The sequence below is a fragment of the Pelmatolapia mariae genome, linkage group LG1 (assembly GCF_036321145.2).
Source record: "Pelmatolapia mariae isolate MD_Pm_ZW linkage group LG1, Pm_UMD_F_2, whole genome shotgun sequence".
NCBI classification, from domain to species: Eukaryota; Metazoa; Chordata; class Actinopteri; order Cichliformes; family Cichlidae; genus Pelmatolapia; species Pelmatolapia mariae.
In genome coordinates, this window is record NC_086227.1 from 19,028,786 (window position 1) to 19,172,964 (window position 144,179).

The 144,179-nt window shown below is 39.8% G+C and overlaps 6 protein-coding genes across 9 annotated transcripts in view; 3 read left to right on the plus strand and 3 right to left on the minus strand.

Annotated features, from left to right (window-relative positions):
- The first annotated feature begins 3,908 nt into the window (after window positions 1-3,908).
- lgr4 (leucine-rich repeat containing G protein-coupled receptor 4) lies at window positions 3,909-36,870 on the plus strand. Its single transcript, XM_063474666.1, has 18 exons — window positions 3,909-4,756; window positions 16,215-16,286; window positions 20,753-20,824; window positions 21,679-21,750; window positions 26,331-26,546; window positions 27,951-28,022; window positions 29,314-29,382; window positions 29,801-29,872; window positions 30,063-30,134; window positions 30,308-30,376; window positions 30,459-30,530; window positions 30,770-30,835; window positions 30,963-31,034; window positions 31,115-31,186; window positions 31,272-31,397; window positions 31,724-31,821; window positions 32,101-32,154; window positions 32,249-36,870. Exons 1-18 carry the CDS (start codon window positions 4,575-4,577, stop codon window positions 33,655-33,657), a joined length of 2,937 nt encoding a protein of 978 aa, XP_063330736.1. The 5' UTR covers window positions 3,909-4,574; the 3' UTR covers window positions 33,658-36,870.
- A 3,369-nt stretch (window positions 36,871-40,239) lies between these two features.
- On the minus strand, window positions 40,240-74,126 carry mybpc3 (myosin binding protein C3). Its single transcript, XM_063469330.1, has 31 exons — window positions 74,102-74,126; window positions 71,311-71,580; window positions 69,134-69,229; window positions 68,006-68,083; window positions 67,562-67,710; window positions 66,977-67,094; window positions 66,751-66,799; window positions 64,325-64,384; window positions 63,334-63,351; window positions 61,689-61,852; window positions 61,462-61,594; window positions 59,936-59,938; window positions 59,695-59,819; window positions 59,486-59,591; window positions 57,032-57,198; window positions 55,532-55,697; window positions 55,338-55,444; window positions 55,194-55,223; window positions 54,969-55,108; window positions 52,435-52,594; window positions 52,178-52,282; window positions 51,870-52,058; window positions 47,564-47,698; window positions 47,301-47,468; window positions 47,092-47,180; window positions 46,030-46,225; window positions 45,752-45,891; window positions 42,901-43,060; window positions 42,672-42,808; window positions 41,622-41,808; window positions 40,240-40,522 (listed from the first exon to the last, which is right to left on the minus strand). The coding sequence occupies exons 1-31, from the start codon at window positions 74,124-74,126 to the stop codon at window positions 40,461-40,463; spliced, it is 3,732 nt and encodes a 1,243-aa protein (XP_063325400.1). The 3' UTR covers window positions 40,240-40,460.
- Window positions 74,127-77,569: 3,443 nt separating this feature from the next.
- On the minus strand, window positions 77,570-86,858 carry spi1b (Spi-1 proto-oncogene b). Of its 3 annotated transcripts, none has more exons than XM_063494083.1 (5): window positions 86,501-86,858; window positions 85,894-85,984; window positions 84,430-84,626; window positions 81,604-81,754; window positions 77,570-79,456 (listed from the first exon to the last, which is right to left on the minus strand). In XM_063494083.1, exons 1-5 carry the CDS (start codon window positions 86,540-86,542, stop codon window positions 79,143-79,145), a joined length of 795 nt encoding a protein of 264 aa, XP_063350153.1. In that variant the 5' UTR covers window positions 86,543-86,858; the 3' UTR covers window positions 77,570-79,142. The 3 variants fall into 3 exon arrangements, with proteins under 3 accessions (XP_063350153.1, XP_063350227.1, XP_063350080.1); XM_063494157.1 differs by having other exon boundaries at window positions 84,430-84,584; window positions 85,894-85,987; XM_063494010.1 differs by having other exon boundaries at window positions 85,894-85,987.
- Window positions 86,859-98,326: 11,468 nt separating this feature from the next.
- Window positions 98,327-116,334, plus strand: slc39a13 (solute carrier family 39 member 13). Of its 2 annotated transcripts, none has more exons than XM_063474680.1 (10): window positions 98,327-98,586; window positions 101,758-102,139; window positions 104,474-104,581; window positions 104,785-104,927; window positions 108,879-108,995; window positions 111,659-111,748; window positions 113,855-113,905; window positions 114,042-114,174; window positions 114,280-114,379; window positions 115,418-116,334. In XM_063474680.1, the coding sequence occupies exons 1-10, from the start codon at window positions 98,545-98,547 to the stop codon at window positions 115,494-115,496; spliced, it is 1,245 nt and encodes a 414-aa protein (XP_063330750.1). In that variant the 5' UTR covers window positions 98,327-98,544; the 3' UTR covers window positions 115,497-116,334. The 2 variants fall into 2 exon arrangements, with proteins under 2 accessions (XP_063330750.1, XP_063330760.1); XM_063474690.1 differs by having other exon boundaries at window positions 101,774-102,139.
- Window positions 116,335-118,502: 2,168 nt separating this feature from the next.
- tmem276b (transmembrane protein 276b) lies at window positions 118,503-130,945 on the plus strand. The gene is made up of 4 exons (XM_063474703.1): window positions 118,503-119,569; window positions 122,527-122,640; window positions 126,932-127,069; window positions 127,310-130,945. Exons 1-4 carry the CDS (start codon window positions 119,173-119,175, stop codon window positions 127,558-127,560), a joined length of 900 nt encoding a protein of 299 aa, XP_063330773.1. The 5' UTR covers window positions 118,503-119,172; the 3' UTR covers window positions 127,561-130,945.
- Window positions 130,946-131,482: 537 nt separating this feature from the next.
- gas2b (growth arrest-specific 2b) overlaps window positions 131,483-144,179 on the minus strand; it is a 17,287-nt gene continuing 4,590 nt past the window's right edge. Inside the window, exons 4-7 of the mRNA XM_065471639.1 lie at window positions 144,130-144,179; window positions 137,474-138,038; window positions 137,272-137,379; window positions 131,483-132,355 (exon numbers count right to left, since the gene is read on the minus strand). The exon at window positions 144,130-144,179 is cut by the window's right edge and continues 14 nt beyond it. Of these exons, the coding sequence (XP_065327711.1) occupies window positions 132,128-132,355; window positions 137,272-137,379; window positions 137,474-138,038; window positions 144,130-144,179 (951 nt within the window). The 3' untranslated portion in view covers window positions 131,483-132,127. The remainder of the gene's footprint in view (window positions 132,356-137,271; window positions 137,380-137,473; window positions 138,039-144,129) is intronic.

Here is a 144,179-nt window from a genome sequence, read left to right on the forward strand (position 1 = left end):
TTGGCCTCCAGCAACACTGTGAGAAATCTTTTAGTCATTTTTGATCAGGATTTGTCCATCAGAGCCCATATCAAACAAATATGTAGGGCTGTTCTATCATCTGCACAATATCTTTAAATTTACCTCCTGTCTCAGATTGATGTTGTAAAACTAGTTCATGAGCTCATTACTTCTTGGCTGGACGACTTTAATTCATCATTATCAGATTGTTGTAAAAGTTCTGTGAAAAGCTTCAGTTGATTCAAAACACTGTACTGAGCCTGCTAACAAGGACAAGAAAGAGTGGCCATGTTTCTCCACTATCGTCTTCTCTTCCTTAGCTCTCTACTAAATCCAGAATTTAATGTAAAATCCTTTTCCCCACATACAAAATCTTGAATAATCAGGCCCCATCATATCTTAAAGACCTCATAGTAGCTTATAATCCTAACAGAACGCTTCACTCTTAGACTGCTGGCTTACTTGTGGTTCTTAGAGTTTCTAAAAGTAGAATGGGAGGCAGAGCCTTCAGCTTTCAGGGCCCTCTCCTGTGGAACCAGCTTTCATTTTAGATTCAGGAGATACACATCATCTCCAGATTCAAGATCTTTCCTTTTTGAATAAGTTTGTTATTAAGATTGGATCAGGTGACCCTGACCTACTTCTTAGTTATGTTGGTATTGGCTCAGACTGCTGTGGACTTGTGCATTGAGCACTTTTTCTCCATGCGTGTCTTTTCACTCTCCAGCATGTTATTTACTTTTCGGACCATAAGGCGCACCGGATTATAAGGCGCAACAAAACAGTCAGATAAGTCAAATTTTACTCAACTCATTCTTCGTACCATTGATTCATTAATGTTGAATTCTCTCGAAGCTGCTCTATTCCCATGTTGTTGCAGTATATTAATGACAAGCTTCGTATTGTGGATGGATGGACTTTCCCACCACTGCAAACCGCTTGCTCTTAGGATGTTGTCTGATTGTTGGAGTTTTCCCTCGAATACAGTAATTTGGTATAGACTAGAACAATGACTGTCCTAGTCTACACCATTACCCAACTCGCCAGATGTGGCTCTCTAAGACGTCTCTAAGAACTCCTCTGCATAACAAAGTATTCTAGAGTCACCTATGTCATCTGAATCTAGGTGTTGCAATGGACCAGTCAAAGTCCAGACCTCAACCTGATTGAAATGCTGCAGCAGGACCTTAAGAGAACTGTGCATAAATGAACCCCTGCAAACCTCAGTGAACTGAAACATCATAAAGAAGAGGAGGCCAAAATTTCTCCACAACAAAATCAGAGAAAGATAAATTTAAACAGAAAACTTCAAGCTACTATTGCTAAAAGTAGCACAATCTACTGAATCGTGGGGTGTACTTAGTTTTTCAAAGGACTGCTGAGAGTCCTTTTAAAGTGAATATGCAAGCCTGATTTAGATACCAAGTAGTAAAACACCACACTGTATTGGTAGTAATACAATACCACTTGTGCCGCAGGTGCGCCATGAGCCTCTGGGTACACAAATACCTAACATAGTCACCACACCCTGTGCGCCTTGTGCCTTATCTGGTTGATTGCCCTTTTGACCATGGACCAATGATTATCCTATAATGCAAACAGTAGAGATGCTCTGAATATCAGGTGCAGTTAAACTATAATTGTATGTAGTTAGCGAATAAGAGGAATTTCTTCATCATGCAAAACAAACAAAAAAAGAGTAGTCAAGCAAGTGGAAGGTCACTAAATTGGGTACACAAAAAAGAAGTAACTGCTGTGGTGTTTAAGACAAGCTGTTAATGTAGAGGTCTGTGGGTTTACTCTGGTTGCATTGCAGCTTCTTGTGCCAGTTTATGTTTGCAGTCAGCACTTAATTGAATGATGGTATTGAATGTACGCATATTCCTGCATATAATGCAATGTGCTTGCCATTTAAAGTCACAGTGCACCAAATGGTGCTGGCTCAAAAAATAAGAAGAAAAGAGCTGTTGAATGCACTTTTACAAAAACACATAAAGTGCCTATATTACAAATTCAAGACCATGCCTTACCAGACTTAAGGGCAATTTAGAATATATTTAAAACAGAAAAGTTCCCCCTGATAAGTTAAATTTCATCTGGATAACCTGTATAACTTTACAGTTATTGTCCCAGTCTATACCATTACTTAACTCACCAGATGGCATTCTCTGAGACTTAGTCCTCTTCCCCAAATTGAAATTCATGCAGAATTCAGTGCTGAGGTGCAAATGGTCAGTGCGATCCAGGGTGCGATTCAAAACATAACAAGGGTGCTGGAGACGCCACACTTCATAAGAATATCCGTTTAAGAGGGATAATGGACTCATGAAATGTACCTATAGTTTCTGCTTTTTATTTTTCACAGTTGTGAAACTTTTTGATCGCACTTTGTGTAAGCATTAAAACCTAACACAGGCAGTAAATCATTTGAAACTCACTTGGTCATTAAAATGTTAAATTTCACTATTAGCCTTATTCTTTAGAATTGTAGTTTTTCCCACATTCAGCAGGCCAAGTCTAGCTGATTAGTTATTTACAACATGCCCACATTTTAATGACACACAGACACACAAAGCACTTCAGGGAAAAGCTGTGGTCTGCAAAACAGTTTAGCAGGAGCTGTTGGCGGTTTACTGTTTTCTTGCTCAAAGCTCTTTGATGGGAGTTGTTGATTTATGCTTCGTTAGAGTGCTTTCCTGTCTCTTGCACATTTAACAGACAAGATGATAAAAAAAAATAACCCTAAAAACAACAATATGTAATCCCTTTAAAACAAGGAGTCTTTGACCCTGCCTTCACAGTATTACTTTTCCCTTAATCGTCACATTTCTGAGGTTTGAAAGAAAAAACATGCACACTTTAAAAAAATACATTTATGTGTGATTGTTGTCATATGATTTGAAACTAATTCTCGCTATATGTTTACAATGATATCTACATTTATTGACATCCTCCACTGCATGCACAGTTACCTGGCTCATCCATGCATGTATAATGTGATCTCAAGTGAACTCTGTACGTAGTAAATCTACTTTGACAAGTATACACCCAGTCAATTATCTGTCAGGGCAGATTAGTGAGCAAAACTACTGGTGCCCAGTCACTACATTCAAAGTGTAAAGTAGTTAAAGCAGAATGACATGTGCTTATTCCCATTTTGTGAAATCACATACTTTTATTCCTCTACAGGTAACATAGAGAAAAGCTAAACTGCGTACCTCAGCTGTATTGTACTACATTACCTGTTACATCCAAGATAAAAATCTTACATAATAAATATATTATGTAAAAGACTGCACATGGATGTGTTACTGTGTTATAAACACAATATTTCGCAAATATTGTGGACTTTTAAAAAAACTTTTTAAAAGATTCATTACTGCTAAAATAGCAGCTTTTTAATTATAAATGTATCATGAACTGATTACTTACATTCTACTACTAATAAATTATTTAAAAAAACAATCTTTTGGATTGGTGATGATTATTCAGAGATGTTCTAACTGTATAATAATGTATATCTTATCTTAAATATAATGTAAAACTACATATATAAGACTGGGTTGTGTATTTGCACCATGAACTACCTGTGCATTTAACAACCATTAAAGTACATTAATGCATGTTGTGCGCATGTTCACACATGTTTACTGCACGATTACTCTTGAGAAGTTTTCATGCTTATATACAATTGAAAGGCTGAAGAAGCAGCTGGCTCGGTCCCTAATATGCACAACAGCACATTCATGCAAGAAAATTTGCAGCCGTAGTGGTCCTCCATGCATGTGTGAGCACTTTTACCTGACTTTTTGTGTGTGTGTGTGTGTGTGTGTAGTGGGGGAGTGTGCAGTGGTTGGTTGCCTGATGCGGTGGTGCAGGTTTCAGTGTTACACAGGCCGGGCCCAGTGCTGCAGGTTGTCCGGTAGGGTGCCTGCCGAGCTACAAGCATGCTGTTGATGTCAGGAGCAGAGGAGAGGAACGTGAGGAATGGCTGAAAACTGACGGTGATCTCCCGCAAGGAAACAAACCGGGACGCAAACGTCCGCTATGTTTAGCTGAAGACCTGACTGCCCCCCGGACCAGCCTTTCAGCGACGCACTAACAAGCACTGCTAGTGTTTTTCTTCTTCTTTTCTTTTACAGAGGGGGGGATTATTTAATGGGACAGCGAAAACGCAAAAAAACGCAAGGTAGGCTACCGCTCCTGTCGCCAGCAGAGCTACTTTTATTTTCACGGACTAATACGACACACGGGTTGAGAAATGTTTCCCACCAAGGTAAACTGGCCGTCTTCGAAGGCAGTGTTTGTGTTTTGAGCTAGCTAAACGCTTTTGTGGGTACATTTTTTTTTTTTGCTTTTTGTTTTGTGTGGTCTGGGTTGTGAATGTATGAAGTGTTTGAACCGCTGGGGTTTTGTTTTGAAAAGCGTCGGTTAGGCTTCACCTCTTCATGCCTCACAACCTACCAAACCACATGAGAAGAGGACGACGTCCGGAGTAGATTAAACCGCAAACAAAGGCCCCACTTCTCCCCCCCCCCTCTCCCGTCGCTGCCACCTGAACCGAAGAGGAGAAAATGCGTGTGGATCTGTTTTGGGTCTGTTTGTGGTGTTTGCTTCGCCCCGGTGCCACCGGTCAAGGGCAGTCGACGGCCGTTTGTTCGCTCTCATGCAGCTGCGATGAAGATGGGGGTGCAGACTGCTCCGGGAGAGGGCTGACCGCCGTCCCAACCGGGCTCAGTACTTTCACCTACTACCTGTAAGTGACAACCAAGCATCTATGATGAAACACAAGCTATTTGCACACTTAAAAACTGCCTCATCGTTTACTGTACTGTGTTTACGACGTAAGTGAGTGATGGCCATTGAACATCACCGGGTAAACTTAGTGCAGATGGAGGGAATGTCCTGCCGGGGATGTTAGGATTTCAGACTTAGAAAAGCTGACTTGTTATCTAATGCATCACAACACTCAAAAGCTTGGCATAGTTCAGAAACAAACTATACACAGCTGAATCTTCAGGACTTATCACTATTATAGCATCAGTATAGCAGCACAGCCTCCATTAATGTTGTAACGAGATGTGTAATGATTGTAGCTAATAACTAACTAGATTATCAGTTATTATTTAAAACAGGGAATCAGCTGATAGATGGATGTGCATAAGTTGTTTTCAGAACAGGTGAATAAAGTCATTTTTAAGCACAGGTTGAAACTTTTTTCTTGGTTTGCCACTAAAAGTGGTTCCTTATAAGAAAGTATCTGCTACTAATCATAGAGTGAAAGCAGTAGACACTGAGAAGTGAAAGATTTATGATGCTACTATGAAGCTTCCCACGATACATTGATTTTGCAATACTTGATCTAATGCAAAACTGTCGTCTATGGTGCATGACAACATAAAGGAAAAAGGAAAACACACTGCAAAGAAATGAAATACACATATTTACCTATTTGCGATTGTTATGGTTAAATACTGCCCAGCTTCAGGAGGCCTTTTTAAAGTACATTTGAACTCGGTGATGTCTGACTTTTGCCATGATCAATGAAATGTTCTCCAGTGGGGTGGCTGTGGCTCAGGAGGTAAATTGGAAGGTTTTGTGGTTCGATCCCTGGATCCCACAAAATACTGAACTCGGAGTTACCCCGATGCATCAGTCGGGGGTGAATGTTGGGTTAAAAGTGTTTGTATGAATGGGTGAATGAGGCTTGTTGTAAGAAAGCGCTTAGAGTGTTCAAATTGAGTAGAAAAGCGCTACAAAAGCACTGTCCATTTAGGGGCCAAATACAGTTAAAGTTTCTCTTGATTTTTGCTTTACCTGAACCATGGGTAAACTCCGTCTTACTCTCTCCGTCTTTTGTTATCTGTGCAGACTGCATGGACAGTCTATGTGGAAATATTATATTTAAACATTGGTTTAGCTCCTGACATGCAAACACAAGTATCACAGATATATTTAAAATAAATCCTCCAGGTAAAGCCACAACTTATCCAACTCTTTCTTTAAAGGTTTTTGTGGGAAAAATGACTGAATCACCGAGTAATGTACCAAGTGCTGTGATCACAAATAGGGCTAGATTTGGGTGAGTAATGCATGGATGGTAGCCAGCAGTGTCTTGTTCCCTCTACTGTAAGATTGAAACAATAAAATAAGGAGTCAAGCCTGTTCCTTTATCACATTCTCACAGTAAGTCTGGCTATGTTTAACTGCTGCACTCATTTTTACAACAAGTTGAGCAAATAGAGACCAGGTAGGTTTGGTCTTTTATGGAGCAGTGCAGATACAGTTGATGATTGGCCCACGAAGAAAGAGTTTGTGTCACAACTTCTGGGTTAATCACAAACTAAAGTAACTCTTTAGTCGCTGACTCTGCCAGTTCCCGCGTGAAAAACACACTCGAGCTTCACACATGCGAACAGCCATTTTGAGTTTGGGCCTTGTTAAATGTGCAAAAGTGCATGCGACTTTCAGAAAAGTGTAGAGGCTTGTTTGTTGAAACCTTTGTGCTGCTGTGCTGCCTTCTAAGAACGGCGGCCAAAGCCCTGCTGCACTAGAATGGACAGTGTACCACTTGAAATTCCCATTGTTGAAGGTGTGAGGTGAACTAAACAGAGGGGAAATGGTTGCATGGCGCATGAGGCTTACAGCTGAACCTCTCGGCATACTTGCTCCTCTGGGTAAAAACAAAATAAAAGGTTCACCAGTATATTATGACATCTGAATTACAATATGGTGCAGTGTTTTCACAGAAAAACGCTGCTGCTCTCCCTGCTACTCTGTTGGCTAGTTTTATGCCAAAAAGGAAAACACTGTGTTGTTTGCGAGCTTGTGGTGTCTTTGGTTCTCATAGTTTGTCCTACTCATAGCAATCTAAATGCTCTGTGACACATTTTAAACCGCTTAATGGATTCATTTGAGACTTAAAGTATGTGAAAGGTTGCTTGTCCCCCTCTCTTTTTTTCCCTTCCTGGTCTCTTGAACTTTAGTTGTCCTCTCTTACTCCCTCCGTCTTTTGTATGTGGAGCGGGGGGGGGGTTAGGGATCATGATGGATTAGTGAGACATATTGCAGCTGCAAGGGCTCCTTCTCTCGGGGCTAATGCACCCACAATGGTCCGCTGAAGTGTAAAGGAAATGTCTCATATGAGCGTTTTGTCACTACAGTAAGGGCCATTTGTTTATCATGTGTTTAGAATCAGAAACACTCCAAAAGTAGAAACTTTTATATCCAGGCCTGGTGAGTGCCAGCATCAGGAAAGAAGGTGTGTGAAGAAACAAACACAAGTGTGCTCGCTCACAGCAGCAGATTCAGCGCCCAAAGGTAAGGAAATGATCTCAATGTTGTGGAATAGTGTATCGTTGTCATGAAGGAAAAAATAAACGTGGTAATGGGAGACAACGCATTTTTACAATAAATCATATGACAGTGTTGGCGTGGACTCTTACCTTCAGCCCGCAGGGGCTTGAGTTTTGGCTTCTATAATGGAACCAGGCCTGTCACAGAAAAACAGATGGAAGAAGAGGCCCCTCAGCCAATGACAAGGCAAACACTCTTGTAGTGTACCTGTCACAGAGTGTCCACATAGGTTTCTCTTTTGCTACAGTGTCTGCACAAACGTGTGTATTTTAAGCAAGCATAGAGGCATTGTTAGAGCTGATATCTCAGTAATGTTAGGTCCTTTCATAGCGTGAGGGTGCCTGAGACTTGGGAGGGGAATGGAGGGGTGGCGTCATGGGTCTTGCACTCTGCTGGTAGAGCTTGCCGACTTCACCACTGGTGCCCTCAATCCATTTTTAACTGAATGATACTTTTGTTCTTGGTCAGCAGAGGTGAAAGGAGCCAGTAAGTAGTTCCTGCTTCCAAACAGGATGAGCTGTGGATGGAAGAATATTAACATCCTCTCTGAGTTCTTAACACTGAGCTTTATTGGTATACCTATTTCCGTCCTCCACCTGCAAAGCTTCAAACGTTCAGAGATTTTTCAGAAATTCTCTACAAAACTCTACAAGAAACTCAGGGTTTCAGATTTTTTACTTAAGTGTCTGGTCTTCTAGAATGTCAGAGAGAGATAACTGGAAGAGGTTTCAGGGTAACTCAAAAGGATGTGAGACCACATCCTTGAAAATTAATCTAAACTGTGGCAGGTGATATGCAAATGACAGTCTGGGAAATCAGCTTAAGGGTGGCACTTAGGTAATATGGTGGATGTTAAATGATTGGATTCAGCTGCCTCTCCAGTAGATCTCTTGTCCTGTGGATGGACTTGAACTACAGCTGTTAGCCTGGTAGCTTACCCACCAACTAGTTGGTGGATTAAGTACTTCAATACTAAAATGAGTCATCCAACATGCTTTGTTGGCCATTAATATACCAGAGCCACCAGTTTGCCTCACACATACACATGAAATGCTTATCATCATGTTGTCTATTTGCTGTCGTGCTAAATTATTGTGAAGTGTTCTCTAGCATTAATCTAATTGTATGTTTTGTGTTCAGTATCTTGAACTGTTTAACAACCTTAATTATATGTTATGAGTGAATTACGAGGCTCCACATCACTGATGTAATGGAGTCATTTGTGAAGGGTGATACTTACTTTTCTTGTAAAATAAGTCAACCAGTGAAGTAGAGACCAGTCATTTAAAATTCTCAAAAAGTAATTAATTTACCAGATTAAAGTTAAAAAAAAAAAAAACCCAAACGTTCAGTGGAGCTGTTTCGACTCGCTATTTGTTTTTCCCCATAATAGTTGCAGTTGCCTTTAATTGGGTTCCTTTATTTTAATATTTTTAACATTAAATGACCAAATGTTTAAGAAAACATGAATGATTCATGGCCACATTTAACTGTTAATCTGAGATTCTAACTGCAATTAAAATTTTTTACCTGAAATTGTGGTTCGTTGTTTATTTTTTTTTAATCACTCCAACAGCATTTGCAAAACTTGACAATCAGTTACTGCCCTGTGCAATAGTTTACATTATAACAGTTTAACTGCAGTGTTGCTGTGCAACCTGCGCCATAGCTCAGAGTAATACCCTCATAAATGCCATCGCATATCTTTATAACAGGATGGGCTTTTGTGCACATTTTCAGTTCTTCTTCCAGAAATTGGTAGGTCAGTAGTACATTAGTTACATTTAATCTATTGTTCTAAAAGCTGTATTTTATTTTTCCTGTAGCCCATTAAGGACTGTCTGACACTTTATTCGTTCTAACTTTGCTAGGATAGAGCCCGACTCTCCCTTTACCTTTTAATTTCTGTAATTTTACACATTTACTTCTTACAGCCAAAACTCATTGCACACTTTAGGTTGCGGGCCAAACAAGATAAACATTTATTGAACACACTAAAACAATGTTTTTTAAACATAAATATGAATAAAAACAGACAGGAATATTATTCCAGAATAAATAAACTTAAAAAAATAAACTTTAACTTTAAACATTTTGTTCTTCATAAAAATATATCCTGTCAAAATTATGTAAGTTAGAAATATGAACATGCTGCCAAAAACCCCAGAAAAAAATAAATGAAAGCATACACAAGGTTCGAGCCGCATGTAGACGGAGCTGGGGCATTGCTTCAGGAATGGAACTAATAAACTGGGCGGGCCATTCAGTGTTGTACTTTGCTTTGAGTGTACCATTACACTGCAGCTCCATCTGAATCTGCACAGGTGCAGTTTCCACATAAATGGGTTGTGAAGCAGCTCGAAATTCTCTTTTTGTGCTTCAAAGTCACCAAATCGCCGTGCGAACTCAGTGCGCTCAGTTTATCAGCAAAGTGCGCATTTGGGAACACTGTTGCGCTGACTTGGTTCAACATTACTTGGCAATAGGGAAAGTGAGGCAAGTTGTACTGGTGCATTTGTGACAGCTTCACTTGAAATGCCTTCACCGCATCATACATGCCATGTCCATGAACTGACAGATTTCCTTGCTGAGCTCAAAAACTCTATTGAGAACTTTTCCCCAACTCAGCCAACGGACCTCTGTATGATAAGGAATGTCGGCAAACTCTGAATCTATTTCCCGCATAAAAGACTGAAATTGACGGTGATTTAAACCTTTAGCTCAGATAAAATTTACGGTTTGCGTTACGGTGATCATTACATGCTCCATTTTTAGGACTTTACCACACAGCGTTTTCTGGTGTATGATGAAGTGAGTGATATGCTGTTAACTCACCGGTACAGTTCTCCTCCTGCATATTTATTCGCATCCCGCCGACTAGTCCACTTTTTTTCACCGTACAACACCGGTGCTCCATCTGTTGTAAGTCCAACAAGTTTGTCCCAGGGTAGTTTCATGTTGGTTACACTTTGCCATACGTTTTCAAAAATGTCTTTTCCTGTCGTTGTCCCGTGAATCAATTTAATGTCCAATATTTCCACTTCACGGATGAAGATGGCCAGCTGTGCAATGCCCATCATGTCTGTACTTTCATCCACAGCAAGAGAGTATGCAATAAAGGTTTTGCTTCTTTCACACAACTGTGTTCTTAAATCAGTGGCCATCTCACAAACCCGATCAGCAATCGTATTTCTCCTCAGGCTCACATTTGCCAAAATCTGCGTTTTGACTGGACACCTTCATCATGCAGCACTTCAGAGTGGTAAATGGCCGGGCTGATTTGGCTTTCTCCTCTGCTACAATAAAACTTGCTTTCACAACAGCTTCACTTTGTGATTTTGCTCTGGTGACAAACGTCTGCTGAAATGTTAGATTCTTCTTTAGACTTCTACTTTCTGTAGTTTCTGCTCTGCATTTAGGTTTTTCAGCTTATCCTGATGTTTTGTCTCGTAGTGCCGTCTTAAATTAAATTCCTTAATTACAGCCACATTAGCTCCACTAATAAGACACACGGGTTTACCAGCAATGTCTGTAAACATATATTCAGCCTCCCACCGGTGCTGAAAGGCTCTGTTTTCAGAATCAACTTTTCTCTTCATCGTTGTGAGGGGCTAGCTTCGCAATAACAGAAGTTTGACTTGATTGACGCGGGAATGTTCCTGGGTAGCCTAGCGTTCGAAAAGGAGGCTGCAGCGCTGCATTATGGGATCTGTTGTTTGTGTGTTATTAGCACCTCATATTGCCGGGCCATGCATAACAGTAATAATAAATCTATATAAAATGATCTGGCCCGCGGGCCTTGAGTTTGACACATATGGCTTAGGTAATGCTGACAGATTTCTTTTTACCACAGCAGCATTTCTTTACCACGTATATATTCTGTGAAATAATGTTGAAAATGCTCTTCTCTTCTTACATTAAGACTGAGTGTATAGTTCATTGATTAAATGTATAGTAAAACTTATTCACAATGAGAGAAACTGTAGTTTTACTTCTGCAGCCCACATAAGATCAAAGTGTATAGATTGTGGCCCAGAATTTAACCTGAGTTTGACATCCCTGTGGGAGTGAGTTGAGATCTGGTGACCATGGAGGGTGTTTGAGTTCTCATTGCCATGTTCAACAAACCAGTTTGAGATGATCTGAGCTTTGTGACACGGCAAGTTATCCTTCTGGAAGCAGCCACCAGAATATAGTCGGGGCCTTGACCACGTCTGCATGCCTAATTGCATTGAGTTGCTGCCATGTGATTGGTTGATTAGATATTTGTGTCAATGAGCTAGTTGAACATGTGTCTTTAATGAAATGGCTGGTGGGTGTATATTCACCTAAAAACCAGAGCAAATAAAATGTTCAGGTCAACAGTTGAACCACCATTGGTGTGCAAGGATTTTGAACTGTAGCCATAGCAACAGGTCTTCTGATTATGCTTTGTCACAATTTAGCTTAAATGAAGCCGACATAACCACCTGCTTAACTTAATAATAGTGTATTAATATTATTAATAAGTGTATTATTAATAAGTGCTATTATGTGTTTTTCAATGTATGTTATATAGCATGCATTTTCCATGAATTAAGGTTTGTCCTAATAATTTTCTTATAAATGGCAGTTGACAGTATTCTTAAGATAGTTGTAATTAGGGCTGGGCCATATCATACCATTCACGGTAATACCAGTATAATGTTGGGCAACAATAAGAAAATGAAATATCGCGATAGAATATGGGTAAAACGCGCATGCGCAGTGCCTTTGTTTTCATATGCACATGGCGGAAAAAGCATGGCGGCGACGGAGAATAAAAAGGGCGAAAGCGGATCGCTGAATGAAACAGATGAACCAGAATTGGTTTGTAAAAATGCTGCAACTTCAGTGGTGTGGAACTGGTTTGGCTTTCGTCCGTCAGATACACAACAAAGCACTATTTTTGGTAGAGCGTGCTAGCGGGCCGTCGTTATTACCATGGTTTTTTTTGGAAAATACGGCACACTTAAAATCAATCCTTTGATTCTTCTGAAAATCGACAGTGCCCCTTATAATCCCGTGTGCCTTATGTATGAATTCTGGTTGTGTTTACTGACCTCGAAACGATTTTATGTGCTACACGGCGCTCAAAAATCTGTCATATGTTTTAGTACGACTTTGCTAAGCTACGAAGTCGCACCGCTTGATGAATTTTCGGAGCATTACGGCTAGCGTAGGCAGGAGCCTCGCGGAGTGATACGTACTGTGCTTCAACATAATATTACCGTATTGTGTGTGTATAACCTCTTTTTAAGTTTTGTGGATATTATACATGGTTATGCTCAGGATATGTCGGCCAATTTTCACTGGAAATGCCTTTTGGTTAAACTGTCAGCAAGGAATTTGCATTTGCACTGCAGATAAAAAAACAGCTGCTTGTTTAAGTGTAAATACATTGATGGTTTTTTTTTTGCAATAATAAAGTTGTGGAGGTGTAAAGTATTTTGTCTAGTGTCAATTATATCGTCAGTTATATCGTTATCGCAAATTTTCAAATGTATATCGTGATAAATATTTTTGGTTATATCGCCCTGCTCTAGTTGTAATTATCGGTTAATTCTTAGTCCAGCTCAGTGGAGTGGAGGGTTTCAGAGGCCTTTAGCCAGGCAACTGCTCACATGCAAGCTGCTCTCTTCTTTCAGCCCCTCACTGAACAAAGTAGACTCAGAGTAAGGTGTGCTTGTGGTTGGAGGGCTGCTGGCTGTTGCTATATTTCTGCTTCTTTATTGGATAGTTTTGTGTTTTTTGAGGCCCACAAATAGTCGCTCATGAAAGCCAGTGGCTGTTGGGTGACTTTAAGAACTTACCAAGAAGTCCTGCAATTTGTTTGTCACACAAACAAAAACAATAACTTGTTCAAATTTGTGATTGTTAGAGGCATCACGAGAATGCCGAGTCTATGGGGATCAATCCCAGCTGACAAGCCTTTAACAGCACAGTTGAAATTTTTCCATACTCATGTGTATTTGAATCAGTTTTTACGGCAGTTAATGTCTTCTTTATGTAATTGTGTGGCATGAAAGCATTGCTTAGCTTTTGCTGTGAGTATGTCATGAGGGTATCAGGCACTGAAGCAGAGTATATTTCCACATTTTGAAAAAACAAAGATCTGAATTTAAAAATATTTACCCAGTGAATGACTATTTTAAAAAAGTCAAATATTTCTATTAAGGTTTCTACCATTTTCTGCTTATTGTACATTTCTTTATCTAACTGGTGGAAAGTGTCACACACGGAGAATGAAATAGATCAGCCATCAATCTACAGACTGAGGAAAAAGGTGGCACAGTGTGCTCCAGTAGTCTGTATGTTTTACTTTTTTGCTCTTACAACACAAGATCTGGAAAAATCCGAGACCTAGGAGCATATAAAAAGGATATAAAAAGTGCCTCACACAACCCCTTTTTTGTGTTTCGGCTCTGTCATGCAAGCTTGATTTGTGAAGCGCTGCAGCGATTGTTTTCTCTTCCGGTGAAGTGTCCCACAGGAACCGATGACCTCTCGAGTTATTTTACAGTAGTTCTTGGCATCTTGGCCTCAGACCCTAATTAAAGCCCTTTCCCGGTTCCTGTTTAGGTTTGGTCAGACAGCTAGCTCCCTGGAGAATCAGCGCAAGTGCTTTTTTATTTCCTTCTTCTTATAAGTCCTCTTGTTCTCTCTGAAATTTTGTCACACTGTTTCCCAAGAGAGATGAATCATGTGGTTAAAGGGGCTGAGCAACAGTTACACCCAGTAGTTATCAGGTGTAAGTACTGACATGTAAGCTTGCTGTTAAGACTTTGTTTGTGGTAATTTAGCAATTTTTATACCTGTACTCAGTTTGAACCCACAGGCTGCAGGTTGCAGACCTGTGCTTTGTTTAATTTCTTAATCTGATGATTTTAAAAAGATGCCAAAAATTGCCTGAAATTGGTTCTAGGTCACAAATAGCTATGTTGTTGTAGTTTTTTTTTTATAATTACTTGAGAATGTAAGAAGTTTCAGAGATGTTTTAAATATTTTAAACAATGTCTGTGTGGGTGCCAACACTTTCAGCACAGTTTTATATGTAGTATTTTTGTGTTGTGGCAAGCGCTTGCTTGCCTTGACCCAACTTATCTGACAGATTTAGATTGCATTTTTTTAAGATCCTATGTTTTGACTTTAAGAATATATATCCCTGCTTCACCTTAGCTCTCCATATTTTCCTCTTCTCTTAGCACATCTCATACCTTTCTCAGATTATCTCTTTCCTTGCTGCTAAAATGAAGCCAAACGGCACACGGGATAGAAATTTGCAGATACCTGTTTGTAGAAGCGTTTAGGCTTGTCACCATTTATCACAGCTGCAGTTTTAGTGTCCTCTTCAATCTGTCTTAGCAGGGACAGGCCAGGACCTTGATGAGTAAAGCAGCCAGACACAGTGGGAGGGGAGGAAGTGTGATAGAGTCATTCAAGCCTCCTGTACTCCCCAGAACGGCATGTGGTTTAGGCCACTCAACAGTCTGCGTGGATGATTTAGTCAAAAGGTTAAAAAATGTGGTTAAGGATGTATCCATCTGACCACTGCAGCCGTGGTTGGGGAACACCACTTGAGATGTTGTCAGTGTAGGAACAAAACCATAAGGACTGTTGATACAAGTGTGTTTGTGTCTATATAGTCTATATGGTAACTGGATAACCAGGTAAATGGAGATGGGACATGCTGTAGGTTGCAGGGATGATGAGGGTTCTGTCAGGGCCTGCCTTTTAAGGCTTTTGTGTGTGTTTGTGTGTCTGCCTGGCTATGTATCTGTGTGTGTGTGTTTGTGTATCTGGGTCTGCAGAGGAAGAGCAATATGATCCTTGTAAGATTCAGGGGCCCACACACAAGGTCCAAGAGAGATCTGGCAGTGAAATTCAAGATGGCCACTCAGGGAGTGAGAGGGGAGAGAGAGCGGGGTGCAGGGGGTTGCTTCATTCGCGAATACCGGATGTTTTATCCGTCTCTGTTGTGGATTGATGTCTCTTTACATGTTAGGAGTAGGCATCCAGACGTGATATCCGCAGTAAACCCCAAGACATCCTTTTCCGTTCTTTTATTCTTGGAGACGCTTACTTTTCATCACCAGCTGAAAACATTGTACCGCCAGTTCTAATCACAATAAAGTCTTACTTTTAAAGTTATTATTATTATTATTATTATTATTATTATTATTATTATTAATATGTAAACACAGGCTTGCACACACACACACACACACACACACACACACACATACACTCACTTTAGGTTTGGTGGGGAAGCAAATCAAGTCCTCTGTGCATATTTTTCATGCTGCTACATGCCTATCTTTACTTGTTGATTTGAAAAATGAAGATCCCTGGGGCTAAAGAGAAGGGCTTTTTCAAGGGTTTTTTTTGGTTGAAGTTGAAGAGTCATGCAGGCACAGTCAAAGATAGAAAGCTGCCGTTGGGGACGAATGATCTAACGACCCTATTGTTTGTGTAAATAGGCTGCAATGGCAATCAAAATCTTCCATCACGGTAATATCTCTTGTCTGCATGTTTAGTTTATGTGATAAAATCAGGCTTCATAGACAGATGATTTCACGTGGAGGTTATTTTGCAACTAAGCAAAACTTTATTTTGAGTATTTTACTATTTAAATCTAGGGTTAAATGAATACTTTACAGCTGTTGAAAATGAGGGGATAACTATTATAATCAACGTAAAAGTGAACACTTGGAAAATGAGTGCAAAATCAAGCCAAGAAAGCAACTTAAAAAAAAAAAAACAGGAGTCTTGAATGAATGAAAAGTGATTTTTGCAAATGTATCGGTGAACTCAAACAAATTTTTTTCCTGTTTCCACAGTGACCTGAGCATGAACAACATCACTGAGCTTCCAGCATACGTATTCAAAAACCTCCCCTATCTCGAAGAACTGTGAGTACATGCCCCCCCCCCTTTAAATGATGTATTTATTCTGTACAGTGTTGACATGAGGGCTGGTCTTTATGATACGCACCTGGGTATTTTAGCTTGCACTGTAAAGTGCACAGAGCGTGCCCTTCCTCTTAGCTGAGGGAGATAAGCGTAGCATTAACTGAGGTTACGAATCACTCACCATTCACGAATTGAGCAAGGGCAATAATAAAAGGTGCAGTAATGCTCAATTAAAAAGGTGAGGTAAGACAACATGCATTGAGGCAACGATCATGTGACATTCTGTGTGGATTTTTGCTTTTAAGGGATTATCAGGGTGGCAACAGCACATCTGTGCTCTGGGGCTTTGTTGGAGTGGAGTTCCATCTAATCTTCGTGGGTGTTATTTCTTTGCTCTTTAAATACTTTGCTGTCTGGCTCGGCGCTGCTGAGTGCCAGAGATAAAAATCTGTCTACCTGGTATCAGGTAACACGCAGCCCCGAGAAAAATGACCAGCGAGTGAACGTACTCGGGCAGTTCCAGCTCCACTTGACTCGATGCGGTTGTGTATTTTTGTTGTTGTTGTTTTTTTTTCCAGCCCCTTGTGCATCTTTCAGCCGGCAGAATCTTCATCGAGTGTACCACTCAAACCTGCTTTGTGGAAGGGGCAATTTACTTTTCATCGCATTGTGTGTAGGAATGCAAGGCAGGAAGGAAGAGGGCAAAACAATGGTTTCTATGGAAACAAGGCCAAAAAAACCCACCCAGTCTCGCTGCCACTTCTGTCTCGTCTTAGATCATCAAAACTGTCTGACCGCCATTGAGCTGTCTGTTTCCGGAGAAGGCATTTCCAGGGGTTTATTGATAAAAACCCTTAGCTCATTTTTGTGTTTGTTTAACAACAACCTTTCTGGGAGCCTATCAGCAGTATCAGTCTTCAGTATTCAGTGAATTCTGGTGGACGATTGTTTCGCTTTAGGGCTTCAGCAGTGTCAGTGAACCAATGCATGGGCCCTGAGGGTAAAAACGGGGAGAAAGAGATCAGGAGGAGAAGGGGAAAAAAAAGAAAAAAGTGCAGGCCATCCCTTTACAGAACAGGAGCACAGAAAAGGGAGGAATATTCCCTCCTTCTTAGTCACGCAATCTCCTTCACTCTTTTTCTTTCTTGCCAAAGGCACAACAAAGCTCAACAGACGTGATGACAGAGGTATTTTCTGTCTCCCTCACCATTTGTTTATATTCTTTAAAGTAACCTGTGACTGATTGGCTCTCTGTGTATCAAGAGGGAATTGCGGTCAACTGAGTCAGTCAGCGTTGATATGTTTAGTTTCGTGACACAAAGATTTAAAACATTAATGTGTTTATTATTTTTAGTCATCCTTGTTAAATATTTTTGGTTGCAGCTGCATGGTCCACATCTTTTTTCTCTTTTGTGCATTGAAATGGTTACATAAAAGTTTCTTTATTTCTGATAATTATAAGTTGCAGAATCTGGCATATTATTTTAGTAAATGTAAGCTTATGTATTTGGGTTTTTTTTGGGGGGGGGGGGGGTTTAAGTAAAGTTAATATATTACAGTGTAATGAAAATTGTTGAGTTATAAAGTATATAAAGAAGAAATGGTGGTTCTGTGATGGGGTTTACTCTGTATTCCTGCTTTTATAACATGGTTTCATTTCTGAGAAGTTAAAGTTTCAGCCACTATTGCTGGGCAGAAGACGATACGGCTCAGATCACGTTCAAATTGTGTGCGTCTGCTGTGAGTAGATAGGAAATGACATCAGGCCTGTATAATCACAGGTAACTGTACTAATAGTTGTACAAATAGGTGTGCATTACACATGTGTGGGAGGGGGTCCTTGTTTTGATTTACCCACAGTGGTTTACCAGATAGAAAGTAATCGTATTGTTTTTATTTACTGCTACAAAACTGTGCATTTTCTAGTGAATTTGCTGTTGACAGAGGCAGACCTGTGGGAGTGGTATTGCACAAGGAAAGGATTTAGCCTTTCCTCAGTGAAATCCATCAAAGCCCTGAGGAGACATGTGCTGAATTTGCTGAAAGATGCAAGAGGCGGGGAACCTTTTTAATGTTGAGAAACCTGAATGATTTGTCAAACTGTGTTTGCGCGTCGTAATTAGCGGCTTGTGACAGTCACCACAAGCTCTGGGTTGTGTGAGTTCCCATGGAGTTAGTCACATCGAATTAGCCACATTGGTCACTATCTTTTGGAAATGAACAAGAGTGACTCAACAGTTACTGACAAGATTAATGTCATGTTTGATTTATAGGCGTCTTTATGCGTGTGCCAACTTGTGCTGCAGTCAAGATTATACCTGCAGACTGGTCTTTAATAATTAGAAGTCCAAATTCTGTTGCAAGACATCATTGTGACAAACTTTAAGTCGGAAGTGAAACAAATGTTTATATTTATTGGTTGATTTGTTGGTGTTGTGAGTTACAGGCTTCTGCTTTGGAGGTTATAATTGGGTTTGTCTCAAAGTGCGAGGTAGCAGCCTCTAATAGCTGGCAAACATTCACAGTTAATACTAAATGTTAAGGTCAAACAGCTGTGAAACATGCGTATCATGCAAGTCCAAAATCAGAATTTATCAAGTTATTTAGATTACTCTAACAGGAAAAAATGTGATGGATAAAATGGCTTGATGGTATTCTGCAATTAAATTATAATATTTTTAAGTCTTATTCATGTGAGCAGATATAAACTCTAACAGAAAGCAGATTTAATAAGTTTAATATTGTAGATATAGTTTGCTAATCTACAGCACAAGGCCCATTATGTACAAATCTTGCAAGGTTACCTGGTGTTTCTTTGTCCGTTGCATCCAGTTTGTACCACTAGAAATCACCACTAGATTACTTAGATAATGACAAAAAATCTTTTTCTCAGGAAGGTTCTGTATTAATCATCTGTGGTGCAATATGCGTACATGTAACTATAAGAAAACTGCTTAGTGTTTAAAGAACATGTATAACAAAAAGTATAACACCACAGTAAATGTATGACAGTTTTTTTGTGAGATGTTTCCGAAAAGGTTTGTTATCCAGCTCAAACTTCACCATGAGCTCGGCTCATGTGAAGCGCTTCTTAGAAATCCTGTTCTGACCACTTGCAGGCGCACATTTGCAACGCACCGTTGATTTCCCCCAGTGACAAAATGTAAACCCTTGAACTTGAATTTCATTTTGGAAAGTGTGCGATGACGTTATGGCACGCGCCATGGTTTAGAAAGTTTCCGCCAAACGTTTTCCCTCAGATGTCTCAGGGCTTTACAAGCCTGAGGGTAGTGCACAATCCCTGTCAATGATCAAATGAGAAGCACCCAGTCTGATGTTTGCTCTCTGGATCCCAGATGCCCTGCTTGTATCACAGCTGATGGTCTTCGGCATGAAGGTCGGGTCAGTTTGACACAGAAGTTAATGCTTTCTCTCTGCATGAGTTTAAGGGCCATGCTAAAGCTGTGACAAATGAGGATGTGCAGGTGGTCAGCACGAGACTCCTGCAGACTGTTCCAACATCTGCAGCAGTGCCAGCAGAGACGCAAGACTTCACAAGGAAACGATCTTGAAGGGGGAGAGCGGACACATTTGAATCTATTGTGTTTTTTGCTTCTTATGTGTAGAGTTTACTAACTTTCTGACCTGACCTCTTCCTTAATCCAACCAATTAAATTTGTGCACTAAAGTGCACTAACTCTCAAATAAATTTGAACACGTGACATGCAAAGAAAGACAAATTTTAAGTCGGATAAACTGTCTTCTAATACACTCAGCCTTGATTCTCAGGCTCACACCCAGCAGCTCTTGTTGCAGGGAATTTAGCCTGGCCTGACTCGCATTGCAGAGTGATAAATCTGTTGCTAATCTCTCAGGCTAGATAGGATACTTGGGCTCTGTATCCCAGTCAGTCTGTCCCATGCTTATTTACACCCATATTTCCTATATATTTCCTGTTTCCAACAGGAAAGGGAGTTGTCCCCTCAGCCTCAAATTATTCATAAATGCTCTGAAGGAGCTGTGTAATGATAAATGTAACAAGGCAGCACTGTTCAAAGGGAATAACTCTGCTTGTGTCAGCCTCAGAGAGGTGAATTATTTTTCACTCTCTCTAAAAAGAGCACTTCATAGTGATGCTTTGGAGGCTCAGAAAGGGATTTAAGCAGGGGATATCCAGGAACAGCTCTAATCTCTCATGGGTGACAGATGAAGTGACAACAGGCCAGGGGCACAGACGCATGTCTTTGACACTCCAGGCCCCGTGTTCACCCTGAGAGCTAGCTGGAACATGATATGCAGAGACGCTGGATATGAAGAAGTCCTCAACCGAATGCATAGCTTCAGAAATAAAACCCAGTCTGCAGTTTTCTTACACTCTGTTCTATTTTTGCTTAAATGCCTCTTTCAGCTTTTGATCATTTGAGAAATGTCTTAAATACAAGTTTGACTCTCTCTCTCTCACCCAGTCGACTTCCAGGAAATGACCTGTCGTTCATCCACCCCGAAGCCTTTTCTGGACTGCATCAGCTCAAAGTCCTGTAAGCATTCGCCTTCTCTGCCAATCTCAACACTCACATACCCCCACAAACACACACAGACCCACTTACGGCTGTGACAGTGTTTTCTACACACTGGGGGAGAGAGTAAATATTGCAGTTTGCGGTAACATTGTGGCAGTGTCAGTTACTGACAGGCTAGGCATACACTTGGTGTAAACTAAATGTAGTTTTCCACCCCTTCCCCAGCTATGACTGTGTATATGGGAACCCCCAACAGAGAACTGCGTACATGCTCTGCTTTAAAAGCTAGAACTCCAAAATTTACATCAGGCAGCACACCCTAGTGTGCTTGCACACAGAGAGTGACAAACAAAGCACAGTCCTGTAGATTGTGCACTTAGCCAAAAGTTCAAAGTCCTGCTGATATACAGGGGAAGTTTTGAATAGAAACTGCAAACAGAAACACATGGAAACATTATATATGCGTGTCATATCCAGTGATTTATTCATGTTACTTATAAGTACACAAATGAAAATAATTGGCTGTATATTGGCTTCAGGCAGACTAAGTTAATGTTCACTTCAGGTCAGGGTCACCATTTACAGTTTCTTCATATTTGTTTGCAAACTTTAGACTTTCGAGTTATTGTTAGACAGGAATGTGATGTTGTTTTAAGTTTATTAAACACACAAAAGTTGTGGGAGACTTTGTAGACTTTAGGTTGTCTGTATTTGCTCGGGGAAACTCCGTTTTCTAAAGTGAGTAATAATAGCCAAAGTGAAGCCACGTGATAGCGTATGGACGGGAACCTCAGGAAATGAATTTAATTATTTTGTAACAAGAGTTGAAATAATTGAAATATTCAGATATATTTTTTCCAATTTGTCCTCAGGATGCTCCAGAATAATCAGCTGAAGACGGTGCCAAACTCGGCACTGAAGAACCTTCACTCTCTCCAGTCTCTGTAAGTCATTTGCATGAACACACGTACACACACGTGCAGCATGTATAAGCACGTGCCGGGTATTGTCTAGTTAAAAATCCTTCAAAGATTCAAGTGGACCTTCCTCTCCTGCATCAACCTTGGAGGAAGCGACGCACAGGCCTGCTCCAGAGATTGTAATAGTTCTTTGTTATTGTATTACAGTGCTGTTTAGATATATTGTTTGATTAGTTATAAAAGGTTGTAAACTTCCAAACGTGGTCTCACAGGGGAAATAAAGTTTAGCCTCAACTCTGGACTGAAAACTGTCTGTTTTGGATTGCTTATGGAAAATGTGAATGGTCAAAAAGTGGAGATGCTGTTGTAAAAGTCCTGTTATTATTACTATAAACATACAGTGTTTCTATTAGAGAGGCTCAATCAATAACTAAAAAGCCCGTTTCTTCTAGAATTTACAGATACTGATGTCTTTTAAGTGTGTACTTAGGAATATGTACTATAGTAACAAAGCACTCTTAGTGTATTAAGCAACTTACAGTGTGGAAATGGAATTTAACGTCAAACTAACAAGCCCATCCAAGATGGGTACTCACAAAGATGATAATGAAGCAACAGTAGCACTGCAGGACAGTTTATCTACTATGATATGTAACGATAACATTCGCTGCTGAAAATTTGCATAACAAATGTATGCAAATGGGTCTGTACTGTGCAGCTGAGCTTTTAGTTTCATGTTGTGAAAAACAGGAAAAATAATCGGCTGCGCTGATTTTTACTGGGATTATTTTTGGGGGAGGGCTGTGTTGTAGCTTCTTGGTGTGTTGATTAGTTGGCCCACAATTTTGGTGGTAAACATCTACGAGAGGGATCGCTTTTAAATTTACCACAAAGATTCCCAAATGTCAGATGATAAATCCCAGTTACTTCGCAGTACCGCTATGTGATTCACAGTACTACCGTGTGGTTTGGACTGACTCCCAAAAGTTGTCTTCAGCAACTAATGAATAACTGAGTATCTTGGTTTTCAGCTTGTGCAGTATTTAGGATGTATTGTGTGTTCAGTACTAACTAGTAAACATTTATTTACTAAGCTGCAAAATTAAGACAGTGACAGTTGTAAGCGCTTTACCTCCTGAGCTTCATCATGTTAGTGTTGACGTTGCAGATGTGTTGCCGTTAGGATTTAGCTGAACGCACAGCCAGCATGGCTCTGTGCTCCAAGTCTTTAAAAACGTGTGCTGAATTTTTCTAATAACTGTTCTAGATGTAAGCATTTGTGCTGTAAACTGTATAGCCTTGTTTTCTCACGCCTGAGTGTGTGGTGGAGTTGCATTTATGTTGCGCACCAGGTGGACCAAATTCTTGTAGATAGTGGCTCCTGTTTAATGTGTGACTGTACACAGCAATTTTACAGTAACTAAAATGTTGAGAGTGATTGTTGAAATGATTTATTTGCCTAATCTGTTTTGAGGCATTTGAACATTCTTTCAGTCATATCACATTCTTATCACTCCGCTGCTGTATTTGTAGGTGAGTCTTATTCAGCCAATCCGTGGCTAACGTTTCTGTTTGTTTCTGGAGTTTTTACGTTTGCTTGTAAGCATCGGCCTTTTCACAATTATCTTTTCCATTAACCCTCATATATAGTGTCGTTTCACCAACTTCAAAATACCAGTTTCTTCGAGACACCACCTCTCTTCAGCACCATGCCTTTGAGTTTGACAGAGACTAAAGTAGGAATGCATCCAGCTGGAGAAATGTGCTGAAAATTCTGCCTTCAGCTATAATCACTCCTCTGTATCCCTCCATATGTCCTCCCTTTTCTTTTTTCTGGCTTTCTTCTTCCTTTTTTAACAGATGTCTTTTCTCTGTTGGGGTTTTAGGGTCTGTAGCTGAAGTATTATGCACTGGCAGAGTAAGGACTTGGTTTGTATAAAGCCTGTAGAGAGCTAAATGTCAATCATGTCTGTTTTTCTTACAGCCCAGACACTTGAGGAATTTTGAGGGAGGGTGAGACACTCAGTTAGGGAGGATAGCAGGAGAACGTAACGTGGTGATGGTGAAAAGAGCACTTGTGCATTCATAATACTGTTTAAATCCTTTTTTTACCTTCTTGTTTATTTTTTTTTAATCCCAAAACTGTCAGTGATCAGAATTTTAGGATCTTGTTACATTCATGGTACACGCAGATATTGCTTTTTCTTAATGTAAATGCTGTGAATTGTCTACAAAGAATTTGAGTTTGCTATATATGGCTACTAAATAAACATTCATGTCTTAGCTACGAGTTTGTGGGGACGTGGAGAATTTCAGGTGTTTCACTGTTTCTCAGAAGTGAGGGTTAAAAGTAGGCTGTGAGTTAAACCACTGTGGCAAAAGGGCTTGTCTTATGTTCTATAGAACATGCCAAAGAAACATGATGATATAGGTAATTTGCTTTTGACACCACCTAATATACAACATGGATAGTTTAAGAAAACGAGAGAAAGAAAAGAGAAAGATTTCCATTGTTGTCAGTAAAGTTATGAATGTGTTACGCCCCACTTGTTATGTAATTTAAAATAAAACCCCTTTTCTATGAAATTCTGGTATTAGTCTCCATATTTATGTTGCGGCTTTTAAGCCGGGTTGTAACAGAATGTTTACATGTTTAATACAATTTCTATCCAATTAAATAAAGTAGTAAGTATTAGTAAAAGTACTGGTTCTTATATACCGGTAGTGCTTTTCTGCTCTACCTGAGCAATCAAAGCGCTTACTTGCCTAATTCACACAAGCACTTTTTACTGTGCGCAAGTGCTTCCTGTCTAACATTCACACTCTGATCGATGCATCGGAGAGCAAATTGTGGTTCAGTATCTTGCCCGAAGATACTTTGGCATGCCGACTGGAACAGCCAGGGACTGAACCACCCAACTCCCGTTCTACCTGCTGAGCCACAGCCACCCTGTTTAAGCATTTCACTTTACAGTCCAGTCAGAGCGCTCAGGTCATCAGGTGCAGATCTGTTAACTGTTCCTAGAATTAGATCTAAGTGTACTGAGGGTGCTTTCAGTTATTGTGGTCCTGTTGTTTGAGATTAATTACATCTGCATACATTTAAAAACAGACTAAAAACCTTTTTATTGACACAGGCGTACTCTTAATAGGTGGATTATTTTTTGCTTGTTTCCCCTATTTTTATTTTGTTTTATTTTATTTTGCTGTTTTCATTCCCCTCAGCATTGTAAACCTACATGGTTTTCAAAACGTTCCATCCACGTGAATAGAACCAACTTTCTGGGATTTTCTTACCTGGATGATTGAACATGCATCAAGACATAAATCTACACAGGGTTTTCAGTTTTTCTGTGTTGGAGCTGGAGCACATGGAGTTATATATATATATATATATATATATATATATATATATATATATATATATATATATATATATATATATATATATATATATATATATATATATATATATATATATATATATATATATATTGAGAGAGAGAGAGAGAGAGAGATAGATATTAGGGCTGGGCCATATCATACCATTCATGGTAATACCGGTATAACATTAGGCAATGATAAGAAAATGAAATATCGCGATAGAATATGGGTAAAACACGCATGCGCAGTGCCTTTGTTTTCATACGCGCATGGCAGCGACGGAGAATGAAAAGGGCGAAAGCGGATCGTTGAATGAAACGGATGAACCAGAATTGGTTTGTAAAAATGGTGCAACTTCAGTGGTGTGGAACTGGATTGGCTTTCGTCCGTCAGATACACACCAAAGCACAATTTTTGGTAGAGCATGCAAGCGGACCATCATTATTACTTTGTTTTTTTGGAAAATAAGTCGCTCTTAAAATTAATCCTTTGATTTTCTGAAAAATCGACAGTGCCCCTTATAATCCTGTGCACCTTATGTATGAATTCTGGTTGTGCTTACTGACATCGAGCCGATTTTATGTGGTACACGGCGCTCAAAAATCTGTCAAAAAATGTTTTAGTACGACTTTGCTAAGCTACGAAGTCGCACCGCTTAATGGATTGTCGGAGCATTACGGCTAGCGTAGGCAGGAGCCTTGCGGAGTGATACGTACTGTGCTTTAACATAATATTACCGTATTGTGTGTGTATAACCTCTTTTTAAGTTTTGTGGATATTATACATGGTTATGCTCAGGATATGTCGGCCAATTTTCACTGGAAATGCCTTTTGGTTAATCTGTCAGCAAGGAATTTGCGTTGCACTGTTAAATTTTTAATATTTTTACTTAAAAAACACCAGCTGCTTGTTTCAGTGACAATACATTGATGGGGTTTTTTGCACTAATAAAGTTGTGGAGTTGTAAAGTATTTTGTCTCGCGTCAATTATATCGTCAGTTATATCGTTATCGCAAATTTCCAAATATATATTGTGATAAATATTTTTGGCCATATTGCCGTGCCCTAATATATATATATTTGCATAACAAATGTATACCAAGGGCTCAGAGAAGAGCTCAAGAAAATGTAGAGGGTGAAGGTAATGGTGCCATTATTGCAATGTAATTTCTATATGTATTTATTAAATCCATGCGTTTCTACTTTGCTCTGTTTTTTAGTCGTCTGGATGCCAACCATATTACAACTGTTCCGGATGACAGCTTTGAAAGCCTTCAGCAGCTGCGCCACCTCTGGTTGGATGATAACAACCTGATGGAGGTGCCCGTCGGTTCTCTGAGGCACCAGGCGAACCTTCAGGCTCTGACGTTGGCACTTAACCGCATCCTGTACATACCAGACAACGCCTTTGCAAACCTCACCAGTTTAGTTGTACTGTAAGTTATATTAAGCTTCTGTTTAATTGTGGTTTAGAATGAAAATCTGCACAGCAGCATTTGAGCGCAAATGTTTACAGTGTACTTGACAATTGTTTCTGGCCAGTCGGGCCAATGCTGCAGAGTGCAGGGCGGATGATGAACGTCATAGGGCACCAAACCGCCTTGTGCCTTAACTTTAGATGGATGTAAATCTATAAATGATCTGTTGATAGTTGGTATAAATATCAAATTATTAACATCATGTTTAAGTAGCCTGCCTTTGGAACAGTTGACATAAAAGTAAATTCCCCAGGATAGCTAAAGGACCTTTGCATGCAGTTTTCATAGAACTATACACAGAATAACTCAGCAGGAACAACTTGTTGGTGTACTTTTTGGAAAAACTATAATTAAGCAGGCAATGTGACTGCAAACATTCACATGGCCTGAGGGAGATGCCAAAGTGAAACTCCTCGGGGGTGGGTTGTCAATAAGATCAGGACGATTCTCAGGTTATAATGCCAGCACATGTTAACTCTCTATAGGGTGAGTTTAGCTATAGTTTAAAAGGTACTTAAGTTTCTGAGTCATGGGTAAATCTCTTCTACTTGGCTGTATAATTAACATCATGTTAGTAAAATCTAAATGTATTGCCTGTGATCCCATCTGAGTTAAGTAAGCTATAGTATGTGTTTTTTCATATATCATTTGTATTATTCCGTCACCACAAGTCAACATAAAATACCTTTCTTTGTGCTGAGCTTTAGCTATCAATGTATCCTCAGCTTGACTGCGGGTCAAACTCCAAACACAGACATACCATAGTTTATTTCCACAGCTTACAGCTTAATAAGTCAGCTAAACAGGTCGCTACTCATTCTCTGCTGTGTTTATGCATGAGGGCGTTTTTGCAGTGAAACGAGCCACAGGCACCGGACATCGCAAATCAATGTTAGCAAAATCTTTGTAAAAAGAGCTTGATGCTGAGCAGTGACGCAGAAGTTATGTTGTTTTATGTATTAAGGGAAATCCTAAAACCATCCTTTGCCAGAAGCTTGTACAAAAATGCGTTGCACTGCGAATCCAAGGGATTGTTCCAGACCTTTTTTTTTTCACTGCTGCTGTTATACGTTCACATAAACACACGCTCAAGAACACACGCATTGAGTGGCATTGCTGCAGGGTTAGTATAAACACGCCAGAATAAACAGGAAGAAAAGACCTTGAATCTATTAGGCGAGGAGGACTCTTTGCATATACACATACAGCACAGACACCTGATTCACAAGCGCCATTCAGAAATCATGCATGGAATATTTTTGCAAAAGCTGAAAAGTAGATTAAAACCCACGAGGAATGATTGAATGATTTTATTTCTCTTTGGTACGACGGTCTTGCAGATCTGTGTTTTACCTTTTCCAGGCATCTTCACAACAACAGAATCAACGAGATAGGAGACAACTGTTTCTCTGGACTTGTAAACCTGGAGACACTGTAAGTACACAGCCGTATGGTAATTGTTGTCGTGTGTGTGTGTGTGTGCGTGCGTGTTGGTGCTCATATTTGTGTATGTTAACATCTCCCCCCTCGCCCCACCCTCCTCTGCTTCAGTCCTCCAGACATCATTGTGTCCACTTCCTCCTTTAATTGCTCTAGGATAAATAGAGCAAAGTACATGATGCTTATCAAATCTGCCCTCCCACTGTTCACTTCCTACTGCCACAGAGCCATGAAAAACCTTTCAGTGACAGCCGTACCTCCTGGCAAATGGCTACTGTACAAAACATAATCTGGTGGCACTTGCTCTGAGCCGTTGTTGGTATTTACAGACACAATGATACAGCACAGGGGACACAAGTAAGCTTATAAAATTAGTGCAGTATTACATTTCAACAGTTTTTTTAATGTATCTTTTTTCTTTAAGTGTGTAGTATCTGTGGAGGCAGGAGGTTTAGCTGCTGACAGAAAGGTTTGGTAAGGACTTGAAGGGCTTTCTTTGCTTTTGCTGAATAGTCATTCATTCATACATTCAGGGGCAAACTCATTGTGGGTTATTGCATATGTTTATTAAGCAAAAAAAAGCTTATGACTGAAACTGAATATGTCTCAGTTCTGGAACCTGAACAAGGATATTGTCAACAATATTTATTTTTTCGCTTAAAATATGAACCCAGTAATAAATTGATTAAAAATGGATTATTAACTAGTTTCTTACAACACAGTGTACTTGGAAGCATTCAGTATTTTAATATTTAATAGATTAATGTGCTTTTGTTATATTTAGAGAAACGAGCAGGGGTTTTTCCTGGAGCTGGGCCTTTGGGGGAAGAAACAGGCTCAGATGATCAGTAGATCATTAGAGGCAATAAGTCTCCGTTACCTTATTTGACAGAAATCAATGCATTTCCCCATTATGTGTGACCATTAATAAACAAAAACATCAGTTATGTCCGAGTACATGAAACCCCAATTAACAAAAGTGTTTATAAAATATTTACAGGGCTGATAATTTTCCTCTGACTCTGGCTAAAATGTGTGTGTGTGTGTGTGTGTGTGTGTGTGGGGGGGGGGGGGGGGGGGGGGGGGGGGGGGAACAGCCCCCCATAAATAAATAAAACATTAGGAAACCTAATTAGCATTAGTGCGTGACTCTGTGCTGGCCTTAGTCACAAAACCAGTCTTTCCTCCTAATTGTAGATGTCCTTGTTTGAATGTTGCATTGATTTTTGGATGCGAAAAACGATGGATGAAACTGCGCTGATTTCCTGTGTCTCTCTCTGTCTAGAGATCTTAACTTCAACAACCTGAAGGTTTTTCCCAAAGCAATACAGGCCCTCCCCAAACTGAAAGAGCTGTGAGTATACTGCCCCATTTCTGCTGCCTGAGAAAGACATTTTGTACTGTTACTAAAGCCAGGAAGCTTTTGATGCCTCACTGAGGCAAGTCGCTGTCTTTTTTTTCTGGTTTAAAAAAGGACAGATATGTAATGAGGAAAATATTAATTATATTAAATATCAGAGGATTAGACACATGTATACTGAAATTATTTTAAGCTACCTTCATTTCTGTGACTGTTTCTGTTTGTCACACACAGAAACAAAATATTCTGTTGACTTTAATGCTGTTACATCGTTATATATCTGAGCTTTTACCTTTTGGATATGATGTTTAAAGAGAAATAGATAACATGTTTTTTTGATAAGTAATGTGTATGCCACGTGTTGAACTGTGGAAAGTTTACTGACACTGCCGCCTTGACCTTCTCTCTTTAGTGGGTTTCATAGCAATGATATTGCTTCCATACCCGAGGGGGCCTTCCACAACAATCCCCTGCTGAAAACCATGTAAGGTCCAGCTCTCCCCTCTGACTTGCAGACACTCATTTATAAACAGACATGGCACACTCATAGCTTAACTTTGTAAATACGCCATATACAAGTTTGAGGCTTCAGAAAGATGAATGTCCAGAAGATGGTGCCATTCTCGCATAGTGAATGACTTTTGCTTTGAATTCTCCCCCCTCTGCTCTCCCAGACATCTTTATGACAACCCTCTGTCGTTCGTGGGCGCATCAGCTTTCCAGAACCTGTCCAGCCTGCACTCACTGTAAGTCCCTCCGTCAGGCTCAACTCCTGACAGATGGTAGTGCTGAATAAAAATATATGAAAAAGGCAATTTGAATGTGCTCTAAGAGTCAGTCAGTCTTATTTAAGTCACACCATCTCACACTTTGATCTCTGTAATAATGATTTTACTATTCTTCAAACTTGTGTTTTCAGGATGTTGCGTGGCGCCAGTATGATGCAGGACTTCCCCATCCTTACATGGACTAACAACCTTGAGAGTCTGTGAGTGAACTCAGATGCGGCATCTTTCTCTGCTTGTGCGATTTTGTGTTTCAGAAGTGACTGAGTAGTTTTTCATATTCAGGACCCTGTCGGGCACCAAGATATCGTCCATACCCACTGATCTGTGCGAGGACCTCAAAGTGCTGCGAACGCTGTAAGAAACATTCTCTTTCCTGTTACCTACAGCAGGTAATTAATCGTTAGGAACATACAAAGAGAGTAGAGTAGGTCGAACAGTGCAGAACTATATATAGTGTTTTAGTAAGGTCTGTGCACTCATTTTTACAGACCAGTTATCGCTAAATGGAACAGTCCAACCTTTTTGTCTTTGTTCTTTCATTGTAATTTGTCCCAGTTGTGCAGTTATTGAAGCTGTTTGTTTTCCTCCATCAGCGACATGTCCTACAATGAGATAAAACAGTTACCTTCCCTCCAGGGCTGCACCCAGCTGCAGGAGATGTGAGTGAAGATCGAAAAGCCATTACACAAAAGAAAGCTTTAAAAGGCAGAAAAAATAAACAAATAAGGCAATTAAAGAAATGTTTGCTTGTTTATAACCTGATAAAATTATGTTTCCCATTTACAGAAACTTTCAGCACAATAATATTGAAAAAATTAACCAAGACACTTTCCAAGGTCTCTCTGCTCTCCGTTTACTGTAAGTCCACTTAGTCATGCAATATAAACAAATGTTTTTATGCCTAATTTGTGAATTCACTGAGTTGTTATGTTACACAGAGACCTGAGTAGAAATGAAATCCGAGTTATCCACAGAGATGCTTTTCTCACCCTCAGGGCGCTCACCAACCTGTGAGTAGGACCTTCAGTCACACTGTTTGGTGTCACTCTCTGTGCCCTACAAAATTAAACTGTCTGTGTGCAATCATTTCTGCAGAGATCTGAGTATGAACTCTCTCACTGGGATTCCAACAGCTGGACTGAGCGCGCTCAGTCAGCTGAAACTCTCCGGGAACCCGCAGATGAAAAATGTGCTAACTGCAAATAACCTGCCTAAACTCAGGTGAGAATGACGCTGTGTAGGCTGAGGGCATGTAAGTGTAAAATACACTTGCATGCTTAGACAAAGAGGGCAAGTAGTTTTCAAGAATTGAAAAGCATACATGGTGCACACAAGTATAAACTGAACAGTTGTCCCTCAGTACAGCAAAGAGAAACAAATCAACAATGGTATAGAAAAACCGAGGAAAACACAACAGCTTCCACGAATGAGGAGGCTAGTCCCCATCTAAATACTACTATTGGAAGCAATCAGAAGGGCCAGAAATGTATATACAACACTTAAATCTGCCAGTGCTATTAAATGATAAACATTTTCTTTTTTTTAAGGTCCATTTCTGTCCCTTACGCCTACCAGTGCTGTGCATTCGTTGGATGTGACTCAGTGACGACTTCTTTTGAGAAAGAGCACATGAAGAAAACTGCAGGTGGGGATGGCGGACATGTTAACTCCATGTGTTATTTAAGTAAAAAGATTGTTTGCAGTGTTAGTGTAACTCCATCTTACTAATATTAAATATTGTGCTATATTTCCTGGCTGTCATGAGTGTGTAAAATTCCCCAAAAAAGATATAAAAAATGTAAATTAAATTTAAATTGAAAGTATCATAGAGAGCTTAAACAGCAATGTTACTAGTTTGGATTGAGTTTAAAAAAAAAAACAACACTTTTCCCTCTTAGTATATCCATTTTCTTTCTTCTTGTAGGTGGGGAAGATGTGGAAAAAATCTCAATGGTTATGCATTGTTCTCCTTCACCAGGTAGTCAGCTTTTGTGTTTATCAGTCAGTGTTAAAGATTTGAAATAATCCCAAAAAAGATAGTAACTAAATTTGTCATATTGTTGGCTTTTCAGGAGCTTTCAAGCCTTGTGAACACCTCTTGGGTAACTGGATGATCCGTCTGACAGTCTGGTTCATCTGCCTGGTGTCGCTGGTCTTTAACAGCCTGGTGCTGGTGGCCACCTTCTCTCCGTCACACCGAGCTGCTGCCCATTCCCACTGCCCGACCCCGTCTCTGTCTCCAGCCAGGCTGCTGATGGGGCTGCTGGCTCTGGCCAACCTGCTCACGGGCTTGTACGTCGGCGTGCTGACTGTGCTCGATGTTGCTACGTGGGGATCCTTTGCTGAGTTTGGGGTGTGGTGGGAGATGGGACCTGGCTGTCAGATCACAGGAGTTCTGGCCGTCTTCTCGTCAGAGTGGTCAGTCTTGTTGCTGTCGCTGGCAGCCGTGGAGCGCAGCGTGGCCGTGCGGATGATTCTTGGGAAGGTCATGATGTCGCCCAGGAGGAGTGCCAGCAGCCGTCGCGGGTGCTTAAGAGGAGATCGACGCTTCAGCCTCGCTGCAGGATTGCTGGCGCTGCTGGCCGCCGCTGGGGCCTGCCTGCCTCTTGTGACCTCCGGTGATCAGTCTTCGTCTCCTCTCTGCCTGCCGTTTGCCGGCGGTGAGCGTCCAGCTTTGAGTGTTACGGTCATTTTGGTGCTGCTCAACGCCGTGGCCTACCTGTTCACCGCAGCTGTGTACACCCAGTTGTACTGCACACTGGGCAGGGTGGAGCTGGCAGATCCGGAGCAGACGGGTGCCCTGAGACACATCGCCTGGCTCATCTTCACCAACTGCATCTTCTTCTGTCCTGTGGCGGCGTTCTCTTTTGCCCCCCTCCTGACTGGCTCCACAGCTGGTGGCCCGGAGATTGCCAAGACCGTCACCCTCATCTTCTTCCCGCTGCCCGCTTGCCTGAACCCAGTGCTGTACGTGTTCTTCAGCCCAGCCTTCAGGGAGGACTGGCTGAGACTACGCAGTCGCAGAAGTTCAACCAGGGAGATGAAGACCACCACAGAAGGTCACCGAGATGACAGTGGCGGAGGGTCTGAGCTCACAGACGGGGGCTCCTCCACACACCTAGGCTTTGACTGTGGGATGTACTCGCAGCTTTGCGGTGAGGTGGTTGTTTGTGAGCAGTGTGAGGCAGCACTGCGTGCCAGGACCTGCTCTTCCCCCTCGTCCTCCACAGTCTGTAGACACTTGGTCAAGTCCCACAGCTGTCCCACCCTCCTGGCTGGAGCTGCGGCATACCAGCGCTCGGAGGGGTTTTGGGGAGACAGCAGCACGCCGTCTGCACAGTCTGAGTACGCAGACGAGGGGGACTCTTTTGTGTCAGACAGCTCGGACCAGATTCAGGCGTGCGGCCGAGCTTGCTTTTGTCAGAGCAGAGGCCTTCCTCTTGTACACTACTCATACAACATACCTCGAGTCAAGGACTAATGACGCATCTGTGTCATGTGAACTTGGATGCTACAAGAATAAACGTTTTTATATCAAACAGCAAAATGTGCCAACTACCCTACGATTCAGCAAGCACTTAGTTTCTAATAACTGTGTTAACAGACGCAGCCAATCATTTAAAGGGAACTTGGTTTTTTGAACTGAGAAACAGTTTCTAGGAGACCTGAACCGAGAAAGTTGCATCACAAACTGGTCGACAAAGGATCTCGCAAAGGAAAATGTTGCCACCGGTGCCTGCGTCTGCAAGCCTTCATGTATGTGTTAAAGATTTTTTTGCCCTGTTTCACCTGTACTTATAAGCTTTTAAAATTTTAATTATTATACATATTGTCAATTTTTTAAGTTTCTTCACAGCAACTTTTGATTTTATAATTTTTTTTTCTTTTACAAAAATGTAGCAAATGTAATAATCACTCTAAACTTTCATGTGTGAATGTAACTTGGTCTTCACCTAGCGGGGGGGATAATATAAAGTCAGCAATAACTTCTGCCCTGCCTGTGTGTGATTGTAAAGTGTCTAAAATAGTCTAAAACAAACATGTCTTTACTTTAAGACTAAGAATGTGATTAAAAGTAGCAGATATCACTGTTTCAGCAACAACTAGGCGCGGCGGTTGTGAAAGATTATTTATTGTTTGAGTAGCATTAAGTCTCTGGCTGGGTGGAGACAGTTTCTGGCCTCTGAATGATAAATACAGTGTAATAACAAGCATTCACCAAAACAACAGCACCTTTATTCGTTTTTCCTCACCAAAAAACCAAAACAAGCACTCGCATGCAGGTTCATGTCACTATTTTTGATCTTTCTTATGGAAAATTCCAGTTATTTTAAAATCTGGGCCTTATTTTCATATTTGTTTTTCCTTTTTGAACTATTTGTTTGCTAAATTACAGAGCGATGCACGCTGTTAGCCTTTTCAGTACAATGACACTTAAATGAGATCTGCCTAGGCCTGATACTCAGATTGGTTGTGGCCTACAGGGTGATTGTTAATGGTGCTGAATACAGAGTATTTATAAGCATAAACTGCTCAAAAATTGAATCCTATGAATAATAATAATAAAAAAAGAAATCATTTAAATCACAGGAATAAACCAACATTTTGGGAAATGTGCTTGTTTGCTTAGAGTAAGATGACAGCCAGCAGCTTGTTAGCTTAGCATAACCTAAGCCAGGCTTTTTTTTTTGTATTTGTTTTTTTATCCACCTGCTGCTCTAGCTCTATGTTTAGCATACATTTACGACCCTGGATTTACTTCAGAGCATGGAAACTCACATATATGTTGCAACAAAAAGGCAATAAACAGTCTATGAATTTAAATCAACTACATTTATGCTGGTTATACTACAAAAAAGTGCAGAGCTACCCGCTGCGGTGACCCCTTGTGGCAATGGAGCAGCCAAAACTTGCTTTTTTCATACTATTGATTGAAGCCGTATACATATCAAACAGATTTTGGCTCATGAGCAAGAAAAAAAAAAACAAAAACTCATGAATATCATCCAAGACAAACACATGAATGTAATCCTGCTTTCACTTTCACGTGATTTGAACACTACACAAGACTGGCAGCCAGCTGAGTTGACAAGATGGTGCATTAGCATTGCCAATAAGTATGAAATGGACGAGTATAACCGAAACGGGGGCGGTTGTTAGTCAGCCACAGATATTTAAAGACAAGTATCTGCAGTGTGCTCTTGTATTAAAAGGTATTTGTGTGCAACCTGTGTGTTTCCTGTATATGATGGATTGACTAGTAAATATGTGATGGTACAAAAAAAAAAGGAAAATAAGGCCTTGATTTAAAAAGAAAAGGAAGATTTATCTATAACAGATTGACTACTTTAACTCTGCTGTTTGAGACTCGCTATCAGCTTCAGTTATACTGAGTCCTGTCCGTACAGCTGATCAGAAAAGCATTTTTTTTAATGCTTTAAAGTAAAATGTAGGTCTTTCCATCCTGAGAGCTGACCTGAGTGAGGCTGTGTTTGACGAGGGATTGGCTGGTGTTGTGCTAGAGCATGACTGTACACATTGAGGTGGATACACCCTCTGAGCATGTATTCACAAGTGCACGTCATGTGAGCGCTTTGGAATTCAGGCAATGTAGGGAAACATTTTCTTCCACCAATAAAACGTTCTTGTGTTCTTCTACTGCAACTTTCAATTTCGGCGTTTCGACTCCTATCTTCTGTTTTCACACACCAGACAACTGAGTGTGTAAATAAGTTCACTTACCAAAATGTCTCGCTGACTGTTTGAGATGTCTGATGCGCCACGTGGTGAAAATGTATGCATCTTTTTCTTTCTTTCTTTCTTTTTGTGTAGTTTTGATTATTGTTTTTTGTTTTTGCGTCTGTCTGTAAATTATTTGAACACAGATAATCAAGAATGGGATGCTAACTAAGGAAGCTACCTCCTCAACTGTAGTGGCTACCAACAGTGCTTTGTTAATTTTTTTATTTTTTATTTTTTTGCATTCTTGGCTTTACATTGACAGAGGATAGGTGACAAATTAAAGGAAAACTCAAACGCCTGACATCCATGCAGTGGGGTGGATTCGGAGGCTTTGCTGTGCTTTGTTGATATGTTTAGGTCTGCTTGTCTCTCTGCAAAATAGAACTTTTCCTTAGCGACTAGCTTTATCCTGTGGTGACGCATTTCTGTCATCATATGAGCAGTCTCTTCCAGGATGATAATCCCACAGGGCACGAGGGATCATTGAATCGTTAATAATGTTTGTCATGTGTTCACAGTCGCCAGATCTCAGCACCTATGGGAGATTGTAGACTGATGAGTAAGACGGGGCTCTCCAGCACCGTCATCCAAACAGACTTGTAGAATGAATGAATGAATGAATGCCACACCTTACATACGGCTTAAAGTTGGCCTTTCCTTTAATTTGTCACCTCTGTTTGTACATCGTTTTAGTTCTTTGCAAATTGTGGGAGGAATCTATGTACTGTATACTGTGATTTTTTTTTTTTTACCAACCTTAAACTATGAATTTTTTTGTTTTTATGTTTTATAGATATGAACCTGCAGAATAATACAGATTATATATAAAGTATCTCACTTATTTTCAGTTCAAATTAAATCTTACTTGTAGTTTTACACGTGAGATCTCCCCGAGTTGTTTTTATTCTGTTCAAGTAGAAAAAAAGATATTTCTTTAAATTTTGAATGAATAAAATTGGATGAACACAATAATTCTTGTACTTTTGTGTTGCTTTTAAGACCATGAAAGTCATATTCACAAACCAGCGTGACTGGCGGTATATGAGAAGAAAGGTCATTTGTTTGCTTGCTTGTACCACATTTGAAGTGACTTGAGTCAGCTGCTCTGTCCACATGTTCAGTTGAGGTACAACTGATGAATTAAAGTGAGGAGTTATCAGTCTTATTACCCAGTATGTGATGGATACACAACACTTTGTACCATTTCTGCCACTAAATGTAAATTACAGAAACTTAGTTGATCTTCAAGCTAACAATGTGATTGATTGCACTATGCTAGTTCTGAGCTAGAGCCTTAAAGCGTATAAAACCAGGACAAGGCTTCTTGGATGGAGAAATGAAGCCAATGTGAAAGTGTCTTCAACCTGCCTGCAGTCTCTCTGAAGGCCACCAGATGGCGATAGTTGTGGTTGCAAAAAGACTGCCGGTCCTGTAGAGGTCTATGGGAAAATTGCGCTCTGTCTTGACCTCTCTGAATACTTTCCTGCTGAGTTTATGGACTCAGTTAACCATTTTGGGTCATGCTGAATGAAATGTAATTTTGTTTTGTAACTCTTCAAGATATTCTGTTTCAAAATGGTGGATTATATGTGGTATGAAACCGCACACTCATTGGCTAAAGAGATATCATTCACTAGTCAGTAGCCAGTGAGTTACTGAGGTTTTAAAGCTAAACCCACCCTTCCTCAGCACATTCATTGTTTTGAAACAAAGGTTAAAGTCAAGATAGTCACATTTATCCTCTATTCTGTCTATAGTTGGACCCACTTTTGCTCTCAGAACTGCCTTAATTCTTCAAGACACAGAAACATTCCTCAGAGATTTTTGGTCCATACTGGCATGATAGTGTCACAGTTGCTGCTCATCCATGATGCAAGTCTCACATTCGACCAAATCTCAGAGGTGCTGTATTTGTTTTTATTTAATTTATATAACTCTTGGAAGGTTTGAGCTTTGTGACATGACCATGTTCATCCCTTTGCGACCACAGTGTAGCCATCAGAAGATGCTACATTCCCTGAAACTGTTCCCACACCAATACAAAACCAGCCTAAACCACTGATACAAGGCAAGATGGATCCATGCTTTTATCTTGTTAGCACACAATGATCTGAATGTGGCAGTAAAAATAGAGACTCATTAAACCAGGCAGTATTTTTCCAGTCTTTTAAATTGTCCAATTTGGTGAACCTGGTGTGGTCTTCTGCTGCTGTAGGCCATTCGCTTCAAAGTTTGATGTGCTGTGAATTCAGAGATGTTTAGAGATGCATACCTGAGTTGCAACAGATGTTTATGTGAGTTATTGTTTCCTTTCTGTTAGTTCAAAGCAGTCTGGCCATTCTTCTCTGACCGCATTTTTACCCAGAGAACCGCCACACACTGGATACTTTTTCATTTTCTGTCTATTATCTGTAAAGCCTGGAGATGATTGTATGGAAAAATCCCAGCAGTTCAGCAGGTTTGGAAATACGTAGACATACTTAGACATCTGAACATGGCACCAGCAACCATGCCATGTTCAGAAATACTAAAACCTTCCTGGTTGTGACGCTCAGTTTAAAGTTAAGCAGGTCATTTTGATTATGTCTACATGCATTAAGATGCTGCCCTGTGTTTGGCTGATTAGATATTTACATTAACAAGCAGTGAATTTATTTCACACTTTTTGTGGTATTCAGTTTCTTTCCACTTCCAGCCACCACAGCTGTCTCCTTTCTGTGGTGTAGCTCATGAATTGTAACAAGGTGATGAGTAAAAATTGTCATGTGGAATTGTTACAGACATGAAATTTGATGTGTTTGGTTTAACTTTCAGCCATGTTACCCTTTACCCTCATCATTTGTGGATTTTGGTGAAGTCTAATGTCAAAACACCTTGCAAAAAACAGAGATGCTCTAAAACATTTATCAAGTATGTTCCAGGTGACCCTGTGACACGTACAAGGCTCTCTGGATCTTTTGCAACTATACTGAGAGGGCACAGGAAATATTTACATTCAAGGCATCAAAGGAATAACTGTTGAGTGATCTTACAGCAGCCCACTATGGAGCAAAGCCAGAATGTGCTGTACTCTACATTTAATCACATCCCAGCTATTCTAGCCCTTCACATAGTTCAGGCACATGCCTTACAGCTCTGGCTTTAAAAAGGCTTTGTTACAATAAAACTAAGCTCTCAGAAACTCGTATCAATTGCACCAGACTTCTGAGTATCAGTGGCAGGCTTTGGGGGTTTTCAAAAAATCCTCGCTGCACTATAATGTAATACCACCTACATATACAGTACACTTCTTGATTTCTTAGTTTTATTTCATATGTCACATTACTGTGGATGAATTTTGGCCCACTCTTCTCTGTAGAATTGCTTTAATTCAGACACATTGGCGGGTTTTTGAGCATGAACAGCCTGTTTAAGGTCATGCAAAAACAAGTCTGTTGGATTTAAGTCCAGACTTTGACTAGGCCAATCCAACACCTGCATTCATGCTATGCAGAGGTGGACTTGCTAGTGTGTTTCTGATCATTGCCCTGCTGCATAAGTCAAGTACTCTTTACCTCCGGATGTTCTCCTTTACTGGTAGAGAGCAGAATTCATGGTTCCATCAACTATGGCAATTTGTCCAGGTCCTGAAGCAGCAAAGCAGCCCCAGAACATCACACTACCACCACCATGTTTTACTGTTGATGTTCTTTCTATGAAGTTTTAATGCAAGATGTAACGGGACTCAAACTTTTCATAAAGTTCAGCTTTTGTCTCATCAGTCCACAGAATATTTTCCCAAAAGTCTTGGGGATCAACAAGAGGTTTTTTGGCAAATTTGAGATGAGTCTTTGTATTCTTTTTGGTCAGCAGTGGTTTTCTCCTTGGAGCTCCCCTATAGATGTCATTTTTTCCCTTTCATATTGTTGAATCAAGAACTCAGACCTTAACTGAGGACTGAGGTCTGTAGTTTTTTTTTTTCTTTTTTCCAAAAAGAAAAATGTGATTAATCATAGTTAATTCATGATTTAACACGGTGGTTGTAAGTCTGTTTTGAATTTACTCAGGTTATTTTTGTCTAATATTGTGTAAACTTTGATGATCTTAAATGTAAATGTGAAAAAAAATTAAAAAGTAGAAAGACAGCAAATACATAGTCCTCACAGCTCTGTACACTACATGACTGGGAAAAAAAAATCACTCAGTAATTCTGTTTTCAAGTCATTTTTATGCACACAAATCAGCCCAGACAAGCAGCAAATCACAAAGTAGTTTCCTAAATATTGATACTATTTACTAAACACTGTTATCTCTGTTATCAATACCAAGAACTAGACTGAAATAAAGATCATTGTTTGGGATAATTAATAATAAATACTCATAGCAAAATGAAAATAAAGGAACAGCAAATTCAGTGAGCCCCATTCACTTCAGTCATCCAGTGGTTTACATGACAGTAATATAACAGTGAGGATAACATGATGTGAGATGACTGCAGGAGAGGAAAGCAGCACATAAACATAAGAAGGATGTGGGGCTGAACTCTGAGATGCCATCTTCTCTTTAGTTGGCTTCTTGAATTTTTTTCTTCTTGGGCTCCTTCTTATCTTCTCTAGTAATTTGAGCTGCAAGGCAGGGGGATTTTTATTCAGTAAAAACAAAACAAAAAATTACTTAATCTGTTAGGTGCTGAGTAGGTAACATTAATGTCTGTAGTGTGTTTTTACTGTTTTATTGGTTTTTAAAAAATGCTGAAGCAGAACTATAGTTCACTGAAAGTCACACCTCCACATAACTGAGGAGAGTTGCACAGCTTGGTGATGATTGTCTGTAGATTCAATTAATAATTATTGTTGAATTAAAAATAAATGATTACAGCTGAACTGTTTAAACATTCTCAGTGGACATTTTAAACCTCATAAATGTGGCGACTGTAATAAAGTCCATAATTCTCTGTCAAATCCCTCCTAAGAACTTCATCATATTATCATCATATTACAGGTTATTTTGGAGCTTGACAGGGTAAATTATGACAATTAAAAATGCCAACTTTTACTCTGTGCAAATGTGATTTTATTTTTATGTCTGCAGTTATGACAGAAATTGCAAATCATTTTTTAACAGGATTATTTTTCTGCAGCACAATTTAGAGCTCTGTAATTTCCCAATAATCCCCAAGACGTTATCTCAGAAAGAACTTCATAAAATGTTAGTATTTAACAGAAAAAACTGAGAAAAGGCTCAGCGGGTTTAATTCATAATTTAAATGAATTGTTAGTTGGACTCAAAGGACTTCGGCAGAAACTTGTTTATCTCTTAGTAAGTGTGCAGCCTGAGAGCCAATTCAGGATGTGGGGAAATATCAAACTGAATGGGTTTCTTTATCTTTCTTTGTTAATGAATGTCCAATTTTACTCATGAAATAAATACATAAATACAAGACTGTTGTGTCAAGGATTTTTTTGGGGGGGTGTGGTCAGTTAGTATTTTCCAAGAAACCATTTCACATCAAATGTGGATGTTTTTTTTGTATTCTCCTATTAACACTAAAATATATTTATATATTTTTCTTTAATTATTTGATGAGTTGCTGTGTGCGTGATGGTTTTTCTTTAAGAACAAACATGGGAGGTGGAAGGGGGTGTTAAAGGAGGATGCTGGAGAAAAAGTGCAGTCTAAGTGGGGCATGAAAAAGAGGACACATGCATTTCGTGAACTACTTACGGCGAACCTCCAGTTTACACTCCACTGTGTCTTCACCGCTGTCGTTGACTGCTTTGCACGTATACACTCCCCCATCAAACGGACAGGGCTTACGGATCTCCAGCGTCAGGACACCTTGCTTACTGATCATCCTGTACTTGGCTTCATTTGAGATGTCCATTTTGTTTTTGTACCATGTTACTTTGGGCTAATAAGGGAGGAAAAGTAGAATTATGTAAGTATATATTTTTGGGAAAAGATTTTGGAAAGCAGTTTAAATGTTGATTGAATAATAATAATAATAATACTATTAATACTGCTACTACTACTACTACTAATAATAAAGATTTCAGGGTGGTCAAGATTATAATGATTACAGTTTGTTCAGTGACTTCCTCTCCACCACAGCTTCAAAAGTTACCAGTTTGTAGCCAATCACAGAGCCAGCTTTGCTGATTTGTTCATTCAGCGTGCTGGAGTCACCAGCTCTGATGCTGCTCCCTCAGCTTCCTTAGGAAATAGAATCTACTCATCCCCCTTTATTTACACAAGCTCTGTCTTGGGCTTCCAATTTAGTCTGTTGTTGTGGCTATGCAAATATGTGTGCAGTCGATCATCATCTCACATTTTACTCACTTTAAGAAGCAGATGATTCCTCGCAGACCACTCCACAAATTCATCCACTAGTGCTCTGTACTCCTCCTGTCTATCACTGGGGTGATGTCTGAGGTGTACCAGGTGTTTATACACCACTTTGCATTTAATTATTAGTTATTATTAATCTTCCACAGTGTGTCTTTTGTCCTGTCTTGCTCATGGGGGGTCATCTGATGGTGGGGTTTTCTTTGTACTAGTGTAGGATATGTAAAGTGCCTTTTTGTTTTTTTTGTTTTTTTTTAAATGACGCTTATTTATTTGCATTCCTGAAGTTTTTCTGACAGAGTTATTATATATATATATATGGTCTAAAAAATTGTTAAGCACTGTATATAAGCAAAGGAAAATGTTTAACAAGGTTTAATTCTAGTAAAAGTGAATATCTTTGAAACATCTAATTCACACCCTACAGACCTTTGGTATTCCTCGCACGGCGCAGCTTAGGGTGGCGTTGTATCCTGCTATGACAGAACGGTCCACCAAAGGGCGTGTGAACTTGGGGGCCTCTGTGAAGTCAGGATCCTTGTAGCTGGGTGGCTTGTATATGATACCTGAGAGGACAGACAATTGGATATTTTCCTTTCAGTTCCAAAGAGCATATAATCATAACCACAAGCGCGTCACACTGGCTATATTTGCTCACCTGTTTTCTGAATGTAAACACTGTCTTTTGTGCAGTACGGCTCTGGGCTGAGGCCCACAAGGTTTATGGAAAAGACTCGGAACACGTACTCATTCCCCATGATGAGGTCGGACACAACACAATGGGTTCGCCGGTACTGATCATGGACTGTATACCATTCCTTCACATTAATTTAAAAAAAAAAAACACACAAAAAAACAGATTGAGCATTTAAGTACCACTTTAAAGACACATGTAACTGAATGAGTGAGGAAAAAGAATGAATCATCATACTTTTATAAATTGGTTTTATTTAGAGTACAGAAGGGTGTCATTCATACTTATTTAAGTTTTCAGCTTAAGGACACCTGAAGCTACTCTGGATGGCTATGGTAATATTTCATTTTATGACATTTAATCTTTACATTAAGGCACAGCCCACATAAAGTTACACAGGATATATTGTTTGTTCACTGAGACGCATATATATATATATATATATAAATTTTCAGGGATAAGTGTTTGAGACATTACAAAGATTTTACTGATTTGATTAGAGAAAAGTGCTCACCCAAAGGAGAATTTATCACAGGTTATTTATTTCGCAACACATGATAAGGGTTTATTTAAAGGACACCTGCCCTAAGTGCTTTTATCTATGCCACATAACAGGTACACTGTTTTTGGTAACATGATAATAAACACTCCTACCTCACTATGTTGCAAGCAAACTTAATTTGATCTAATAATAATGGCTAGAGTGAAACATGAGCCATCAGCTGTGCTGGCAGGGGAACAATGGTCCTGCGTCACTGTGCAGACAATCTGGACCAGCTCAAAGCTACAAGGATAAGATTAGGACATTCCTGGCTGACACTGTTCCTGGCGGCTCGAGGTGGAGGATGGTGGCAGTTGGAGCTCTTGCCAGGAGGCCAGATATTACATCACTAGTGACCCACAGAGGAAAGTTACTGGGAAGAGTCTGAATTTGACTTTAAAAAACAAGAATTGGGTGCTCAAGATCAAATTTATTTGCAGTTTTTAATAATCCACACAGGATCAAACGTCGGCAAAAAGGCTCAAATATACACAATGGGTTCGCCATTAAAGTCACTTTAATTTTTTAATAAGTGGTTTTGAAAGGTTCTGCCTTATATCTTAACAAGCACTCACTGGAGTAACCAATACTAACAATAGGATCTAGGAAGGAGAATTGTAGAATTCGGAAGGTCTCTTGGAGACGTTTCTAAACAACTGCAGATTTCAAGATAAGGAGTTTACACAATTGTACGTAACTACAAGTTATTTAGATCTGCTACCATTTTGCTAAGGTCAGAAAGAAATTTAAACATCAGATGAGAACCACCAAGGCTCAAAGCTGCCACTAACTGGAAACTGTTGGAACACCAGTGTTACCGTTCACAATAAGGTTTAAATCGCCACAGACTGAGAGGTTATTGACCACAACAGAAGCCTTTGCTCCAAAATCAGCATCTTCAAGGTGGACTGAAGTTTGCAGCTGCCCACATGAACAGGCCAAATGAGAGAAAAATTTTGTGCTTAGATGAGACAAAAATTGAGCTGTTTCGCCAAAATGACAAGAGGTATGTTTGGAGGAGTAAAACGTACCAACTCTTAAGCATGGTCAAAGTGGTAACATCATACTTTGGGGCTGCTTTTCTGCCAGTGGTACTGCTGCGTTGCACAAAGTGGACGGAATAATCAAACTTGGACACAGATGGATGTTCCAAAAAGACAATGATCCCAAACACACATCAAAACCTGCTTTGCAGTCGATAAAACGTGTAGCTTCTTTTGCGAACCTCCCGATCTGAACCCTACTGAAAATGTGTAGGCCTCCTTAGAAATTGGGTCTGTGTGATGCCAGAGGCTTGTTGATGGCCACCAGAAGTATCTGGTCAAGGTGCAACTTGATAAGGGACAATTAACCAAATACCATAGGTTAACAGCTGAAAGAAATTATTTAAAAAACAAATTACTATAACATTTATGCCCATGATGAGTTTATGTAAACTTAAAAACTGTATGTAAACTGACCACAACTGTAATATACTGACTGACTAAGTTGGTGCTGGGAGCAGGCTTTGGTGGATAAATAGGGCTTGCTTGAGAGTCCCAAGCCTCATTGATTTAATAAATCTTTGTTAACTGCTGACTTATATTTAGACTTTGTTAACTTAAAAAATAGTTTGGTTACATTTAGGTAACAAAACTATGCAGTTAGGTCTAGGAAGCTCATGCTTTGTGTTAGAATGGATGTTTCCAAATACAAATTCCAGAAACCAAACTTCTCCCGTGTGCCAGCAGAAACTGCATGTTCAGCATAAGCTGCTGTAATTAGAGGATATGTTCCAGGAGGGAGACTAAAATATTAATCTGACCTCATCCAGGACCACAGACCACGGTTGGGCCAGGGAGAAAGAAATTTAGATTTGAGTGTTATTATCTCTTCTACCTAACCTGACCACTGGAGAAACGCACTAGCAACAAAAATTACCAAAGGTTCCCCATGTGGAACATATTGCACAAATTTCTATTACTGGCACAGGTACTATAAAGTTGGAACAGGCATGGTACCACAAGAAAGCCGAGCAAAAGTGCTTCCAATAGATTCTGTCCACCAGGATTTTCCTAACCTGAACGTCTGCTCTATGTAACTTTTGGTACTGAAAGGTGGAAAAGGGGACAGGAAAGTATTAGGTAAATTAAAACATTCAATTAATCTCTACCTTTATTGAATTTAGCTGCTTATTATTGGGTGGAAAAGCATGGAAAAACATGCTAACAGCAAAAGCGAGAACTAGTGTTTGGATCCAGCTGGACTCCAAAAAGCTTTCTAGCGCAGTCTCACCATCGTCTTCTTGTCGGCTTTCTGAATGGTGTAACCGGTTATTTCACAGTTTCCGTTGTCCTTTGGAGGCTTCCACTCAAGCGCCACATTAAAACCCCAGGTATCAACAATCTTTAGAGCCTCAGGAGGGCCTGGGAGGTCTGTAGAAGGAAAAAAAAATAGGAGGTCTCATTCAGTGCCCACTGACAAAACACCTGTGGTGCCGTTTTAATGCAGTGATTTTTTTATACTCCGATTAGAAGTCAAACGTAGCTCTCCATTTGTTCAGTTCTGCTTACCAACGACCTGCAGTGTTACTGCTGCTTTGTCCTCCACGTTTTCAATCTGCACCTGGAGCTCATACTTCCCAGAATGTTTTCTCTCTGTTTTGCGGATGAAGAGGATCGTGTCAACTTCACTGTTCCTAACACTAGCTAATGTGGGATCTAGGGGCTCCCCATCTTTGCTCCATGTGACTTTTGGCCTGGGTTTCCCCTGCATCACAAGAAAAGAAAAAGGAATGGCTGTAACTCAGATTGCTTCTGTGTTTGTCTGCAAATCAGAGACAAGAAAAGCAACCTTTCAGCTCTCTCCTGTCACACTTACAGGTTCAAACAGCAGCTCATAAACAGAACATTGCTCAGCGTTGCCACAGTTGGTCAGCTTGTCAAAACAAAACTGCAAACTCCTTCTTTGAACACAATCAGGGCTGAGGTGATAGAGTGAGGGAGATGAGAAGCAGTTCTCTATAGACTTCAGTACAACCTGTCTTCTTTTTACAAACTCAGGACTCACCCCCGCTGGTCAATTAGATTGTGGGTTCAAAACATTTCTACTGTGCCTTCACTTTTCAGACCTGGACCTGCAACATCCATCTTTTAAATACAGTCTATGGTCAATATCAAAGGCACCTCATTTTAAAAGTGGTTGACCTCAAAGTGGCATCACTGCACTGCTTTGATCCAGAGTTAAAAATCTTAAATACTTTTGAGGAAACTACTGTGAATTTTCCCACAAACAAGTTTTCCAAGGACAAATCCTAATGAAGCAATTATCTGACCTTACAGGTGAAGTTTCCAGATTCCAAAGAGCAGATTCTTAAGTGGCCACATTCTTAATTACTGACAGCCTACATGCTAACATGAAAGTGACTTTTGACCTGGCGCCGTCTTCAGACCAAGGTTTACATTTTTTTATGTCCGTGCTGGGAAAGGTGAAATAATCCTACCTTTTTATCCATCCAGTCACACTGATATGGCCACCAGATATGACCAATAATGATAAAGACATCAGTCATGTTTTACTTTGATATCAAACATAGGTAACATCCCTTGTTGTATTTCATGTGTTCATGAAGCCACCTGAAATGGAATCACGATGTTCATGGTGTCTCCAACTTTCTTGATAAGAGTCTGACGGAGATTTCTGGGAAGCCAAATTTTAGGGCGTTCTGTGAAAATAAAACACAAAATAAGAGTATGAAAAAATGGCTGAGCATTGTGTATCACGTCCACGTCGGGAACTAAAGGATGTAAGCGAATAATGAAGTGTGTAATCTATAATTACTCACGCATAATCTCTCTGATGGTGACGGGCTGAACCAGAGTGGCGGGAGCGCTGGGTCCCGCCATGTTGTAGGCTCGCACACGAAACTGCAGCTTGTCTCCGGTGGTGAGGCCTTTGATCACCGTCGACGTCCTCTCTGTCAGACCCTCCATTGCTGGTATCCATTCATCAGCTGTTGCCAGAAACCACAAAAAAAATTCAAATAAACTCAAATCACAGAGTTATGATGTGGAAATTAGCATAAATGCAACTTGCTCCGGTACTTACTGCCCTCCTTGCAGTACTCAATCCCATAACCCTCAAGGTCAGCTGAGCCAATTCTCTCAGGCCGCCGCCACTTCAGCGTGATAGAAGTGTCACTGACGTCGTCGACGCACAGTCCGAGGGGCTCGCTTGTAGGAGCTGAGGAAGAGGCAGAGAGCACATAAATGTCCCTTTGAGTCAGCTAGAGCTTTAAAGCAATACATTACTTTAATTAATTACTCGACAAGTGGATGACAATAATCAGTACAAGATTATTTAACCCTTCTTCAGAGCCATCATCACATTACACTGCAGCTTTACTTTTCTTTTGTTCCACACCAGGTCAAGTCAGCAAGCTCCAAGTCATACAGACAGTAAGAAAAAAAAATCTCCTTTCTTAAAGTCTACCTAATAAATTGCATTTCTTTACACTTTAGGGTCCTGTTCCAAAAAAGGAGGCCTAGTAAAATTTGTGAACCCTGTAATGAGGAAAAGCTCAAAGCCAGAGGGCTAACTCAAACCTCAGGTTAGTTATGAGGAACAGGTCTTCTCTCCATTTCCTCCACTTTTGCCGCACATTACGTCTTTCTTGAAACCCCAGGTAGATGCTAGTTTGTCATTCATTTTATTTAAAATAAATTCTTTCACAATCAGTCTGTCATCAGTGTCAGGACAGTGACAGAGAGCTTTAGAATTTAGGGATCATATATATTATATATTAATGCACAATCTTTTTAACTTTTTGTCCTCTTACAATTGATCACACCGATTGGAAAAAAAAGGCCTTTTGTAGTTGATATTTTTTTTAGAGATGATGTTAATATTTGAGTGAAGATGAATGTTGTGTTGCTAAATGCAGTATAATGTGAGATTTTGAATATAGGCTCTACATAGTGTGAATGTCATTAAATGCTCTCGATTGTACATTTAAAATGTAAAATCTCCATGACCCCAGATACCTTTTGCATCAGAAATCACCAAAATCTATCTTAGTGGATCTCACTGGGTCCTATTTTGTGTGTCAGTTTATGGCTGAATAAAAATATTTAAAACTCTAATGTAAAGAGACTTTAAGGAGAACATGCTGGGTAAGCAATGACTGAGAAAAGAAAATCACTATTTTTCCTCATCTTGTATTTAAATTAATTTATTTTTAAGGCAAAGATCTACACTTAGTTAAAAAGCAGGTTTTAGAGCATTTTAATTGAATTATCTGACAAATAATGCTGTTTGCCTTGCAGTAATTTTACTAACAGACCATCCAGGATTGCCTGTGCTGCAGTTTTGATGAATTTTGTATAGATATCTGGGCTAATTTGCATCTTTCTTTCCTGCAGTGTTCCTCTACACTCTATAATTGTATATATAGCTTGCTAGTATAAGCTTGACTACATACAATAAGATGATAATCTACAGTATTTATTACATTTCTGTGTTTAAGAAGCAGTGGTAGACCGTCAAGTTAAATTCAGTATGCACTTGTGTAAGTTCTTGTTAGCATACACAGATCATACTCAGGCAGCTTTAGTGGGAGGTATGTGGACATGAGCTATTGGTCTTATAGTCCACAGGGTTTAGCACAATCTTCATCTCCAATAATGAAATTCAGCGTCAGGTTGCCTAATCCTGTCCTAACCTGAACAACAAAGACATATTAATTAAATATTAAATGTTATTAGTTATCAAACGGCCATTTAGCCCATAAGCCAGATTTAGGCATCATTTTCCATCCAGTGAAATATGAGTCAGTGAGTATGATTGACCTCGACTTGCCAGGCTGAAGTCCAAGTGGCTGTGATACTTTGTGTGACACGTGATTTCAGACCTGTGGCTCTGGAGCGCTATACAGCTCTTTTGCCTACCTTCCTCTAAATGGGAGTTTCTCATCCATAGAGACCAAGATGGTTGATTTTCAGCCTTACATCTTTGGATTGAATCTTTTCTTTTAGGAGGACATTTAGAAGAACAGCTTCAATGGGTTAATTAGAATTTGTGTGAAACAGAGGAGGAACTGATTTAGTGGCTAGTTTAGCCCTATTTTTATCACTCTGAGGACAAACTGAAAGCATATGCAGAGCTGTGAACAAACTGAATAGCTACTCCATCTTGCCCTTAAACATGTAGAAACCAAATGTGTAAAGTTTTAAATATTGTGTGACTATTTCTGTGTGTGTTGCACAGCCAGTAAACGTGTTAGGGAATGATTTGCTGAGCAGTCAGTGCACTGACAAATATTTACTTAATCAAAATTCACTGCCAACATGACCTAAATATACAGTCAGCTATGACCATAATAATTTTGCCAGTGTGGATTGAACCTTTGCTTTTAATGCAGTGAAGCAAAGTGTGTTTCTCCACTGACCACAGTACACAGTCAGAGTACAAGCTAAGAAAGTCAGAGTCTCAGAAGTCTGAATAAGAAAATAGCATCTCACTCTGCTTCTGAGGTTTTATTTAGTCAGCCATATATTTTTATCTTTTGGCCTTGTTGACAGCATGCATTTTTTTTTAAACTCTTGACATGACAAAGGTCGCGGCAGTTTGCCAGGACACAGGTTAAATATACAGTGCAAGCAAAAGATGGTAGACTTTGTCCAAGGTCAACGGTTAAAGTATCAAAGTAGAAAAACTGTAAAAAGTCACCTTAGCAAGGACCGCCTTGTTTAATAATAAGCACATTTAACACTTTTAAATGTTATACACACATAGAAAAATGTGATTTCTTTTTCTAAAACCTGCATGATAATCCAACAAAAAATAAAATAAAATAAAAATCATATCCTAAAATCCTAAATCAAACAATGCCTACTGCAAACAGGCTGTGGCTCTGGCTCAGCGGCAGCAGCAGGCTCCATGGGGGTCTGCACTGCTGGGGCTGCAGCTTCCTCTGCAGGAGGACCACTTTCGGTCAGAGTGACACCTTTTGCTGGTGTTTCATCCTCAGCTGGTGCTCCCTCTTCTCCACTGGGTGCTGCCTCTGCACTACTGGCTCCAGGTTCCTGTTCTGCATCAGGAGGTGGAGGTGCCTCTGTCTCAGCTTTACTGTGTTCACAGTTTGCTTGTGCATTCTCTGGAGCCCCAGCTGACGTTTCTTCCACAGGTTCCAAAGACTTCTTATCTTCCACTGGCTTCTTCTCAGCCGTCTTTGAGAGCTTAGGCTTTGTCATATTTTTCCTCAGTGCATAGACGTCCTGCTGTTAATTTAAACTGGTGGTTGTATCTGCTTCTTCAATGTGCTCTCTTTCTTTCTGTCATTGACAGTCTTCCCTTCTTGTCCTGCTGTCTTTGTTGTAGTAATAACGATGCTTGTTCTGCAGCAGCCTCCACAGAAGCAGTGACCCCCCTGTGTGTTAAGCAGCTGGTCCCAGCAGAGTCAAGGGCTTCCAGGCCATTATTTATAGAGAGGGATGCCATGGATAGTTTCCTAATCAGCTGTCTTAAGAGTGACCGACCATCTGGATACACTGATGCTCCCTCTTAAATCAACAAGTGTAGGATAAGATTGCAGTTTAGATAAATTTGTGCCACAATAAAAGACAACTAAAACCTGAGTTGCTGAATGAAAAGTGACAGTCATAAAGAGTGCATCTAACTCCAAACCTTGTTTGGCTGTGGAACTGGGCGCTTGCATATGTGGCAAGGCACCATCAATGCCTCTAAAGTCTGTATATACAGATTTTAGAGCTACACATGCTCCCATCCAGATTATGTCATATATTTCAGCAAGACAATGCTAAACTGCATACTGCATCTAGTACAGCAGCATAGATCTGGAGAAGAGGAGCCCAGGAGCTGAACTGGTGTGCCTGCAGCCCAGTAGACTATTGATGAACTAGTCATAGACTATCAATTGTTTTAATTAAAAGTCCATTCTAAATCAATTTCATAGGAGCCTGACATGTGTTCGGTGTCTCAGTGACTATTTACTCATGTTTGCATTATACCACAGAAATGCCACTTCTTCCACATAGCCAACAGACATGCTCTGTACTCCTGAGTTAACTCAGAGATGATCTTTGCATCATCATGTTTTTGTTTTTTAATTTGTTACATGTGCAGTTCACAGACCCTGTAATGTCATGACCACAAGTCACCCTAGCCCTATGACCTGAGTGAAACCTTAGACCGACTAAGTCACTGGAACTTGCATGACCCAACTTTTTCAAGTCAAACATGCCAAAGTTATCACAATCTGTCTTTACACCCAAGACAACTCATCAATCAACCTTTTCATGAAAGTGACCTGAATGAAAATAGATCATCCACTTATTCATTTCAGTGTTGCAATTATTTTTGTTTATTTAATCTAAAGATAAATTCACGGACTCACCGATTGGCACAAATGGCTGAGAGGCTGGACTGTGACGAGACATACCAATGCTGTTCACAGCATAGACTCGCATCTCATACGGTACACCTTCTATCATACGCTTGGCTTCATAGGTGGTTTCAGGGTAGGGGTCAAAGTTCAGTCTCATCCACCTGTAGCTCTTCAGCTTCTTTCTCTCCAGCACATAACCTGCAAATTCAAATGTGTGTTGCCATTGGCTTGGTGTCTCCAAGGAAAAATAAAGGAAGATGCAAAAAGAAAATGGCTCATATTATTATGAAATAAAGCCCATTAGAAGTTATTTTTACCAATTATTGGCTGGCCACCGTCAAACAGAGGGGGTTCCCATTGAACGACACAGGAATCCTCACCCACACTGAGGATTGTGGGAGCCATGGGAGGATCAGGAACATCTGGAGGAGAAACATTACTCTTCTTTTTGTCAGAAGAAAGTTTGACATTCATAGATAAATTTCATAAATTTACAACTTTGATGGCTGTTGGTGTGTGTTAATTGGCATTGCTGGGGCTTTGGTAGGGAGAATAATGATGAAAGATTTCTTACCGACAACTTTCACGTGGATATCTGCTGTATCTTCCCCAGCAGGGTTTCGAACCACAACAGAGTAAATTCCCTCATCCTGCCTTTCAGCACACTCAATAGTGAAGACACAGTGGCCCTTGGTGGTTTCCACATGGACCCTACCATCTCCCTCTGTGACGACCTACATGAGGACAACCATGAAAGTTACTCGATTATTTTGAGCAAAGTTTCTTTTGGGAATTTGTGCTGCACTTTCTTAAAAATGATGGTTGGAGCCGGATCAATTATGATTTTTAAGACCAATACAAATAACAATATTTGCTGATTTTAAAAAAAAAAATCCAAGTACATCAGCTAATATTTTACACTGACATTTGTGTAGTTAATATTTGTTAAAATTAATTTTTTTTACACTTTGCCTCACTCTGCTCAGATCTGCTGGTTGTTTGTAGTGTTGCAAACATGTGTCGCTAACAAGGAAGTTGCAGAGTGCCCTCTGGTGGACAAACTATGCAAATTCAACTCTCATAACGTATTTGAAGGGTGTTTCTCCCCTTTCTTCTTGACTTTGTTGAAGTCATTTATCAGCTTTTATAAATGCAGACACTGAATGCTTTCATTAATATTTTCATGAATATACAATTTAGCATGTCAATTTGCTGCTTTACAACTTGAAGATCTAATTTGAAATCTAATTTCATGAGCTAATTAATTCTTCTTATGTTTTTTTAAACAGAAAGTAAAAATCCTTCAGATTAAGTCTCAGAGTAGGTGAACTTTAAAATACTAATATAATATACTGGTCTAGCTGATAGTATTAACCATTTGAATTTTTTTCTTGACCAATACCAGATTGAGGTGATGCTGCTCTTGCTTCCTTTATGACAAAATTAATATTATACCTTGACAATATTTCTCAATTACCACATTTAATGTTGGAATCTAGTATTTAGTTGTATATTTTATCTCCAGTTGTGTAGCAGTTAACACATTTGCTTGCCAAAGAAAAGGTTGCTAGCTCATTTTCAACTAGATACAAATATCTCCATTGGAGTCGCATCAGGCAAAAAACTCTGCTAAATCAGACATGTGGAACTACCTGCTGTCGTGACCCCTTGTGGCAAGAGAGCTGCCAAATGTAGTTTTCATGCTCATTGGATAATGTATTTTAACCATATGGTTTATACCTTTTCCATACTGTACACATTGTACTTGCTGCTCAGCCTCCTGTGCCCTCTGTCTGTCTTAGGGAAGAGTCAGAACATGCTCTTACCTTAGTGACATGGATGAACTCTGCATGCAGTTTTACCCTGTTCTTAGTGTTTAAAACTGACACAGAGGAAGGAAAAAACCATGGTATTCACTGGAGAAAGTGTTTTTAAGAAAATCCATGTATTAGATTACAGTTGTTAATTCTGCTCTTTGAGGCTTTGAGGTTTTCTTGTTAAAGTCTTTTCAAAGCACAAGCTGTAAGACAGCAGGTTTACAGCACATTTCTACAATGCATTTGTAAATCTAAATGCATGACATATGACTTTACTGTTTATGTGTCACAAAAGCTTGTAAAGGTCAGCAGGTGCACATGAGTAGAAACTGAGGCACGCGCTGGCAGTGCTGGCGTGAGTGAAAAAACAAACAAACAAAAACAAACAAAAAATAAGCATATAATGAAAAGTGCACTTACTTCCCCATCCTTCGTGGTCCAAGAGGTTGTGTGCCCTCCTTTGTCATCTCCACTGGGTTTTACAGAACTAGCCTACATTTGAGCAGAGCAAAGCCTTAAAAGCTGAAGAGGACAGAGAGGGTCCCCTCAAATCAAAGACTTGCAAACTATAGCTAGCATCACTGTTGGAAGCCATTAGCAGCACTGTGCTTACTCAGCTTGGTGAAAGCATCAAAGTTTACAAGCCAAAGCAGGGAGGAATGTATTAGTTTGCATGATATCAATATGGAAGAACTAGCCTGTGCCACTTTAGATTATCAAAAGCGATTTGATGAAAATATACCTCCTTGGCTTGTTTAATATTGGAAGCATGTAACATATTGTTGCATTTATTTTTAAAATGCAGTATTAGTATGTCTTTCAAATATAAAATAATCAGCTACAAATATAAACTAATCAGCTACAACACTGAAACTGCAGACAGGTAAAATGAACAACATTCATCTTCTCATTGCACTGCAGTTACATTATTTAAGGACATGCACCCCCATGATGATAGCACTCCCCGATGGCAGCCAGCCACCTCACCCAGCAAGACCAAACAAAAAGATCTTTTTTCCTGGCTTCTGAGATCCCTGTATCTCAATCAAATTGAGCTTGTAGGCTCCGCTATTCAACCTCGGAGGTCCCACCTGGGTCAGAACAGTTTTGGTGGCACAACAGTGACCTGTACGCTGTCACATAGGTGATTTAATGTTGTGATTGATCAGTGTGTCTTTGGTAATGACTGAAGTGGGTTTTTTTCAGATTTCAAATCTTACCTATATAACTCTGGACTGGTGGTACATGTCTTAATTAAAGATTAATAGCGCAAGCCTTCCATTTGTCTTACCTTTTCTCCTTTGGTCCAGATCACTGTTGGAGCTGGGTCTCCAGTGATGGGGACGTCCAGACGTAGTTTGTTGCCAGCCACCACCACAATGGTTGACTCGGTGGTGCGACCCAAACAGTCTAGGTGGATCTTAGGAGGATCTGTGAATGTAATGTAAATTGTTAAAATGGAAAAAATATTTTGTATTATGACTGGTACAATCTGCGTAAGTTTGTGGCTGTGTACCTTGGCGTGGCACATAATCAATCTTCACCTCTTGGAAATCCAGAAAAAAACAATTAAATAAATTATTTAAGTAAAATCTGAACATGTGAGTCTCTAAAGAGACTCTAATTTTAAAGTGAATGAATATAAAAGCACACATTTTACCCAAGAAATTTAGTTTAGCAGAGAGGTTGAAAGCATAGCCATCTGGCACAAATGTGTAGTCCCCCTCATCCTCCGGTTTGACGTCATCAATGGTCAGTTTGTGGATCCTACGGGGTCAAAAACTTTAGCTTGTGGCGTCATGGAGTGCAGGCAGCATACCGAACATGCATTACCACGTGCAAACATGTCCTCACCTGCCAATATGCGTGATGTTCACTCTGGCATCAGGCTTGACTTCGACGCCATTCTTGTACCAGGTTCCCCTCACGTTCTCATCTGACACCTCGCACTTGAAAACCGCCTGATCTTTTGCCTTCACTGTGAGGTCTGCGATGCTCTGGTAGACTTCCAGCTCTTTCTCTGCATGTTCAGAAAACACAGGCTCAGAGTGCAGATAACAGTAGGCCTCCTGCTTTATGAGACGCCAGGTTTAGTTGATAGCGTGTGAGGATAATATGATTAAAAAAAATAAAAGCTCCAGCGACTGTACGCGTGGATAATGTGATAATGATTTTGAGCATGAGGGTCTCCTCTGTGTGTTGTATCTTAGCTACAGACACAAGAGGAATAGTTAATTAGATTTATAGTAGAAAATAAAGTGGCAAGATATGAGGATATGAGGACCATATGCAGGAGCTTCGGGTTATTACTGTATATCAGATGAAATAATGTACAAGGGGGTTATTACAGTTGTCCCAGGGAAATTGTTATCTGGGTGAGATATCTCACACCGCGCTCCTTTTAAAGGTTACAACAGTTTCACGTCAGCTCACTGCTAGGTAGGGCATATATGATGGGAATGGCCAATGGCATTATAATGGGAGCTCTACTGTGGACTGAGGTGTTGATCCCTGCAGCACGATAGCAGCTGGTAATTCTTGGCAGGCTCGCTGTTCGATTAAATGGCCAACAAAGAGCAAAGATCAGGTTTATATCTACACACAACACCTCTGAAACACACACACACACACACAAAAACATATGAATACATATGCAAAGGAGAGAGCATACATATTCAATATAAAGCGAAGAAATTTTAAACAGATGTTGATGACCATTGTGTGATAATGTTTTCTTTTAGAGGGATTTTGATGAATGTTTTGTTCTGTGAGATAATGGTGCTAAGATGGTTACAGGGAAAACTAACTAGATTTTTTTTTTTATTAATTTTGCCTACGTCCGTGTATGGATGAGTTTGAACAGTCTCCATCCATTATTTCTAGATCACCTGTGGAATGAAAAATAAAACATCTAATCACCTTCAAAGAGACACTTGTCTTAAATATACCAAAGACCATCATGTTATTGAAAAAAAAAATCCAAATCTAACTAATTTCTCAAAAGGAGACTTACAAAATTCAGTTGTGCCCAGCGGGGATCCTACATCAGCATCACCGAGCTGCTGTGACTTGGTACTAGAGGAAAATCTACCATCTAATAATAAAATACTTTCAAACCACAAAGTACTCTTTGCCCTTTAGGTGAAATATATGTCTTCTAACTTTAGCTTACATGTGCTTTTACATCTGTGGCGCAACCTTGGGACAATGATAGGTGCTATATCCTAAAGATAGACCACATACCAAGAGTGGCAAGGCCACGGAGCTATTGGTAAGGCATGGGAATGTGTCCTTGAAGAATTCATCACTGACAAAAATGGTTCATATGGTTCGTACGGCGTAACTGACACTCACCCTGCACCAGGACTTCTGCCACAGATTCACCACCGTTTGTTTTAACCTTGTAGTGGCCACAGTCTTCTTTGGTGGCCTCGTTAATGATCAGCACGTGCTTGCAGCCGTCTTTCTTGAAGCGATACTTGAAAGATTCGTCTCTTGTCAGCTCCACACCATCTTTCTCCCTGAACAGAAATTAAAACCACAATTAAAATCAATATGATCAACAAACATGGTGAAAAGTTTCAGATAAAAAGAGCTAGTTACACTGCTCAACCATTTTTCAGAGGTTGTCTACTTTTGAGGTAAAATGCACTACTTCTTGTGGATTTTGATGTCACTGAATCCCAGTATGACAATTAAAACAGCTAATTGGCTAGACATTTTTTGTTACATTTTGCGTCATATTATGTACAGTACATAATATGTTGCTAGGAAAATGGTAAATAGGTGGTGAAACATGTTACTAAACCATGTGCCAACATACGTGGAAATGTAGCATAAGGCAAAATCACAGTAAGTAAGTTGACACTGCACACTAAATCAAAATCTGAGGATACTTTTCTGTATTTAATCAGTATTTAATTCATCAATCTTTCTCCATTTTGACAAGATCCCCAACACCATTGGCTGAAATGCAGTCCCAAAACCATGACAGAGCCTCCACCGTGCTTTACAGATGGCTGTAGATACTCACTGTTGAAGCTCTCTCCTGACCTCCTCCATATGCACTGATGATTATTTGTACCCACAAATTTTAATATGGATTCATCACTTCATCAGACCTTACTTTCTGTCCAACTGAGGTAAACTCGCTAATCTCAGGCTTCTTTTTTTCCTGTTTCACTTCCTCAAGAATGACTTATTGTCAGCCAAACTTCCACCGAGACCATTTGTGATGAGGATTTGATGAACACTAGACTGATCAACTGAAGGGCCAGTATCAGGGCTTAGCTGACATTTCCCCAGTATCTTAAGGACACGACTGTCAGATATTGTTAATCTACTGTGGACATTTTTTTAAGCCAGGTTCTTCTTTTTTTTTGTCCTCCACTTGCCCAAATTCCTCAGATTTTTTTAAGGACACACTGCACACCACGCACCACAAACTACTTGTTTTTGCAACAGGCTGCTAGTAACAAAAAGCTTAAAGAGTTACAGTTAAAATTACTTCTTTGCTTAGTTGCCTGCTATGTTTAGACACATGACTGAGTCATCCCTTGAGATAAAAGAGCTTGAATGATTAATATTCCAATGTTAAGTGGTTTAGCACTGACCTGTGGGATGTTTTGACATTTAGAAATTTCATCTGTTTCATCACTTAAAAATATTATGACACACATGTTGGTTTCATCACTTAGCAACATGTCTGATTATGGTTCAGTGCATTTCATTGGTGAGTTTTTGTGTACTTTTCATAGTATGCGGTGGAACAAAATTTAAAATGTTATTCTGGGAGATACACTTTAAACAACATGTAACTTTACATTCCAACATTACAGATTTCCTGCTTCCAGAATCCAAGGTCAGAGTACAGGTCAATAGGTGAAATAAAGACAATATCTTAAGTTAGAAAGTTTATATTGCATTTCAGAATTGATCCAATTTGAATTCACATGAGCCCAACTTCAACAAATGGGATACATTGTTTAGTTAGATGGACCATGTACAAATTAATACACATGCCAGTTTGGGCCATTTTTGCAAAAGAATTCAGGTTTGACTATTTGTTTGAAGCATTTTGGCTGCAGTCCTGTGTTATACACTTATTTTATCGCTTTAGCAAAAGTTGGAACTTTCAGATGATTCTCACTTTGTTACAACCACCTGTTTTTTGTGTGGTTTTTTTGCATTTTAGTTACATACATTTCCTTAGCTCAATTTACTGGCAGGTTTAGGTCTACTTGCGTCACTCCATTAAATACACAAGGTGACCTTTCAGCTTAACAGGTAATTCAGGAATACATAGAACCACACAGAACTGTAATACAGAGGTGGTATATCTGATACATTTAATCTTTGTACTTTGTTTCAACAAACCTACACTGGCCAGACAATACCAGCTTGCATACATTTGTAGCAGCAACTTTCTTCTTCAGGTAAAGGTCATGAGGGACATACTGAATGGCTCATGCAACCTTTTCACTGAGATAATAATTCACAGCTTGTAGCAACACTTCACAGTCTCTGAGGCCTGGTATCTATCTGCAGACATGACATCCTCAGATGCCATCTGTGGGGTGTCTGAGCAACTGTTAAGGATCCAGCAAATTAAAAGAGAGCCTAAATTTAACCCGATTAAATATAATTTAATGGTAGATGGCACTTTGAATACTTTTTTATTCACTCATGATTCATTTATTTTATTTAATAATGATTATTCAGCCGTGATGGAACACTTTTTTATAAATTGGGGACATGGATGATCAGTTACTGGCTGCTTAGCCATGAGTGTAAAGAAAAACATCTAACCATTTAACATTTGCTCCTTCCTCTGAGACTTCACACTCTAACTCCACCCGCTCACCCTTCATGACCATCTGATCCTCCAGATTTTTCACTATCAGGACAGGAGGCTCTGCACAAAACAGATAAGAACATGTGATTTAGCTGAACATCTTTGTTTTTGCATACCTGTGCTGGAACTGGTATGTTGTGAATGTTCTCTAAACATCAAATACCTTTAACAAAGAGCTCAGTGGTGCACTTCTCATCTCCCACTTTACAGGAATACGCTGCATCATCTGCCAGGGAGCAGTGGTTGATGGTGAGGTACCGCATGTTGCCAACACTCTCAAATATGTACCTTGACAGGGAGGAAGATTATCACACAATGAAAACACTGTTTTTATTTGTTTTTTAAAACCACAATATAGCGTGTGAGAAGGAAAGGAAATGTTTTGTATTACTTATGACACTTACTTGCTATCGATTTAACCAAATGACGCAATAAAGGTACAAATTAGGGAAGTTGGTCATGGAGAGGCAAAAGAGAGAAATGAAAAACAATCAGTAATATAGTTAAGTATGTTCTTCCTAAAGTTTTGCAACAGAATATAATAAAAAGCCACCCTGAGCATCTTCTAAAATGATTTAAATAGAATTTCAGATGAACAACAACACATTAAAAAGAACCTAAGTCAAAATGCAGAAGCAGTGTGTGAAAACTAAGCACAGCCCATGATTCAATAGCTTGTGGAAACACCATTAGTTGCAATAATGTGAAGTAATCATTTTCGGTATGACTTTATCAGGCTTTCACATTGCTGTGGAGGAATTTTGACCCACTTTTTTGCAACATTGCTAAAGGTCATTGAGGCTTGTGGGCATTTATTTATGTCCATGAGGTTTGGACTTTGACTGGATTACTGCAACACCTTGATTCTTTTGCTGATCATTGTCCTTTTGCATGGCCCAGTTTTGGCAATTTTGACATATTTGACTCCAGAACACTTTGGTACACAGAGGAGTTTATGGTCGATTCAGTGACTGCAATTCCTGCGGCTGCAAAACAACCCTAAATCATCACCCCTCCACCACCTGGCCAAACATCTTCACTTTGGTCTCGTCTGTCCAGAGGACATTGTTGCAGAAGTCTCGTGGTTTGTTGAGATGCAACTATGCAACCTAATCCATGCTGCCAAGATCTTTTTAGAGAGAAGAGACTTTCTCCTGGCAACCCTTCCAAGCAAGCCAGCCTTGTTCAGTCTTTTTCTGATTGTACTGTAACAAACTTTAACATTTAACAAGTAAGAGTGTGAGTTGTAGTTGTTGGGTTTTCCAAATTTTCTGCCTTGGGGTGAATTTGATGGGACGTCCACTCGTGGGAAAATCGGCAGCTGTTTTAAATGTTTTACAACTGAATATAATCTTCCCCAATGCAGAATGACAGACTTTAAAGTGTTTAATGATGAAGATTGATGTGCAACAAAAATAGCTTCTCTAAGATCACTGATGTTTTCTTTCCTGCTTCTCATTGTGTTAAAATATATCTGAATGCTCCAGATCTAGAAACTGCCAAAACATCTGCTTTTATAAAGCCGCTCACACTTACCGATGATCAATCAAATTCCTGTGGAAGTGTTACTTAGTTTTTCCACACACTCCTCTTCCATCGCACCTCAGTCTTTGTTACATAAATAATGACACAGTGTAATATATAATATGTGCTGTTGTTCATCTGAGTTTAATTGTATTTAACTAATTTTAAGACCTGCTAAAAACCAGATTATTTTTTTGCAGAGTTATTTAAAACTTTAGAAATAAAACAGCGTTTTATTTCTAAAGCCTTCATTCATGCATGCAGCCTTCATTCAGAAGGCTGCATGCATTTTAAGTATCCCTCAGCTCACCCTGCAAACTGAGGCATGAGGCCCTGATTAAGATAAAATACTTGCGTCTATAAAAATAAAACTTAGCAAAGGTGCACAGGTAAGGTGTATTCAGACCTTCCAGTTGGTTGAATTTCTTGCCCATTTTTCAGCCACTTCACCTCAATATCTGAATTGGCAACCTCAACAGCCAGTTTTATTTTGTGGCCCTTTGACACTTGGTAGGCAGGATCCAGCTTTTTGAGGAAAGCTGTGTTTCAGAGCATAAATAAAATAAAATAATCAGTCTCTGTTAGGTTTTCATTTAAATTGTGTTCGTTTTGCTACAAGCTCAGCACACCAACCTTCACTTTTCTTTTCTTCTTTCTTCATCTTCTTCAGCCTCTTGAGCATGCCCCTCAGGTCGGTGATTCCGTACTGAAAAGCAATCTTTTCATATTCAGAAGGAGGAGCCTGGCTGAGGATGTTCCACACATCCACATCGGTCTCCGTGTGCACCTGCACGGTTCTAACACACAAAGACAGAGATGTTAAAACCACTCCAGTGACACGAATGAGTGAAAAGAAGCAGGCTGTTAAAACAGGGACAGTCACTGAAACACACTGGCAAAACTGACACAGTCAGATTCATTGATATCGCATGCATCAGTTCATTATTCGATACTGAAAAACTAACAAGCAACCGCTCAAGAGTCATTTTAGTAGATTGTTTACAAACTTGTAGCTAACGATTAGTTTAAACAGATCGACATCGATTGTTTTTTGTAATCTCCTGTTATGTCATTATGGGCTTGATCTCATTTTGTAGTTACTGTAAAGCTAATTTCAAGAATTTAGGAGTATTACAAACTACATGAACAAAATTACTGAGCCACCTGAGAAAGACTTTCTATGAAGCTCCCCATGCACATTTTTTGTGCTGCTGTTAATAGACAGTTTCTCATATAGCACTTTTTTGTTCTACTTAGGCATTCAAAGTGCATTGTACAACATGTCTCATTTACACACACATTTAAACGAGCATTTTTTTCCCCTCACCTAAATGCTTTCTCTCTCATGTTCATTCTTCAACTCAGGGTTCAATATCAAACTGGAGCAGCCAGGGATTTTATGACCAACCTTCCGGTTAGTTGATGACTTGCTCTACCTCCTGAACCACAGCCCTGTACCCTGTTTCATAACAATGTATTATCTTCGCTACTAAATTACATTTGGTAGTGAAGACAACAAAAAATTTGATGATTGAAAAGATTAAAAAAAAAAAAAAAGGTTAAAGTGGTGGTGAAGGCATGTCAAGAGTTTGACTTACTTGTAGTACTATATTTCCATATATACCTACTTTGTATTTCTTCGTCTTCTTTTTTTACTTTTTTAAATTTTATGTGAACTTATTTATTTATTTGGTCATGTTTAGGCACCTAAACTACTTGCCTAACCCCATTAAATAAACAACTGGCTGCCAGAAAAGAGGCAGAAATAATATAGATTAAAAAAAATAGAGACAACTGCTTTCCCTCGCACCATAATTGAGGCCTGAAATTCATTATTTTTATACAGTCCAGTTGCGCTGCTCACCTTCCATATAAGAGTGTCACTGTTAATAAAAGTTATAGATGTGAAAAACTATGAGATGCTTAAATTTCCCTGGCAAATATGATCCCTATTAAACATTAATATCAACATATTTGTATCAAAATAAGATAAAATGTGCATTTTCTTTTTCTTTAGAGCAGTTTCACTACAAATGAGAATGTCTCCTTTTCATACCTTGGATTAACTAAGCTGTGCACACTGCTTGTGTACCTCTGTGTACCTGTCATCTGTTTCCTTGTTGCTTACTTGCTGCTGATGTCTTGTTTGGTGTGAGACTGCCTCCTGAGTAAAGTTTTGTTTAACTCCATCTGCCTGCTCTGTGCATCATGTAATGGGGAATTATTTGAACTTGAGTGAACACCCTGATGCATTTGTTTTACATACTGTCAAAATGACTGACTCTTGCTTATGTTTCTGTAATAGACTAGCAGCACTTAATCAGCTAAGAATGATCGTGATTTCAGCATTACTATTAATTATTGCAGTCAAATGTTTGCTGTCATGGGGGAAAAAAACAAGTAACACAGAACAACAAAAAGTTTCCCAGTGACATTCAGACAACGTGTCAGCAGTTTCTTACCGATTTGAGGGTTTTAAGAAACTGCTGCTCATTCAGAGGTAGAACCCAAGAGGCAAATATGGCAAAACAAACCAGAAAAGTTAAAACACAGCATTTCAAAAGCAATGCAATCAGCAAATTAGAAATATGCTTTTAAAGCACATTAAATGTCATTACAATGGTTAAAATGCACTGAAGCAATCGTGCACACGCTAAACCTGAGTTACAACGTCAGTCAAAAATGACTCATATGCTAACAAAGCATGCATTGTTTGGATTTTAACACAGGGTCTGCTTATAGTGAGGCATATATGCGGATTTTAGGGATGTGACATGTGTTAACCCCGAAGACTTTCAAAGAAAGACTGAGTGAAATGATCTTCGGGGCTGTGACAGTGGTGAGCAGGGGATTCATTTAAAGTGTGAGGAAAAAAAGTGGGATCTGACAAAGTGACTCAGGATGTTATGTGATGGAAAATCATGTGTATACGTTTAAAAAATGGTAACACTTTTTTCTATTCTGCGTGACAGACAAATATAAAAGCTCGGAGATAATGAACACATCATGCCACCTTAAATTATCACTGTGCATTGTTAGTTTGTGTTCAGGCTTATTTGGTTGCAGATCCGTGATCATTCCAACGTTTAGTTTGCAAATGCAGAAGTAGCTTACTCTCTGAAGACGCAAGGAGATCCAGAAGGAATGAAAGCGTGAGAGTTTTAGATTATAAAGGGCAAAACACCCCCAAAAAACCAAAAAAAAAAAAAAAAGGCTGAAAGACTATAAATAATTAGATTTTTTTTGTTTATTAGTTTGTAATTCCTTACCTCTTTTTTAATAGAGTACTGAAGTCCAGCTCTCCTGAGTCATCATTTCCGTCTGTGCTACTGCAGGAATCAGAAAACATCAACAGCCCAGTAGGTTGTCTTTTTCTCATTTCTTCAATAAGTAAATGTTATTACTAAACAGATATAGTTTATTTTAAATAAAACAAATCCACATTCCCAGACTTGGTAAATCATTTCCTGTTTACTCCAATATGCAAGGGAGAGACATGCTTGCATATCAAAATGTTGGAAGAAAAAAAAAACTGGATCAGACACGCCGAAACTAAAAGAAAACGAATGGAAAGATGTGAAGTGCAGGCAGATGTTTTTGTCTGGAAAGACAGATGTTGCCATGTTTAAGGAAGCAGCTTTCATTTTGGGAAATACACATTTATTTATGCTGGTGTAGTCAGGGGGGTCAGGGTCTGTTTGGTCCAGTTAATGTAGGTGGAAACTTATCCACAAAGCTCCACAAATACAGCATACCGGCTTCATGAGTCCAGCCGGACTCAAAGCAGACTTGGAAAAGTTTAACAGGAATAACTGCTCAACTGTGGTGCCCACAGCTGCCAGTGTGCATCTGAATGTGACTATAATCCCTGCTGAAACTCAAATAGTTTACTACATGGAAGTTTACTAAGAAATTACACAAGTGTTCTTGTTTTTGAGGAATGACTGTATCTGTCTTATACCAGCATCTTTTAACAAAGAGCAAAACAGCAAAGGCAGTCATGCCTAAGGCATTGAGGCAAGCCGTTTACATCTCCTTCCATTCTTGTTACATTAGGATAACTGTTCCCATTTCAATGTAAGCAACCCTTTACTTCATTTCTGGAAACAAAGTCAAAAAGTTGTATTTCCCAAAACTATAGAACTGTTCTTCAAGCCATGAGCAGCAGCATTCATTCACGCAAGAACAAAGCAAAACACTGAAGGTTAAAGAAAACACAAGTCACCGTACGGTATAGGCTCTGTTTGCTGCTCATGAGTGGGATAACAGATAAAAACAAGGGCACAGTAGATGTGACTGTGTGTTTGTCTCCTGCCTGTGACCCGGCAGCAGGATTAGAAGGTGAGTCTCTGGTTTATGCGGTGGAGTTACAACACACCATAGCTGCACTTCCTCTGTGTGGCAACCCCTTATGGAAGAGCTCGGCTACTGAAAAGCCTGTGTCTTAGCACATCCTGCACTTTCAGTATGATCAAACCACCGTCCAATTTCACTCTGCCATGTAGCTGTTTGTGCAGCTGGCTTTGGTGTTTTGATGAAGACCCAGGAGGAGATCAGAGGGAGCTGACAGATGCAACTAGCGGCATGTCACTTAACAGTTTAATAGCTCAAATCTCCACATATGGAGAGCCGAAGATTAACACAATTGCAGCTATAATTAGCAGTTGCATGCTGGATTTTGAATTTGAGTCCCACACGCTCTCTCAAGGTCTTCCTTCTGTTGTCATTCTCAAAAATCTGCAAAAGGGAGGCCGTATCATTCACAACACTGGGTTTGTTTGGCAGAGAAAAGGCGGGCCGCAGAAGAGAGAGAGGAGTCTCTGATCTGCATCCTGATTTCTCTGCTCTTTAACAAAGTCCTCAGAGTTTGAATACAGGCCTCAATTGTTGCAACAAACACCTTTACTACCTTGCTCCTGGTCCACTTCTCTTCTTACCACCTTCACTCCTGACAGGTTAGCATTTCCACAGTTATTTTTCACAGACAGCAATAATCCACTGCAGTTTATTAGCAACTGTACTTGTGCATTGACTTTATAATCTATTGAGTCCTCGTTATCATACACAAAGCTGACGGCAAAGTGATGGCTGCAGTTTTGTTCCCCATTGACTCTGATTTAAAGCATGTGCAAAAATATATCTGCCTATGGGTACTTAAGTGGTTTTCAGTGTTTCTGTTATCTACCGAAAACATGCAGAAGTAATTACTCCAGCTCATCTAATGAAATAATTCAGTCCTTCCTTCACACTTTAAATAGTCATCTTTAGACTGTTTAGAAATATTCTGTATTTTTCTACAGAGGGCAAAAACTGGTTTGTTCATATGCAACAAATCCAAAATAAAATGGTTTTCTGATTATAAAACGAGATTACAGAAAACAGATCACAAAAAATGTATCAAAATTTACCCTTCACATATGACAATATTTCACTTTTATTAAAATGTAGTCAGCCTGGTAATACAAAATTGAAGTAAAAGTGTGATTGATTAATGGATTATAAATAGTTTTATAAAGGGAATGTGAATTTTATAGCTGTGACATTAAAGAAATGGGATGAGGAAGTTAAACTCTCAATGAACAACTCATATAAACAATTTACTTTTTAAAATCTTTTTAAAAAATGTCACATCACTTTGTTTATTCTTGGAATGACATATATTATTATTTAATTTTATTTTTTAAATAAAACTTACGTGCGTCTGAAAGCTGCTCTTATATCCAGGCCCTCTGGAGCACGAGCCTCTGAAAGAAAGTGTCCAATACCATAAATCACTGTGGTGCATGTATATATATATATATATATATATATATATATATATATATATATATATATATATATATATATATATATATATATATATGTATATATATGTATTTATTATAAAAAGAGGGTCACATTAATAAAATAAGGACACTCACCATGAACAGTGAGGTCAAAGTTGCAGCTGTCAAACTTATCTTTGGATGAAACCTCACATCTATAACCTCCAGCAAAGTTAGCCTTGGCAGCAATGATGTGCATCTCAAATGTGTAGACCTGCAATCACATGTGTGCAAAGAGATGTGAGATTTAATGTGTTTGGAGATATGTGTTTTGCTGTGTGTATGTGGGATGTTTTTAAGAAGGTGTCTGCTGATTTTCCCTGCCTCTTTTCCTTTGAAATCTCTCAGTTTCCTTGAAGTTCTGGTTTCCCGAACAGGTTTGATGTGTCACTGCTGTGTCATTACCTCGAAGATAGCGTGCCTGTGGTTTGTCGTGCTTTCAGGATAAATGCCTGAGGCAAGATGTTGCCCAACTGACAGTGAGAAGGGCAGGACTTGCAAAACATGTTGGTTGCTTCAGCGTGAAATGCTACATATTCCAGCCTTAAGGTCATTTTAGTGACAAACAACATGAGCCCTTGCATTTGTGTGTTCCTTGGAAGGAAGCATAGCTTTTAACATATGTTATTCCAAATTTCTTCTAGTGTTGTTTGTTGTGATGTCTTTTTAGCATTAGCCCACCTTGGTGTTGCGGTCATATGTCTCCTTCAGTTGCAGGTGTTTTCCAGACTTGCTGGCAAGGTCCATCCACTTCCCTTTGAACCATTTGACCGTGGGTTTCTTCAGCAGCGACTCAGCGTTCACTTTAGCCACAAATGTGATGTTTTCACCTGTGTGAAAACAAGGCTTGGATTTGATTCTCATATCTGATGGCATCTTTACCTTTTCTACAAATGATCATCTTACTGAGTGCACATTATACACATTACATTCATTGTGTGATATAGCTTTTTTTTTTTTAATTATTATTAAAAGGATACAATATTCTACTTTTTAAGTATTTTCATTACAAGTATCTTTGCTTTTGTGTGTCCACCCTTCCTATACATAGCTGGTTAATTCTGTGGGATTAGATTAAAGATTAAATGTATTTAATTTTATATCCTGTATTTTGAAGCCACTCACCTACAGTGACTTCTCCACTCTGAGGTTTCTCTGTGAAGAGTCCAGTCAGGTCCTGTCTGGTATCTGGAGGATGTGCATCTGAAAAGCCAACAGGATTAAAGTACAATGCTACAGCACAAACTTCAATTATGAAAAAATATTTGTTTTTTTTTATTATGTTGAAAATAGCACATTATTAGCTTAGCTCTGAGAGTTAAGACAAACCTATCATGGTCCTGGGCTGCTGACCCAATCTTTTTTATATTTCGGTCCCTCATGTTCTGTTTATGATCCTCAGGGTCATTCCTAAATTGTTTATTATTGTTTTGTTTTTCACCTTTGTGTATGTCATTTCGTGTTCAGGCTTGGGTTTTTAGTTTCAGTTACTGTTGTGGTCACTATATTCCCTCCTTGTTCCTCATGTCAGGTTGTCAAGTCTCTGTGTGTGGTTGTTGTTGTGCCTGTGTTACTTCCTGTTTTATTTTGGTAGTCTCTCATCTCTTGTCTTGTCCAGTTCAGCTGTATCTCCTCTTTGCCCCAATCATCCCTCTGCATCTGTCTTGTCTTAGTCGCCTCATGCCCTTTGTTGAGTAAACTTGCTCACTGTCTTTGAGGTTCATTCTAATGTTTTCTGGCAACTTTTCACTGGCAAATGTTTGGATTTGCTGATTGTTTGAGGTTATTTCCTGTGTCCTGTAATTGCCTCCTTAACGCACTTGTCACATAGAGGCACATGACATAAACCATTCAACTTTCTGCTCTTGTTGAAACTTTGTTAAATAGAATATGACAATTTTTGACCTGACATTACTCTACTACAGTAAAAATAAATGTGAAATCCTCTTTAAAAGAAGGTCATTAAAAAGTCTGAGGGGTCCTGTATTTATCCACCCTGCTGCATGGAATTACAGGACCTTGGAGACCTTTTCTTTAAACATAGCATGTGCAAAACTTAAAATAGCATCCAGGCAATGCCTTTTCTTACAAATGGCAGCTGTTTTCAAAGTCTTTGTGGAGTACACATGTACAGTTATGGGATATTTTGGGGCATTTTTGAGCATTCGGGGAATGATTTTCGCAGCATATTTTATAAAAATGGACAGCTGGTAAGAGAACAAAGGAATCACTGAGTGATAAAAATGAACTTACCTTCAGCTTGTGCTGGGGCAGGTGTTTCTTCTTGTACTGGGGCTACTGCAGGCTGAGAAGGGGCTTCTTCTGGTTTTCCATCAGCAGGGGCCTCAGCTGAAGATAGCAAGCAACATTTGAGAGGCACAGAGAAACAACAATCATACGTTTAGTCCATTCACTGTTCCCCTCTTAACAAAGAATCAGCTCCAAACAGTGAGTTTTCAGTCTGTGAAACAACATAAATAATACGAGAGGTGAAAACATTTTTGCGTTTTGTCAACAAAAACTCTCTGGCCAACATTCATCCATTCACTTCCGCTTATCCTTTTTAGGGTCGCAGGGGGTGCTGGAGCCTATCCCAGCTGTCATAGGGCGAGAGGCGGGGTACACCCTGGACAGGTCGCTAGTCTGTCGCAGGGCCAACACACAGAGACAGACAACCATTCGCACTCACATTCACTCCTGCATTCACACCTATGGGCAATTTAGATTTTTCAATTAACCTATCCCCACAAAGGGATCTGGCCAACATTCATCACCAAAATATTTTTGTCTTATCATTTTTTAAAGGCCCGCTGACTTTCCATGTGTTATCAGCTGTCTCTCATGCCTTTCCTCAGCGCCAGTCAAGTGGTGGTTACTCATGAGGAAATAATGCACTGGTGTGGGTCAAGGTCGTCATGCAAACAGAGTAAAGGTGGCCATGATATGAGCCCCAGACAGCTGTGGCCAGTCCCTTATAGCACACTGGGCACTTTGGCCGCTGTCTTTCTTTGACATTTGTTTACATCTTACTAAAGCCAAAGGGTCACACTGATAAACTAATAGCACAAATGTTGCTCCGTGACACACTTGGCAATCGTCTCAATGTACATTAGAGTGCTGTGCAGGTGCGATAAAATACAGGACAAAATGAGTGAAGTTAAACGAGTGAGTAGGTGTGTTCACGGCCTCAAATGAAGAGCTGGACTTTTTGGGAAATAAACTTGCTGTTGTAATATCATTTGTATTTAGAGACAACAGTCCCCAGGACACAGGCATGCAACTAACTGAAGGAAGCTGTGTAATTTCTAGTCACGTTACAACGAGTCATCCGACCACTGGGTTGGATGACTTCTCTCTCTCTCTCCACCATCTGTTATGTACAATTTAAGTCTTACTGAAACAACATGAAGGCCTGTTTCCAGTTATAGCGACAAAGCCAAATGTCACAGACCCTTACGCCAGCTGACTAGTGTTCAAGTCCCTTCTGGGACAATTATTTTTGATTTAGTGGACCACGTAGTTTCTCATGTAGTTTCAGTAGGATTTTTTGATGTGTTAAAAAATCACAATGTCATGTTTGGGGAAAACACAGTGTGACGACACTCAAGCTTTTAAAGTCCCTTAATACAGAGCTTTCCGTTCAGGGAACCAGGCTTGAATGTCATAGATTTGTTCTAATGAGCCAACAACTGATCACCTTGTGACTCCAGCAGGGACGTGGGCAGCAGGGTTACTGAGGTCCAACAGAACACAAAACAAAATGTTTTTAAGTTGATTACTCTAGCCCCATAAGAATGCCTCTCCTAAGTTTGTATGCACAACTACAAAACATATTTAACCACATAACAATTGGCCACTTCTGAGGGTCTAAACCTTTATAGATGCCTCTTTTAAAAAAAGGTCTAGACGAAGTTCGACACAGTCATTTCTGGTTCCCCAGCAACTTCACAGTGAGCTATAGAGGTGCCCTTTCATGCACAGGTGGTCTGATGTTTTTTTTAAATCTTTGGACCGAGTCAAGGTAGCTGCCCTTAATACAGTATGAGTTATATGCTAAGCCAGCTGTCTGCTGACTATAACCTTGAATCTAGCTGTCAAATAAGAGAGTTTCATCAATCTTCTAACTTAATTCTCGACAGGAAAAGAAATGATGCATTCCCCAAAATGTCAAACTGATCCTTTTAAAGCAAACATCTCTCAAATGCACAGCATACAGAGCTGTTTCAGAGATCTGGTTTTGAGTAGCTGTCAGAGGGTGCTGTCAGAATGTGCAGAAACATCAAGTGCATGCAGTGTGTCAACTATTTACTGCTTCAGTGGTTTTCTGCATCGAGTGCTCCATTTTGCTTTGTGCACAGTGATGACATTACAGCCCGTAGGTGAGCACACAGAGACCTCAAATGCACAGCAGCGGCATCACAATCTCCCACCTGGTTGAGACACCACCTTCAATTCAAATTTGACCTTTGAGCCCCCAGCGATCACTGCGTAGACACTGGCGTCTTCTTTGGTAATAGCTTTTATAGTGAGCGAGTGCTTGTTCCCGTCGGCTGCGATAATGTATTTGCTGTCGCTGGCAATGTCCTTTGAGTTGCACTGCCATTTTACTTTAGCATCCGGCTTTTCGGTCTCTGCCTCAAAGATCACAGAGGACCCCTCTTCTGCCTCCTGAGTCTTTGGTTTCCTGGCAAATGCTGAAACTGGGGAGGGTGGGTTGGAAATTAAAAGCAAACCTTTGATGTGTCAATTTAACTTTCTTTCTTTAAAGCTCATATGCTGCCAGGCCAGCAGTGAGCACAGATACGATCATCTCACCGAGCATTCAGTGATTAGAATTTGATCATGCTGTAAAAACACTAAATGTCAAATATCTGTGAGATTTGACATTATTTAAACCTTTTTTTTTTGATACTTCATCTGGGTAATTTCTCTCTGCTCAAAAAACAAAGATCATGCCCAAAGAAATTCTGAAGAAAGAAAAAGACATATGGGGGCAACAATGAGTATGAATATGTCAGCAAAACAAGAAGAGTCATGAGCTCAGCATGGCTGCCCAGGGTGAAAAATGTTGTACAGTCCACAGCACACTGGGTGGGGCTAACTGAAAACCAATAAATTTGCCTTTTGCCACTCCACACAGATCCTGTCAGAGCACAAACATCAAGTTAGAAGACAAAAATGAATTCTGGAGCACATTCTGGAACGTGAACAAGCATTAACAGTGCTGTACTGTATGTGTACAAGCTAAACACTTTTAATCTGAAAGACTGAAAAAATTTCTTCAGCAACTCTTAAGTGCTTGTCATCTTTACAAGAAGCCTAAAAACAGTGAGCGTGACTGACACGACTGACTGACATGTTTAATGGTTTAACGGTTATGAATCGCACACTTTGTGCTGGCGTAATGCAGGCGGACAGTCCTCAGCGAGTCCTCACCAAACCACACACAAACCAAAAAAAGAAAAAAAAGCCCTCCACATGTTAACAGATGGCCCCGCAAGTATGAGTTTAAATATAGGTTGCATATGTACTGGACTAATAAATGAGGCTGGCAGGCTTAAGCTGCAACAGGGGTTGCAGGTATCATAGTTGAGGGATTAGCTGGATGCTATTTTTGTGACTTTAAAGGGAGAGGAAGAATAATGTGCCCTTCTTGTCATGTTGTCAATCATCTGTATTGTTCTAATTTTCATACTGCTGTATGGCTTTAAGGTCAAATAGACTCCCTTGAGTTTTATTTTTAGAGAATTTTAGTAATTGTAAATCTGATTAGTGGTCTTTTAAACCTAATTTCACCTTAGTTTTGGATATGTTTAGCAAATAATTTCAGCTGAATCTCACGAGGACCGGGTTAAATGTTGGCATTTACAGTTTACTCTCTGTTTAATTCAATCACATTAACGAGTGATTGGTGTTAAAGGTTAGGATTGAGCTGAATGCACCTCCTGCAGCCAAATGTGTTCATTTATATATTAATTCAGTTTTTCTTAATGTTGTTGCTGTATTTATTCTTGTCTTTAAATGTTTTTCCTAGTCCAAACATTTCTGACTGAAAACAATCTTATTGACCGCACTGTACTGATAGTAATTGTCAGTAATGTTATGGGCTCAAGATAATTTGTCCTGAACAAATCCTTGACACTAAAGGTCTTAACACACACACACACGCACACAAGCTTGGCCATTTGGGCTGCACTCTTTGTCATCGGATATGTGACATGTCGGGCTTCTCGCTCCTCAAATGGCCATTCATTTCCCACTCAAGAGCGCAAAGAAAACTGTGGAAAGTCATTTGTCAAGTTGGAATCCTGTGGGGCATTTTTGGATCAGTGAATCATTTTGTGAATGCAGTGATGCTGGAAATGTGACAGTGTCGATTTCACATCAGACGATGTTTCCACCTGCGCCGCGAGATGTGTAAGTGGGCTACTGACGTGATCAAAAAGGGCTTCAAGTTCAAAGTGTTTTCTGATGAGAAACAACAACTGCGTGCACACGAATGTAGTGGTTCTGATTTTCGCTCCTGGCTACATGATGGCTGATAAAGCATTTTAATAAAGGCACTTGTGGCACCTTAATAAGCCATGGAATATATTTAAATTTGAGGGGATAGAAGAAGAATACTGCTACTTTACCTGGTCAACTGCATTACACATCTTTAAGCTGTACAAAGTGAACATATTGAACCACCTTTCATTTAATAATCATGAAAAGGAAGAGCTACATTTTCTTTATGTTTTCCAAATGTCATTTCTCAGTTACACAGGTTACAGTCATTGCATGGGAATAAATAAGCTTTATATTTAAAATGATGTTTTAAGTCTGTTTTCATATAAAAACACTATGAATAAAAAATAAAGTCTGTGTCACCGTCTATAACGAAAATGATATGCAGGTATTAGGCAGGCAGTTTGGTTGTGGTTCATTGCTTAAGAGGGGTGTGGCCCATCTCAGCTTTTTCTCACATGTACTTTTTACAAATGTCTTGCCATATTGTTGTTCTTCTGACTAGATATTAAGGTAGAACGTGGTAATATCACAATAAAGAGTGTATCTAAAAGTTTACAGTTATTAAGAGAACTCATATGTATGGCAAACTTTTTGATTCATGGATTAGTTTGCTCAAAGCAGACATGTGGCAGAGCAGTAGGAACATTAAATAAGATGAGAAATAAATTGCTCCATCTTTGTTTGCTAAGGTAGTTGAATATGTCCACTTACTTGGTTTTTTGACTGGCTCTGGCATCCTGATCAATCTCCTCTCTTCAAATTGTGTGACTCTTTGCTCCCAAACAGTCTGCTGTCTGTCTCAACACCCCCTGCCTTTAATAGTGGGCCTCTTTCCAAAAATGCCTCCCCTCCTTCCATGAACCATCCCACCTCTTGTGCCATTTTTGCTAGTCCTAAGCCAGTGTCCGCAGACACCACTCCACTCCTACAGCTCATTCCAGCAGTGACCCAGCCCCCACTTCCCAGCCCACCGCCTGTCACCGGTCACGTCTGACTGGGCTATATTTCAACCATCCTTTCCTCCAGCACCTCGGCTGAATGATAGGCCTTGAGAGGGAGGGGAAGAGATGTAACGCAGCAGTTTATATTTAGCACTTTGATTCCAAAAAAAAGTCTGCTCTCCCCACATCTGTTCTGCCTCCTGTTAGCCTGTATGTCTAAGAGTTAAAAGTACAAAAAGAGAGACAAACTCTAATTTGTTTGGGGTTTTTTTTATGGATGAGGTCTTTAACTTGTCTGTGTCTTGGACACACATGCATGGCAATCTTGTTGTCTTTTGGCAGCAACTGAACCATGAGGTTGTCGAGCAAATACAAAGTTGCTTGATCCCTTTAGGGGCCTCCAAGGTGGATCATCTGCTTCCATTTCACCCTATCTCTAGCATCTTCCTTTGTCACACCAACCCTCTACATGTCCTCCTTGACTACATCCATGAATCTTCACTGTGTTCTTCCTCTTTTCAGCTCCATCTTCAACATGCCGTGTCGAATATATTCACTATCCCTCCTCTGCACAAGTCCAAACCATCAAAGCCTTGTCTCTTTAACTTCATCTCTAAACTGCTCACCCTGAACTGTCCCTCTGATGTACTTATTTCTAATCCTGTCTGTTCCCGTCACTCTCAATGACAGTCTTTAGCTCTGCCTCCTTTTTGTTAATGCCACATACATCATACCATACTTCTACCCCTCGAAGCGTTGCTGTTACACCTTTCTCCCTGTCCTGCTTCTACTGACTTTTATTCCTCTTTTCTCCACAGCATACCTCCACCTGCCCAGGTTCTCTTCCATCTGCACCCTACTCCCACTACAGATCAAAATCTCAACTGCAAACATCATAGTTCAGTAATGTAATTCCACCCACACCTTGAACCCATCTGTCACTCTTACTGCACACCTCACTACTGACTCACTATCTTCATGGTGCCCTGCACCACCCTCACATACTTTTCTGCCACCCCTGACTTCCTCATGCAGTACTACAGTTCCTCTCTTGCCACTCTCTTACTCTTTCCTACTGCATGCTTTCTGCAGATTCATTCAGTGATGCCCCGTCTGACCATTTCTATACTTCTTCATCAACACTCTCAAAGTAAACATCACATCTATACTTCTCTTTCTCAGCATTAAGCCATGCTGCTGCTCACTGATCATTACCTCTCTTCTTAAACTAACTCTTTCCTACATCTTTATGACATGGCTCTTCAACTTTATCTCTGTGCTGTTACTGCAGCTCTGTACATCATCTTGAAAACTGGCATCAGCACACTTCCTCTCTAATCTTCTTCTTCGTTAGTGTTCAGCCTTACATACAACTCACAATTAGCCTTTTCCTTTTCAACTCAGTTTTTGCCGTATGTATACCCTCCCTGTGCTCATGTCTCAGATTATCTCACTTTTTCTTTGCTAACATCCTCCTTTGAATAGTTTCATGTACTTGTTCTTTTCACCTCCATTCTTATATGCTACCCCGTGCTCGTCCTCTTCTTGAAGCACATTTTCACCAAGCTTTCCGAGCTCCTTAGACGTTTCACCACAGACTTTTCCATCCTTTTCACAAAATCCACTACTATCTATCGTTCTGCATTTCTCTCTTCAGTATCATACCAACCGAACACCTCCTAATCCCTTCTGTTATCTTCACTTTCATGAACTTTGAAGTCTGCTCCAATCACCACTCTCTCCCCCCGGGAACACTCTCTACCGCTTCATCCAGCTTACTCCAGAAGTCCTCTTTCTCTTCTTACTGACATCCAGCCTGTGTGGCATACACAGTGACAACATTCAACATCATGCCTTCGATTTCCAGCTTCAAACCCATGATTTTGTGAATCAGCCAGCTCTCTCTTTGACAGCCACAGTCCTGAAATTAAATGTTACTCTACACTCCCGCCTTTCGTTCTCTCTTGTTACCTCCTAACAGACCTTCTCTTTTTTGTCTATGCTATACTAAAGCTACCATCAGCGGCTCGCTTATTCACAAGGGTTGTCACATCGTGTAGCTCTGCATGTTTGATTTGTCAACGTTTTCCCACCAGATGCCCTTCCTGATGCACCCCAAAGGGATTTGTGTCTACAAAAGGTTTATACTATATTACACTAAGTATATTGTACTATACTATACTCTAATCTGGTGCTTTTATGCATCTCATGTACACAGTTCTCTTTCTCTTGCATGAGCTCTAAATTACTGTATTTGACTGAAGGACATTTTAACACCTACTTGTTATTGATATTAATTATAGCTCAACCATTGTGGGGAGCTGTTGGCTCTTGAGACACCAGGTGCTGTGGTAACTATATATTTACATATTGCAGATTACAGTAGTAAATGTTGCAGTTTGGCTACTCCCATAATGCCAAAGACTCGTGGCCATCGTAACTAGAAGGCAACTGTGAGACTAACACACAGACGCTGAGCACTTTAAATGAAAAATAACTCTCAAAGTGTTTTTCTCTGGCCCACGATGAAGCTTCAACAGTACAAGGTCAATACAAATTTTGAATATGCCATAAAACAGTTTCTAAATATCTAATTTCACACATTATACATATTTAAATCTGCTTCCCTCAGTAACACATTACATATGTTAATATTTCACATACAGGAGCATCTATCTATGACAAAATTTGCCTTTGACATACTTGATTCTGACATGATAAATAAATTTAGTTCCTATTTTCTCAGTTAAAAAAAGATGTGTGTGGAAACGGAGAAGTCAGTGAGCATTTCATAGGTCATCTTTAGACAGTTTGCTAAAAAATGTTTTATTCTAGAAAATGAAAAACAAATAGAAAACAAATGAACAGAGGACTGCATTGCCCACTCAGTGATATAACATAAAAATTGTAGTTGTGTAACTTTCAACATAGTGGGTTCTTTATACCCTCTATGAACAGGGGAACTGGTGGCTGCGGTGTGTCAGTATACACAGGCAGATATAAGTACTTGGTGACAAGTGACTTCACCTCCCCAGCCCCATATTAACCTCATAGTTCCTCATAGTTGAACGATTATCTTTTCAGTTGTAATGAGAGATGTAACTTAATCTGTGTGTCTAACACAGTTCAACTTTATATAGACTTTGTGTTTCTTCTTCTTTGTGTTTTATCTCCAGTGTTTGCCCAAATCACATCACAATTATCTTTGCAAGAAGCACAATACAGATAAGGTGACGGACAATTTATTTACTTTGTACATGCGATTTGTAATTGTAACATACAGCATTTCATATATGGTCTTCTAAACCATGATATCAAACCTAATATTCTGTTTTAAATATATTTTAAAAAAATCCAGTTTAAATATATACAAACAGTAGTAAAAACATTACAAGAGAACTTGTACATGTTCAACATGACAAAGAAGTTGAATGTCATTGCTGTGGTTGAATGACATGAAGCAGAATTTAGTTTTGAAAATATATCAGATATTTCCAAACAGAATATGAACGTCTACCATATATGTGTGCACCCCCACTTAAAACTACATAGGGGATGTCAACATGCCTACATCCACCCCACCCAAGAGAGGGCTCTGTTTCTTTTCCTTAATGCTTTTAAACAGGCAGCGAACAAGTCAAATCCCTCTCATACCAGGAGTTCGAAGAAAAGAGTCATACAGCTGCTGCTTGTACATTTAATATGAAGCTACAAAACAAAAGCAGACGTAACCTGCTGGAACTCATTGCTCCAGATTCCAAATAGCTGAAAAACAATAATCCCAGCTTGCTTTTACATTTTAGAGATGCAATGTTTATCAGTAAGTTCATCTGACTGACTTTGGTACCTTTGAAAAGAAGCAGTCAATCTGTTTACCCATGAAGTCTTAATGTAAAAACTATGTATTTTTTTCATATTTATGTTGCGTACACAGGAAAACTATCATACTTTCTATCAAAAAGACACAATAAACCAAAATGACAAAAAAGAAATTCTACAAGAAAAATTAAGAACAAAGATTTATGAATGTGTTTGAAAATGATGTTGTAGAGTTTGATGATTGTAGATGATTGTTCCCCGTGGCTGGTAGTGGTTTTGTGGTTTCAGAGGTGAAGTTCAACTTTATGGTTGTTTTGTACATGTTGTTTGTCTGTATTTCATTCACAAGAGTTAGGCGTCAGACAAGAGTTGCCTGCAGTTTTTGAGAGACTGAGCTAAAGTTATTAAACTGTATTACTTTAAGCTTGGAATAAACTTTAATCTGTAATAAACTGCACATTTTAAAGCTATTTTGACTAAAATGGCCCAAGAGTAGTTGTAATCAGGAATTCTTTCTAGTTCCTGATATCGACTTTGTCTGTTAGGTGTGTGTTTTGTGTGTATCAAAGGTCTCTCTAAACCATGGTATCACATGACTTTCACTTCCAACTCTGGCCACCTCAACAAGGAACACCAGCAATAACAGCTTTTCAAAAGTACTCATTCACAAATCTCTATACACATTTACAAACAGCGTGTTACATATAATCGTGTTCGGCCCTGACTTTATTTTCATTGTGATCATTTGGAGTATTTTGTCTTCCAAATATTTCAGACAGACAAGACAAACTGAGCTTTCTATGGTGATTCTTCTGTACTTATTAAACGGTCCCCCAGCATGTCTTAGAAGGAAGATTGTGGTCCATAGCTTTATGCTGCATTTACTAGTACCTTCAAAGGCCCGGTCACACTGTGCAGCAGTACTCATCAGGAAGACTGATTAAATCTATACTTTTCATTATTCAGTGCTAGTATTTGAGCACTCCTCCTGCCTATATGTATGCTTTTCTGTCTAGATGACTCTTGCCCAGCACCTCATCACTAAACTGGTACGTCAGCTTCTTTTTGATCTTTTTCACCTCTCCGGTTTTGCCATAGTTGCGCAGAGCACGAGCCATCTTCTGGTAGGTCATTTTCTTGCGGTTTCCCTTCTGGATTCCCCAGCGGTGTGCGAGAGCCTCCTTGTGTTTGGAAGAAAACTGGAATGTCCCTTTATCTCTGTCCACCCACCAGATACTGTCCTTCATGTCGCCGTTCCTTAAAAGGTCCAACAGAAACTGGTACAAGCGGATCTTCTTTTTATTACCTTTGGAAACAAGAGAGTTGCATCATTAGAAGTGACATATTATAATTTTTTTGTTTTACTTACAGATTAGAAAATCTTTTATATATGTATATATATATATATATATGAATATAAATGAATATTGAAATGAATATGATTTATATATGAATATAAATCATAAAAGATAAAATAAAGAAATGTATAACTTTATACAAATTACACAAAGTCAAAGATCGGTCACTGAGAAAATTAGTAATAAAATTGTTTCAGCAGAGCAGTAGTTGATTTTACAATATAAAATATCTGTTTTATGGGCGTCAATGTTACACGGTGTACAGGACACTGAAATGACTTTGCACTAAAACGCTTTTAAGTTCTTAGAAGCAATGGAAAATGTTTTTCCTGCAGATATAACCGTCCATGATTCATCATGTTTTTTACACAATCATTCTGTTGTAATGAAATAAACCTAGCTTGAGGCACAGTTAACTGTATCTGAAGTAGGTTAACCAATGCTTAGATCTCACATTGATGATGCAGGAGGTCGTTCGTTAATTTATATCACTTTACACATGGCTGCCTGTAGCCATACAACAAAACTGAGGACAACTGACTCCTGTACACATCAAAAACAAGATAAAGACACTGTTTATGCTGTATGTTATATGGGAACACAACACATATCTTTTTCTAATATCATCATACTGTAGTTTTTTGAGACATTTAAAAATCATTCATTTGCACTCTAAGATTATTGTGACTAATTTGCTAACAAAATAATGAAATAAAAATCTAATTTATAGTTTAAAAGAGTTCTTTTTACAGCCACCAGGAGTGTAGGTGACAATTACACATGTGACCAAACTATTTACTCCTTGGACAAAATGTCTCTACAGTCAGAGAAATATGGCGTTTCTTTTCTCTCCTTTCACTTCCACTCATACACAGTCCAAAAGTAAAGGGACTCTGTAAAGGCGATGGGGGGGGAAGCATTTTACATGATACCAGTTTAGTATGACGCACATTCACTTCCACTGAAATCCTCACCTCGGTGCTTGGTTTAAAAAAATAAAAAACCCAAAAAACAAAACAAAACACTGCATAAAGCATAAGCCACTTGACTACAGGTACTACTGACACTGGGCACCAGACACTACTCAGGTTCTGTCACATCCTAAATAATATAAAAGAGGAAGTGCACACTACTTTTGGTTAAGCCAGAGAACAATGGTCAACTGTGAAAGGATTTGGACATGATCCAGAACGTCCACTGACACTGAGACTCTGACTCTGGTGTGTGAGTCAATCCTGCTGTGTTGGAAAAAATGCCTATTCAACAAACATGCTGCTGTCTACCACTTTTATACAGAACTTGGTCACAGCAGAAAAAAATGCCCCAAAGACTGACAGATCTCTGACATGTTGATACCTCACTAGAAGGCCAGCGAGGTAGCACGCTTTCCCACTCTACAGACTGCATGGTTTCCAAAGTCCAGTGTAGAGAGACAGAACCTTTTGCTATTAACCAAACTGAACAGAATTGACCTGTTTTCAGAGTACCCCAACTCTTGCCTAATGACAGCTGTGACAGGCTTGGTGGACGGGTGAATGAGTTGGACTGAATTCCATTCTTGGAGACAAATTCATGATAATTCATAATAGAAAAAACCTCCCTGTCTTTTTGTGGCCAGTTTCCGGAGAAGATGCAAGACCAGCAGTTGTGCAACTTGTAGCTGATCCTAAAAGCACAATTTAAGTTGTCAGCAGAACACAAAGCTGACATGTCTTATTGACAAATGTCTACTACCCAAGTGCACAGAAAACAAAACTCATCCGTAAGTCAGACAGAGACTCGTGAAGCACCTCTGATTCATACATGACCTAAAACGCAACAAATGAACATGCCCCTTGTCTTGGTCAACGCATTCATGGAGTAACTTGGACCACGTCCACATGGTGTTTATACAGAATAATCAGATATTATAGAAAGTTCCTTTAGTTTCCAGGACTCAAGAACCTAAAGAAAGTGTATTGACGTAGAACTTCTAGATATACAACGACCTGAGAATCTTAAGACTGAGAATGTGAACACGGTCAGAACAGTTGGTGCTTCCTAAAGTATCCATGCTAACTGCCACAGACTGAGTACAGCAAATCTAGCTCCTTACCCAGCTCTCCTGTTGGGATATAAGAAACTCGATCTCTCAAGCACTCCTCATCAGACACCTCCAGTGGCGGACTTCGTGCACCGTGGTCCTCTTCATCAGAGCTGCGCTGGGATATATGCGGTGGATACAAGGTCCGAGGGAAGAACGTTACCTGTAGCATACAAATCAAAGTTAGTTTTAAATAAAATGTTTGCAATGATTTAACTTGTAAACTATCTATCAAATTATTTTCATCTCCAGGTTTCCCCTGAGTTGAAGAGAAACAATAATAATAATGAAATAATGATGTATCATTTCATAGAAAAGAGCTTCTTCTTGTGAATGATATTAAACAATGATTAGCACCAAAGATGGCTAAAGAACGCAAAATTGCACTTAGCATTTATTGGTAAAAAAAATAAAAAATAAGTATACAGTACAGTACTTTCTACAAGCTGATGCAATAAAGAGCAGTTTGTAAAGCAGTTCAACTAAACTCCGCTGTAACTAAATGTGACATTTAGATACTGCCATGTTCAGAGTGGCCCAATCCAACTACCAAGGGCTACAGAGCTTAATGATGTAATCCATCTTTTAATTTGTATTTGTAGCTGTACTTAATTTCCTAAGAGGTCTGCCGTTTTAATTGAGAAAAGAAATTTTCCTTGCAATGTAACATTTTTTCAAGTATGGTATTTAGCCCTTATCTTGTTTTTTCAGACACAGTTTCACACGTTTTATTTATTTAAGTATGTATGCATCTATTTATCTATTTCATGTATGTATGTGTGCATGGGTTTAGTTATAATATCATTTTTAAGCCATCATGTTTGACAGCTAAAGACTTTTGGAAAGTTTTAAACTACGATACTAATATAAAGTGCAGACAGAGATGATGGTGCCACCCTAAAATGCACTCTGTGACCATTTTATCAGAAATGCCCGTGAAATCTAAAGCCATTCAACAGCTCTACCATAAGTATGAAAACTGAGGTCCTGAGTGGGTAGTGCTGCAAGACCACAACATATTACACTTTTAACGGTATAGCATTTCACTGCAACAGTAGAATTGTCATCTTCACAATGCCGATGTATAAGCTTGGCAAAAGTATAATTCATTGCACAGCTATTCGCTATGATCGTTGGGTGCTGTTGTACTGTACTCTATATCAAACACGTACAGTGAAGTGTGGGTTTCCACTAAGATGTTCTCACTGCAAGTGAAAGCGTAAAACAAAATTTCTCTCTGCATGAGCTGTGATGTGTGGATGCTCCTGTGCGTGTGACAGGCAATAGCTGTCAATGTATTCATAGCATCTTTTGAGGCAACGGTCGGTACGGATACCTACATGTGAATTTCCATGTGTGAACACACAATGTGGTTTTCACATTGTACTTTCCTGTTACATTTAAAATTCTGTATCAACACCTTATCTCGCTCTGTCTCTTTTTTTTCCAAGCACACAAACATTTTCCTCTTGTAAAAAAATGGCAGATGTTTTTTTAAAAGGGAAATTTCACTCGCTAACAAGTGAAAACTGTCATGTGACCTATAGGCACACATGCTCTGTGAGGGTTTTTTTGTGCGATTGCTAACAGCAAAAGCACAAGTTGCTCTTTATGAGGTGAGTATTTTGGTGTATGAAGTTTAAGGTTAATCAAAAGATGTTTTACAACATGAAAAATCCCTTATGCTTTTATGCTACACGTCAACTGTATCTGCTTGTTTCAGGACTTTACGTCTTCACACTACTGAGTGAAATGTTTATTGTAGACATCTCTGGACTTAACATCACCTAAAATAGGGAACATGAACTTTGCATGTAGCCAAAAATGTCACTATACATGGTACATACATGGTAAGATTTGGGGAAAGTCTGTGATCTTCATCAAAGCAAGTCCTTTTTATTGTGATGCACATGATCTCACATGTGCTGAAGATTGTATGTAGAATTTTTGTGGGTTTTTTTCTCCTTTGAAACATGTGAATATACAAGAAAACAGGCACACACGCACACGCTTGCATAACACAAGTTCATACTGAGGTAGGCAACAAAATGTATGGGGTTTGAAACTGACGACACTGAAGCGGTTAGATGTACTGTTTTCCAAAACCAGAGATCTCTGTTCTAGTTCACTGGTTCATAACTGGAGGTTTGAAGCATGCAGATGTGACTTTGAGTTTAGCTGAGTCTACAGAGCCTATTCAAAGTAATTTTTCCTTTAACACTGGGAAGAAAGAAGAAAAGAGCACTAAAATAAAAGTGTTTCTTGTAACTCAAAAGATTCACTTCCTGATTTTTGTAACAGGACCTTAAAGGGCCTCAAGCTCCCGAAATCTTCTCTGTGATTTCAATAACAGCCTTGAATTATGTAGCTTCTGAAGATGTCTGCATAGAACTAAAAATATATGGTGCACTGTAGCAAAATCGGCTTATGTGTCAATCAGCTGACAGATATCAGTTTCTAGTGAATGCTTTTTCCACTCCACCACAGAGAGCAGAGTATAGTTATGCTTCATACTTGCACAGTTGAATAGTGTAAATGTCAGTGGCTTTAAATAGATTAAAAAAAATAACATCAAAGTGGTTTAATGTGTTATCATACTCACTGGTGGGTAAATGTTTGATTTCAAATAACTAATTTAGAGGAGTTGATGATGATGCACTGAAAGCCTTAGTTTAAAGTATGCACACTGCAGACCAACAGTTTAAAGCTTGCTGGCAACACTTGTTCTTTTTAACAGTTTCATTTGTACTTAATTATTCCCTTTAGTAGTCAGCATCACTGTCGTTTTAGCCTCTGACTACTAATGACTGCTTGTGTTTTGTGGGTTTGAGGACTTACTGGTTGCTGTAACACATGGGAATGAGCCGCTAGATTTGGATCAAGCAGGTTTTCAGCTTCGTATCGTAGAGTGTCATGTCGTAAGAGCCCAGATGGGTGGAGAGCCTGCACATTCTGGAGCTCTGTGAAGTTGCTCTCTTGGAGGTTTTCAAACTCTGCAGGGTGCACATGAGGGTGAGCATGGTAGTCCCAGTGTTCTAAATAGAGAAGGTGAAAAACAGCATAATGGCCACAACCTTTTCTCTTCTTTTTGTACAGTAATAACTATTTTGCTACCACAGAATTTGTAACATGTGAAATTACAAAAAATGGAAAGAAATTAAACCCAGTCAGACTGATTTTTAGACAAATCTAAACTCGGGAAAATGTCTGTACAAATGCACAAATGACAGTGGAGACATAATAAAAGCCACAATGTATTTCTGTGAAAATCCATATTTGGAGATATTTAAAGAAATTAAACAAACAACAAGTGGACTTGGCAAAAACTGGCTTTCTGAAAGTGCCCGAGTTTGCATCAACAGTGTGAAATGACGAGAATAAAAGAGAATTCAGCATGAAGCTCTTTCCTGTTTGTTGCCACACTAGCACTATTACCACAGCCACTGACTGTCTTGAATTTGCAATTTTCTTTTTTACAAATTTTCCCTAGTTGTTTTTTTTAAACGTATTTAGTTGTTTAGAAAAAAAAACAAAAGATAGATAAGCTAGCTTGAAAAGTACAAGTTTTTTTTAAGTGTTAACATTGCAAATATGCAAATATTTTAAATGCAAAGTGCAGTCTTATCACTAATAAACAAAAATAGTTAAAAAAGCATGTCCCACATCAACTCTAGCACTACAACAGTAATTAATATCTATTACCTTGATCGGTATATATTAATTTAAACATTTCTGGGTGTTGATAAAGACGTGACATCTTTCGACGCCAGGTTAGAGCACATCAAAATGACAAGTGATGCCTTCACAGCCAGCCCAGTTTCAACTTGTTTTAGTGCAACATTCAAAACAGTTGATTACAAGAGAAAGTAAAGCACCTTTCTTATATTAACAAAACCCCATGGGGCGAAAGTTGTTCTATGTCTGTAGTTATAGCGGCAAAAAAGAAATGGCATCTGTTTCCTGTGTTCCAGTGTGCTCCAGCTGCACACACTGCAGTCTTTTTATGTACAACAAACCAGAAAAGTCTGTGGTACCACATTAAGCCATGGCCAAAATCTTTTTTGAAGGATGACTAAATTATGTTTAATATCAGTCTTTTTATATATTTAAAAATACAGTTTAGTTAATGACATCAGTATCTTTAAATACAATCTCCATGCTTTGTTTTTTATTTTAAAATTATTTACATTTAAATATTACCAAGTGGATTTTCACAGTCCAAACTTTTTTTCATCATTAATTTACATTTAATTTCTTTAAACAGTAAAGATTAGAGAAAATCAACGTTGAAGTAAAACTCACCTGCCTGGCTTTCTGGATCTAGGACATATGGATATGAATATTCTGGAATTTGATGTCTGTAGATCTCAGGGTCGTAAATTTCATCTGTGTGCTGCTGGAACAACAAAAGCAACAACAACAAAACGTATATATCATGAATGAAAAGCTTTAAGTCAATGGTGTATGTGGACTATGCAGAAAATATATTCCGTATCTGCATTTTATCCAATGGATTTGTAAATAATTTGTAACATTTTAAACACCCGTTTAAGTCGCCTGTAAATGTATACACAGTTAAATTAGCTTCAAGTGTTGCTACAATAATGATGATTTCTTTTCTCTTCTTTGTCCTACAGTTCTGAAACTCTCAGAACTTTTGAGTTTCAATTTCATGTACCTCATCGTATAATACACTCTTAGAGTTTGTAAGCCCTGTATTCAAATTGTAGTAGAAACCACATTAACTCATCTAATTTAAAAAAAAAAAAGTATGTCATCCATTCTTAAGAGTGTTTCTCTGTTTAGTCCTGCGGTAAAAAAGAACCAGTCTGGCAGCTCTGTTTAAGCTTCAAAGGCTAGAAAGTCTCCTCAGAGTTTAGATATTTGTAATAAAAGAAATAATACTTACAGGCTGAATGAGATAGCTCTCCATTCTGTATGGATGGAACATGGATACCTCTTCTCCAAGACCGACTCTCAGATGCTTTGCTGGCAAAATGCTCTCTCAACCTTTCAAAACTTTTGCGGCACCATTGCACAATGTTTCAAAATTTCCTCTCAGTCAACGAAAACCAAAAAATGTCTCCCTCTCTTATTGTATAGCACAAGCTTATAACACTAACTGCTCAAACAGGCCTTTCAACTGCATCAGATAAAATTAAATAAACAAGGCCCACTGTTTAACTGTAAAATGAAAAAGGAACTTTTGACTTCTGTAAATTTAGTGTGGGTGGGAGCAATAGAGTGTGTCTGCAAAAGGTTCCTGGCCATTTGATGATTTGTCAGGGGAGACCATGAAACTTCACATTTATCAGGGTCTATATGCTGTCCCATGCCTTGGCAGCCAATCATCATCGAGGGCTTTCCTCACTGTCAGTTTCTCCCCCCATCAAGTGTGTGAGGTGATAAATGTGGGCAACAGTGTTTGCAAGCGTTTAACGTGTTGTTGTTTGTGCTCTTTGTCTGCGCTTTGACAACATGTGTCATATTTAAGCAGATGGACTAGTATATATAAACATTTACGTTTTAAAATCCTTTCTGCACATTATAATGCATTTTTAAATCATGCAGATTTAAAATAAACATTTCTATTTTTTTCACAATTGCTACATCATGTTTTGTTTTTAAGCTTTAAAATCAACCCTTGAAATGATGTCAACTATCCCTTGCAGTTTACAAATAGACAACAACATGTTATAAAGCATGTATTACATGGCTATATGGTGCTTATAAATGCTCAGCTGCTTTGTCTCAAGGGCTCAAGTAAAAATTCCATGCTATTTTACCAACTTTGCTATGTTTAGTATGTAAATGGCAACCATGTGCCTGGATCCTGACTGCGGACCTGAAACCGAGAGACTGAAGGAGTGCTTTGTAGCAAAATGACTACTACATTTGTTTTGGTCATGTAAACAGTGGCTTGCTGAGGAAAATGTGGCCCCCACACACAACACACATGCATGCAATGCACAGCTGTGAGATAAGATGAAGGTACAGTGTCTGTGCTGTAACCTCACCGAGGTAAATGGAGATTATGATTATCACACAGAGAAGATACGGTTGGAATAATTCCTGAGGGGGAAGTGAGTACCTCTGTTGCCAAACAGTAATGACAGTCTATGAAACTGAGAAAACACCTGTTTGTTTTTAATTCACTAATGCATTGTTATGCCATACATTAAACTAATTGTTTTGGCCAACATGTTCAATGTTTAGGAAGACATCGGGCTATGTATGTATATATGTATATATATATATATATATATATATATATATATATATATATATATATATATATATATATATATATATATATATATATATATATATATATATATACACATTAAAAAAAACCCACCTGATTATTAATGTGTAGCTCGCTTTCACCCTAACAGAACAGCTTTGACCTCTTCTCTTGGCGTGCAGTGAGATGACGGTGGATCCTTTCGGTCGTGAGCATTGACATGTGGGTCCTCAGTGAATCAGGTTTGTTCCAGCACATCCCACAGATTCCCATCTAGATATCAATCTGGAGTATTCTCTGAAGTTGTAGAGCATTTTTTTTGCAGTATGGCAGGCTTATCGCCGCTGCCTCCCAGGTCTGTCATGGCAATGGTCTGCCTTATCTTTACCTTTAGGTGGATGGTACATGTCAGAGTCTCATCCCCATGATTCCAAGGGCCCAAAAATATTGACATGTAACAGGATGATTTGATTCATCTCACCTGTCAGTGGTTTTAATGTTGTGGCTGAGTGTTGTAGCTGCATTGGTTGCCAGTTTCGAAACATATCATGTCAACTGTAACATCTGAAAATAAATGCGTATTTCCCAGATGCTGAAATAACTGATAAATAATACAGTAACAGTGTAGCATAAATCTGAGTGCATATTGTTAGACCTGCCTGCTTAAGAGGAAGAATGCAGTATTGTGATAAGGCATTGTGCTGAAAATAAAGTCCGGCATATGACCAAAACACCGAGTTTATCGTTATCTTCGAACACGGGTCACACAGATTCAGAGATTTCAGCTATACATCGATCAGTCGGTCAAACTTCATTTTAAAATAACACACATGCGACACACATGCACATAGACATCATAGCAAATGCACACCATTAGTCATACGGAGTGCAGATATGCATTTATCTCTTTATGGAAGCTGGCATGTTACAGTCCGTCACAGAGATAGTGCCACCTCAGGGTCTTTTGTAAATTTAAATGCTTTTAATCCTTGTGACCTGCTTTCCCCTTAAACTGATGAGGGATCATAATTGTCTCACTTTAGGGAGCTGTTAAAAACACACAGACGGAGGCCTACCCCCAAACCGGCCCCCCTCTGAATCACAGCTGCCTGAGCTGAACCGACCATACGTACAGTAGCATTTTCCAGGAGTATTAATACACAGAGTGAGCTGCAGCAAGACCGGAACTATTTCTATCACAACTATTTTCAGTGACGCCAAAAGATAATGATTGGTTCTTCCCCCCCCCCCCCTCACTAAGCAACATAATGACCATTTTTGGCATAACATTCAACGTCCATTTAAGCTAACTCAAATATGATCATTTAAATATAAGACAAGAGTTAAGATTAGTCCATTATGTGTTCCATATCATAAAAAATATAATAAAATTAATACAACATTTCATAACAGAAGTTATGCGTCATCATTTTCAGAGGTGAGAGAAATACTTTAATGTGTTACTTTTGTAAAAGTAGTATTGGTACACAGAACAAATACCAAAGAACTGTTGTATTTGTAGATTCACCATCAATGTGTATTTAAAAATCCCATCGTAAGAGTGCTCATTATGCACAATAACACATTCCTAGATCATATTTATTATATTATTTTATGATAATTATTGATGCAAAACTGTTCTTCATTTTAATGCTGTAACTGGCAAAGAGGCAAGTTTATTTGTAGTAGTTTGTACTACAGGCATAATCAGTGACTTGAGCTTTAATAAAAGTTTACAGTATTTTCCTCTGAACTGCTACGGAGAAGTACAATATTGCAAAAGATTGAAATACTCAAATACTGTAAGTAATTGTACTACATTATGGGGTTTTTTGTTTTGTTTTGTTTTGTTTTGTTTTGTTTTGTTTTGTTTTGTTTTGTTTTGTTTTGTTTTGTTTTGTTTTGTTTTGTTTTGTTTTAGCAACACCATCTTGAATCAGAGAGTCATGTTAAATGTTTTGGTGACCAATTAAAATAAACCTAACAATCCTCACAGGTAAAGTGACCTGATATTCCCAATTATGTTACAAGCAGGTTCCAGCATAGGAACCTTAAAAGGAATTAAAATGTGTCATGCTTCTCTCTGATTTTATCAGCACTCTAATATATGTAATGCAGTAAATAAAATGCAGTACTGTGCCGAGTGAGTGTGAACATGCTGACTAAAAAAATAAGTCAAACTGTCCCTGTTGAACTTGCTTAAGTGTAACATAAAACTGCATTTTCAGTCTGTGGTTTCATTTCTGTCGTAACAATTGCATCAACACTGTGTCCAAAGTAAGTAAAGACAGAAAAACCAGATTAACATTTAATGTTTTTATCCGTGAGCATACAATCAAAGTTTTTAAAACTGCACTCGACGTCAGTGTTTTAATCGTCTCTTCTTTTTGGTTTTATAGTGTTAGTTTGTTTTCCTTGTGGCCTGAGTGATGAAGTACATTACATGCACAACAGCAGTATTATATTATTAAATGAGGAACTGGGAACTCTTGTTTCAGATTCAGTTCCTTGAAGGCTGACTTTAAATGAATCCTTTTACGTGTCATACGGTCCGGATGGTCCAGGTCTCGATAAGAGCCGGTCACCTCTCTGCTGCATTTTTATTTTAATTTGCGTGCTATTTTCTGGTCGGTTCAGCAGGTTTAATGCAGGCCAGCTCCAGATGAGGCCCTTCTATGCAGTTTATAAAAAGACAGGCATCAGGCATATAAAGGTATTATTAAAAGAGTGGCAATGCCGGCGTAAATAATAAAACAAAGCTGACCGTTAACACGTAATTCGCATTGTGCAACATAACAGAAACTGCAGTAACAGAAACATCTGCAGTAAACAGATGGCTGAAAACAAACTAGTTTCCACACAGCTTTGAAACTTATTGCAAGTACAGTCACAAACTCAGTAGTCATATTGCTTTAAGAAAGAAATACTGACAACTTATTCAGTGTTCAGTAAAACCTTTATTTTTATTTTTATTCCAGCATCATGCAGAGAGGTTGCAACATCAAAAACACAACATAAAAACCATTACCACAACACATCACATGCAACACAGTGTTTCTCTGAAAGCCTTCCATTTGTCATGTGTGTATGATTTTACAGTGACTTTGACTAACCTCTTGCTGAAATACACTCAGAGGTCACTTTATTAGGTACATCTGTGAACTGTAATGCAATCTAAAAACCTCTTTGCAACCTTTGGAAAAGTATCCCTTTACTTAACACTGTGTGCATGCGTTTATTTCTTAGGGCTCTGTTATACCACTGGCAGACATTTTGCTAAAACATGACGAGACTCAGCACAGCTGCTCTTCAAACAGGTGCTCCTAATGTCCAGTTTTAGCGTGATCGCTGTGCCAAAGTTGTTTGTACTTATCTCTGTTGTCACAGATACTCCCACATTGCAGATGTGAAAAAACATAATGACCATGAAAAAATCTAAGCAGACTGGAATAGTATAAATTAAAGGTACTCAGAGGGCTCCATATTTACTCTTCCATCTGCAGCAATGTACATGTTTGTACAGTTTGTACCCACTCTTAATGACATTTAAGGGTTACTGAGCAAGGCATTAACCTCGACTCAGCATCAAAATACAAGGCAGCTGCCTAAGTTTCAATATCATTAATTCATTTGTATATTTTACTAATGCTGAATGCAAATGTACCTCCTTTTTGAATGTAAATATTAAAGAGGCTGGTCCATTCATGGTAATTCATTCCTAATAGTCCTTCTTCCTTTAGTGGCTTTGTTAAAAAGTCCCATATCACTGCTTGAATACTTTTAAATCCTGTTTTACTTCTGGGTGTTTTACTACCACTTGCTCAATGAGAATTACAAGAATCAATATTATTTCCTTAATTAGGGTAAATTGAAAGCTGCAGTCAGTGGATGGTTAGCATAGCACAATGAGTTTCTGCTTTATTTTCTTGTACAATTCAATCCAAAAAAAAACATTTTAGTCGTGGCACCCTGCACTTTGAGGGGATTTAGTTAAAAGCTGCCATACAATCAGTGGGTGTGGGACTCTGGGAGCAAAACCTGTCTGTAATTCCATGTATAACGTGAATGAGTAGAGGAAAAGCTCGCGGTAAAAGATTTTGTCAACAGAACCAACTTTGTTGAGAGTGTCCATGTTTTCTAGGGACTTGACCTACTTTTCTTTTGTTCGTTGATTTCCTGGGTGTTGAGTCAGCTAACAATAATAATATTTTATTATTAATAAGAATAACCAATGGCAGCAAACCAACTGCAAATCTTTAGCTGCCCGATTTCATCAACAACAACATCAAAGAGTAAAAAGTGGAGGTGGATTGAATAAGTTCCATAGATATTAACTTCCATAACATGCCCCAATAAGCCACAGTCGTTAACCAACATACACAACAGCAGGACTTCTGCTAACATACCTGCGCTGTCCCTGCTGCTGCACATTAAAAATGTACACCCAGTAACAGGGCATGCAGCATGAGATGTCTTGTACCTAAATAGAGGCTGCTTATTCTAAGGCAAACAGGTCCAGTGAGATATAAAATAAGGCTCTCAGCGTTGATAAATTTAAGTGTAAGTGTAAGTGACACACTGTGAAATTACATACTTGTGACCTGCAGCAGCTCAGACCAAGGACTGCATTCTGGTTTGGCCGCAATACAGGGTGTAACTGAGCACTTCACAGTTTTCAGTCTGTATACAGTCACAAGATACATATCTGCAAGTCCACACATGTAGGCAAACAGTTAAATTGGCACCTCTCAATTCACGGTCGCATAGTGTGGCCCCTCATGTCTTGTCAAGGCCAGCAGTGTGGAGGTGTTAGTGTTCTCATCATTGCCTGTATGTGCTTATTTTAAGGTATTACTAATATTTTGAGGGAAGTAATCTGCTGCTTATCAAATGGTACTGTTACAGCTTACTTAACACTGAAAAACACAGGGATTATACAGTCCTTCACTGAAGTCAAACACATTTTAGACTTTTAGTCTTTTCTTAACAGATGTGCATAAATTCATCGTGCCGTCGTATGCCTGCAGATATTTTTTTTTCTGCTGACATTTAGAGTTTTTCTCAGACATGTGGAGTCTCCCTTGATTCAGTCTCAGAAAATTCACAACGCATGGTCACGAGGTTGTGCCCACACAGCCTTGCTGAGGGGAATGACATGCATGACCACTGACTGTGGAAAACAGGATACAGGGTACGTCGCAACAGGAAGTGTTGCACTCCCCCTGCACAGAACATCAGTTTGACCAGAATGACTGCAGGTTGATGTCCACACTCTGTAACTCCTGTGGCAGTATTCGAATTTCGTAATCGTCTTCGCTCACCATTTCTCTGAGCCAGTTGAGTAATTCAGTTAAAAAAAAAAGGTTATAACCCCCACCCTTAAAAGAAAGTCCCCAGGCAGACTACACTTTCTTCACAGCAGATGCTTGTAGATATAAACTTTGGTTAACTCTGTGCAGCAGAAAATATCAAAGCTATGAAAGTAAAGCATAAATATTTGTATATAAACATATTCTGCGGGCTTTTATTAAAGATTAACACTCTAACACTAACCAACTTACAAAAAAAAGAAAATAAATAAAAATAAATAAACAAACTCAGTCACATGCATTTCTTGCACAAAATTGTGCATTCTGAGTAAATACAGTGACGTTACATGCAAAAAGGCAAACAGTAAAGTTTTAAAACAGACGAATATCTATCTGCACTTATATTTACTGTTAACAAAACAAATTAAAATCTTCTGAAAATTAAACACATCCAAATAAAGAAAACCAAATTACTGAAATAAAAAATGTGAACTATGTTAGTTAAATGCTTGAATATATTTGGTTCTAAACTGCACTTTTAAAAACCTGTACAAAAACACAAAGTATTACTAACAGCGAACTCGTATCAGTTAAGAAACGCCCACATTCTCGCTCAGAGAGAACAAAAAAAAAAAAAAATACTGCTTGGGTCTTACCATCACTCGATGTACAGCATCCAACTGTAAATTCTCTACACGGGAGTTGCTGAACTACTGGAAGCAAATTGCCAAAGGTGGCTGAAAAATGCAGGCTTTCTATATATCTCTGAATTAGCAGGGGAACTAAAAACTTCCTTAAATCTACCAATTTAGGTTGGTACCATAAGGCTTCTTCTTCTTCTCCTTCTTCTTCTTCCCTATTAAAACAAGAAGGTGACAAACTTCCTACAAGACAAGTTGTTACAGCTGTGAATCCAGTGCGAACTCCTAATGTTGATGAGTTCAACTCATTCGGCCACATCAGCAGTCTAGTTTCAAACCTCTTATTATTATTTCTTATCAGTTTGATGCGCATTTGTTGCAAAGAATGAAAGAAAGGTGGCACAAGAGAAGTGACCTTTGATTGGCGTTTTAAGCAATTTTGCTTTAAGCTTGTCTATTTTATCCACTACACTTCTGTGACAAGGGTTGCAATACATGTAAGCACAAAAACAACTTAAACAGAAGTCTTGTGAGAATATGAACTGAATGGTAATTGGCATGGCTAAAACAATAGACGCTTCCCCTTTGAATTAAATCAGTGGCAAAGCAGGGTGGCAGGAGGAAAAAAGACAGCGTGAAGTTAGATAGATGCATTTTGATTTGTACTTGTTCTCACAGAATGATTGCAAGAAGCATTTAAAGCATCTGTTACCAGGCTGTTGCCAGGTTATACCAAGGGCTAAACACATTATTTCACACATCTAACATAAAACAAATTGCAATGAAGAAGTCACCATGTAAACAAGACAAAGCAACTTTTTAAACAATGAAGTGTGTTTGTTGCATGCATGTTAAATTTGGCAAAATTTGATTAATGGTGTGACAACGTGTAAAGATCTATAGTGTATGCACATGCATCATGGCCTGCTATCTGCAAAAACAGCAAAGTATATTTATTTACAAGAATAGAAATATACGCGAGACATTTTTTTTGTATACTGACACTCTTGCAGGGCTAATTACAGCCACGATTTACGATCAGATACTGTCACTTTGCCGTGCAATGCAGTTTTGCACAATGTGATCTGAGCCCACACCCGACAAAACATCATCACTGAGTGGCAAGCAATCCAGCATTTATGTGCAAGGGTTGTATTAGCCTACAGAAAACTGGGCCCCCCCGGTTTGTGATTCGTGTCAGCGGGTGGGTTTTGGACAAAATGCATTTTGTTTCACTTGCAATTTTCTCAAGAATTCTGGAAAAAACACACAGAATATTTCAGTTCTGTGGGTGGACACTCCACAACGAAGGCCTACATTTCCTGGCTGACAGTCCCCAGAGGTTTCAGTGGCCATCATGTGTTTCACAATGACATGGAACGGTCGCTTGACAAGCGTGTAAGGGGACATCCAGCCCTCTCACTTCTTATTCCTGATTCCTCATTTTCTCTGGACTCCACAAGCATCAGCTATTAGACTTGGCTGTGGGTATTATTAGACAAGGGTGAATCACAAGGCAAGCGGACATGCGCACACGCAACCAGATGCACGCACACGAACACACGCAACCGTTCACAGTGGAAAGTTACTTTTTTTTCCTCTGTTTCGCCTTTTTTCTATTTAGCACAACAAGACTAATCTATCATCACGGTCAGTTTAACAACTTTTAAATTTAACTTCTTTTTGAAACTCTTCATTGCTATACAAGCACAGAAACCCATAGATAACCATATAAGGTTGTGGTCCTCTATCCCACCAAAAACCAAGTTCCTCTTTCTTAATGTATTGCTCAAGTCAGACAAGGATGACTCAGTGCGGACATTAATCATGTTTTTTTTGTTATCTTCACATCTCACTCTGCTAAGTCCGCCTGTCAGAGCCACAGTTATTTTTAAAAATCTGAGAACTTAAACTCTGGTTAGACTTCAAATGTTAAAAACAACCTCAGAGCATGTTGTCAATTTGACTTCAACAACATGCCCTTGACAGGGGCTAAGACTGTTTGCGCAGTCCTTTTATTTTATTGGTGACTGTAACGGCACGCATGCCAGAAAACGTATATTAGCGCTCATTCTGCAGCTTGTCCATATTCTGCTTTTAAAGGACTAAAAAAAAGTCTTACTTTTTTAGGAATTGATCGAAACACAGAATGTGGGAAACAGTGGTGGATAAGCTGGCCCACTGAAATGTTTTTACCTTTGAAAAACAAGTTTAAAGTCATTGCACACAAAAAGAAATAGGAAAAGAAAAGCATGTGTTTATGTTCAAGGTGTTTTATGGATTGTATGTCTCATAAGACTGATTTAGTACGTATTACTCATGAGACTGGCTTCTTCCACATTTTCTAATCCTACAGAATCAAAAGATTTAAGAATGAATCAATGATGCTGCTTTGCAAAAATGCTAAAGTTGGAGGGAATGAGGACTTCTTATAGTTTTTTAAAAGTAGTTTCCACATGCGTCAAGTCGTAAGTTAAAATCTTGTCGGCATACAATGGCCATTTTCTTGACTGTCAGGGCAAATGTCACACTGTAATTTAAAAAGTAAACTCCTGTCACATGCACCACCTGGTGGTCAGGCAGTTTATAAAGATAACTTCTTGAACAGCTCCACTGAAGGAAAGATGAGGAAGTGGACCCTCTTAGAGATCCATATATGGTAGAAACAACTCTAATGTGTACATTTAAAATAAACGAAACACTAAAAAACATAAAGAAGACACCAAACCTCCGAAAGAAGTAACGCAATAAGTTAAGCCGAATTTTGTTTTAGCTACTGATTGAGCTGCATCCAGTTTTAACTATATATTTCGTTACAGAGATGTAGCTCAGTGTCTCCCAAACTCAGGTCTGTCAGGTCTTCTTTTGTACACTCACTTTTCTGTTATCTTTGCCTTTTGTGTGCGATATTGTGAAGCCCAATTTTACCTCTTTAGTTCTCAGGCAGTTAACTGAATCACATATTATTTAAACATCACAGGGAAACTCTGTCTTTCAGGAGCTGCTGGCTACTGCAAAACTTCTGAAACTTGACCAGTTATTTTTTTTAAGAGGTCATAAAGCTAGAAAATTGCAAAGCATTGGTTTAATTGTTAACAATATATTTTATAATATTCTCAAACTGGTTTTAAGTTTTAATAATATCCAGAACAGCAACAAGTAACTTATTCATTTGTGACCTACTGCAATTAAAAACTTTAGTTCCTCCCTTATTATAGTGGACAAAAGTAAAAACATAGGCCTAGCCACAGTTGCTGATAAGTCATGACCACCTAGATGTGTCCATGAACAAACAAAACAGGAACCCACACATTAAAATGTTCCTCTATTGCATTAATAGAAGCAGGAAACTGCACAGGGAACCTGTAATAGTGATAATAAGACCTGCTTGACTACTTAGCTTTGATTTCATAATAAAACACATAATGGACATAAAGGTTAACAGTATACCACGTTCATTTTCTAAAACTTTTATTAACTGAATTTAAAGATAAAATTGTACCAACTTTTAAATATGAAGACAAGCCAGAACTTAAGTGAATTTGATTCCTGTAAATAAATACAACGAAAGCAGCAAAGGAGTAACTTGCTTGTAGTTTACACTCTCTTCCTTATTTATATTAAGTAACACTGTCTGCAATAAGACCTGCATTGTGTAATGACACTTACAGTCATACTGTATCTAACAGCAACAGTATACTATAATGGGACCGATGAGGATGATAATGACAGTATGCATCTCTCTTTTTGACCATTATTCTATTTTGTTTTGGGGGTTTTTCATACTCTGGTTTGTTTAGTTTTGCAGTGATGTTAGGCCAAAAAATCCCTCAGATACTAAAAATATTCCACATGAAGGCAGTAAGGTTAATCCATAAATCAAATTATCGTAAGCCACAATGACTATATATATATATATATATATATATATATATATATATATATATATATATATATATATATGTATGTATATACATATATATATATATATATATATATATATATATATATAGCTATTTCTTCTACATTTTACACCTGTGATGGACTATACTGATGGTAGCCAAACTTTTCTTTATAGATAAGATAACATGAATTATCTGTTCTGTTATAGGCTAATTAAAATTATTATTATATATACTTAAAGTGTAAACTGTTAAAGCACAATAATAGTTGTTTGTCTTACTTTCCAGAACAACCAAATGCTTATTCAGTTTACTCTCATTAAAAAAAGAAAAGAAAAACATGGGGGGCATGTTTTTTATATTTGATGCAAATAATCTTTTTTTTTTGTTCGACTAATCGGATCAGTCGATTCTGAAATCTGTTTCAAACACTCTTACCAATTATACAATTCTTTTGGGTTAGGATTTGATTTTTTTGTGCTAGTGGTATCTAGTTACATCCCGCCATTTCACTGAAGTAAAAATAAAAATGTGCCGAGCAAGAAAAGTATGCTGATATTTGGCCTTGATTTAGAGAGCTTAAGGGTCCCGAGTGAAAGAAGGGAGGGGGGCAATAAAGTTACTTCCTGGAGTGTTTTGGTGGGGCGGGATCCATGCTGTGCCTCTCCTCTGTTGTTTATGTTTCCCCTCCATGATCCTGATACGTGGCTGTCTGGAGCAGCGTATGGTTCGGAGACTGGGGAAGCCGCGGTGACCCGCAGTCTCTGGTGCGCTGCAGCTAACGGATCCCTGCCTGCAGGAGCAGCAGCAGCTGGAGTCTGGAGGAACTCAGCCTGCATTTTATCAAACCGGCCTGGATGGCAGGGACACACTGGTGCAAAGATTGCCGAAATCACAAGGTATTAGAGATAAAAAAAAAGCCACATGCTGACTACTATTTGTTTTGGTTTCCTGGCCGCTGACGCCATCAGTAAGTTTGTGAAATTGGTGCTAGCTATAGCAGGGTTAGCTTTAATGTGAAGTGACTGCGTGTCAGCGAGGCTAATCTCTGTAGCTGTGCCCGTCTGCACGTTTACGGGCTAACGTTAGCCTGCTAACCAGACCCCAAGTGTAAACTTGGCTGACACAACTTTGAGTTAACCGCTTTTTTTTTTTTTTTAAAGTTGCCGCACTGCTTGCGACTTTTTTCACCACCGTCTTTGCATCTTCTCTGCGGTTAATATCACAGCGCAACTGCGTGTGTTACGTGCTGCTTAAATCTGCAATTCCAGGGAAATCCCAAGCAGGGAAGTGTCAAACTGGATGTTTAACAGCGACTTAAACGTGTTATACATTTCCCCCTTGCAAAAATGTGATTAATCGATAATAAATTAAAGGCACTTAAACTTTTCGCAGTCACTGTTAAAAAAAGGCTTGGACAAAAATATCAATAGGCTCCTGCCAGGAGGAAGTCTGTCTGCTATTTCTGGAACTTTCTTCCTCCAGCATAGCTGAACTTTTGTCACATATATGCCAAAGTCTTTTTAATACCTCCAGTGTTTACCGAGAGTTTAAAAAGTTTGTATTTATCGATGCAAGTTGAGTAAAAATCAAATCCACAGATGTTTTAATGAGACCAGTATGTGTAGTGCTACTGTTACCTAAAACCCTATTTAAGTTACAGTTTATCCTAATACAGGGATACTCTTGGCTTATGTTTGAGGGTATTCTTGTATATACAAATTATAGGAAGGGTTTATGAATTACAGCTCTATAATTTATAGTCTCGTTTTTGTTAGTGGATAAAAGCTGTGGACAGATACAGGCTGTAAATGCTGTAAATAGTAGTGCTGGGCCAGATTGCAAATTTTGGTATCAATCAAATACCAAGTAAATACAGTGCAGGTATTGCTGATAGCGATATCAATACTGATATTTTTAGCCTACAAGGCAGCTTATGGAGTGGACGCCAGTGTGTTATGACTTATGAGATAAAGTATCATCATAGCAAATTGAAGAACGTTATTTTTTCTTCTTACTTTTCACAATAATTTGGTAACAAAACACACCTTTCATATTTTCATGCATATTAAAAGTGGGATTTTTTTTTTGTAAGCGCTCTAAAGCAGGTCAGCTTCTTTTGTTTAAAAGTTCAGTAGGTTAATATAGGTAAATTCAATGGACGTGGCAGTCAACACAAAAAGGTTCAGACAGTTTTCATAGTGCATGTTTGAGGTGTTTACCACCATTGGTATTGATGCTATTGATATTTGGATCAGTGCACCCAGTTCTAGTAAACCGACAACAAGGCAATAAAAAATGGCAGTAATATCTTAATATCTATAGTTAGTATGATAGTTTTCATGAAACCCTGGATTTAACTCTGAAAACCTGCACTTGAGTTCGTCTTGACATGTCTAATTTCAGATCTCTTGTGGTGGTGTACAGCGCCAGTAATAAAACTGTGTCATCCCCCAGTACTTACATACACAGTATATACTGTATACTGGTCCTGGTTTACAGTGCTGGGCAAATGTCTAAAGTCACCTTTCATTTCTAAATATTTTTCCAGTTAAATACTAACACAAATGGAAATATAGGAATAGTTCTCCAGGCTTCCTGAAAGACATTCAAAGCTCTTCTTTGAATGTTGCTGCTATTTGTTCTGTTTGTGTTTGTGTGCTTTTTTTTTTCTGTCCAGGTATGCTGTTACTGCATTGGCAGTGTGTTTGACATCATTGTCATGCTGAAAGAAATGGAAGGTGTTGCAAAACAGACGCTTTCCAGGTTGCATTGCGTGATGGATCAAAATCAGATGGTACTTCTCTGCGTTCATAATCCCATCAATTTTGACTCCCAACACCACTGAAACGCAGTTCCAAACCATGACAGTGTTTTACAGTTGGGTATAGACACTCTCTGTTTAGTGTCACACTCTGTTCTGATGATGATTTGAACCAAAACTTAAATATCTGGATTCATCGCTGTATTTTACTATCACTACTTGTCCAGCCAGTTAATGTGTAATTACATACTTCAGCTTTTCCGTTTCCTTTACACTGAGGTCATTTCTGGTGAGCCTTCAGTGAACAGTACTGGGATCATCTTAGGTCCTGTGTCAGGTCTTTGGTGTGTGTGTGTTTTGTTTTGTTTTGTTTTTTTTTTTTTTAAATATATATGTCTTAAAGACATGACTCTTTGGGAATAATGGAGAAAACTAAAGTAAATTTCTTCCTTTTCTGTTTTTTTCTTTTTCTTTTTTTTTTTTGAGGACATGACTTTTAGATACTGTTCCATCTGTTATAGACAGTTTTTAGGCCTCCCACTTCTTCTTTTGTCCTCCACTTGTCCAGTTTCCTCAAATTGTTAAGGATTCACTTCATACCATACTGAGATATGTGAAGTTTTACGGTATTAGGTCTGTGGGAATCACCTTCTTAGTGCAAAAAAAACAAACAAACTTTTTATGCTTGGCAAACTGTGAAATCTTTGTTGTTTTTAGATTCTGTTAAAGAAACTGGAACAAATTATGTTTTTTTGGAACTGACTAAAGACATAATTTGAAATTACTTCTGGTTAAAAGTTGTCCGATATGTATAAACAGAACACTTGTAATCTCTTGAGCTTTATATGCTTCATAGGCCAGCGTTGATTGGCTCCAAAAAAAAAGTCCTATGAAAATGTTAAGGTTCAAGAACTGGACTGAAAAATGAGTGGACACATTTTGAAATAGCTTGAGAGAGCCTGGCTTCCTTTGAGCGAAATAAAAAGAAATGAGGGGTGACTCAAGACTTTTTCACAGTACTGTGTGTGATTTATAACTTCTAAGAAATTGTTCCATGGAAATAATCGCTATTCTTCAGAAAGATGTTTGCAGATTGTGTTTCACTTTCTGCCTGTTCATTTTTCATTTTCTTTTATTATAAAAATAAAAAACACTGCAGCAGAAACACCAATTCCATCTACTGAGCTGCAAAGATTAACCGTTTTGAAAGGTTTTAGAAGTTTTCAGTTTAATTATATGTTTTTTTTTTGTTTTGTTTTTTAAAAGTACATTTATAAGGTACAGAGAAGACCTGTTTGTGTTATAGTTTCCTTCCTTTACAGAATTACTGGTTGCAAGTATTTTTCGGACCTTGGAACGGATGAAAGGTGGACGTTACTGGAGGCCCAGCTGGGCTGTAGCGGCTCTGTTTATCCCGGTTGCCCTGCTGATGCTGACCTCCAGGGGGGCATCGAGCAACCAGAAGATGACACAAACAGTTATGGCTCATGCGACGGCCACAGCTGCAGGACCAGGCCCCAGCCTGACAGATGACCTCCCAGGCCTCCAGGCAGTAGCAGACTTCTTAGCCAGTGAGCGCGCTCATATTTGGCTCCTGTCTCTCGTGGGCTCTGTTGCTGTAGGCCTCAGTGGGATTTTCCCCCTGCTTGTCATTCCCATTGAAGCTGGAGCAGCCCTCAAAACAGAAGGTAAGAGAGACGATGTGCAACATCAGTATGCCTTTGCATTATTTATATTATAACATGTATTTTATAACTGCAATGATAAAACTGCATAGACATTTACCATATGTGACGCTATGCAAGAGAAGCCGATCACACATATTTGTGTAGGTGAAACAATAGACAATGCTGTGAGGGTCATTTGGCATAACAAAAGCTAGGGTGCACCTGTTTTAATGGGCTGCGTTTGTGTCACTGTTTCATGTTCATGCATCTGACAGTGAAAACAAACACACATGTAAACAATAACACAGTTGTCGGGACTGTAATTGTATTAAATATAATCAACATGCACACAGAATGAAGACAACAGATGGTAACCCTCGTCACGCTGGATGTTGTTAACCTTAAACATAAAAAGATTTCTCTTGAGCTAACATAGCTATTACAGTAAAAGTCACCCACTGAGTCTTCAGTTCCTCTGATGTCGAGCAATGCATGAGCAGTCTTGTGTTTGGTCTTGCAGCCAACAAGGGAACATTTAGTTTGATCATTCTTTGTTTGAGGACACACTAAATAATTGCTCTGCGGGGCTTTATGGCATTGCATTGTTACTTGATGATGTAAATATGGAAGACCTCAGTCACATGGGTGTAGAGACTGCTTGGTGACCATCTGTCAACCATCGTCACAAAGTATGTGTATTCTCATAAAAGTTCGCCGACCAGTCCGGGCATTCCCTAGAGGGTTATTTGTCCCTAGTTGTCACCAATTGGCCAAAACTTTTAGATTTATAATCCTTTTTACTTGCTCAAAAATACATTTGACAATAGTATAGTCAATAGTCAACATAAACCGAGATGGCAGTGTTTTAAAGGACAAGAGTTCAGACTTCAAATGCTTGTAGTGAATCAAGGAAGTACGTTACAGTTACAGAAGTCTGACCTGGCATCGCTGATTCTCAAAGCTTCTTACAACAATATAGCTAAAATCTCCAGATTTCCAGCTGTTGAATAATAAATCCCAGTCCGGTATGATCAACAAGTAGTTCTGGTCAGCCTCTCCTAAACGCAGCTGCACATTCCTCCTGGTTTAATGTGGAGGGTACTCAAACCTTTTGGAAAACTGCTGCTTCCTGGTAAACAGATCGTGTCCTGTGGTGACCTCATGATAATGATTCCACCCCCCTGCCACGAGGCATTAAAATACCATACTGAACAGAAAGACTCTCAAACTGTCAGTCAAAAAGTCACCCAGTTCCACACCAAATAAAAATGAAAGGAGAAATCCCCGATAGGCGGGAAAATGGAAGCCGGACCAACAACTCTGTGAGGCTGCACTGAGGCACTGTGATGTTTAGCACCTTAGTCTAACTTATTCGCGTACCGATATTTTCTAATTGGAACCAAAATTTTGTACATCTCAGACTAATAGATCTGGCACTACTTATGCAGTGGATTTTCAATGAGAAATACTGAGTTGTGCAGTCACATTCAGTATTTTCCTTCTTTTGGGCATGGCAGTGGAAAACTACATTATCAGTAAGTGATGTCCGCTAGATATTTCAAGATATTAGTCATTTCTGCCCTGACAAGAAAAGACTTGCAGCGCTTGTTGCAGTGAGAGGTGTTGAATTATAGACGCATTTTTGTATGTTGCATTCTCGTTTGTGGTTGTTATTAAACGAAGGGTCTCGATACATGTGCAGCATGGTGCCAGTGGGCCTCGCACACAGTCTACAAGAGAAGTTTCTAGATTGGAAATGGTGAAAATGCATTACATCCTCCCCCAGTCCTGAGAGCAGAACCAATTACGTCAGAGCTTATTCATTATTTAACATTTCACCCCATTGCCTGTTTAGTACCAGGCATTAGTACCCATCCCTGGCAGGCAGTAATGTACCCTTATAGTACCTGCCTGTAATTCTAACCAGTTAACATATGGTTGAAGAGTGAGAGAGAGGTTTTTACTGTTGAGCTTCAGTAACTAGATGTGTTATTGTAGGTCAGTCTGAGGCCTCTTTCAGGTGCCCCACCCTAAAGAACGTGGCAGGCCAAATGTGTATTTTAGGCTGTGAGCTTCCAAGTGCAGTCGTGAGCTGAGGTTAGTCATTACCAAGGAAACTCCTCAGGAATAAAAACGTGGCGCGTGAGTAAGCATGGTTAATATTAGTAAGGTGAGCCAGAGATTCTCTTGTGTATTAATGTCTCTTGTGACAAAATGATTAGTTGATGAGTGGAAAGTGGAATCAGTTTGTGCTTGTAATTGTAAACCAAAAACATGAAAATTGTATAAAATTATTAACTTTTACTCTGCAAAATAATTGTTACCTTGATATTTTGTGTGTGTGTGTTTTGTCAGCTGGATGCCATAAGCTGAAACAGCTCTTGAGCTTTGCTATTGGTGGTCTCCTGGGTGATGTATTCCTCCACCTACTTCCCGAGGCTTGGGAGCTCTCTGGCTCTTCAGGTGGGTCTCCTTTCCACCAGTGCCTTCACCACTTCTGTATTCAATTTGACCTATTCTTCTATAATTGCTAATAATGTTTACTATCATTGTAATATTTAGACACCAGCTTGCTTTCACTGTTAACAGTCTGCTTCTCCTGAAGCATCTTATAAAGTGTATTTGCTCTCTCAGCCTTATTTGCAGTCTGTTTGCTACCCTTCCAGCTGGTAAACAAAACCACTACATGACACAAGGCTTGTGGGTAATCATCGGTCTGCTGGCCTTCCTGCTCCTGGAGAAAATGTTCCCAGACCAAGACAGCCCCGAGAACTCCACTGCAGTTTCTGACCTGAATTTTAACTCGGCTGTAAGTATTTCTGCTGAAATGCTGCGTTTTCAGAAGAATATGCTCAGTGCTGCACACACACATGTCAATACAAGCCTTCACATATTTATCTTTTCATTGGTATGCTTGGTGCAGAATGCATTTGTGTTCAGTCAGCATAATTCTGCCAGTTTTTTTCTGTGACTGAAACATCACATGACGCTTTCACCAACAGCTTGAGATTTTGGGAAATATGCACATCGGCATTCTTGTTCAGTGAGAGAGAAATAGCCATCTATTCACTTAGTGAGCTATTTGACCAAATCAGGGACAGATACTGGACAGAAACTACCATTCATATCCAAATTCACATCTATAGCCAATTTAGAAACATCAGTTCACCCTGGAGGATCTGGGAAGAACCCCCACAGGCACAGAAAGAGCAAGCAAAGTCCACACAGAAAGCTAATGATGCTAACAGCATCGCTGTGCTGTCAGAGATGGATTTTTATGTCTTCGCTTTAATTTGCTCATTTGTAAGGATTTGTATATTGGACAGGGTCATTGTTGCCAGTTTTCCAGCGTTGTATTTAACAGGCTAACAAATTACACAAACACTACTCATCTCCGCACTACCATCAGCACAGAGGGGAGGACAGCTACGTGTCGTACAGCTGAGTAATAGGGTTATGATGATCAAAGTGATTTGGGGTAGCTCGACAGTCAGGTCGATTTTTATCTCATTTCCAAATTGATGCTTTATATTAATATTGTGATTATTCTGAGATTCATGATCAATTTAAACTGCCAAGCTATGGTTTCGTGCTGCACTTTTACATGTAAGTGACGCTTCCAGCAGATGTGACTGGGTCTGGACTTCTGCGCGCTTTGAAATTGGTGTGTATGTGGTGCAGCTACACTGATCCCTCATACCTATCATCAAATGAGAGACAACAGGAGGATAAAACTGACTTTTGGACTGATTTTAAAATTAGAGCATAAGGTTGTACTTGCACATACACTTGTGTATCTGGACCCCTAATTAAAGAGCCGAAAAATATCGTGACTCAACGTTGTAGCTCTTCATCTGATATCCAGCTACTTATGTTCACTAATTATCGTTTATTATTATGGTTGGGTAAATCCCTCAGCTTATATCAGTGTGCAAACATTTCTTCACGCTGGACGTGAGAAATAAACTCCCGTTGTGTGTGTGTCCCTCTTTCATCCGTGCACTTTTTTATTTGCACGTCTGGGCCGCACATTTTTTCAGAGGTTGGATAGCACTACTATAATGATACGTTCCTCTGGTGTCTGGCTGCAATGCCAAACAGTGCTGTGAAAAAGTATGTGCTCCTGATAACTGGTTGGGCCACCCTTGGCAACAAGAACTGCAATCAAGTGTTTGTGATAAATAGCAATGAGGAATTCTGGCTCACGCTACAGAATTGTTTTATTTCAGCCACACTGGAGGGTATTCGACCATGAACGGCATTTTTAAGGTCACACCAAAGCATCTCAATTGGGTTTAAGTCCAAGATTTTGACTAGGTCACTTTTTTTTAACTATACAGAGGTAAACTTGCTAGCATGTTTCAGATCATTGTATTGCAGCATAACCCAAGTGCGTGAGCTTCAGGGGATGAACTGATGTTCGGAGATTCTCCTTCAGGATTTTCAGGTGGAGAGCAGCATTCATGGTTCCAGCATTTATGACAAGTCATCCAGGTTATTCCAAAGTTATTCCAGCTTCAAATGTGACACGAGCCTTTGTGTTCTTTTTGCCCAGCGGGGGTTTTTTTGGCTTAGAACTTTCCTGTGGATGCCATTTTTGCTCAGTCTCTTTCTTATTGTTCAGTCATGACCTCTGATCTTAACTGAGCGAAGTGAGGCCTGCAGTTCTCTAGTTATTGTGCAATGGCTTTGTAACTCTTTCCAGACTGAAAGATGTCAATGATTTTCTTTCTCAGCTGCTTTCTGAGCTATTTTGTCACACAGCATCTATACAAGTGATTCAACAGTTCTGGCATTAATCAGGGCTGGGTGGGGCCTAGTGGAGTTGAAATCAATTTTCCACAAAATGTGGTTAGTGAGAATTAATAATTTAACAAGGGAGATCAGGTTTGGATAGCTTTTTCCCCTAATAAATGAAATAGTAATTTTAAAACTGCATTATTGTAATGTAATGATCTTAAATATGTAAGCATGACAAATGTGCAAAAACAAGAAATGAGGAAGGGGGCAAATACTTTTTCCACATCACTGTTGGCGATTCCACAGAGCCTCATGGAAGGATAAAAATAACCCACCCCTCCTGAGTCATCTCATCAGAAATCAGAAATCATTTGCAGAAATCAGACAATACAGATACCGATGTATCTGGGGTGATAAATTTGGGCATATGTGCATGAAAGCAAAGTGAGTGTCTGCTCTGTCTTTGTGAGGGGAAAAAGGTAGCTTTGGATTTTTTCCCCTTTTATAATAAACACCATCATTTAGAAACTGCACTTTGTGTTTACTTGTTATCTTTGTCTAATATTTAAATTTGTTTGATGATCTAAAACATTTAGTGTGACAAATATACAACAAAATAGGAAATCAGGAAGGAGGCAAACACATTTTCACAACACCGTATATGTGTATTCATCTGAATTCTGCCTTTACCATCCCCTGTAGGTAAACATATATATGTTTACCCATGAACAACCTCACCTACATGAGACGTGGCGTTTATGTGCACTGGTTTAAAAAACAACTATTTATAGTTATTATTTAAATATCTATAAATGAACTATTAACTATAAATACTGTAGCATTCTTAGTTGTTTAAGTTTATTTTTTAGGGGTTAGATAGAGATAATATAGATAGCGTAACATAAAATACGAGTGACAAACACACTGGCTGATAGCAGTATGTTTGTAAAGGCAGCCTCATTCCCTTTCTTATCTTTCAATTGCTATTGAGGGAGAAGATTGGAATCCATGGCTCAGCTCCTCCACTGGTGTCTATTTATAGCGCTGGGGTGTAGCAGCTGCTTTAGCTATTTGAGTGTCCAAAGGATAATACGCAACTTATAGACACAGGCAGCAAGAGACGGGGAATGAGAGAACGAGAAGGTGGTTATAGGTGTTTTCTCTGATAATATTGTGTGGCAAATCTTTCCATAGGAAGCAAAAAGTATAACAAGCTGAACTAATTTTCTTTACTCTAATTGGGTCAGTGTTTAAGAAGAACGAACAAACGCGTGGAGAGCCTGAGAGTCAAATGGAAAATGTCAAGATAGGATTTTTATCACTTTCTGGCTTCTTAGGTCATTTTGAATTTCTCATTAGGCAAAACTCAGACTATTTGGCACCGACAGTTTAGCTCCAATCTGTTGGAGGAGATTGATAACCCCCCAAAATTCATCACGCTTTATTACTTCCTCATGCTTCAATCGTACACACGGAGCAAAAATTTCCTTTCGGCGACCAGCAGTCAGCAGCCTATTTCCCTCTCGTTTAATTTGACTATCAGTTTAAATGGCAGCGTAAGTGGTTTCTGAATAATGGGACAAGGAAGCTGGCTGTTCTCGGAAAACAGACCCTATAGCCTAAGATGAATGGTTCTCGCTCTCTCGTTCTGTTTTGTTTTTAATATGAAAATGTAAACATGATGGAGCGGCAGTCGAATTTAAAGGAGATTTCGTTGTATCTGAGAAAACAAATGAAAAGTACAAACGACTGCTTATTAGCGCAAATGTAGGAAGGTCAAAAAATAATGAGAATGTTTTACCAGCTGTTAAGCTGCCTGTGGGTGAACTGTTTGACACACGGCAGGAGCAGCAGTAACATGACTGTTTACTGCACCGTGGGATTCAGGCATTACCATTTCCTTACTGTTTTGACCATAACTGTATTTTAAATGAGTTTAAAAAAAAAAAAAAAAAAGTTCTTGTTGAGAAGATGTGTTCATTTGTGCCTTCTCCCCCCCTTCCGTTTTTTCCCTCCACAGACACAGCCTAATTCAGTTTTCAGTGGAAAAGCAGTGGTATCACTCAGTAACGGGCACCATGCTGAGTCATGGAAATCCTCCAAGCAGAGTTTGCAGGAAGGATCAGAGAAAATCAAGGTAAGGCTGACAACCAAAACATATCCCGGTTAACAAAAAGACAGAAAATGATGAACGATGGGGGCATCACTTGGGGTAAGAATTTGAGATGGTTTGCTTATGTAAGAAATACATTTTTAAAAAAAAATATTTTACTTCCTCCAACTGAGTAATAAATAGCAACTTAGTTGGTTCAGTGAAACCAGGAAGAGAGACTTGCATAATTAGTTCTGCTGTTAAAAAATTTCTATGTATTTTCATTTCATTTTTTTATTATTTTTGAACATCTTCACTTCACTTCATATATCTGCCTTGTTTTTTGTGAGTCCTTTGCGATGCCTTTTTCTCTAACAATTTTATTTTTTAGGGTATAGGCTACATTTTAAAATGTCTCATAAGCTGGGTGGTAACATAAATACCGGGTTGATTCAATATAAAAATGTTCATATAGTGCCCGTTCACAACAATAATTATCTCATCGTGCAATGGATTGTAAAGATGCACAACCTCAAGCGTATAACGATTCCTTATGAGCAAAACACTTGGCGACAGTGGGGATGAAGAACTCCTTTTTTGAGATCTCAGCCAGAGCCAGGCTGAGTGAGGGTCATTCTATGGGTGAGAGAGGACACAAAGGAAAGTTCACAGTCTTATCTGCGCAGTGCCTTTGTTTTCATACACACATGGCGGAAAAAGCATAGCGGGTTAGGGTTAGGGTTTTGGGTGGGTTTCCCAGCTGGGGTTTGCTGAGTGGACCATATCCCTGCTCATGGATATAGCATTCATAGTTGCCTCAAAGTTGGTCCTCAGTAATGCACCAGCAGCAACTGTGGTAAAAGGTATAATTATTAAAAAATGTATTTTTCTCCTAAAGAAACCCTTTTAAAGGGGGTGTTATGGCCCCTTGTAACCCCTTTTGAAATTGCAGTGAAAGTGTCTTAAATTACATGGTTGTCCTCACCTCAAGAGGTGTGTATAGAGGAATTCTTAGGATGGCTTGGGCTGTGTTTTCTTATTAATTTGCTCTACTAATTGTAATAATTTAGGTATAACTACTAATATTCAGCCAAGTGATGATTCTAAATTGGCTGTAGGTGGAGAGTGTGAAAGGTTGTCATTCTTTCTTTGTTAGCTTTGTGATAGACCGGTGACCTATGTGTACCTAGAGTGTACCTTGCCCTATCCTGTGACAGCTGGGATATAACTTCACCCTCAGTCACAACCCTGTATTGGACATGGTGCGCCCTATCCAATTCTGTCGTTTAAAAACTGACTGCAACAAAAATGATATGTAGGGAAAGTGCACCAGTTTTCTTTTTGTCTTTCCCTTTTCAATAAGCTTCTTCTTTACCTTTTTCAAGTATGTAAATATTTATTTGCACATACACAAATCGTGCGTAAATGCAAAAGTAATGTGGTGCCATTCGCAGCTTGTATACTTCCACCAAACAGATTCTGTTGCTGTTTACACATATAGCATATGTATTAAAGATTTTAAAGGAAAAGGTGTATGAACTAAAGGTTAGTGACACCAATTTAATATCTGATCAAATGTGATCCCATACATAAGGGTTTCCACCAGTATATGAACAGTCTGATGAATACACTGGGGAGGTGTCTGTCTGTCTGTCTTTATGTGTTTTTGTGAGTATATTTAACCTACCTTGATTTGTGAAAATGGGTAGATCACAACTGAGCTAAAAGTATAAAGTTGCGTAACTTTTTGTAACTCATTTTTTTTTTCAATTTTGTTTTTCATTTTGTATATAGAGTTTGTTTGGTGGAGGTATACAAGCTGGGAATCGGACCACATTGCTTTTGCATTTACACACGATTTGTGTATGTGCAAATAAATACTGGGATCCTTGAAAAGACAAAGCAGGAGCTTACTGAAAAAACAAAGCTGTTCCACTTTCCCCACATATCATGCTTGGAACATTGAGTTTTTCGAACCAGGAAGTGTTTAGTGACAGCATAATAAACAGTTTATGTTTGGAGACGGTAACAAGAAAGTTGGCAGAGAAAGTCAAGAGTTAATCACCAAAATCGTTTTATGTTTAGTTTCTTCGTTTGCAGTGGGGTGAGTGTCAAACATGTGTTAGATAAGACTGAACTTTGGTGGGCCAGAGCTCCAGAGAAGAAATTTTCTTTTTAAAAAAAATCTGCTTTATTGCACCATTAAATAAAATGTGTTGCAAGAATAAGTCGCATCATGGAAAAATTTCACCAAAGCCAGATTTGGAGACATCTGGACATAACCCAAGGCCTGTTCATGTGTTTGTTTATGATGAGATTAGACTGACTAAATGTGGAAAAACACTGAGACACTAAAGACATTGAAATTGCGCTAATTATTTTCTAGATGTCTCGAGCATTTAGTCAACTAGAAACTATTTTTATTTTCCAGAATAGGTTTTTTTGAGTTGTATGTGGTCCACAAAGTAAACTGATATTTGACGTTGTGCCTTTTTAAAAAAACTGAAAGCAATCTTCGTTAGCATCAAAAGACTCAATAATTAAAATTTCAACATCTACACTTTACGTCATGGATGTAATGTTGCGGTGGAGTTCTGCCGAGGCTGTGCTGTAACAGAAGTGATCCATTCCTCCTGTTTTCTCAGTTCTGACTAATATGCAGTAATGTGACTAACAGTGACATATGTGTCATGTGTTTTGTGTCACAGATGAGTGGATACCTAAACCTACTCGCCAATTGCATTGACAACTTCACCCATGGGCTGGCAGTATCTGGGAGCTTCCTGGTTAGCAAAAAGGTAAGATAAGGTGACACTTCTTTTGTAGTTTACACACAAAAGCCAACAGCTTGTCCTACATCTAAAGTACTCTGCATGTAATATTAGCAGCTTTGCTTTTTCAAGCTCAGGTGCTTGCTCTTTATTTTGCTCTTGGTTTCAGATGCAGTTGATATTTTGGGTCCAGTAATAACTCAAGCTCTATGTGTGCTTTATGCCAGCTAACCAATATGGCCACAGAGTTGTGGCAGTCTCAAAAGTGTGCTTTAAAACAGTGGCGGCACCTTGTTTTAGTGTATCTGGATTGTTTTGTGCTGAAAATATGTAAATGCAAAACCACACTGATTCAGCAAAGTAGCTTTGTGAGAATGTGATTATTCACAATTAGTCTCCAGCATGCATATTCATGAAAGAACTCCTGGTTTTATAATATAATTGCCGATGTTCCCTGAAGTTGCAGTCACATACTGACAGTTGGTGACTGTAAATACAGTACAGTAGCTGATGCTGGACTCTTTTATAATTATAATGGAAGCTTTTCAGATACTGTATTTGAATGTTGACTGTCGAGTAGCAGCCCCTCAAATTCTGTTTCTTGAACAAGAAGCAATATTTGTGAGAAGACACACATTTTACTCTGTTTTCATCGAACTGTATAGAACAGGGATGTTAAATTCATTTTACATTGTGGGCCACATAAAGCCCACTTTGAGCTTAAGTGGGCCTGACAAGTGAAAGTGCCATTTCTGTCAGTGTAAAAACATTTAACTAAACATTTAATTCCTGAGTGATTTTAATATAAGTAGGGGGAAAAAGCTTAAACATCATAGTCTATTCACTCCTTCCAGTGGGCCAGATTGGAGTCTTTGTTGGGCTGATTCTGGCCCTCGGGCCTTATGTTTTACACTATACAAGTATAATGTATGCTATACAAACTATACAATGCACTGAAATATTTTCCCCTTCACGATTTCTTAATTTGTCGCACTTACATGATTGAGGTATGATATGTTGCTTTTCTAAAAAGTGTTTAGTCTAAAAAGTGTTTTGTTTTTACTCAGGTTATCTTTCTCAAATGTATCTGATCTCAAACATGTAAGTGTGACAAATATGCACACAAAAAAAAAGAAGTCAGAAAGGGGCAAATACTTTTTCACAGCGTTATAAATACATGTCAGTGGTTTGTTACTGGAACCTCAGAGGAGGAAACATCAGACTGAGTAACATAATGTCCACTGAGTGTGGGTAAGTGTGAATACAAATTTGATTGTTTGCACTTCAAAAGGTTGAATAATAAATACTTTAATACAAAGTACAATAATAATTATTCCAAACAACGAAACAGTGTCTGAAATTGAAGAAATGTACGGCCTCGGCTTGTGGAGCAGCCTCTGAGTTTGAAACATTATTTCTGTTTGGTGCATTACGGTCTTATTGAAAAAATCTGCACTCCAAACTGCAGTAACATGAATTTGTATCGCTTCAGTAAGTTATTGTATATTTGTAGCAGTGGGATGGGAGTCCAGCTGGAGAGACATAAGGCAAGCAGCGTGAACTATGGATCCGTGTGCCAGAGAGGAAGTTAACTCGATGTCTCAAACATGCACATACAAGACATCTCACCAGTGTCTTCTGTTTACTCGTTGTGCATTTAGCACAATGTAAAATTAGCATTTTTTTTCATTCACACTGGTCTATGATCGTGCTTTAAACATATTTATTTTGTTTATTTTGAGAATTAAATTATCAGGACTTTATAAATTTGTCAACTTCCCTCAGATCAATGAAGTCTTGTTTCAAAAGCAGGTGGTCATTGCTGCTATCACTTTAGCTTTTTAAAGCTTGAACCACCTTAAGTTACCTTCACTGTCACTTGACCTTACTGATGTACTACATGATGTAACTACATTTTTGGTTTCATGAGATTTTCAGGTTTTCTTTTCCTTGACTATGGCTAAAAAAGATTTAAGCTCACTTATGGTGATCTGCTGAGATTTTGTCTTCTCTAATTTATGCTAAAAACAAAACAATAAATAATTGATGCATAGCTATACTCCTGACTCAGTTGTGGTTTTCTTTAGGCTCTTTGTGTAGGACAAAGCAGCACTAATGATACATTTCTTGCAGGTTGGCTTCCTCACCACCTTCGCAATCCTGCTCCATGAAATCCCACACGAGGTGAGGATCAGAGTTGCTGCTAAATTGTACAGTTTACTTTGCTTAAGGCGTATCGGAAGAATGGAAGTGCTCTAGTGTTTGTAAACACGCTGAATGTTTACCCATTTTTTTATGTGGGAAACATCATCATCTGCAGGTGGGGGACTTTGCCATTCTGCTGAGGGCTGGGTTTGATAGATGGAGTGCTGCTCGCATGCAGCTGTCTACAGCGCTGGTTGGGGTCCTCGGAGCTTTCTTCGCTCTGTGCGCTCAGTCACCAAAAGGCACAGGTAGGATGGGGCCAATACACAACACACAAGTAAACGCATTATTAATAACTGGAGTGCATTTTACAGTCGCCATATTCAGTAACAAGACTTTCATATTGTGCCTAGAAAATGCCAGTAGCTGGATATTGCCTTTCACTTCTGGAGGCTTCCTCTATATAGCCCTGGTGAATGTAGTGCCTGACCTTCTGGAGGAATCCAGTTTCAGGTATGATGGATGTTTATTAAAGAAGTCCTTTATTAAAGTGCTTTTACTGCTACTGAGGAAATCAACAGCATTATTCTTGGGGTCTAACCAGCCTGTCGAATGGATTTCGACAAGAAGAATTATTTTAAATCACGTTTGTTTGTTTTTATCTGTTTTAATAATTTACATGTTTTCACAACCAGATGTTCATCGTTGATTGGTATAGCCGGAAACCGAATGTCGGGCTTTTTTATATTTTAACATCTTTATGTGTTCTGTGGCAATAATGTGAGCCAAGATGGATTAATACATGGGACACCAGCATTTACTATCAAAACAGCCAGAGTGAGGTTTTGTTTGTTGTTTGTTTATTTGTTGTTTAACCAAAAAATAAATCTGTATGGAAAACATGCTTCAGCCTAATATAAAGAAGCCTATCAACATCACAAATAGGTTTAAATATTGAAATCTTTTGACACACGTAACTGCTTTTAGTTGCAGTAGCATTTTTATTATAGCAACATCTTGCTTTTGTTGCGTTTATGAAATTATAGAACTGAAATAACAAATTACTTTCTTTTTATTATAAGTGTGAAGTAAAAGGAAAGCATTTATTAGCCTTGTTTGGGGGTTTAGGCTAGCTTTGTAACAAAGCAGCTATATAAAGCTCTGCAGGACAGTTTGAGTCCTACCTGTGTTTGTGCAAAGGAATCACAATAGAGGATTGTAGGAGTAGTATTCATTCTTATGATGGGTAGTGGACTCCTTGCCCTGGCATGAGCTTATCAGTCCTTTGGTTGCACACCCTTAAAACAAATGGCCATTTTTTATTCCCATGCTCCATATTAATCTAGTTTTTGCTCGAGGCCACAGGGGGAGACATTGGAGATGGCTGAAAGAGCCAGTGTGTAGTTTGTGACCGATCGTTTAGTAGAATAAAACTTAGCAAGGAATGGAAAACTGGCTCTGTGGTTTCAAAAAGGGCAGATGGTTTCCTTTAATGTGCTCAAATCAGTCTCAATGTGTAACGTTTTATTATCTTTTTGTTTGCTTTTCCAGACACTCCCTGATGCAGGTACTGCTCATTTTCTGTGGCGTGGCTGTCATGGCTCTGCTCTCTGCCATTCTCGACTGCTAATGGCGGAAACACCCTTTTTGCCTTACCAAACACTAAAACTTAATAACGGAGCAACATCCTGTTCTCCTCATATCTTTTACCCGTCATATATGTTCATAGGAACTTTTGTGTGATGCTTAAAAAAAAGTCTGACAGAGGATTGGCACCTTACGGATGGACGACTGTCGACGGAACAAATGGTGTGGACACTTTAAAATGTGCCAAACTTGGATCGTTTGGAGTTCTGTTACCAAATTGTCTTTCGTTGATCAGATAATCATGATGTTTTGCACATGTATCTTTACACGGGTACGCCTGACGTACCTGGTCAGAACAAGTATTACCGGCCCTGTACAAGGACCTCCCTCTTTATAGTGTATTCAGAGCTACATTGTTTAAATGTTTTGTGTGTTGTTACTGCTGCCCATCTTCTGTTTCTCATGTAGCTGCTGCGTATTTATTGAAAACGAGAAAACAGATTCATCAGACGTGCACCACGTTGTCATTTTGCCTTGTTTAGAAATAAGTGCCAAGAAATCAGGACGGTTTAACGCTTTAGAGTCGGCTCCTCACCAAAGTACACTTGATATGCTTTTATCTCCCTAACATAACACAGGCTGCACCTTTTGTCGAGCGGAAGTCGGGGCTCGTTACAAAGCTGTGCCGGCGCCGTATACTTGACTCTGACAAAGTTGAAATTAGTTCACGAGGAAGAAGATGATTGATATGGTTTAATATTTAGTTTTCACTAACAGTTTTGTAATGCTAAAGACAGATTTTTAGAAAGTTAACCATGCAGATGTTCATGTCATGTTGTTAATATAAAGTTTCCACCACTGAATAAAATCACCAGTAAATTTCCAGCATCTCTGTTTAAAGAAGCCATTTTATTTTTAACTTTAAGTGCCACGCTTTAGCAGACAAGAGGAAGCACTGGGACACATGAGTCAGTGGATTTGGGGATATTTTGACTGATAGAGTTGTGCGCGGGTGCTGAGACAGTGCGACGTGTTCAGCTGACCTTGTTGTCCACCGTGAGCATAATTTTACTGCAAAAGGTCCTTTGCCTAAAATGTCATATGGCAGTGTGGGGGGGTATTGATTGTGTGTTCACACTTGTCCAATTTCAACACAGTCTATTTGGCAAGCTTCTGTTGCCATAACGACTCCTCCACGGGTTGCCTTCCTTAGTCATCAGCCTGTGAGCAGCTTATTGTCTGTGGGAGCCTTCCTAAGTCACAGCACAGAAGGACAACCAGCAACCACTATTTACTCTGTAGTGGAAGAGGTTTCACTGGCAAATGGTACAAACAAATCTTTCATTCTTATTCCCATCCTTGCGTAGTTTAGCCCAAGAGTTTATTTCCTGGAGTCGGGGGGTTGGAATATGTGACAGATGGATGTTAATCATAATATTTTGATGATGTTTACACCGTCGTCTTAATAATTTCACTTTTCAGAGTGGATTTAACTGTTTAGTGTTTAAAAAAACAACAAAAAACAAATCAAAACATGAAGCTTTGCAAAAGCGTTTGTGTTTCATAACTTTACACTGAGATTTTTTTTCTGCATCCACTCACCCGTCACTTTGTAAGGTACACTTGTTCTACTTGTTAATGCAGTATCCAGTTAGACAGTCACATGGCAGCAACTCAAAGAATTTAGGAAAAGACATGGTCAAGATGCCCTGCTGAAATTCAAGCTGAGCATCAGAGGAATGAAGTGACTTTGAACTTGGCATGTTTGGTAGTGACAGAGGGGCTGGTCCGAGTGTTTCATAAACTGCTGATCTGCTTGAATTTTCCCACATGAACGTCTCTGGGGACATCTCTGAAAAAGAGAAAATATCCAGTGAGCAGCAGTTTCTCTGGGTGAAAATGCCTTGTTGATGTCAGAGGTCAGATGAGAATGGTCAAGGCTTCCTCGAAGTGATGGGAAGGCAGCAGTAACTGAAATAACCAGTGAACCAAGGGTTTCATGTGTGAGAGCATCTGTGAATGCACATCAAACCTTGACGCAGATGAGCTAGAGCAGCAGAAACCCATTGCAGATTCCACACCTGTCAGCTAAGAACAGGAAGTTCACACAGGCTCGCCAAATTGGACAATGTTGCTCAAGTGATGATGGTGAGTCTCAATTTCTGTGCTGTGACATTTAGAAATCAGGTTTAGAATTTAATTTAGTGTAAACAACATGAAAGCACTAATCCATCCTGCCTAGTTCAGGTGGTTGGGGGTGTAATGGTGTCGGGGATAATTTCATACTCAGTAGGCTGAGTAACTCCACAGCCTACTTGAATACTGTTGCTGATCATGTCCATGCCTTCATGACAACATCCATCTTCTGATGGTTGCTTCCAGTCACATGTCACAAAGCTCAAATCATCTCAAACTAGCTTCTTGAACGCAAAAATGACTTTACTCAAATGGCCTCCTGGTGGAACTGGAGATTCGCCTCGTGGATGTGCAGCAACTGGGTCATACTATCATGTTGATGTGGGCCAAAATTTCTGAGGTATGCATCCAACATCTTGCTGAATCTATGTCATGAAGTATTAAGAGAATTCTGAAGTGAAAAGAGGCATGGACATGCGACATTATAGGTAGTTGTGTAGTAAAATGTAAAGTGACGTTACTGCACACTATAGTGTAGCTATGTACAGATAGGGGGAAAAACAATGAGCCTTACAACTTAAATTATATATATTAATTCATAAAGGCCTTAAGGGAATTCAGTCTAGGTTCAGTCTACTAAAGCCATCATGTCATCAAGACATGTCTTCTCCTGGGGTGCCCAGATTAAAATATGTGCTTGTCCTGGAAAGTAATGTTTTGGGATTGTAAACTATTCTGTAACAAAGCACGGGCCCAATATAGAGTAAATGAATCTTTAACAGATTTACTCTCGCTGGACCATTATCTAATACATACATGCAATACACACAAGTATACATATATATACACAGACACACAAATATATATAGCTCTATTTGTACCTTTATTGAAACAAATTTAATTGTGTTAGAACTTGCTTCTGAAACACAAATGTGATTGTGTATCAGCTGGCAGCCATCTCGTGAACATTGCCTGGATGGCTGAGTTATGAAGCCCAGTATAGAACAATTATCACTTAAAGCATGTCACATCATTTCTACACTGTGCATCGTTTCTGCTGCTGTTCAGGAACGCAGTTGTGGGAGATAAATAACAATAAATACACACATAAAAAAAAAAAGTAGATGATTCTTAATCTGAATGATCGGTTGCACACTGCTCAGCTGTGACTCCACAGCACCTGTGTTTTACACGTTTAGTGCAAAAGGTGACCATCCGAGCATTAAAAACCAGCACTCCCCCACAACAGAGCTGCTTTCTGTCTGCTCCCCCATCCCGCAACAACCTGGAGGAGAGAGAGCGCAACTACATCACTGCCCCTGCCTCCTCCTCACAGCGTTGGTCGCCATCCATCCCCTCTCCTCCTGTACCATAACAGATGGTGGGAACAACATTGCATTCACCGGGTACCACAACAATAGACCGCAGCATCTAGTCCGGACATCACTGGCCTTTCAGCACCATGCTCCCAGCGCGGGACTGCGCGAGGTTGTGAGTGCCGTCGTGATTTATTTCACGCGGTATCACCACGGCCACGGAGGAACCTTCTTGCGACTGTTTGGGCTCTCCGTCGAGTGGGGAAGATGGCCGCTATGAAAATATTAACGGGCACGGGGCTCTTCTTGGCTCTCTGCGCGCTGGGGCTGCTCGCCATGGCGATTTGCACCGATTATTGGTACGAGACGGACGCGAGGAGACATCGAGAGAGGTGTAAAAACTATGCCAGTAAGCGAAACGACCCGGGTTACATCTACATTTCGAGCCACAACCTCCCCCTCCAGATGCCTCCAAAGAGCCTGGAGAGGGAAGGTAACGGCCCAGATGCTGCTCCTGTCTTCAGGAGGAAGCGGCACTTTCTGGCCGGGGCGTCTGCCATGGAGTCTCACTGTAGCCGGCAGTTTAACTCCACCATCTCTGGTCTCTGGAGGAAATGTCACCGGGAAGGATTCGACCCGGAGACCGAGGACCTCATTTACAAAGGTAAACACGAGCAGTCTGGAGCCTGGCTTTTCTTGTGTGCACCACCAGGCCGTGATGCTCAGCGATGAGCTCACCTAGCCTGACACACACACACACACACACACACACACACACACACACACACACACACACACACACACACACACACACACACACACACACACACACACACACACTCATCCAGAGGCCTCTCACATCAGCGTGTCTCTGCTTTGACATTTTATAAAACATGAGGATGGCCTTTTGGAATCTATTGTGTCTTTTAATTTAGCGGGTGATTTCGCTGTCCATGGTGCTAAGTCTCTCTCTCTCTCTCTCTCTCTCTCAATCTCTCTCTCTCTCTCGCTCGCTCTCTCTCTCTCTCTCGGATAATATTATTATAACAAGAGGATAGTCTTGTCTATAAGAGCCTAAGCGGTCTCGTAATAGTCAATATGATAAATAAAACAATTTCAGTGTGCACCAGAAGCTGAATCTTTAATGCAAATGCTTTAAATATTAGGCTACAGTAGAGACAACTCAGTGCACAGCCATCCTTCAGTGAACAACAATGAAAAGCTTTGTATCAGGCCTGATGTCATACCTGGAAAAGAGTAAGGTCCTGAAACCGGGGGACACGCACAAAAAGGTGTCACTCTGTAGAAAAAGCAGTGACAGAAGTTTGTGGTCCTTGTTGTTGTTGTTGTTGTTGTTGTTGATTAGTGTCACAATAAAAGTAGATCAGCATGGCTAAAACACACCAGTAAATAACATTAATTTAGCCACAGCATGCTGTTTTGAAATCATTTCACACCAAATCTAGCAGCCTTTTAGATACCTTGCAGTAATTCTGTTACATAATACTTCCCACTTTTTCCCCCCAACTACTATAACTACTGCCACTTATGTTACAATTAAAAACCATTTAATTGCACAAATAACACAAGATTTCAGGCTCTCTAATGAATAATTTACAGTGCATTTTCATTTCTGCTCTCAAAAATCATCATATTGTAAGAGCAGTGCACTTACATCACTTCAGTGTTCTGTTAATGTTTCACTGATTGCGCCATTGTCCTGTAAAGGCTGACTTTATGGCATAAACACATTAGTGCGATGCAGTTTTTGCAGCACAAGTAACTCTGATGAAACTTATTCAGATTTTGTCTCTGAATGGTTGTGATTCAGTGTTCTGGTTATTTCAGGCTGTACTTTGTATTATTATTTAACTGGACTGCATGCCTTTTAAAAACATTTGAGTTTTAAACGAGCACTACTATGTTGGTTATGAGCCATGTTCATGATACCATGTCCACATCTTGCATGTTGACAGACTACAACACATTTAACTTCTGTTAAAAGTTCTTGCTGCTACTAGCCTCCATGCCTCTGGGATATTTACCATACTGAGCTCTTATCAGCAAGAACGGAGGTGCAGATTAGAATTGGCTCAATTTCAAGCATAATAGAACTTACAGTATTTACTATAAGTGCCTGCAGAAGTAAATACTGTATGCAGTCTAAGTAAATAGATTTTATTACTCGATTTAGATAGCCCTGTCTGAGTTTTAGGATCATCTTTAACTTCAGGTTTTATAGCTTCACATTCATTTATCATGTTTTGTGCAAAGAGTGGTACAGATGGCATAGAAGAAAACTGATTATTTATAATGGTCACTGGCTAAAAGGACCAGCATTATGTGGAGAATAATAACATGTAAACCAAACTATGTCTTTCTTCGCTGCAGTAGCTCTGCTTTGCCATTGGCATGTTCACTACAGTGACAATGAATATACACCAGAAGCATTACGCAGATTCGTCCACTGTTATTACATTTAGATCTCACGAATGTATGTAATTGAACATCATAATTGTGCTAACGTTGTTACTTCCTGCTCAAGCAGCTGAAATGTGATTACTGTGCAATCAGACGTCAACCAGTCTGTCAGATTTAAAGTGACCTTAATTAAACTCTGTCATCCTGCTTGAAGGCAAACAATAAATGATAATAACACAAATTTTAAGTGAGACAATTTACAGAACTGCACTCGGAATCAGATGAAAAGAAAGATCAAAGCTGCAAAGCATTTTAATAGTTGATTGTGTCTCATCTGGGAGATTATTTTCTTAATTAATGCAAACATTTCTGAATGCATTTCCAGATCTATACAGAGTATTAGGAGTTCAAAATCTTAATTTGTTCACATAGTTTTTCAGCATATGTGGAACAGAGTTTACCCCTATAGATGTTTGGACTTAGACTTTCACAATATGTGACACCTTCAAAGATTCCTTCACTTGCGTTATCAGATTAAAGCCGGGCACCGATATGCTTACGAGTAATTATCAAACTCATTGTACCGTAGCTGTGATAAATGTCTGATTTGTCCCATTTGAACTCACAACAAAGCAAAAAGGAGACTCAGGGAGGCATCAGTCAAGCACAGTCCGGTTCACTGATCACAGCTCCAGTCATGAAGCTAAATTAATTTATGTTAATCTTCAATAGGTGTGTGGGACATTTAATGGCTTGCCAGGTATCCACAATTTTCCTTAATATGAGATCTGATATGAAAAGCAGGATCTGGATTATAGACTTTGGTTCCCAAAACCAAATGCAAAAATCGAAATAGATTCACTTTAAAGGCAGAACAGTTAAGCTCTCTATGTGGCTGTCGGTGGAATAATCCATATTCCATATTGTTTCCCTAATCCCCTCCCTTAATAACAATGTAGGAGTGGTTGGGAAAACAAGGTTAATAAGGCCAGCTCAGAAAATTAAAACCCAGTGAGGGTGGAAAATAAATAAGAAGCTTTTCTACCATGTTTGCATACACACGTTATCTTACAATCCCAGAAGTAGGGCGAAGGTTCAGAATACAATTCTTACTTAATTTTCTTGCTTGTTACCCTCTTACTTACTTGAATTAAAGGAATTTGTCCTCCAGTTACAACTGTTTCCATTTTCTTCTGCCAGGCATAATTCAGAGATGTATCCCAGTCAAGTATCACTATTCTTCATCCATCTTACCGCGAAATTTACCCATCAACATCACAAAGACTATACGGCAGGATGAGTGGCATGCACTCCGTAAGTATTAAAGTTTTTGTCTTTATGGAGCTGGTGTTGGCTGTGTTTGTGTTTGGTGATTGACTATCTGGTTTTTGGAGTTATTCATTAATACACATGTATTTTTTTCTACAAAGAATTTCGGTCAGACTGGCAAGGGTTTGGCATTGTAAATAATTGCTGTCTGATCTATATAAGCAGACTGATTGCCAAAACATTACAGTCTAACTCAGCAAGTCTGATAAGTGCATCTCATCTGTGACGTTTCTTTTTGTATTGGAGACTCGACTCAGCTGGTTGTCATCTGGTGGCATTCTTGCTATATTCTTGAAATTGCTGGTCTACAGCAACAATTTCACTATTTGGAGGGAATCTAAATTTCTGTTTTAAGTCTCTGAGGTTCTGGCTTTACTCTGAAGTTAATGTGGATTTCTGTTTATGTAGATGCAAACAGATTTGTTATTTTAACTTATTTAGCACAATTATTTGCTGCATTGTCACAAACAGATTGCATGTAGTTGCCAATTTGAACCCATTCAATCACAATCTGATAGCAGGCTAATTCCATCGTACTGCTGTTCAAAGTCACTCTGAAGATAGCAAGTGACTGCAAGTGGTTTGCTCATGCAATCTACATCTTTGAAGCACGAAGACTGCAAGTTTATTGCACACAGTTTCCAGCCACTGTTTTTCCTAGTGTGACCATAGCATTAATAGACTAGCTTAATGATAATTTAAAAAATAAAAAGAGAAAATTAAATAACAATCTTTTTTTAGTAATGGGCTTTTTTTTGAGTGACATTGGTGTGCACCAAGGCACTGTTTTGGGTCCTATGTCTTTTTTTCGTCAAACAAATGTCTCTATTATTACCAAATCAAAACAACACCATGTTGCCAGCTAAAGAACTGCTGGAAGTCTTTCTCATTTTTTTCTCACATTAAATCACATTTGCTTCTGTTTAATGAATATCAATACTCAACATGATGTGTAGTCGAAGGGAAAGTGGTTTTTTTTTTTATTGTTTGTACAACAGGTTTGCTTTAGTCTTACTATTAGTGCTCTGAATTTATCATACTGCTCTTAGCATCTACATAACTATCACATACAGGCTCTTAATCATACAATCCATAAAAACAGCTCAAGCATGCAATATTTATTACTAAGTCCTGAAACTGTTGACCAGTGAAACACCAATGAAAAATCAGAGCTGCATGAAAAAGTAAAGGATGTGTGCACATCTAATCAAAAAAAGAGAAACAGCAGCACACCTGCTACCACTAACCCACGCTAGTTATGAAAGTTATCCCTGTTTTAGTTGTTGTTTTGCTACTTGAATCAACATGCATTTCCTCTCTTATTTAGTGTCACTGTTTTCAGAGAAAAACTTTAGACTTACTTGCACAGCACTGAATAGCAGACAAAAATAGGAACAGGCAGTGGAACATTTAGCAGCTTATCAGCTAGATATTTCCCTCTGGAGGTGGAGGAGACCCAAACCAGAAGTAAAAGTTGAACATAAGTTTGGCAGGTGGACACAGACAAACACATTTTGTATTGTGCTCTTATTTATTCTTTGTACCGACAGACAGTTTTACTGTAACTGCCATTAGCTCTGCTTGTTAAACTAAAACTGATCCACTAGATGAAAGATGCCATGTTCACATAACAGTGTTTTCATCCTGTCAGTTCTTGTCAGCCTCAAACATGTCAGAAACTATTTTCATGTGAGAGGCAGTGACAAAATGAATTAGTTTTAGCAAATGAAGGTAACTTGAGCACTTCCAGACACTAATGTGAATTTTATTTATAAACTTTTACTAAATAATTGCTGATTTTATTAAAAAATTATGTGACAACTCATTCAACAACAAATTCAAATAGACATTTTTGTTTCTGTCAATACATTTTATTGTGATTTTTATTTGCCCTCTAGATGTCATCAAATATTAAAAGATACAACTATACATACAAGTACCCATACTCTATAAATGCAATTTAAATAATGGCAAAAATGTACAACTGCGTATAACACCAAAATCAAAATACTGTTCTTATACCTTACAGTACAGATATGATGATATAAGTGTGGAAATATTAAACATAAATATGTTTTTTTGTCTTTTTCCCCCTCACTATTTCAAATGCATTTACAAAATCCACGTCTTTTTTCAGTCTTACTGGAAACGTTTATGTGAAATAATCTCCTTGTGCTGTCATTCCCTGCAGTCTTTTATAAACCTATAAGCCTTACCAAGATGCTCGCTTCGTCGCAGTGGATACTTATCCATTTCTGAATAATTAAAATACCTATATTTACCACTTTTAACACATAGCTGCCTATCAATAGTAAATGTGTTGCTGACCTTATGCTGACCTCACGGTTATCAGTGTTATTAACACAGGGGCTTCTTTTCTTAAACCTCTCCTTTAAACCCTTGAGTAGACCTGTACTTCTTGGCATCCTTGTATCATGGTACTGTGAAAGCACATCCTCACACGAGTCTGCAGACGAAATACAATTTTATTCAGTTTCTGTTCTTCATGACAGCCGAGAGCACCTTTGGGTTAACATGAGATAGTGAGTTGCCAGACCTTAGATTCCATCAGTAGTGATTTCCAGTATCATGTTCCACTACTTTTATCTTATTGCCTGTAGGTGTGTTGTTTTATATTCAGTACGGGTGATACAGTGCGTTGGTAATGCAGAGATGTTCAGTTAAGATGAGTTAAAAATACATCCTGGATTTAAAATGAACTTTTTGTGATTTTTCTAATGCGTGTTTACTTTAAGTAAGATACAAATTAACATTATCTTGCATTTATTCTTGTTATTTTTATTCTTGCTATATTTTTACATTTTTATTCTCGTTGTATTTTGTTGCACGAGTACTAAATTTTTACATTAGCCATTAGAAGGCTCACTGAACACACATCACATTTTTCAAAGTTTAGAATTTTCTGGCAACTGTTTCATGGTTCTGGCTTAAAAAGGTTTTCTGTAAAAGTGATATCATTTTAATGCATTACAATTTTTTGAATTGTTTAATTATGTATGTAATTATTTTAACTAACAGACTGAATTAGTTTTATTTATGTATACAGTGGGATCCTCATTTGAATTCAGTGTGTGGAACTATCTAGAAGATAAGGAAAAAAAGACTATTTCCTAGAAAGAACTGTGTATTGAAACTACGTAATGATGTCTTAACACACTTCCTCTTCTAACAGGGCAGGTTGTTTCAACACGAAAAAGCAGAAAAAGCTGTCTAAAAGCAGATAGTTTAGCACAAAATAAAGTTCAGTTAGAGCTTAGAATTCACTGATTTCTGAACTCTTTGAATATTTTATTGATCTATATTAAGTTGTTTTATTGGCATTAGTTAAATCCTTGACACACGAGTAAGTATATCATAGCATACTACAATATTAGTTCCTCTGAAAGACGAAACTGGACAGCCAGTTGGTTCCGTCACAACTTTGCTATTGATAATACAATTAGAAGTAAACATTCATTTGTAACTTTATTTCTAAGTTAGCATGTAGCCTAGTTTACATGAAATTGTTGATTGGATAGGTGCTAGCCTCACTTTTAAGGCTGCTGTGGAACACCAGGGATTTGACTTTTGTATTCCCAGTAACATCATTGTACAATCTATAGTTTTGTCTACACTATTATGGTGATATTGTTTCTATGCCTGCCTCTTGACTCATGCTTATCTTAACTATTATGGCAGAGTAGTTGTTTCTTTCCTACTCACCTGTGTTTCTTGTATCTTTGTTCTAACTGTGAAACACAGTGCGATTTTCCTGCCTAGCAAATAGAGCAGCAATGTATAAAGTTTATTTACAAGGCCCTACTTCACGATGTCTGATGACATTTTAATATTAGCTGTACTTCCTGTTCACACAGTTTGGAAAAACTGAAAGACTTTGCTGCCCTAAAAAAGGGAAAACCCCATCAACAACAACCAAACAAAATAAACAACTAAACAATCAAAGCAATGGCTTGTTTTTATTTAATTGGATGATTTTAAAACATTACATGTCTACATCTACCCTGGGAAATACTTTTCATAATTTATGACCATGTATAATGTCTCTTTGTATTAGGTTTCTGCCTGTCTAGCAGTCTGTCTACACTTATGTTATTGCACACAGGTGTGTCATGAAAAAGAGATCTTGTTCTCAGTGATGCAACGTGTTTACATAAGGAATTCAATAATAGTAATAATAATACTTTAGCCTGTAGCTTTAGTATTCAGTGTCTGTAAGTTACGATTCCCTCTGTGAAGTTTTTGTTTCTGCTTGCAGATCTAAGAAGAATGACAGCTGGCTTTGTGGGCATGGCTGTGTCCATCATTCTTTTCGGGTGGATCATTGGAGTGCTGGGATGCTGCCAGCAGCATGACCTCATGCAATATGTAGCTGGGCTACTCTTTCTCATGGGAGGTACTGTGAGAGCACATATGCCCACATCCACACACAAGCATGCATGCAAAATCCAATTTTATTCACTTTCTTTATTTATTTGATGACAGCTTAGAGCACCTTTGTGTTAACATGAGATAACAGTTCAATGTCCCGCAGTAACATGATTCTCATCCTGCAGTAAGATGCAGAGTACATGTAAAAATTCAATAATCGATTGAAAACCATGTAAACCAGTCCTGTTCTCTTCCACTCACACAGGAACATGCTGCATCATCTCGTTGTGCACATGTGTGGCAGGAATCAACTTCGAGTTATCCCGCTATCCTCGCTACATGTATGGCCTCCCTGAAGACATTAGCCATGGCTATGGCTGGTCCATGTTTTGTGCCTGGGGGGGCCTCGGTCTCACATTGCTGGCTGGCTTCCTCTGCACCTTGGCTCCTTCCCTGAGTACGCCTGCCGCTCGCACAACCATCCACAAGCCGAGGCAGGAGAACGGAACCGTGTGACAGGGGCGTTGTGAAGCGATTGAACCACCGAACGCACAAACACACCCTTCCAACCTTGATGTTTAACTCTGAAACAGTTTTTGTCTGATCACCATCTCACAGCACCCTCAGCATCGCCATCCCCCTTCAGTGTTCAGTGTGCCTGAGTTGTGACAGAAGGAACAAAGTAACGGCAAATTTCACACACCTAATCTTGAAAATCCCCGAGGGACCTCTGTAAAGGCCAAGAGTGACACCCACAGCAATGTTTGACTGGGGCATGGCTCTAATAGCACAAATAAGACTTTTTTTCTTTTGATTTTGATTTTTGAAATGCTGACTTTATGATGATCTAATGGTGACTGTTTTCTCTGAAGAGAAATTGTCATAAAATGGTGCTCTCTTAAATACATAAAGCCACACACAATCCCACACAAGAGACACACTTACACACATACACACACACACAAACACAGACACACACCAGCCTTTCCACACATGCTCAATTACTATGGATGAATCATGAGAGATATCCAGCAAAAGGAACAAACATCAGGCCAGAACATCCTGTCAGCATTCCTCTGTCAGTCGAGTGAAGTGTGCTGTGTTATTGTTCGTAATGGAAAAAAAAAAGAAGAAGAAAAAAAATTTGGCACTGACTGCCCATTGCCTATCTTTAGTATAGCACACTAACTGATATCAAACATGAGCCCCAGGGCACACGTCTACAGCCTATACTGGGTCTAGCAGTGCGGTCAGTATGATAAAATACACAGAAGTAAAATTTTTGCCTTCAAGAGCAAATTGTTTGACGCTTCTTTGACAATTATATATGTACAAATGCATCTCAGTGTAGATCCAGATCATTGTTTGTGTAAAGTAGATTTTGAATGTTTGTTTTCTGTTTGCTCAGAGGCAGTGATGGCCGGCAGAGTTCAGTCGATTACCAAGTGAAAGTAATGCAAGTAAGCAGGTAAATCTGAGTAAAAGAAACACAGCATCTGCTGCACTGTCATGGATCTGACAGACCAGTGTGTTTGCTGAAGGCTGAATCATAACCTGACAGCAAGAAAAATTAAACCAAACTATGGAGGAAGTATTTGATTGCTCCGGTGTTTAACCTCATATTGGCCAGTCCTTTTTTTCTCTGAATAGAAGGGAATTAAGCAATTTTAGAAGAGAAAGAAATGCAACTTCAGTGATGCCACTAAAAATACAAGCACAATCTACACACAGAATTCTCATCTGTACTAAGTACAATAACAGACTATATCAAACATTAGTGGAAGGCCAAACTATCATCATTTAATATCCTGCAATGTTAGTTTTAATATAAGGAAAGGAACACAATAAAAGATCATTTCTGTGATGGACCTCACTGTCCAGCAATCAAATGCATATTGTGAATTTAAGAGTTGTTTACAATTTTTTTTTATATGGATGTTAATCTTTAGAAAACAACAACAACAACAACAACAAAATTATAAGTAGAAAAAATCCTGTTGAAGGCTGTGATGCTTGGAATTCACACAATGACTGATCATTTTAGTAAAAATATATTTTATACCAGTAAAATGCAAATGTACTGTGTACTAGCTAACAAAACAGTACACTACACATTGTTGTGTGTGAGAGGAACAGAGGAATTCTTCATTTTTGTCTTACACCTCCAAATCCGAGGTCAAAACAAAGCACCTACAGCAACATATGCCTAGACATGTGTCTCGAGCTGTACTGCAAATACACATTCAGTTTGAATTATTTAATTTACACATCGAAAATAACAAGACTGAGAAAACTTGAAATCACAAGTATCCATAATAAGTAAAATTTAAGGAATGCGTTCTTGGAAACTTATTTTTGATTTGAAATACACCAGGTTTTCTGTATTAAGTTGGAAAATGACATATTCCACAGTGTGCAACATGGTTCGGACAATGTAAAAATGTCTGAAAATAAAGTGTAGGACTTAAAGCTGTTAAATATAAAAGGAAAAACGATCACCCTGTTAACACTACTGGGCGAGAATAACCCACAAAAGCCATTTGGTTTTTGTTTTGTTTTTTTGTAACGCTGTAATTTTTTGTTCCCGAGTCACTAGAGGTAATATATTTTAAAAGGACAAAACTCACCACCTCCACGATCCATGACTACATGATACAAGAATATTACAGCCATGATGTTTTTATAAGTGTTGATTGCCTGAGATGAATCATGAGATATTCTATCAGCTATGTCAATTAACTCTCTTAGAAAAAAAAAAGGTGTTATAGTGTCTTAACAACACTGTGTGTGATGTTTAGTCATTTCACCATCACCACCAATGAGGAAATGAACTGAGGCATGATAGAAAACTGTATCGCCAGTGTCTTGTTGAATCTTTGCACTTTGCTGCGTTTCATGATTTAGTGAACCTGAAGTCTTAAGCTGGTGGCACTATATTTGTTTGCAAGGTCACACGAGGGAGCAAAAGATTATCAGAGCATGTAACAAGCACCCTGTTGTGAGTCCGCGTTTATACAGTGTTGTGAGGTTAGGGTCAATCGGCCGAGGCTCTTAATGTGGAAATGTTTCCACCCGAAAGTAGGGCATAATATAAATATGGAAATTTTTTATATCTATGCTCGCTACACTGCTAACTGACAGAATGCGACGCTGTGGTGTTTTAATGAAGTTTTAAGTTTGCACTTAAACTGAAACACAGTAATATACTGTAAGCAGTGAAGTGTAATGTATATGTACATGGTGCAAGTACAATATGTTGTTCTGACTGAAGCACAACTGCACACAACTCTTTTTTGCGTATTATGGGGGTGGGGGTAGGGGAGGAATTAGACTTTTGCCACCACTGCATGTGTGCAGTCAAAACATAACACATGATACATTTTGAAAGCACACAGCTACCCCCACCCCCCATGTCTCAAATAGTAAATTTCCATGAACACCAACACAAAGCAGTGTCTGTGTTTTGAAGCTGAAGTTTTGTCATCAACTCAAAACAGAAGAACAGTAGCACACAGTAGCAAGATTTACAAAGCATTACAAAAAAACAAAAAACAACGAACGTTAGAGGACGGATGAGCACCGTGTAACAAGATACTGGAAATTGTTGTATAATCCAACTTTCATGAGGAACTTAGAGAAGTACTCTGTGCAATGAGAGATGTCCCGTGAAAATGCCACCAATAAGTGTGGCTCTCATTTCAGTAGCACAGCTATTATTTTCTACATTTATACTGGTTCCATCCACTGCAGATGTTACGTGGGGATAAAAAAATCAAAAAACAAAAACCAGACATTACAGCCTTGCATGATCTCATTACAGTTAGTTTCTTTCAATATATGAAAAAGTGTGTCCATTTTTAATTAGTTTATTTTACTGAAATAAAACATGTAATTATTAACATGTTGTTGCTTTCTGTCTTTGTGTTTGTGCCGGGACTCTGCAGTTCTGCCCTCCAAAGTTGCAGAGCTATCTGTGAATCGCTCTAACTGTTTTTAAAAAAACAAGACAAAAAAAAAGCACTTTTATCTTGAAAGTTTTAATATGTGACCATCCTCGTCTGTCTGAGGCAGCAAGATGTTTTGTACTGTTAAATCTGTAGGGTAGAGGTGCTTTCTGGAGCTGAACTGAAAACAGACAGTCCAGCTAAGAGATGAATGTCCAGGAAGGTAGGACACGATCATAGCGCCAGTGTTGACACATTACTTCCCCAACTAATCACAAAGGCGGGGGTTGGCCTTTTGTCACTGAGGACATGGTGCCACCTAGAGGGAGAACTTAACATTTTGTGGCTTTGCTTCTTTTTTTTAAAAAAAAAAAAGACTTGAATGATTAAATCTGTGTTAAAAGGCCCAAAACATACAAATAACATGAGAAGTAAGTAAATATGAAGCAGCATTAAGAAATCTTTTATTTAGTCCTTACAATAGCAATCAAGTCTATATATTTTTTTAAAATTACAATTATTTTAAACACATATTTTAAAAAAAGGTTTAATTACAGGCAAACATCCAATGAAACTCAAATACACAGATGATTAAGGAATGTGGATGTCTAAAATAAAAAAAAGTTCAAACGAACATAAACACATTGTGAGCTTGAGAAACTGCACAAATCTAAACAGATGACTTTACACCAGACACATTATTGCATAGGGTACCAAAAAAAAACTTTTCCTGAAAGAGTGTTTCACAATGAAGAATATATGAAAGTAATGATGTACATCCAAAAGTTGGTGCGCTGACAAAAATATTTGCGCTGCAATTTCTTACAGCTCAAAATAAAGCTGCTGAAGCACAAATTGCAGCAGCAGGAAGCGGTGAAAGCAAGTGAATTGATAAAATTGTTGCCAGTTATTTGCCTCCTAGCGGACTGTGGCATATGCAGAGTTAAGTATGCTTGTAATCCCAGTCAGTTGCGTACTTCACGCAGCTATAAGAACAGTCACATCTGTGTATAAGGAGAAAAGGTTGGATTGTATTTTAACTTGAGGTAAAATGGACGTCAGCTGTGTTGAATCACTGACCTTGAACACTTTGCTCTGATTAGGTGAGAGTTCCCGCTGCCACCTGAAGCCAGAGGCAGTTACTTCTTGCCACGATAATGGGCTCCGACCACCATGTAACTGTCAGGTGAGATGTTCAAGTTGGGTGGCTTTGGTTTGTCCTTACAGAGCCTGACCTCAGATTTACCTGCCAGCACTGCTCCTCCTCCTCCTTCTCCTCCTCTGCAGGGGTCATGTTTCTTCAGGTAACTCATAAAGGTCTCCCATCCTCCACCCACTCGTACCATCACGTGACGCTCATTCAGCATCTGCAAAGGTGACATTAGAGGGAATACTGGGTAATAAACCTTGCATATATTTTCTGGCTGATGCATTTCCAGGATGTTTTTGAACTCTCAAATATATGTTAAGCAGTGCTTCACACACACACACACACACACACACACACACACACACACACACACACACACACACACACGTGTGTGTGTAGCACTGGCTATGAAAGGCAAATGATGTCTTGGAAAGCTTTGTCAAAATCTCATTAAGCCAAATGAAACAGCTCCTCGTGGAACCAGCTGAGCACACACATACACACACACACACAGTGACGCACAATGGCGCACCCACACAGATCTGAAGCACAAGCCACCTAGCAGAACTATTTTAAATGATAATAATTACAGCGTTACCAGTCTGTCTGTTAACAGTAGTTACAGTGAGGTCAGTCGTGTCTGAATCAACAAATCGTACACAGACAGCCGTCCTTACAGCTGAAAACCAACTGCTGCCATGGCAACTAATGCCACAATATAGAGCCTTGAAAAAAAAGCAATGGAAGGAGAAATTGAGATGAGTTCGGCTCAGTCCCTCAACTCCCAGCAGACATTAACATTCCCAAGAGGCCCTGCAAAGCCATCCGTTGTTCTGTCAGCGCCAGCAACCCCCCCACCCACCTCCTGCCTTATCAGCAATAAAGCCTTCATTACAGGGCCATTAAGAATGCGATAATACAAGCAGATCTCCTCGCTTTATGTATGGAAGTGTGTGTGTGTGTGTCACGTGTATGGGATGGAAAAAAAAATCAATGGTACAAGCACAGACACACGCACACACGCAGGCGGGAGACACGGGCGGCTTTAGAGGAAACTCCAGACGTGGTGCGTCTCAGCTGTTATCCTACAGATTAAACTGTTGAGGTTGACAGGGGTCAAGTCTGACATCCTGAATAAACCACTCTCCCGTCACACTCCCAGGGAATATCAGTGTGACTGGTGCTCATTCTCAAAACGTCAGTCACAATACAAAATTTTTAAAAAACTGTCTAAACACAGTTGTTTTTTTCTTTGTCTTCATTTACTGTCACTGGCAAACCTCGTGTTTCAGTCCAGATTCTTAACAATGGACTGTCTAAGCTTAAACATATTAAATAAAGTAAAAGATAAACTTAGATTTGTTATTTGATGTAGACTATAAATAGCTTCTGCAGTCTACTATTTTCTGGGTGTAATTTTTCAAACATGGACCAATGTTGCCAAATAAAAGACAAACTTAATCATCTAAGAAGAAAATACAAAAAATAAAACAAGTCAGCATCTTTCTGAAGGAGATGATCTACCCTAGCCCTCTTTGTTACTTCAGGCTCCTTTATTTCTGTCTCTATAACCCCCGCCCTCCTCCCCCTCCCTGCAATGTCTGCAGCCCATAAACTAACGTCTGGATTCCCTTGTGTCCTCCATCGATTCCCTCTCTCCCCCTCTCCTCCTGAAAGATGCATTAGTGTACTCAGGGAAAAGGAGTCCTCTACACACATGCCAGTAGGAGGCAGGCTTTAGCCACAAGCGCTGATTTTGATGCTGTGAGCGCGCTCAGTTCTTAAATTTGACAGCAAACACACAAATTGATGAGCCATACCGGTTCTAATGCCATTAATCTGTTTCGCCTGTTGTACTCGGTTTCCCCTTTGCTAGAGATCTCACATCAGCGAGACCTCCTTATTGAATACAGGGTGCATGTCTAGGTGCAGACAGTATAATAGAAACCCTATAAGACAGCACATTGATTAGACCATTGCAGATTCTGAATGGCACTACAAGGTCAAATTGAGATATCTTGCTCAAAATAACTCCTCATTCGCCCGAAGATAAAGCTTAGTGACTTTAGTTACCCCCAAATCTTTCCTGTAGTGAAAAATCCACTACAGTAAAGATGTTCATCAGATTGGACACACGTTCATGATTTGGAGGACAGTTGTGGTGATGAAGATTTGCATAATCTTAAATTTACCTCTACAAAGCTAACGTCGCTCACATAAGCCTCAGCTACATTGTAATGTTTACTAAATCTGAGCTTACTAACAGGTAAAACCAAGACAACAAAGGCAGTAGATTTGGTCTGAGTACAGGTTTCATAAATATTTCACACATTCCTTGTTCATCATTTCTTCACATTCCACTGTTATGTCAAAGGTCGGCTATAGAACAAAGACCACATGGCTTCTGTTGAGTCAACGTCTTTCTCGAGAGCACTTGAGAAAGGAAGATGATGAAGTGTTTCTATGAAAACGATTTTAATCAACTATATGTGATCATGAAAAAAAAGAGTGCTTTTTAGGTTCATCACTATATTAGCATGATGTGTCTTAATATTGTGAGGTGCTTTGAATCTCTTTTCCTTCCATCAGCACAGCCAGACGGGGTCTCTGCTACAAAGCTGAACGAGAGCCTAATTGGGCAGAGAGAAGAAAGAGAAGCCTTCCTCTTTTTTAACACCAAAGAATAGCAAAGCACTCCAGGGCCAGCGTGATTGAATAGAGTCCAAAGGGAATAGAGAGAGAAGGGGAGAGAGAGGCGGGGTAGGAAGTTTACACGTGAGGAGGGGTGGTCATGCTCAGCCGCTCATTAACAAGCTGTCTGATTAAACCCATCGCTAATGACTTTGTCTTGGTAATCAATTGTATGTGCTCTTTAAAAAGGTCTGTACACACTGAAGGGGACACTCCCCTAGGAGCAGCACGGGGGTTATCACGGTATATGGAAATTGAGGTTTATGGTGTGTTTCCCCACTCACGTGTAAGCAGCTGTGGGTTTCAAGGTAATGGATGGCTTACTGATCACTCTATTCAAACAGCTCATGTTTGTCTGCTTTTCAGCAACCAGGAAAAAAGGAAGCAGTGCAATTTATCTACAAACTAATAATTAGGGATGAAGATGTGATGCAGGTTCAAGGACAGATGTTATATCTGAAAGACTGCATAAAGAATTTGAGCACACAAGGCAGTTTTGATAGCATAGAAAAGCTTTAATCTTGCTTATGCATTTAGCCAGCCCATGATTTGGCTATCATGCATCTGTACTTCCTCAGGTTTCTAAGAAGTGGTGTTCCAACATATGTTATATCTGTTATTATATGACAGATATGATTCTCTAAATAGGAAGTAAGAAATATGTAATCAGACACTAATGTCATAATGTAGCTGTTGCAACAGAACTTATGCATCTAATAAATATCATCTCCTGAACAAACACTGTGATCCAACCTTGAGAAACCTTATCAAGATCTCACCTTTTAGATTCCCAGTGATTATTTTTATGTTAAAACGATATACCGTGTACTCAGAACATACAGCAAGCATCAAGGTCACATTTTCAGTTTTTATAGATGGAGGGATGTATAAAAGACACTGAAGTACATCTTTGTATTCAAAACCGTACCCACGTACATGCACTATCGAGTGGGCTGCCATTTAAAATGCACACCAGGGTCATATCTTTGCAGAATCACCCTGAAAGAAACATGTTTATTTTTCTTCCAGGTTTGAACTCTTCACTGAAGGTCTGTGTACTGAATACAATCATTGTGAGCCCATTCGTATCCTGACCACTGGTTGCCAAGCAACCCTGCCTCCCCATCCTTGAGCCTTCAAAACACATGCATACAGATGGAGGATGTTTCAGGGAGGCTGAAAGACATCAGGGTCTCCATCCCAAGTGATGCAAATCAGTCCCTTTGACACATTGCACTTGTTGCTGACTCAACTCTTGATTAAACATTCACACCTCATATGTGATTATGTGTTATCTGTGACAAATGCTCACATTAGGTGTGGTTTATTATTTGTGTCTTTTGGTATCACAAAGCCTCCTGTCCTATTAGCGAACATACTTTAATATTTTATTTAAAAAAACATCAAGTTAAAGCATTGTCATCAAACTCATGCAATGTAAACCAAACTTCTATTAAAAATATATATTTACATACTACTTATTTGTTTATTATGTTTTTATACCCTTACCAGCCACTTTATTAGGTCCAGCTATTCACCTGCTCACTAATACATATCAGCCAATCAAATGGCAGAAACTCGGTGTATTTAGGAATGTAGACTTGGTCAAGATAGCCTACTGAGTTCACACTGAGCAGCAGAATGAGATAGAAAGGTGATTTAAGTGATTTTGAAGGTGGTGTTGTTGTTGGTGCTAGACTGGGTGCTCTGGGTGTTTCAGGAACTGTTGATTTACTAGAATGTTCCCACACAGTCTTTACAGAGAAGACAAAATATTCAGAGACCAGCAGTTCTCTGGGTGAAAGTCAGAGAAGTCTTGTTAATGTTAGAGGTCAGAGGAGAATGACCAGACTTTGACCTGAAAGGAATGCAGCAGTAACTCAAACAGCCACTTGTTACAACCAAGGTATGCAGAAGAGCATCTCTGAACAAGCAACACATTGAACCTTGAAGCAGATGAGGTACAGAAGTGGAAAACTACATAGGGTACCACAGCACTGCTATGTGGTCAGCCAAGAACAGGAAATTGCGGCTATATTTTGCACAAGGTCACCAAAAACCACTGTCCTCAAATGGCCTCCATAGCCACTGGATCTCAATCCATTGAGATGTCGTGGAACAGGAGATTCATATCATGGATCTGATAAATCTGCAGCAACTGCATGAAGCTATCACGTCAATTTGGACCACAATTTTTGAGGAATGTTTCCAGCACCTTGTTAAATCTATATCATGAAGAATTAATATAACTGTGGAGGCTAAAGGGGGTCCAACTCAGTACTGGCAAGGTGTACGTAACAAAGGGTCAGAGAGTGTATTTACTGTTTCTATTATGTTGGCTAAATTATCTAAAGAGTTGTATGGAGGACCTCAAAGTTACTGCATGAATGTTTCAAAATACAAGTAATTTTTAGGAGAAAGGGATAACGGAAACATACTTACTCGTATATAAAGAACTTTGTCCCCAACACGGTAACAGCCCTTTGGTTGTTTCTCGACCAGGAAGGTGACGGGACAACTGCAGGGTGGATTTTCAATCATGTTTCTTACCTGTTACAGATTCCACAGAGAAAACAAACTCAAAAAGAGTGTATTTTAAACAGTGTACCACTGAGATTAATTTCACTGGAAACAAAATACGCACAAAGTCATCCAAAATGCTGGTGCAGGAGCTCCTCCTGATGGTTGACTTGTTTGATGAGCGAGGAGTCAAGGCTGCAGGTGGGGAGTTAGTGGGAGGTGTAGCTTTCGGAGGGCGGGCGTTTACTGCGGTAAGGCAGACTTTGGTGGTGGATTCCAGGGTTTGGCCTGGTGAAGGCGCTGACAGCGGAGTTGAGGCAGATGCGTTGGTGGTGCAGGATGAAGGGAACAAAGGTGTTTGTGTCGAGACTGTGACTGTATAAGGAGTACAGGATGAGAGGGAGGACTGAGGAGGGGATGAAAACATAGTTACTGGGTTTGTTGTGGCTGATGGAAGATCAGAGGCAAGCGAAGCAGCGAGGGGTTCAGATGGACTGGATGCGCTTGGAGTGAGGGGAGCGGGTGCAGGGGGAGGGGGAGAAGGGGCAGGTGGCAGGGACGGCTGGGATGGTGAATACAATGAGAAAGGAGGAAAAATGAAAAGAGGGGATGATGGAGATAAGCTCCCTGCCTCCTCCCTCTGCATCTCGCTCTCCAACTTAACCAACCCCGGTGGCTCCACGCCGTACCTGAAAGTGATATTTAACAGAAAAATTTGCATTTGCACAAATAAATCAACACAGGAGAGAGAACATGGTGCTTAAACTCTTGGAGATACTTCAGCAGTTATCACTTAGTTTTTTTAAAAGTGAGCACCTAATGCAGCTAGAAATGAAAACTTAAGAGGTGAAAAGTAATGAATAAGGAGTTGCTATTGCAGTGAAAATCAAAGGATAAAAAGAAAATGAGATGACAAGAAAATTAAATATAGAAAAGAAAATTAAATACCAAAGTAAAATGATAGATTTTGTGGAAACTGGTTCTCCAGTTTACAATAAAACAGGAAAACACGCAGCTATTGGCAGTAGAATGAAAATGATATAAAAATAATATATTTCATTTAAGTGTAATGCAATCATGGTTTTATTTTTGGAGCTGCTCTGTGGATGAACGAATAGTTATGTCTATAACTTCTGTTCCCTGAAGGAGAGGAACGAGGTACAACACATAAGTATGGGATATCACGCCCTCGCGTGTCCTGGCTGAAGAAACCTTTATTCACGCCTTTAAGGCAGATGACGTGTGATGACACGCGCACGGCCCCGCCCGCACATATAGCCGCTGTCATCACAGTCATCCCTCAGTTCGATAGCCGCTCTTCACCGAGCCAACTGCTCAGTGGGGCCACCCTGTGTTGTACCTCGTTCCTCTCCTTCAGGGAACAGAAGTTATAGACATAACTATTCGTTCCCTTTCAGTCGATTCACTCGGTACAACACATAAGTATGGGACATATATACACGCCCCGCAGAGCAGCCACCGAACCGGAATGGGACCACCACATCCTTAGTGAGTGGTAGACCCAGCAGAAAGGACAGCATGAGCCACCGAAGGGGCTGTAACGTCCAACCGATAAAACCGCACAAAAGTGTGCGGCGATGCCCAACTAGCTGCTGCACAAATATCAGCTACAGGCACCCCTCTAAAAAGAGCCCATGAGGTCGCCATCCCGCTGGTGGAATGAGCTCCCACCCCGTGGGGCAACGCAAGACCTCTGGTGCCGTATGCCAGTGAGATAGCTTCTATAATCCAGTGGGACAGCCTCTGTTTGGACAGAGCTCTACCTCTATTTGGATTAGCGAAGCAGACAAACAGCTGGTCACATAAACGCACATCCTGAGTGCGCTCAATGTAGGTGCGTAGCACACGCACTGGACAAAGAGAATGCATCCTCCTCTGCTCCTCAGATTCAAAAGGAGGGGAGCAAAAGCTCAGCAACTCAAACTCCATTGAGCTATAAGATGCAGGCATGATCTTGGGAAAATAGGCAGCATTTGGACGCAATACGACCTTGTGGCCATCAGGAGAAAACTGTGTGCAGGCGGGATGCACAGACAGCGCATGAAGGTCACCCACTCGCTTCGCTGAAGCCAAAGCGAGAAGTAATGCGGTCTTATATGAAAGAAATTTCATATCCACAGACTCAATGGGTTCAAACGGGGGGCTACAAAGGGCCTCCAGCACCAAAGACAAGTCCCAAGCAGGGACACTGGACTTAAGCACGGGCCTCAGCCGGCGAACCCCTTTCAGAAAACGTATGGCGAGGGGATGAGCACCTGGTGTCACCCCGTCAAAGCCAATATGACAAGCAGATATAGCTGCTAAATAAACCTTGATTGTCGAAAACGAAAGGCCTTTATCCAGCAGCTCCTGCAGGAATGTCAAAACATCCACAATAGAGCACTGAAATGGGAGAGTATGGCGGTCCTGGCACCATTGCTCGAAGGCTCGCCATTTGTAAGCGTACAAGCCTCTAGTAGATGAGGCTCTAGCACTCTGAATTGTCGCTATCACACTAGGTGGCAAACCCTTAGCAACCAAGTTTAACCTCTCAGCAGGTAAGCATGAAGGCGCCACAGATCCGGGCGCGGATGAAACACTTCTCCTCCCGCCTGAGAGAGGAGATCCCTGCGGAGAGGAAGCTGCCAAGGACTCGCTGCTAGCAGGCTGATTATCTCTGCATACCACGACCTCGCGGGCCACCAGGATCAGAGAGAGGGAATGCCGACGCACCCTCTCTAGAACTGGAGATATCATTTCCACTGGGGGAAATGCATACAGGAGCACGTCTGGCCATTGGTGCGCTAGCGCGTCCAAGCCCAAGGGTGCATCGTGGTCGATTATGGAGAAGTACAGGGGGCAGTGAGTATTTACCCTGGAAGCAAAAAGATCTATTTGCGCCTCGCCAAATAGATCCCAAATCTGAGCCACTATTGAAGGGTGTAACCTCCATTCTCTCACCAGAGGACCCCCCCTGGAGAGAAGGTCCGGCCCCAGGTTCAGGTGGCCCGGGACATGGGTGGCTCTTAGAGCCAGAAAATGAACACTGCACCATAACAGCAGAGAGCGAGACAGCTGCAACAGGGGAAGAGAGCGTGTTCCTCCCTGCCTGTTTATGTAAGACACCACTGTTGAATTGTCCGTCCTGACTAAGACATGCTGGCCCTGCAGGACTGGACGGAAATGCTTTAGAGCTAAGAACACTGCTAACAGCTCTAAGTGGTTGATGTGCAGCTGGCGCTGAGCTGCGAACCAGATCCCTCTCACTGACGCACCCTCGCACAGCGCTCCCCACCCTCTTAGGGAAGCATCTGTGGACACCACCTTGCGAAACAACACCCTCCCAATCCGAGAGCCCTGATGCAGCAGCCTGGGCTCCCTCCAAGGACGGAGAGCTAGCATGCAAGACGCGGTTACCGGCAGCCTCCTCCGGAGGTGACGCGAAGCACACAAACGGTGAGAGAGAGTCCAGCGTTGAAACGCCCTCATTTTTAACAGTCCAAGTGGCACTACGGCGATCATAGATGCCATCATGCCCAACAAGCGCAATATCGTCTGGAAACGCAGTCTGCGTCCCAGCTGAAACTGAGCGAGGCAGCGATGAAACGCGGCCACTCTGTGCTCCGACAAACGTGCGCGGCTGGAAAGAGAGCATATTTCCAGACCGAGAAAAGTAATCTGTTGACTCGGGATTAGCGAGCTCTTTTGAAAGTTCACAGAGAACCCCAGTGTCTGAATGTGTGACAGAACCAGCGACAGCTGTGTCTCCGCCTGCTCTCTGGAGCAAGCTACGAGAGCCCAGTCGTCTAGGTAGGCTAAGATGCGGATGCCTCTCTCTCTGAGGGGCGCTAGCGCTGCCTCGGCACATTTCGTAAAGGTGCGGGGAGCGAGCGACAGCCCGAACGGCAGCACTAGGTATTCGTAGGCTACGCCCTCGAATGCAAACCTCAGAAACTGCCTGTGTTTCGGGTGTATAGCGACATGAAAATAAGCATCTGTTAGATCGATTGTCGCAAACCAATCTCTCGGGCCGACTGCATTCAAGAGCTGTCTGAGTGTTAGCATCTTGAACCTGTACGTTCGTAGATACGTGTTCAAGACTCGTAGGTCGAGGATGGGACGAAGCCCTCCCCTTTTTTCCGGAACGACAAAATAACGGCTGTACCAACCTTTGTCTGTCTCCGAAGCGGGGACCACTCGTATTGCTCTTTTTTGCAATAGCGCCTGTATTTCCTCTCTGAGTATCATGGCTGCCTCGGTGTTGACAGTCGTGTTTACGACTCTTTGGAAACGAGGCGGCTTGACCCGGAACTGCAACCGGTAACCCATGGCAACGGTTTGCAGCACCCACGGAGAGGGGGCGCAAGCGCGCCACTGAGGGAAGTGAGCAGCCAGCCGGCTAACCTGCAGCACCGTCGGCGGGGCGTCGTCGCCCCCCAGTGTGTCTGCAGGGAACTGCATCACCTGGCTCATTCTGCCTGCAGGCTGAGCATTTGTGATTGTTTGAGAATAAACAACACTCTTTATTGATTGTAACATGGAAACATGTACATTCATACATTTTGTTGGATGCACCTTTTCTGGGGCACAACAATGAAAAACAGCGGGAACACTCGATGTGGTCACTTGAACATTTAACACACCTGAACAGGGAGTTACCTGAGGCAATTTGTGTGCAGGGGTTTTGTGCTTGGGAGACGGTGATAGGAAAGTGCAGCGCCTTCTGGGGCTGACAACCTGAACAGAACTTAAGCGGCACCTCTTGTGCGGCAACAGAGGGGTAAAAACAGCGTCTCCCTGCTGCTGGACCCCTTCTCGACTCGAAACCACAGCTAGGAGGGCTGAGGCTTCTTCCTCCTTGGCGTCGGGTCCCGTCGGGGGCCCGAGGGTGGGCCTTTGCTCCAGGCCGACTGGCGTGGAGCTCGGGCCGGAGGACGTGCTCTCGCCGGCGGCACACCCACTCCAGCAGTGGGCGCCGGTCTCTTGCCAGTCGTCAGAGGAGCGGCGGGCCTGTGAGAGCTAGCTGCGGGCTTGGGCTGGAGCTGACGTCTGGGGATGATGTCGCGCAGAGCTTCCGTCTGCTTCTTCCTCAGATCGAATCTAGCCTGAATGGCTTCAAGTGAATGTCCGAATAACCCAGCCGCAGACACTGGTGCGTCCAGATACACAGCTGTGTCCCTATCCGGGACGTCGGAGAGGGTCAGCCACAGGTGCCTCTGCGCCACTACTGTCGAAGCCATCCCTCTGCCCAGGGAGAGCGCTGCACAGCGAGACGCACGGAGGATGTAATCCGTGGTGACTCTGACCTCGTTAAGAAGAGGTGCCAGCGGGCTGTCATCAGGAACCAGCGATCCAAGCTCCGCCAGGCACATTGCCTGGTACGTCTGGAGCATGGTGACGGAGCTCATGGCGCGAGCAGTGCCGGCCTGAGCCCGATAAATCTTCTCCAGCTGCGAGGCAGAGAATCTGCAGTGCTTGGACGGCAGAGTTGCGGGGCCACCGACACCATGGTTATGGGACGGGGCCAGATAAGCAGCCAGAGACGGCTCCATAGGGGGTGGGTTAGCTAAGCCAGCCCCCTCGGCGCCGTCCAATTCCATGTACTGTCCATAGCCGGGCACAGTGACGCGGGTAGACAGAGGTTTGTCCCATGACGCTGTTAGCTCGCAGAGAAAGTCTGGGAACATGGGAAGGCAGTTTTTGGCCGTTGCGGGCTCCGGTGGGAGGAAAAAACCCGCGAACCGCGACGGCTTCCGAGCTGGTGGAGGAGAGGGCCAGTCCACCTGCAGCTTCTCAGCAGCACGGCGAAACAGGGAGAAAAGAGAGGTGTCATCGTGGCCGACCGGCGCAGCAGCGGCGGCACATTGGGCCGACAATGAGCTCTCCTGCTCATCCTCCGACAAACCATGGATGTCCAGGCCGATGTCCAGCACGTCATCGTCTTCCTGGGGAGCGCTGGCGGGCTTCAACCCAGGCTGAAGCCCGTCAGCGCTCCTGCATGGTTCCGGCTCGTCATCGGCTAACCCGTCAACATATTCCATGTGGTCAGCCCAGCTAATCGCGGGGACATCGACCGGAAAATCCTCGTCTTCGGACTCGGACGAAGCCGGGGCTCCAGACTCGGAAAGGAGAGGGTCATGCCGTGCGACAGCCGAGCGTCCCAGCACTCTTTCCACAAACGTCACCCGTCTTTCCAGGGTCGAGCGCCGGAGCTGGCGACAAAACGCACAGGCTTCGGGCTCCGTCAACGCTCTCCTAGCGTGGACGATCCCCAGGCAGACAGGGCAGGCATCGTGCTGGTCGCTGTCGTGCAAAGAGAAACCGCATCCCTGAGGACAGGGGCGAACAGAAGATTTCTGCTTTGCTCGCTTCGGTTTGGAGTCCATTCCAAAACGCAAAGCGAAACGCTGCACAAGAAAAACTTGAAAATAGCGCTCCGCGGGCAGCCTACACACCAACTGGGCGGTGGAGGCTAACACCAACAGGGGCAGTTAAGCTAAGTTCAAGTTGGCAGACAACGGAGCTAACTAGCAGCAGCTAGCTAGCCCAACTCAGCAGAGGTGTTCTCAGCGAGGTGAAGAGCGTAAGAACTGAGGGATGACTGTGATGACAGCGGCTATATGTGCGGGCGGGGCCGTGCGCGTGTCATCACACGTCATCTGCCTTAAAGGCGTGAATAAAGGTTTCTTCAGCCAGGACACGCGAGGGCGTGATATCCCATACTTATGTGTTGTACCGAGTGAATCGACTGAAAGGGAACAGTTGGTTATTCATAGTTACCTAGCTGCAATCCGTCCCAGCTCCATCAGGCACAGGCACACCTCCCGAGG

Bases quoted from the DNA above. Each gene is read 5' to 3' on its own strand.
- lgr4 (XM_063474666.1), top strand. From the start codon at position 4,575: ATGCGTGTGGATCTGTTTTGGGTCTGTTTGTGGTGTTTGCTTCGCCCC. The intron at 29,873-30,062 runs GTAAGGTCCAGC...CTGCTCTCCCAG, and splicing joins AATCCCCTGCTGAAAACCAT to ACATCTTTATGACAACCCTC. The intron at 30,836-30,962 runs GTGAGTGAAGAT...TCCCATTTACAG, and splicing joins TGCACCCAGCTGCAGGAGAT to AAACTTTCAGCACAATAATA.
- mybpc3 (XM_063469330.1), bottom strand. From the start codon at position 74,126: ATGCCAGAGCCAGTCAAAAAACCAA. The intron at 55,445-55,531 runs GTGAGGACATGT...TTGACCCCGTAG, and splicing joins AACATCACGCATATTGGCAG to GATCCACAAACTGACCATTG. The intron at 43,061-45,751 runs GTGAGACTGCGC...ATTAATGTGAAG, and splicing joins AAGCCGACAAGAAGACGATG to GAATGGTATACAGTCCATGA.
- spi1b (XM_063494010.1), bottom strand. From the start codon at position 86,542: ATGTTCCATCCATACAGAATGGAGAGCTATCTCATTCAGCCT. The intron at 85,988-86,500 runs GTAAGTATTATT...TTGTTGTTCCAG, and splicing joins AGAGCTATCTCATTCAGCCT to CAGCACACAGATGAAATTTA. The intron at 81,755-84,429 runs GTAAGTCCTCAA...TGTATGCTACAG, and splicing joins CCCATGTGTTACAGCAACCA to GTAACGTTCTTCCCTCGGAC.
- slc39a13 (XM_063474680.1), top strand. From the start codon at position 98,545: ATGGCAGGGACACACTGGTGCAAAGATTGCCGAAATCACAAG. The intron at 104,582-104,784 runs GTGGGTCTCCTT...CTACCCTTCCAG, and splicing joins GGAGCTCTCTGGCTCTTCAG to CTGGTAAACAAAACCACTAC. The intron at 114,175-114,279 runs GTAGGATGGGGC...TATTGTGCCTAG, and splicing joins TCAGTCACCAAAAGGCACAG to AAAATGCCAGTAGCTGGATA.
- tmem276b (XM_063474703.1), top strand. From the start codon at position 119,173: ATGGCCGCTATGAAAATATTAACGGGCACGGGGCTCTTCTTGGCTCTC. The intron at 122,641-126,931 runs GTAAGTATTAAA...TTCTGCTTGCAG, and splicing joins GGATGAGTGGCATGCACTCC to ATCTAAGAAGAATGACAGCT. The intron at 127,070-127,309 runs GTACTGTGAGAG...CCACTCACACAG, and splicing joins GCTACTCTTTCTCATGGGAG to GAACATGCTGCATCATCTCG.